This window comes from Hippocampus guttulatus, chromosome 6 (assembly GCF_054856545.1).
Source record: "Hippocampus guttulatus isolate MCC_2025c chromosome 6, RoL_Hgut_1.0, whole genome shotgun sequence".
Classification (NCBI taxonomy): domain Eukaryota; kingdom Metazoa; phylum Chordata; class Actinopteri; order Syngnathiformes; family Syngnathidae; genus Hippocampus; species Hippocampus guttulatus.
The window spans coordinates 18,152,387-18,282,339 of NC_141266.1; the positions used below are offsets into that span (position 1 = coordinate 18,152,387).

The 129,953-nt window shown below is 41.9% G+C and overlaps 2 protein-coding genes and 1 long non-coding RNA gene across 4 annotated transcripts; all 3 read left to right on the forward strand.

The window, feature by feature from the left end:
- Positions 1–231: 231 nt before the first annotated feature.
- Positions 232–51,804, forward strand: dgkb (diacylglycerol kinase, beta). The gene is made up of 25 exons (XM_086114340.1): positions 232–613; positions 2,043–2,185; positions 5,517–5,593; positions 6,406–6,426; positions 6,577–6,724; positions 7,533–7,670; positions 9,612–9,661; positions 11,001–11,075; positions 12,387–12,506; positions 13,590–13,707; positions 15,310–15,398; positions 16,722–16,838; positions 17,695–17,793; positions 18,669–18,770; positions 21,690–21,763; positions 23,968–24,042; positions 25,809–25,894; positions 26,454–26,543; positions 27,357–27,517; positions 31,549–31,613; positions 44,248–44,338; positions 45,413–45,608; positions 49,445–49,565; positions 49,937–49,997; positions 50,956–51,804. Exons 2-25 carry the CDS (start codon positions 2,113–2,115, stop codon positions 51,061–51,063), a joined length of 2,355 nt encoding a protein of 784 aa, XP_085970466.1. The 5' UTR covers positions 232–613; positions 2,043–2,112; the 3' UTR covers positions 51,064–51,804.
- Positions 51,805–58,741: 6,937 nt separating this feature from the next.
- On the forward strand, positions 58,742–80,937 carry etv1 (ETS variant transcription factor 1). 2 transcript variants are annotated; one of them, XM_086114600.1, is made up of 10 exons: positions 58,742–59,142; positions 63,094–63,147; positions 73,142–73,271; positions 73,379–73,549; positions 74,778–75,028; positions 76,548–76,619; positions 76,684–76,752; positions 76,822–76,991; positions 78,168–78,269; positions 79,255–80,937. In XM_086114600.1, the coding sequence occupies exons 1-10, from the start codon at positions 59,082–59,084 to the stop codon at positions 79,474–79,476; spliced, it is 1,302 nt and encodes a 433-aa protein (XP_085970726.1). In that variant the 5' UTR covers positions 58,742–59,081; the 3' UTR covers positions 79,477–80,937. The 2 variants fall into 2 exon arrangements, with proteins under 2 accessions (XP_085970726.1, XP_085970727.1); XM_086114601.1 differs by having other exon boundaries at positions 76,551–76,619.
- An 18,838-nt stretch (positions 80,938–99,775) lies between these two features.
- Positions 99,776–112,754, forward strand: LOC147203905 (uncharacterized). Its single transcript, XR_015101239.1, has 4 exons — positions 99,776–100,223; positions 101,151–101,271; positions 108,724–108,877; positions 112,280–112,754. It is a non-coding gene; the product is annotated as an uncharacterized LOC147203905 (long non-coding RNA).
- Positions 112,755–129,953: the final 17,199 nt, after the last annotated feature.

The following is a 129,953-nucleotide window of genomic DNA, read 5'->3' on the forward strand; positions in this document are numbered from 1 at the left end:
ACAAGATCATCTACTGGATCATTCAATGGATCATCCACTGGATCACAGCTGCCTTCTCCACATTTGAAATTGAATCACAACATAGACCCTCTAGTCCCAGCATTCACTGAATGCTCCACTGGCTCAAACGCTGGATCCTTGACTGGATCACTTCTTTGAATGGAACCCCCCCCCTCTGAGATCCTAGTGGAGCCACTGCTAGATCCCTATCTGGTGTTATCCACACTTAATTCACACTTAACTCCTCGTATTCTCCACCGGATCAACCACTGGATCATCATCTGGATTACTGCCACCTCCCCCAGCACCCACTGGATCACTACTGCCTCTTCTAATTGAAGAAAAAAAAATCCACACTCTTCAGCACCAATTGGATCCTCGACTGAATCGGCACCGCCTCTTCTTCTCCACAGTCAACATCTAATTATAATAGAAAGACTCTTGCCTCAGCACCCACTGGATCACCCAGTGGATCACCGCCACCTCCTCTTCTCCACACTCTGAATGACAAGCGCATTCACACCGCCTCGTCTTTGACCACTATCTGGAGCGACCAGCGCATCTTCTGGACTCATCTCTGGGAACGCGATCTGCTCCCTGGACTCTGTAGCAGGTGAGCGCTGGCATGTTGACCTCATCTCATCATCTTATTGAAGCGTGAGTGTCGCAATGTGTGTGAACGTGTGTATGGTTGTTGTTGTTTTTTTTGCGTGTGTGTGGGAAGGCACTCTCCGTCTCTTGATGGGTACGGCGCACTGAAGCGTGAGCACACACGTGAGGATGCCGCTTATGAAGCATGCCTCGGAATGACAAGATAAGCCAGTTCAGGATATCGGGAAAACGCAGTGCATGTGGGTGTGTATGTGTGTGATATTTCAATAATTGTTATCATGCATGTGTGGCGACTACTTGCAGTCATTTAGGCTGCGCTCAACTGAGACACTAACGTAATGATGTGGACACTAGGTTAGTTGTTTGTCCCTAATGGGTTGTGCATCATTTGGGCTCCCAACAACTGCAACGAGCGATTAAATGCGGGCTGTGTAAATGGTGGTCTCATTAAGAGTCTAGGGAGCTGCTTGCGCCATCATCATAGCAACAGCTCAGTCTGATGATGCCAGCGGACACAGCCCAGAATGCAAAAAAAAACAAAAAAACAGACTCTTGCACTTGTTGCATTCGGCTAGGATAATGCACCAACAGACACCTATCCCTAATATCCAACTATGCTTGCTGGGTCCTTAATTAAATTCAATTGTATTTATATACTGTGGGGATATGAGACATGCCCGAAAACTCACAATTCTTTGTTAGTATGTGTATCCTGCTGAACATTGCCTCAAATTCTACCCCTCAAAACTCGCTCAGTAGCATCTCATGAAAAGTTAGAAAAATACCAGTTTCACCGGTCAACACGAACTTGGGTGGATATGTTGATCATAACAAAACACACAAAAGAGTCTCACGGACTAATGCGTGAAATAGAACACAAAGTCAGCCATTTTGGTTTGAAGCAGCCATTTGGGGCAAATTGCGTGGCTCTCGCTTTGATGAAAAAAAAATTGCCACTTACACTAATTTGATGGTGCAACATGACATTGGGTGGCTCTGTTTGTTGGTTTGAATCTCACTAGAAAAAACAAACAAACAATGATACCCCCCGCCCCCCACCTGCCCCAAAATCCCAATTTGACCCATTGACATGAAATTGCTTTGACATCTCTATCATAACAGGATGCACGAAAAAGTCTGGAAACCATGCCCAAAACGAAACGAGAAGTCTCTTGTTTTGGTTTAAAGCTGCCATCTAAGGTACATTTCAAGGGCTTGTACTGTTACCAACTTCGACCAGGGAAGTTGTCCAAGGAGCCACAACTGCAAGCAGATCTCCTTGATAAATTTGCCATGCTAAATAGCTAAGCATTTTTTGGCTCAGCTCGACAATGTGTGTGGAACATGATGCTTAAATTTGATTTGAATATGACATATTTTCATGTTAATATTCTTCTACTCCTTTTACCTTCTTGCCTTTGTCTATACAGCCCACATTGAAACCGCTCATTTGTTTGGATTAAGTGTGGCAAAAATGCTGCTCGGTGAGGCCTGAGTACCATGATGAGCGGCCAGGACGCTTGGGTCACGCTGACCCCCGCAGAATTTGCCCTCTTGCAAGAATACACCCAGTGTGAGTATCCTCTATTCTTCTGTGCAATTATCTATTGTTCTTTGGAATATATATTCACAAGTACAACTAATTAATTGTCGCATGTACGATTCTTAAAAAAAAGTTTGTACGCGCTTTCTTCAGGCTTCCAATTGGCTCGAATAGTTACAGAGGTGTTGTCTGTTGCTTCCAAATGCATCTTTATTATTGGAACACGATTTGGTTTGTGAAGCCAGTTGATTTTGCAAAATATTATGATTTTTTAAAAATTAATACAAATTTATATTGACACACGAAAAATTAATGATCCAATTTAAAAGCATTTTTCAACAAAAAAAAAACCCTCACTCTCTTGGCAGGTTTTCAAAGCAGATTTCCTCACATTGCTTGCAATTTGAGGGCATTTTAACCAATCTTCAAGACCAATTGAATATTGTGTGTGACAAGACAAGAGCCCCCCCCAAAAAAAAACCACCAAAAGAAAAAGTAGATTTTCTTCTTTCATCAGAGGAAAAAAGTTTTCCATCTTTTTTCAATCTTTAATAATCAGCAGTAGACCATTGGTTAGCTTCATCAAAAACAAATTTCTTACCAAAAAGCAGAGGAAACAAGCTTTTTGTGAAAAGAATCATGGCAAAGCAGAGCACAAGCTAGCTGGCTAGTCCTAGCTAGCTAGCGGACGAGTCCAACATCAGCTGAAAGGTCTTGAGGCAAAACCCAGATTGCCGCTATTCTTACGAGCGAATAATAGCACATTGTTTGCTGATGAAGTGGGATGGAATAAAGCCACAGTTTAGTAAGCAATACGATGACTGTCTGGCTTTCACTGTCGTTAAGTCACGGGAGCGTTATCCTCACAACGACCGAGCCACTTGCGGCAGTCAATTCGACCACACCCGCCAAATTATGTTTCAGTAAGTCACAAAAAGTGCAGGCGACCTACATACGTAATCCGTTTCAGTGTCCAGTGCCTAAACGTGTTTTGATAGCTCAGCGAGTTCCATTTCACGTCACGCATAAGGACATTTTGAAGCTCTATTTCTAAAAATATATTTCCAGGAAACGCTTCTGTTTGCAGTTAAACATCAAGCGATAACAGCTTTGAACCGCAACAAGTGCAGCACAATTCAACTTGAACGGCGCTCCTGCCATGTATTCTCTTTTTCCAATTTCCTCCTGTAATGACATGCGCCGCGTTGCTGATGATTTTTGGCACTGAGATGGATACGTTGAAGCGTTTAACGCGAGCGCCGCCAGTGATCCATCATGCCGCTTTCACCGCGCCGTGCCCGCGGTTTACGATCCCCTCCAAAATGTTGACGTGCGGAAAGACGTAGTGTGGAAAATATGAGGGAGAGCCTGGCAGGGCGCCTCGCGCTGCCCATGTGTCCTTCCAAACAAACTTTACTCAAACTGTCAAAGCTTGTCGGAAAGCAAAGTGTTCCAAACAATAGAACGCCCTACGTAGGAACAATGGGCAGGGCCTGAAGGTTTTACTCACAACACATTTGATACACGAGGCAACTGAATGTGTTTCAGCACCTAAAATAAAAGCACATCAACAAAAAGCCGAAGGCAGTTAAAGGCAAAGCAAAGACAACAGAAGTGGCTTACTAAGAAATTCTTCAATCTGCAATTTTTCACCTCATAGGTTCCTTTTCTGTTTTCGTGTGCCATCTCATGACGAACATGCATGCCGGATTTTGCGTCGCCAGGTGTTCATATAATTTGTTTCACTTTCTAGGCAGGTCGTCAAGTGAATCAAATCATCAATTTTTTTTTCATATATGAACTAGAGCTGTCATTTTGGCTCGTTTTTATTGGCATTAATTTAAATGAATTTTAACGGGATTACATTTTTTCTCGCGAGATTAATGCGGCACACGTCACAGCGGATTTTACGTTGCTCTATAAATAAACCAGAAACAAAACAACAAGCGCGCTGCATAGGTCCACGCACGTTTGTTTTGCCAGCCACGGCAGCGGAGACACTGAAAACTGATACTTGAAGAGTTTATGAATGGAAAGTTTACTTTAAAAAAGTTGCCAGATTGTTCCACTGACAAGACCAAAGTTACCTGTATCATACAGGTATACGATGTATGCCACTGACGCGATTGTTACTTGTTTGGAACTATTTTGTGTGGAAGGTTACAGTGTTCCGTGTCCATATAAATAGAGCGCGTGGAGCTTCTCTGTGTTCGTCTGACAGTGACGGTGAAGTTCAGCGTTGCAGTGGTAGCGACCTAGCGAAAATAAAACGTCTTCAGTGTTGTCATCGAACCAAGTGTAGTCATCCGAAATGATGTCTACACAAAACCGTAGAGAGACTTCCGCGCAAGAAGGACCAAGAGAATCAACATAGCCTGACTGCTGTGTTCAAAGCAAACTTGAGAAAAAACGAAGTATGCAACCATGGCTTAAATCCACTATAGGCTGAGTACTAGTTTACCTTAGATGTGCACTTTATAATGTTATATTGCTCTGTTTTGATTCCATAACAAGAGCTGTTAAAGCAGCTGTTGTGTGACAAAATATTTTTTTCACTGTTGTTAATGGACAGTAATATTGTGTGAGAGATTATGTGTGAATAACTGCTCCAAGTGAAAAATGTTCATGTAAAATTGAAAATCGAAATTGTTATTTCAGTAAATATTTGCATTTTGCACATAGAAAACTGATTCATGATTCCATGTTGATGAGAGAATTAAAATGGGGACAAATAAGACAAAAAAATATAAAAGGAAATTCCGAAACAATAAAAAATGCGTGAGTAATCACAATTAATTTTTAGTGAATTTGAGTTAATTATGACAGTTGCATTTTTAATTAGATTAAATATTTTAATCGTTTGACAGCTCTAATATGAACCCTTTCATGCACCCTGTCACCTGATAAGCTGTCCACTGTAGTAACCGCCATCCCTGAAAAAGGTTAAAATAATCCAAAAAGCAGATTTAGTTGAAGAGAGAACACCAAAGCAAGTCGGCACAGACAACAGATTGGTATCATTGTGTTTCAGCAGCTGCAGTCGGTTGTCGAATATTCTGTGCTTGTCAAGTGTGCACATTCATAACGCACGATAATGCCTCCCAACAACGACTTTATGTGCCCAAAGTGCCGCTGTGCTGCATTACAATCGTTTTAATAAAATCTGCAGAATGTGACACACACACACACAAATTCCCCCATTATGGATCATGTTGCCATGGCATTCAGGAATGATGACAAGTGCCTGAGCGTATTGCAATGAACATCTTACATGGGATGTTGAATTCAAGCTACACACATACACACACGCACGCACACGCACATCCTGAAGTGGTTTTGTGCACCTTTGATCTGTTGCCAGACTCGACCAAGAAGCTGAAAGACGTGCTGCAGGAGTTCCACGGCGATGGCGTGCTGGCCAGATACAATCCAGAGGAGGTTTGTAGCAATTCATCATCCAGCAATCCAACACACATTTTTATGCATGCTGGGTAACATACATAGGACTAATGTACGATATTATTTATAATATACCTTATTTAAGATTGAAAAAGCCTATTAACTCAAATAAAACATGAATTGTCATGAGACTTGCTGACATCACGCATGAAGACCCTTTGAAGCTTTTTGGCACACTTTTCCACAACAGTCTTGCCACTGTATCGCATCACCTGCCACTGCATGTATACGGTCTCCTCCGATTCTTTTTGTTTTTGTTGTTCACTGATCAAAAGATAAATGACAGACAAAATGTCAAAATTCCATCTTTTATTTCATGGTATTTTCATCTGCATGTGTTAAATAACTCAAGATAGAACCACTTTTGTATGGAACTATGCACTTTTCAAGTGAAAAGAACATGTTTATTAACGCTTTCAGGGACAACGATTACTCCAGCCAGACTGTTGCATTCTTCATTTGAAATGCTTTGCCAGGCCTTTACCGCAGCCTCTTTCAGTTCTTGTTTGTTCCTGGGTGTTTCTCCTCTTTTGGAGGTCAAAGGCTCGATTGGGTTATGGTCTGCTAATTGACTTGGGCAGTCCAAGACCTTCTTGATGAAGTCCTTTGTTGTATCGGCAGTGTGTTGTGGGTCATTGTCTTGGTGCATTTTTTTTTTTTTAATAGCCAGGCAAAATGGCTTTGTAGACTTCAGAATTCATTATGTTGCGACAATCACAATTACTTTTGAAGGTACTGTACATGTTACACCATGATATAGCTTTAATCTGTATCCTATCCATCTTTGACAGAAACAGGAAATCCTGAGCCAAGTGAGTTTTACTTTCTTCTTTTTTCATTGACAATTCCTTTACTGACATAAAACCCCGCAAGCTGCAGAAATGTGAATTGATCACATTTCAAAGGCTGTCATTTTTCATCCTGTGTGTGCGTGTATGTGTGTGTGTGTGTGTGTCAACCAGGATATTGACTTTGAGGGCTTCAAGGTGTTCATGCAGACCTTCCTGGAGAGTGAGCTGCCGCAAGAGTTTTGCCAGCATCTCTTTATGTCCTTCAGCAACAAGGACCATGCCAGCTCGTCTTCGTCCTCCGACAAGCCCAAAGTCTCCGGTAAGAGTTTACATGGCTGTGAAATAGTATTTGTAAAATAGTAAAAAATATCACAGTGAAAAACCCTCCACACAGCGATGTGAAAGACTCATCACCGATTAGTGCAAACGCTTGATTTAAGATATTGCTGCCAAGGGCGGCGTAACCCATTATTAGGTTCAAATGTGCCATGGCTCGAAAAAGCACTGCCATAGGCAGTTCACGGTTGTTAGCTGTTTGCATATTTTTGAGCCACTTAACGTTGCAGCAATTGTTTCTCTTTGCTAAGAAGGGAGCTTTTTTTTCTGCGACTTAAGAGTGCGTAAATGAATGTTAAATTATGCACGTTATTTGCTGTAATTATTTTTATGGCCACTAGATGGTGTCATTTTTCTTTGAGTTTTTGGGGCAGAATTTTTTGTTGATTTTATATAAAAGTGTCCCATTTCTTGACAAGGAGAGAGTGGAAACAGATGCTAAGAAATTCTTTTAAAAGTGTCTTTTCACAGCTTTAAATGTTTTTTAAATGATGTGAGAGAAGTAAAACTATAAAAAAATGTGGTCATTCTTTCTCGCAAATGTTCACCTATTGCTTGTCATGCTTGAACGCATTCGCCGGGATAAACAGGGGTGCGCTGTATTTGTCATTGGGCTAGAATGGTGATAGATAAAATGATAACTTTGGTGAGTCATAAATATTCTTTTGTAAATCCATCGCTGTGGTATTGATGGATGCCACTGTTGCTCTTTGATTGATGTCAGGCCTCCCCACCAACATAAGAGACTTCCCGATTTCAGGTTTGACTTTTTGCCCCCGCCTTCACCACAGGACTCAAGCTGATCAAAAGCAACTCAACCCCACTGAGGACAAGCGCTCTACCCGGGCCGCCGAGCACGGTGCAGCTGAAAGATATCGTGTGCTACCTGTCGCTGCTGGAAGGAGGACGGCCCGAGGACAAGCTAGAGTGTGAGTGCTGACATTTTACAGATGTGATGCATCAGTGTTTAACAAGACATTTCATCATGTTTGGAAAGAATATTCAGGGAAATCATTTCAATTGACAGAATAATGAGTGACTACTTCTGCTCTGACCTAAAGTAATGACAAAAAGTTGTTTGGCGTTGTGCGGGTAGAAATTCCCCAAAGTGTCGTTGCATTCCGAATTACCTAGTGGGTTGAATCAAACAGATTTTGATGATAATGAAACTGGGTATGCTTGTTGATAGTGACGGTGGGTCACAAAATCTCAACTCTTAGGTCAGTTGGAGAAGGCATAGTGAGATATGTGGCCTGCCAATTTTTTAAATTCATGTAAAAAGCGGCGGGGCGTCTTTCCTTTGAAGCCTTATAGCTCAGAAATTACTGGTTCAATTTAGAAGATTGGTGAATATTTTACAAACGTGACTTAATTTGACCTTGAAATTGACCTTGTGGATCAGATGATCTTGACAATTTTTTTTCATGAAATATAATCTCTCACACGAAAGCATATAAAAGTTTGATCCTTTTTTTTGTTTAGCAGCAATAAGAAGTCAAAGTATCAGGACCCTTTGATATTTATTGCATATTTTTTGAAAGCTTGAAGTAGGCTTACACACAAACCCTAGGATAATTTGACTTTTTTTTAAAACTTTGTCATAAATATACATGAAAATTTGCAAAAAATATTGGCGTTAAAGTATACGAACATCGACATTTTACAAGGAATGATCAGGAAACGATTCTGGCTTGAAAGCAATGCTTTGTGTAGTTTAGTCATGCACATGGCGCTCTCTCGTGGTCTGTTTTAGAATTGCAGTTGTTATTTAACCCACATCACATGAGATTTGTTAATTATATTACTTGACGAAAATGCTTTTCGATGATTTTTGTTGACCGTTGTCAATTTAAAAATCATTGTAGTTTTCAAATTGTACCGACTTTTATTATGGTGAGATTTAGTTTTTTTCGTCTCAGTGTCTGAAATGAATTAACTATAATAATCACCATCATTGTTAGATGTTGTCTATTTCTGCCATTCACAAGATTTCCGCTGATATCAGTCTGTTGAAAATAGGATTAGGATCAGAATAGTTATGGAAAGTTGAAATTTGGAATCTACAAAAAAGGTCACACCTAATCTTGACCCCCTTGATTTAGCATTAAGATGTTGGCCATGAACCGGTGCGCTTTCACTGTTTTTAAACATTGCTACGTTTCAGAATATTTGTCATAGGAAAATGATACTTATGGGATGTCACTGGAATCGTCTTGAAATGATCTGCAAAAAATTGTGGCATCATGTTCTTTGAAATTTTACGCGCATACCTGGATTATGAGACAAACTGACTACTATATGTTTAGTGATGCCATGTTTCGCTAATTTCAGCTAACTTGTAATGATGATATGAAATGTAACTGATAAAGGCAAAGAGTTAATCTCCAGCACAGTGATGTCGTGAATTCTATTTCGTTCTCATTGAATATACCGGAAAATATTTTGACATTAACCCTACTAAACACGCAATTTAATTGTCTACTATCTCCAAATGGAGGCTTGGATTGAGCCTTTTTTGTCAATAAATATTTTTAATCCTGAATTTAAAAAAGGGGCTGCCATTTTGGTTTTGAAGTCCAATAAGTGTTTTCACGGCTTTTTCCACTTTAAAAAAACATTTAACACTTGTGTTCATTATTATATTTTTACCGTCCATTTTTTCTCTCCCTACAATCACTTCCTTGTAGGATCGTTGACAATCGACGATATCTTATGCAACAATAGGAAAGCAGTCTGTGCTTTGTCGTCATCCTTTGACGAGTCAACCGCAGTGATAGTTATGAATATCGTGTGTAACGTTTAAAAGGTTATGAAAGCACACAATTTTGATGACACCCCCCCCCCCCACACCTCTTCTGCTCTCTACACAGTTATGTTTCGTCTCTATGACACAGACGGAAACGGCTCTTTGGACAACTCGGTAAATATTTCTGTTAATTGTTGATGTCGTGTATTTATTGTTATTATGACACTCTTTAACTGATATTAGAAAAGAGCACATACATACATAGACTGCTATTAAGCTGGCTTGCACTTGTCTAAAATGTCTACTGTATTTATTTGTCTGTGTCTGGAGGGATTAAATCATGGCCGTCTACATTCTTGAGCTCATTTTCTGAATCTGGTTGTCTGAAATATCTGTTTGGGATAACTTGAGCTCATCTACCTTTATACTATTACTCATACTCAGAAATAATTATATTCCAATACTATGACGTGAATGGTGCTGGATCAACCAAAAATTAAATGATTTTCTTTCACCGCGATTAGATTTGAGAGGCGCTATACGCACACAGCTATTTTGGTGGAATGACTTCAAAAATAATCGGACCTTGCCTAAATAAAGAGACACTACAGTATAATTACTAGAGAGGTAAAATGGCATTCGTCTACTATTTGTCCACCGGACTCTAAGTTCGTCTTCATCTCTTATCTACGTACTGTACTGACCGAGACACCTCATAACTCAAATGACTTGTAACAGGCTACATTTAAGTGACATTTTAGCAAGACTGTTAAGAAATCATGCAGTGGATTGTTAAAATGTCAAGAATGACAAGCTGTCGCTCTAAAAAGGCTTCCATATAAGTGCCATCCACTTGAACACCATTTGAGCTTCTCTCAAACTCATCCAAACTGGTAAATTCCCAAATTCATTGCTTCACATTTATGAATTAGTGAAATTTGAAGACTGAGGGTTGCAATTTTATGTGACAACACTCTTGTGGGCGTGGAACTGGAGGCTTGAAGAGACAACTTTGTATATCCCGTCATTAGTATGCCATTATTAGCATCCTATTATTAGCTCTGGAGCCCATTATTATCTTGAGGGGGGGTAGGAAAAGTGCCCCCAAAAAAATAAATGAACGCGCGCGCGGACACACACACGCAGATCTCAATCAAGTCTTTCTTTGTTTATAATGTCTTTATTCTTTGAAACAATGCATCTCTATTCCGAATGACACTCAGCATATTACGAAACATCACAAGTGACCCGGCGTTGAACTTTACAATAACGTCAGCTGCTCTGCTTCTCACTGAAAAAAAAAAAAAAAAAAACAGAAACAAAAACCCAACAACAACGAACACTGTAATTAAGCCACCGAGCTCTTCACACCGCCTCCACTGACATGTCCAACCTGTTATTAGCCATCCGCCCATTTACAACAGCAGCTTACAAGGCCAGCTAAGTACTGTCTTTAAATATACCACCATACATATAGAAATGTGTGTGTGCGTGTGTGCGCGCGTGTGTGCAGGAACTGGAGCACATCATTTCGCAGATGATGCACGTGGCCGAGTACCTGGAATGGGACGTGACGGAGCTCAAACCCGTAAGAGGCCAAACTCGAAATGTTTTCAAGCTAAAATGTAACTTTCTTTATGAACTAAAGTTTTTTTTTTCCTCACTCTTGCAAGCGTTTCTCATCAGCTGCCTTCACTATACAGTTTCTTCCGCAAACATCCAGTCAGAATTGAGCTGTTAAAATGAAAAGCTTCCAATTGAACCCTTTCACGCACCCTGTAAGATGATAAAACATGATAAGCTGTCCACTGTACGTAGTAACCGCTGTCCCTGACAGGGTTAATGCAATTCAATCACCAACTGTTTGGAATACAGTAGAATACACGTTGCTACATATATACTGTATATTGTGAAATTGCTCAGCTGATATCCATCCATCCATTTTCCGAACCGCTTGATCCTCACTAGGGTCGCGGGGGGTGCTGGAGCCTATCCCAGCCGTCCCCGGGCAGTAGGCGGGGGACACCCTGAATCAGTTGCCAGCCAATCGCAGGGCACACAGAGACGAACAACCATCCACGCCCACACTCACACCTAGGGACAATTTAGAGCATCCAATCAGCCTGCCATGCATGTTTTTGGAATGTGGGAGGAAACCGGAGCACCCGGGGAAAACCCACGCAGGCCCGGGGAGAACATGCAAACTCCACACAGGGAGGCCGGAGCTGGAATCGAACCCGGTACCTCTGCACTGTGAAGCCGACGTGCTAACCACTGGACTACCGGGCCGCCTCAGCTGATATAATACTATTAAAAAAAAATAATGTAATTTTTTTCATTTTTAATATATTTAAATATAAAACAGCTGTAATAATTCAGTTTATGTATTCAGCTATATTCAATAAATAAATTGTGCAGTAAAATTATATACCGTAAATTTAAGTTTTTTTTCCCCTCACATATTTATATTATATATGCATCAGAAAAAAATAACGTGGACATACATATATATTCCAGTTATATACATTTCAGTCAGTACGCGCTAAAATGGCGAGAGAGGGTAGTGCAAAACTTGACAATCCCGTAAAACGATGCACATTGACACATGAATGGTCACCTGAGAATGAAATGTTGACGTTAAGAAAATGAAATATAATGATTTTCATATTCAGTCAAAATCAGTTGCGTTCCGTTCTACTTTCGGGGGTCATCATCAAGTCGTTTGAGTGAGTATGACGAAAGGTTTCGAGATGGAAAAAAAAAGTTGGGGAGCCATCATCCGGGGAGAAATAGAAATGCGATTGAAAATATAGCTTCATTTACATAAGACTTGGTGACGTGAAGAGCTGGACTTGCTGCCCCCATTTCTCAATTTTCATATCAATTGTTGTATTCATAGATCCTCCAGGAAATGATGCAGGAGATCGACTATGACCGCGACGGCACCGTGTCTCTGGAAGAGTGGATCCAAGGAGGGATGACCACCATCCCACTTCTGGTCCTGTTGGGTCTGGAGACCGTGAGTACACAAAGGCGTCTGTGTCTGTGAATGCTCACAATGGCACGTTCACAAGAATTTTGCATTTGGAAATTGATACTGAATTGGTGATACCCTTTGAAGAGCGTGATTGCAGTTCAAAGAGTGTACACTAGATAGAAGCATTTGACAAGATTCTGTGCAAGCCCTCCCCCCTCACTGTTTTTAATGCCACCCATTATCCGAACTGCTTACAAAATCCTCATGAGAATCAAAGGCGTGCTGGAGCCTATTCCAGCTGTCTTCGGGCAGTGTCAAACTTATTTTTGGTTTCATGCATTGATACTTTTCCAAGGATGTTCCTATGATGACAATTGCTGAATTTCAAACAGATTATACATTTTGCCTTTTTTTTTTTTAAATGCAAAAATTTACCAGAAACATAACCGGTATCAATTAAGATCTGGTTTCAATTGCACACTGGACAATTTCCATCACATCAATATTAGACCAACACTTATTTTGTTGTTATCATGAATCGAAGGCTGTACAGAGAGTGGATAAAATGGAAGCTATTTTATCCTCATCCTTATCCTTTGAAAACGGTAACGGGAACAAAAAAAGGATTCGGTTGTTAAAAAAGAAATAATAATAATTCACTTTCAACATCTGTCATGGCTTAAAACAAAAAGTTGAATTTTGCACCTTGGACTAAAATGGCAAATTTGACCCCTCCTCCCCAAAAAGAAACTTAAATATTTCTGTATTAAGTTACATTTTAATGTCATTATGGGCTTAAGTTGTCCAGTGAGTCCACTCGATGTGCATTTTAGAATCGCTTCTTGATCCAGTGGAACAGAATGAATTTTTAAAAAAAGCGCCGTGACAATGTTTATTTTCTGTGTCATTTTCTGCAACGCTGAACTTACCGTAATTGCAAGGTGAAAGCAGTAAAACTAAAATAAACTCAATGCTTATCAGATAAGTGACCCTGTAGCTACATTGCTAATGGTGTTTGTGTGCGTGCGTGCGTGCGTGCGTGTGTGTGTGTGTGTGTGTGTGTGTGTGTGTGTGTGTGTGTGTGTGCGTGCGTGTGAGTGTGTATTTGCGTGCGCGTGCATACAGAATGTGAAAGATGACGGTCAGCACGTGTGGCGTTTGAAGCACTTCAACAAGCCGGCCTACTGCAACCTTTGTCTCAACATGCTTATCGGCCTCGGCAAGCAAGGACTCTGCTGCTCATGTGAGTGGAGCTGCTCTACAACAAATACACACACACACACACACACACACACACACACACACACACGCACACACACACACACGAAACCTGCTGAACTCCCATTAATAGAAAATAATGTTTTGCTCCGAGTTAAGAAAACAAGTCACCTTTCATGCGATAAAGTCACATTTTCAATCCACATTTTTCTTTTCTTTTCTTTTTTATTAAATGACCTGCTTCCTTTATTTTACATACTGGTGTTGGCCTACACTTTATTGTAACGACCACCTCATTTCCATACATACACAATGAGCACAGGGTATGTAAAACAGCCCTTTTTATATACACACCTGCAATGGGGCACCCACACCACAGACAAGCAAAGAAATGGAATGACTTATTTTTAGAGCACAAATAGGAATACCTTTCATGCACAAATAATGATAACTTACATCAGGATTTTTTTTTTTCTCGAGTGTTTTTATTAGTCTTTAGGCATGGAAAGAAAATAATGGCAGTGGATGGAAGCACACATAAGAGTCTATTGTAGTGATTGATGCACAACTGTGACATTAGGATGAATTGATATAAGAGAAAACTTGATTAGATGTTCACTCTAGTAAACCGCCGTCCCTGAAAGGGTTAATTTATAGGGTGTCCCCAAATATTTTAACCTAATTTCACAGGCCAATCAGTTTGGCAAATGTTGTTGAAATAACCAAAATGTTTGACGGAATGTGCCATGTTGAACATTTATGAACTCGGTCTCAGAATAAACCTAGGCTATTCGACACCAGTTTTCAAGACAACTACTTTTAAACTGTTGTCAATTTAGGAGGTCAGCCTGTATGTTTGATCAAGAAAATAGAATTCCTGCAGTGTGAATGTAGCAAAATATAATTTGTGCGACGGAGGCCGTTTCTCTTCACAAACATTTGCATAATTGTAATTCCAAAAAAGGTCAGTAAACCACTTTTAAAAGTCACTGACTTGAGTGGCTGACTGACTTTTAAATAAAAATGTAAAAAAACAAACAAACCCAAAACAACTTAGAAAAGTTACTGGCAGGCATTCACTTTAAGACTTCATTGCCTGACATTTAGTTAAATTAAAATTAAATCAATAAAAAAAATGAAGTGGTGGATTTTAATACAATTAAAATAAATTGGGCATTTTATCAAGACAGTGATTTTATTTGGCATATGGTCACTCTTTATTTATTTTTTTGTAATGTAGACCAATTACAGACTTTTGCATATATTCACTTTTAAGTAAAAAAATCGTAATTAAAATTGTTAATAGTAATACCAGTTGTCACAAGGCAACCATAACTAATGTATTGTATCTAATAATGTCAAAAACATTATGTACAGTCAGTTGATGGTGCCCTGATGCTTTCCGCCAACACGTCCCATTTGCGAGAAATGTTCTTGATAAGTCCAACAGAGACGTGCATGGATGTGAGGCAAAAATCAAACAAGTAAATCGTGAAGATGCCTCTCCAGTGGTCACGCAGCTTCTTGTTGACACCAGCTTTGTTTGCGCATTCACCAGCATGCCGCGCACCCTGCGAACAAAAATAATTGTTTTCCCTCAATGGTGTTTGTGCTGTGGTTTCTGCAGTCTGCAAGTACACGGTCCATGAGCGATGCGTGTCGCGCGCGCCGCCCTCCTGCATCAAAACCTACGTCAAGTCCAAGAAAAACACTGAGGTGCGTCCAATTGGAGTGCGGCGCACTCGTCGGCGCGCTCGTGTTCGACGAGGGCCCCCGGTGCTCTTTTATTGCCTGCTTAGCATTGCTAAAAAGCAGCAGCAAGCTACTCGTCCACAGATCTGTTTGCTTTTTATTTTCCAGGTCTCTTTTTCCTGTGGTGGAAAGTAACAAGGCATAAATGTTACTTTTATTAAGCTTCAATTGTATTTATTTATTTTTTTAAATAAAAAAAAATTAGCTACAATGTTTACAGTTCAGGTCTGGTTGTTATTTTTTTGGGGGCGGGGGGTTTCTGGCGGGGGATGAATGATTTTGAAAAATAGTCTCATTTGAATTTTTTTTCCTCTCAATATTGTGATTGTGCTTTAATATGCGATTATATTTCAAGGTACTGCTGCCATGTCATTTTTAACGCAAACAATACATTAATCTGTATTACAATTTTTTTTTTCTGTAAATTTAAAAAATGCTTAAATTTATTATAGCGAATTGATTTGGGTCGTGGTGACTCGGTGATCCAGTGGTTAGCGCGTCAACCTCATAGTGCACAGGTACCATGTTCGATTCCAGCTCTAGCCTCCCTGTGTGGAGTTTGCGTGTTCTCCCCGGGCCTGTGTGGGTTTTCTCCGGGTATTCCGGTTTCCTCCCACATCCCAAAAACATGCACGGCAGGCTGATTGAACACTCTAAATTGTCCTTCGGTGTGAGTGTGAGCACGGACGGTTGTTCGTCTCTGTGTGTCCTGCGATTGGCTGGCAACCGGTTCAGGGTGTGCCCCGCCTACTGCCCAAAGACAGCTGGGATACGCTCGGACACGCCCCGCGACACTTGTGAGGATAAAGCGGATCAGAAAATGGATGGATGGATGGATTTGGGTCATCGTAAAGTTCTACCTAAGTGTAGCGTGTCCAGGGACGTATATGTCGATAGGACAGGGTGGAGGGTGTTAGGTTTCGTCGCATGACGTCCGCCGTATGACAGCTATTTGTTGACGGTGGAGGGGGCGGTGTGGCGGAGATTTGACTGGCCCTCAAATAGACCGAAATCTCCCGAGATTCTCGATGGTCACCAAGCCCATAGCGTAAACGCAACCACAGGAGTAAATGAGTTCAGGCCATCTCGGTGTCTGTAATTTTTCTCTCTTTTTTTAATTTATTGATTAATTTTTTTGACTTCTACTTAACTAAAGGCATCAAATCAGTGCTTCACCTTTTACCGGCCTCTTTCTTAACCACATATTTGTACTTCTGCTTAATTTCCATGTGCAAGTAACTTTTACCACCTGTCTTTTTTTTTTTTTTTTTGTCACTCACTCTGCAGGTTATGCATCACTTCTGGGTGGAAGGGAACTGCCCCACCAAGTGTGACAAGTGTCACAAAACCATTAAGTGTTACCAGGGCTTAACTGGGCTTCATTGCGTGTGGTGTCAAATCACGGTGAGGGCGCACCGTCAAGAGGCCAGCCACCTTCTGGATGGTGTTGTTGTCAAAAGAGTTTGCGATTGTTATTTATTTATTTAATTTTGCACACACACACACACACACCTTGGCCAATTTACACTCACACGACAAGACGACATGTTAAATGGCTGCGTGAGGGTGACAATATGCTAAACAAGGAATAAATAAATAACGGAGAACTATGACTGAGACTTGAATGCATTCATTTCATTTGAGCATGACAAATTCAGTCCAGACTCAAATGGGACAAGCCAAAAGTCACAAGAGCAACAACATAGAAATCTCATTGATTTATTTGATTTTTTTTTTTCATCAATGATGTTTCAATATGATATGTCGATTCCTGCTGTCATAGTCAACTTCAACGTTTTAATGATAATTGTTATCTTTCTTTGATTGGCTAAAAAAAGAAAAAAAACATGGTTCAACTGCCTCTTTTTGAAACGTACAGGGTCCGTTTTGACTTCATATAAGGTCCCTTGCCCTATAAATGGTTCAAAACATTTTTGTTGAAATAGTTTTACCCTCACATTGCAACAACAATCGTTTGACAATCTGAAATGTAGCCCAGGATACGAATGAAGAACCCAAAGTTTACCAGAAAATAAAAATGATCACACTAATTATTATTCACGGATTGTGAAAAAGTCAAGGGAAGACTCCAAATTTAAGCGTTGGCCGAACATCCGCAGGCGAAAGAAATTCCTTCACTCACATTTGTATTGACGTTTTTACCCTTTATAAGTAGTAATGAATTACCAATCCTTGATGTGTTTTTTTTAACATGGAGCACGACAACTAGTAAAAATAATAATGGTTGGACATCTTGCAGCTCCACAACAAGTGTGCCTCCCACGTGAAGCCCGAGTGTGACTGTGGACCTCTCAGGGATCACATCCTGCCACCCAACTCCATCTGCCCCGTCGTCCTGGTGAGACCCCTTTTCTTTCCTTTTTTTTTATTTTTTTAAATCTGACACTTCATTAGTTACATCTGCACACTTAAAAATAAAGCAAGATCATGTTTTGAGTCCTTGTAGTGCTTCGTCATAACAAGCAGTTTGTAATCAGTTTGTTAGTTATCTATATAAGAACTTGAACCACAATAATAAACATTGTCAAATTAATATTAAATCAAAATGGAGTTTTTATTAGGGACTGAACAATTTGAAAGCAAACCAACATAGTAGTGAAGAAGAATGCAATTTTGAAAAAGCGATTTGGAAAAACAAACGGGGGGAAGAAAACTGCCGCAAGCATGCCATGGGATCAAGCTGCTAATGAACTTTAAAATGTCTTTTCTTTGCCTTTTGTTTGCATTTGTCACTTCCTGTTTCTGATTTGGTAGCAAACACCCCATTGGAATGATCGCTTGTCACGACCGTCCGCCAATTGATGGCTCGTTCATTCAAGTCACGTCTAAGAAGCACAATGACTGGGAATAGACCCAATGGTCTCTTCATTCTAGACATGAACGAACACAATTTATATTTCTTTATTTTAACCCTTTCATGCACCCTGTAACCTGAAAACATGATAAACTGTCCACCCTAGTAACCGCTGTCCCTGAAAGGATTAAAATCTTTGGGGCACTGGAACGGAATGGCAGCTCCACTGACCTCGATGAGGAAAGCTAATTTGAAGTGTTTTGAGTCACGGAACACATTTAACTTGGAGGTCAAAACACTACTGCAGAAAGTAGCATTCGAAATAATCCAAACCGCATTGTACAGTATCTGAGTCCTCCTGAATGTACATTTTGGGACAGACAACTAAAATGCGAATGCGTGGCATCGTTCATTTGCAGGAAAGGCAGTCGACGCTGAGGAAGGACTCGCGGTGCAGCCTGTCGAGCCGCGGAAAGGTGCAGCGAGCTAACTCGGTTACGGTGGACGGCCAAGGCCTGCAGGTGATGTACAGAATCACATATAGCCCCTCTGAGGGCAACATGCCACTTCTTTATGTGCACTGATGAGCTAATACCAGAGCTTCGTGGTATTATGGTACGGCATAAATTCTGTGCTTTTTGTTTGTGTAAGCACAAACATTTATCGTATTTTTCGGACTGTAAGGCACACATTTTTCATCGTCTGGCTGTTCAGTCGACTTGCGTATATATTGGTATTAGAGCTCAGGCTGGCACACCAAAATCCCCTACCAGCTAATCGTAAAAAAATCTTTAAAAAAATGAATATTGTCACTCAATTTCAGAAGGTGGCGCTAATGCACTTACATTATTTGCCAACCTCCAAAATAAAGTCAAAGAACAAAATAGAGGAAATAGTTAGAATCATGGCAACTAATATGGGACCGTCTCCCCAGCTAGCTCACTAGTTTAGCATGTGGCGCCCACAACAAGGATTTACTATTTACAGCGGCAAAAGGCACAATAACTGACCAGGGTTCTACCTTTGACCACAGTGAAATGCGGAATTCTAGTTAAGGTAAGCCATTTTAAACTAAAAAGAAAAACCTTTCCGTCATTTGAAGTGGAAGTTTAGAATGCAACCGGAACTTGCTGTCGTCAAAAAAAGGGATTTGGGGTGTGGGTCAGAACGCTATAGTCAAAGGTTGTCTTATTCTTAGAGAAAAAAAAGTGAAAACTATGCACAATAAAATTTAAAGAACAGGAACAGATCCAACATTGTGATTTATGGTATAATTGTTCTTATAGAAGCATGTTTTCTATTTTGTGTTTAAACGTTTGTATCAGTTTATTCAAGTGTATGTATGTTCGACTTTGTACAATTTTTAAAACTCAAAGTGGCAGCCGGATGAAACAAGTCAGAGTCCCGGTTGCCCTCAGAGGTTGGGGCTATAACCCTGAAACCCGATAAATGTTGAATCCCCTCATTGCATAATGACATGATTGCCCCTGCATTTGATTATTATGACTAAATATACCCACAAATTGACGCTGTAACTCGTTTTGAAATCAGGGAATAGTGAAATATAAATCCTCAGAGTTGGTCCTGGTGTTGTTGCCTCATGACACTCTCAAACTATTATTAAACTGATGTGGTGTAAATGGAAGCACATTAAAAACACTTTTCCTGCAAACATATAGCTATGGCCTCAAACGCAAAACAAAATGAACACGATTCGTTGACTTTTGAGGCGCACATTAGGATCTGCGTGCGGCTTCCTATTCCCGGCTTGTCCTGTCCACGATCCTCTCTTGTGATATCTGTCAGCCATTACGGCGTCCGTGGCGACTGCTCGTCTGATGAATCGCATCCCGGTCCACATCCGTCTATGCCCCTCGCCGGCTAACCAGCGTAATAATCAAGATTATTATTTATAATTACAGGAAGTAATGGATCACTCCGGGGCTGGACGGGGAGCTCGTTAATTCCCCCCTCGGCCTGCTGGGATAGCAGACAAGGGAGAGTTAAGCACTTCATCTGTGTCAAGAAATGGGGAGGGGAGTAGGTTGTGTGGGGGTAAGGGGGGTCTGACGGCAGCAAAGGCCCCGTTCAAACAAGGGCCGGCAGATTAGAGCTTGTTTGGGTTGGCGCTTTGTGAGCTTCGGCCCGCGGCGCTCTCCGAGACTGGGAAGTGATTCCCCCACGTCACAGCAGACCAAGCGGCTGCCAATTAACACGTGCTGACTAATGAGTACTGAGAGTGCAGTCAAATCGAGCCAGTCGCTGGCGTTCGGGATCTAGAACCAACACAAAAATTTGCAAATGGTCAATGCACCCTCCAAAACTTTTTTTTTTTTGTGTAATTGTCTATATTAACTCATTCCCTCCCAAAGACGTTTTTAAACGTCTTTTCAGACTTGGTCTAGAATTGGCTGGTACTGAATGAGTTGATTAACTTACCGTATTTTCTGCACCTAAAAGCCTTCCATTATCATAAAAGCTCACAGTGCGTCTTAAAATCCGATACGCTTGGTCATTACGGTAATATTTCCACCCCAAAATGGCTCCTTGCTAGAGACACGCATACAACGCAGAGTTCAAACTGAAGGCGAACGGTTTCGCAGTTGAACACGGAACGAGTCAATGTTATAACTTGCTGTTGGTTAATTGAACTGTGTCGCTGCTTTATTCAATAAGTTTTACTGACATCTGATCGTCGCTATATAAATCAGAGTGTAGTGGAGCGTAGTGTATTGTTGGCATTTCCTTGAGCGTAGCTTCATCTAGTGGATGCATTGCAATTTGCGTCTTATAACACGGTGCGTCCAATATATGAAAAAAATTACAAAATAGGCCATTCGTTGAAAGTCAAGTCAAGTCAACTGTATTTATAAAGCACTGTCAAACAGCCATCGCTGCATACAAATTGCGCCTCAGAATCCAGTGCGCCTTTTCGTGTGGAAATTACGGTACAATATTATGATTACAAATACAGTGAGACCTCAATTTACGGTAACCGAATTTACTTGTGCAATGTTCCCTCTGCGATTCGCGGACCCCATGTTGATGGAACCCTTCCAGGAACTACAAGTACCAGAACTAAAAGGTCCTAGATCGATAATTAGCAAAAAAATCATCCTTCTGCTCAATATTTTTTATTTCACAAATCGTCATCTCAGAGGGATTGAAATTGTCAGGTGACATTTTAACAACCCTGCTCAACGGTTTTGTGTCATGGCAATTCCCACACATGTATATCCAATTTTCCTGAGCGTGATATTAAATGAAGGCTACAATAGCAAGGCCTTGTGAGATCCGCACAGTTTTCAGTGGGTGCGATGTAAGCTGCGCTGCGTGCGTGTGCTCAAACTGTTTGAGGGGATGCATCTTGAAAGCGATTTCCAGCGAAGCATCCTGCACTCTCCAAACACCGACGCTTTGTTTTGACATCTCCCGCTCAGATCACGACCATAGAGGGCACTCATCCGCTGCTGGTGTTTGTCAATCCGAAGAGCGGTGGCAAACAGGGAGAGAGGTGAGTACACCGTTTGTTTCGATCAAAAATAAAACACCAAAAAACGCCTCTGCCTCTGTACAGCCTCGGAAGACCTCAGTTGTTTGTGCTGTGCTGTTGTGGTTTTTAAGTTATCAATGATTTTATATGTCACTCTGAATTAATTTGCTCTAAATAAGGCCACAAGCCGTCTCTTTTGTTTGTGCTTTGTTTAAAACTCATTCACTCCCAAAGACGTTTTTAAACGTCTTTTCAGACTTGGTCCAGAATTGGCTGGTACTGAATGAGTTAAGGTGGATTGGTGTATTCAAAATACTGTAACTTCATTGCTATACACACACACACACACAAAGGTAACTCTTTAATTTCTCACATATTAGTCTGGGTCTGTCTTTTAAGGGCTCCTGGAAATATTCAAAATGAACCTAAAATGGCAGCGACAGTAGAAACCAGGTTGATCGACTTCCAGTGGCTTTTCGGACCAAGGCCTCGAAATAAGTTTTTGTGGGTTTGCTTATAACACTGTAGATATGCCCACCAAATTTCACGGTGATAAGTTAACTCTTTTGGGGACAGCGGTTACTACAGTGGACAGCTTATCAGGTTTCAGTTGACAGGATGCATGACGGTTTTAAACTGTCTCAGACCTTGTTCATCTTAGTCATTACAGGTATGTGTTTACGGTGAGCCATCAAACTCAAATATTTCAAAATGTAGTGTGGGGCAGCTGTGTAAGATAAGATAAGAAAACCTTTATTAGTCTCACAATGGAGAAATTCCCAATTCACAGCAGCAAAGTTATGAAAGGAAGAAGTAGAAGAAAAAAAAATATCGGAGCTGCTGTAAAGGCAGCCACTCACGCGACGCCATCTTGAAGTCAAAATAACAAAATAATACAACACAACACATAAGACACAGGCAGTCATTCAATCTTAACCACCTTCATGCATCCTCTTTGTTGTATGAATGATCGTATGTAGAATGTATCATAGACGAGTTTCATATTTGGTCGTAATGGAACAGAACTGTTCTCTTTAGGACCCCTGGGATTAGCCAAAATGATGCTAAAAATGGCTTCCTCAAGTCAAAATGTTATACTTTACTTTCTGTGTCTCATCAGGTAGTCTATTATTGGAAGACATGCCTTCCAAATGTCAGGATACTCAACGAACCTAGCTTTGTGGGATGACATCACTAGCACAAATATAGTGAGTTTTATGAGTGTGGGAACGCCATCCAAAACGTGGGCAATTTGGCCCAATTTAAAGACCACCTTCACACTGCATCCTGGGCTCTGATAACAACTATCGAAAGCAAAGACTGCCTTTTTTTTTTGCCCCCCCCCCATTGTTAGCGACCCCTTCCTCACCACCCGGGCCCTCTCTGTAACTCCGGGCTAATTGGGTTATTACTGAAACATCATCACTCGCTCCTTATTATGCCGGCCCCCCATTTGTTTAAATTATGAGATCAAAATATGACTTCAGCCAGTTGACATAATGAAATTGGAATTAAAATGAATTAGTCTTTCTAATGGCTTCTCCTCAAAGGGGGTCTCAGGGTATGTCCCGCCCCGCCGCCGGCCAGTCCGTCTCACCGCGTCACACGTAGGGGGAAAGACTCTAGCATCAGTATGCTCAAGTTCACCCTAGTTCATTCTAGTCAGCCTTGAAGATATATACACGCTAGTTTACAAGTGTTTCATTTTTTTTCTTCCTCTTAAAACTTTCATGCACCCTGTAACATGACAACATAAGCTGTCCACTGTAGTAATCGCTGTCCCTGAAAGGGCTACTTCAGTCTAGAAATAAAATAACAATATGCATTGCTAAGAAAGCACTTTAACTTGAAGTATGTCGAAATGCCTTCTTGACTTCTCCTTCCTTACTGACCAGCAAGTGACCCCAAGGCCCAGAGGCGAATATGACATGGTAAATAAATTAAATCAAAGCATTGTGGGCGGGGTTTTCATATTTAAAAAAAAAAGTGATTTATCTGCATTTCATGGTTTTGGGGAGCCAAATGTTCGAATATCTTCCGCTGCCATGGTTTTGCCGTAACGCTTATTTTCAGATTTGAAAGGTGGCACCCTTGTTTGTTGCCTTAATTTGGTTAATGTGAAATTTCTACTGAGAGTTGAGAGTAACATGGCCTTATTTGGTCACACAGCATTTCAACAGGAACTTGTTGTTGTTGCCTTATTTGGTGATGTGGCACTTCTGCAGGATCTACAGGAAGTTCCAGTACCTCCTAAACCCGAGACAGGTGTACAACCTGGCTAAGAATGGACCCATGCCAGGGTAAGTACTTCAGCCAAATAGTCACGGACCTCCGCTAAGGAAGACTTAAACGACTTAAACATGCCCGTCCGTCTTGTTTGATTGGAAACTCATGAAGTGAAAGGCCATGTTGTTTCAGTCTCACCTCCATAATGTAATGTTAATTCTGAAGTGTTTTTGTCAAGGGGGGTAAAAAAAACATCCTGAGGGAAGTCATCGCCACAAAAATAGTTTTGAGAACATTTTCACCATTCGGCAGCACAAAATGTTCATCTTTAAAGAAGAAGGATTCCAGAATCGAATTTTAAGCGTCAAAGAACATTTCTTCTGACACATTGGCTTCTTCTGGGAGCCAAACGCAGCCACATTTTACTTCAAAATTTGGAAAAGGCGGGACAGGAAAAAGCGTTGCGGGGAGAACGCACTTCAAATCTTGTCTGCTTATTATTACCTGTTGACAAATTCAGTACCATTTTGCATTGCTCATGCGTAATAACCAGCATTGCATGCGTGAGAGGCCTTCGGTGCTTACGCGCATCTTTGAGACGACATGTGATCCGGCATACAGATGAGCAGCTAGACGAGCGGCCAGTGTGACGTTTCCAGACGACGGCCGTCTGTGATTAAGCTCGGGAATGTTTGATTTCCATGCGTCGGGTTTCCCCTCTTGGCCTTCGGCATCTAGCGTCGGCGCCGCTGTCGTGCCTGCCGCTACGTTGTTTGGCTTCGATTAGCTGAGCCTCGCTGCCTTTATCAGGAATAAAAGCTGAGCGGCACACGGCGCAAGCAAAAGGGAGGCTGTGTCGTCGCCTTCGTCTTCCGTTACCCGCCCAAAATCTGTTCCCTCTCAAATCCCAGAAATTTCCCAGTGACCTCGCGCCGCTGCGCCCTGGTTCGTATTTTCTCTGCCGCATTAGCGAAGTGGACGCTGCTGGCCGGGCGCACACCCTGCTGCTGTCAATTAGCTCCCTGGCTAACGCAATAAGCGCAAATGAAGTGTTTGCTTCTTGCTCTTTCAATGGACCCAAAGTTGCCTTTCATGTGCGCGGCCGTCTGTTTGCCTCTTTAATGCGGTTTGCCCGTCCCCGTCGGGGTGTAATTGAGCGAGTCATTTAGCCGCCATGCGAGCCTTCATTCAGTTAGCGCTTTGTTATTGTGAAGGAACGGAAGACGTCCAACTGAACATTGGCCGTTGTGATCCGATTAGCCCTGCACCAGGCAGCAGATGAGTGATCGGCAATTTTATTATTATTATTAGAAGGGGCGCAGCGGAGTGGCGAGTACTCGTCAAGGTTCTGATGTTTCGGCCAAATCATCTGTATCACTGACTATGAATCTGCCTTAAAATGCTCATAAAGGTTTCGAAATAATATGCAATTCATTTACTTTAGTCGTCAAAAAATGACGGAACTTAATCAAAAATTGTTCTCCTGAAGCCTGCAACAGACAAGACACTCTGTGCTTCAGATTTTGTTATACAGTATACTGAGGGACTTTCCTTTCTTATCGCGGCAAAATGATCCAAAAGTGCTTCGAGGTCAGGTTGTTGGAATTCTAAAAATGCTTGTGAAAGGTGCCCCGAGGCATTTAAAGCAAAGACTGTTCCTGATCAACATTTATCAAAAGAAAGCCGGTATTACCCATAATCCTTTACGGCGACATTATTTCAAGGAATGATGAACGCCACTAGAGCGGCGCGTCGCTGTACGGCTTCGGCGGAGGTCATTCAAGCTCTTCTATTACTGTGTAAAACAACAACTGTAACAAGCTTTACTCGTCCCTCGCAGGTTGAATTTCTTCCGAGACGTTCCCGATTTCCGGGTGCTGGCCTGCGGAGGGGATGGGACGGTGGGCTGGATCCTCGACTTTATTGGTACAGAACCCTTTCACCATTTCCAGCGATTTACCGGGCTGTCATTTATGCCCCTCTTTGACAACATACACCTGCTTCAACACTCATTTTTTTTTTAAATCAGTTTTCGAAGCTTGCATCATTATTGACTAGAAGTAGATACACAGTTGGCGTGTATGTAAACACTTTCATTACACGCGACCGTGGGTGTTCGAGGGTGGTAAAACGGGATGATGAAACAGCATATTAGTCATTATTTGGACCATTTGAAAGAAAATATAGAAAGAAGACGAAAGAATCGCCCCGCTTGTCTTTATTTGGCCACGACTACGTCTTAACTTGAACAGCCCGCAAAAAAAATAAATAAAATTGCCTCAATTTTTTATCAATCAAAACAAGAGCAAGGTAATAAGAGGGAATGGCTGTTGGACAAAACGTGCCTCTGGAAATAGACCACCATGTTGTTTACGTTAACTAGCACCAGAGCAGTGCTCAAAATTGATTTTTTTTTTTTTTTGTCCTTTCTCTCACTTTGCTCTGATTGATTTCCAGAGTTGTAACTTCGTCTCTCGTTTTCTAGACAAGGCCAACTTGGACCGGAACCCACCAGTATGTGTACTTCCGCTCGGCACAGGAAATGATCTGGCCAGATGTCTGCGCTGGGGAGGAGGTACTGGAAGAGAAACAAAGCCACAGAACAAAAACATCCACGGTTTAGATTTGTTTGTGCAAGAATCACATTTTATGTACCTATTACATAAGAGGTGGCAGAAGCTGGTGAGCTCAATAAGAAAACATTAGCTTTGGTGGAAATTAGTCCTTATCCGCTTTATTGTGACATGTACGGTGAGGTAGCCATTTTGTAATGCGGTTCAAATGTCAAAAAGCTGTGTTGATCTCAAATCCAGAGCGACAGAACATGACCATTGACAAGGATCTGTTTGTTATTACAATGGTTTACAAACTTGAGATTCACGAAAAAACGAGGCGAGACCCTCATAAACGCCTACCAATTGAAAAGCATACTTGATGTGGATGTTCGTCAATGGCAATTAACAATTGGATTCCGATTACCAATATCCACTACGTTGTAATTTCGTCACACCAATTATGCAATTAAAGGTGCACCAGTAGTCGACCAAAACTATTTTTATTTGACTGATAAGTCAACTATCGTATACAATGCACAATATAAAAAATCCCAGTGCAGAGATTAACAAGGAGTGAATGATGAATAACTTTGAATGCAGTTGTTGTGTTCGGAATCATTCACTCATTCCCTAATTTTAGTGTCATTTTTTAGTCAATAATAAAGTTCACTGTATAAAAATTCTTATATAGTGTGAAGGGAATGTGGAATGATGAAATGATTTCCAGCACAGTCAGTGTCTTTCTCTTCTCGGCTATTTATAACGTTCAGGTATCATAATTTTATCAAACTTGGGTTGAAGGATAAACACTGTGACCTTTCCCTTTCACGAAGGCTATGAGGGTGAGAGCCTGCTCAAGATCCTGCATGACATTGAGAACAGTAGCGAGGTAATGCTGGACCGCTGGAAGATCGACGTCACGGCCACCGACAAGGACGAGCGGGGTGACCCGGTGCCGTACAGCATCATCAACAACTACTTCTCTATTGGCGTGGTGAGTCGCAGATTCAGATGTTATATATATATTTTTTCTTGGTGACGGCAAGGCACTCCAAAACTTGAATTCTAATACAAGTGCGAACAATACAATAGACGAGATTGATAGTTCGCCGATTCAAACCAATTACCATCTATAATGCAAATTATTTGCGTCTGTCCACACTTTTGCTTCGATAGTCATTATAAATTGCGCAGCATCAGCCAGTAGGCGTGATGTTAACAAATGAAGTTGTTTGTGGGGATTAAGAAGACTTTGAGCTCTCTATAGATTTAGAGTGTCATATATTTTCTGACACATTTTCCATAATGTTTTTCGAGGGATGCGGTAGGCGAAAGTAAAGATTACACGACAAGTCAAGCTAATAATTACCTCAGAGATTATGTTGATGGAAAGTAGATTGTTTCTATAATGAAACCGCCCAAATCAAAAGATCAGCAATTGGCAGTGCTAACCATGTAGCTTCATCACGCTGTAGTAAAGTTGTGCCACGTGAAGTTGAAGGACATTTTATACACACTTTTGTGTCCACAAAAAGGATATACAAGTTTTTTACAAACCAAAAGGAGCTAGTGACTTTTTATACACACTTTAAACACACTAAAAGAGCCCGGCATAAAAGATGGATAATCTAGATGGATAGATTAAAAGAAGTAACCATCTTTTTTTCCCCCGATTCAACATGACATTCAATGATTACAATCAGGGCTGAAAGACAGAACTAATCAGGGCGTGCACTACGCTAGCATAATGCAGTCAGTTGGCCTAATGACCGCGCCACATTCCTTTCGGCGGACATTACTCTCCCCACATGAAAGGCACATGAAAGCGCCGGGGCCCTGCTTCTAATTGGGCTGAATCTTGAGTTATGTGAGGACATTACACATGTCCCACGTTAATTTGCCCGACACAATTTTACATTAGTAATTATTTTCGGGCAGTGTCGCAGGTGACTGTAATGTGTCAGGATCTTTTAGTTCTTGGTACAGTGGTTCCTTAACTCATGAGTACCTCATCTTACAATTACAACTGCTATCTACCTAGCTAGCTAGCTAAAATACACCATACTTTGTGATAACCACCCATATGCTAACCAATATAGTCATTACTCAACAGAGAAACCGTTTCCAGTTCGAACTTATTTCTTTGATGTGAAACAAAATATTAAAATAAATGCAGTCAATACAACTTGTTTACCATTCAAACCGTGTTCCTTATATAAGGTGCACCACCACGACCCTGTTCAGAATAAGCGGTGTTGAAAATGAATGAAAGGATGGATGGAATGTAGCCGGTACGGCGAAGCTTAAAGTAATCAAGTGAGGACGCTGACGTTTCCTTTAATTCACACTTCTAAGTGTCGGCCACAAAATGCTGGCAAGGTCTTTGAAAAAAGAGGCTGAACTCAGCAAAGCTGTCTGGCTCGATAACAATTGTGAGGAATACGGAAAACGAGTTCCCGCAAACTTTTTTTGGAGGGGGCTTGTTCCGCTCGACTCCCCCTTTCCTCCGTCACCTCCTCCTCCTCCTTTCCAACAATGTGTTTTGATCCACCCCTCCTTTTTGAGTGGCACGATTGAAACACAAGGAGGACCCCCTGCTAGTGCACAAACTTAGCAGAAGCCAAAAGAGGAAGACCAAAAAAAAAATCAATGGCACCTCTTTTTCTTCTTGATGTCTCCTCAAAAAGACCAAAAGAAGTGTTTTGGCTGATTCCCTGCAGACGCAGCAATCGGAGAGGTGAGATGATGGATGTATCTGAGGGAACTTGATTCTCTTACAAACAGGACAAGAGTAGCCAGCCGGGAGGGAGGTAGTCAGCTAGTTAGTTGTCTCCCCTTTGGGTTGAGGCGTTGACAAGCAACACCAAAAGCTTCACCGCGGCGACTTAAGGAGGTCAAGCTGCTGAGCCAAACCCACACGGACGCCACCGCCCGGCCTCTGCGGGGCTAAACCTTTCCATCACAGGGACTTTACACCAGAAGTAGTGATTTTAAGAGCACCATGATGTTTCAACCATCTGAACAAAGTGCTTAGATTTGGTTTATTTGGGCAGCATGGTGGATGTGTGAATAGAACATCGACCAATTCTGAGCTCGTGGTTCGAACTCCTCTTGCCCGACGTCAGCTAGCACAGACTCCAGAGCAGAAGCGCTATTCAAAATGGATGCTCGATGGATGAATGGTTATTTTTCTGGGATGAAAAGAAGACGCTATTCTCAGTGTCAATTACTTCCGCTATGTAGACCCTGTCCCAAACCTCCCTCGACTTCTGGATCAGTGTTTCCTCACCTTTAGTGAGGCAAAGTACATATTTTCCATGAGAAAAATCTCCATTTCATACAAAATATAATCCAATATCCCAAAGATGTTGTACAGCTTCGTCCGTGATTATTAGCACCCCGGGTTTAGATCTGTTAAAAACCTCCAACTAAATTCAAATTTTATTGCAGATCTCATATTGAAAATTGTAGAGATGGCTCACCAAACACAGAATCAAGATCCTATGAGAGAAGCAGAAATATGTGATTACGGGCGGTTCCCAAGAAGTCAAACGCTGACTTACTTCGAGAGACATTATTTTCTTCCCTTTCCAATCAATCGCCGGATTTCACTGCTTCCAATTTTGCAGACATACACAAGAGATCAAATGAACAACTTGATTGAGATTTGTTCTCTTGTTGGTGTGCGAATGTATTTTTAGTGGTGAAAAAAAAAATAGCTCTTCCGGCTACTAGCTGGTCGTGATATGACAACACACAAAAACTGTTGTTCCCAATAAACCGGCAGAATGTTCAAAGCAACACAAGTTTAATCGAGTGCCACGTTGTCCGTAAGTCATGATACGTCCGAATTCATGCTTGGTGCGCAGGTACACAATGGAGAAGCCCGTGACATTCAATATCTCTTGCCAACAAAGGGACGAGAAAAGTATCTGTGTTTATTCAGAGCACATAGCAGGAAGGTTTCATTTAAAGCAGATATCATTTCGCCTCTTTCTGGAAAGGAATAAATTTGTCAAGATAAGTCTAGAAAGTCTTCAATTTGGCTTACTCATACTCACCGAGACCTTACTTATTAAATTGTGTGACATCCCAGCAGAAGATTCACTGCTTTTGATCAAAATCTACCAACAAGTAAACTTGCAAATGAACTCCACGCTCAAAGTTTGGTTTCAAAAATGGTCCAAGCAGACGGCGTGGTGTTAATATGCAACTGAAGTGTCTGTGTCAGTCACGCTTCTCTAACATATGCTATGTTTAAAAAAAAAAAAGAAGAAAAAAAACCCCCTTCACACTTTTTTCCGCCTCTCGTCTACGGCTTCTGGTGGCTGCGAAAGAGGGTGAGAGGGTGGTCAAGAGTGTCAGAGGAGAAGAGGTGGTGGAAGGGAAGGGGGGACGGTTTCCACGGTGTCTGTAGCCACCTGGAGCTGTGATTATCGGCGATGTGTGTTTGGTTAATTAGCTGCCTCCGTCATCAGGCCTCTCCTTGTCAATAGCGCGCCACCTCTCCTCACACCGCGGTCTTAGCACACACCACGTGGTGCTCTGTTAATGAGCAAGAAGTTGCCGTAAATATTAGACTGAGGAGATCCATAATCACACAATTTGCAACAATAAGTTGATGATTCAATGCACTTCTTCTTGGTAGCTTTTACTTGATTTACTTTGTTAAAGCTGCAGGGGTTGTGAAAGTCAGTATAAATAAAGCTGTATTTTATGATATTCACCTTAGCGTAGCTCCATCTAGTGGAGTCATACTGCAACCGCAGCCACTATTGTCACATCCATTCTATGCGCCTTATAATGCGGTGCGCCCTGTATATGAAAACTGTTTTAAAATAGGCCATTCATTGAAGGTGCGCCTTATACTCCGAAACACCTTATAGTATGGAAAATGCAGTGTGTGTGTGTGTGTGTGTGCGCACATATGTATGTGGTAGTTAACTGGTTAGCATGTCGGCCTCACAGTGCAGAGATGCAGGATTCGGTGCCGACTTAATGTAGCATCTAAATTTCACTTTGCAGGACGCCTCCATCGCACATCGTTTTCACGTGATGAGGGAGAAGCACCCGGAGAAATTTAACAGCAGGTAGGCAATATGTCTTTTTTTTTTCTAACCTTCCTTAGACTCCCACATTTTTCATTCTTCCACATTGTCCATGACACCATTCCCAAAACGACGCAAGCATTTTGTACGTTTGCCTCCTCCATATTTATTTTATTCAAAAGTGTTCAGCATCAGCTCTTTAGCGCTGTGGCAGTTTCCGGCATGTGCAATTTGTGCGACTGCCTTGCCCACCTAAAAATCTACGTCAAATGGTTTTCTATTGGCATCATTTAAATCATTGCTGCTTGTATGGAGAATTTTCACCCCGTTGTTATATTACAAGAGGTCTTTGAGAATTTTGCTCAGAAACGTTGACGTGAGAGGTTACTGATGACATCTTCCTTGTTTGAAGATCTCTGTTTGGAGCTAAGATTAGCGAGCTGTTGGTCGAAAGGTGCCTTTTATTTCGTTATTAGATATAAAAATCAGTATGTTTCTCAGACATTAGGCCAATGACATGAATGATCTCTACCACAGGTGATAATAGGAAAAAGAAAAACTGAATTTTTCACTGTGTGTGGTCTGGGGATAATAGGCAAGAGCAGCGTGTCATTTTGAACGTAATTAACCCAGTGGATCGTCACGTGTGTGTCCTCCCTCCCTCTTCGCTGTTTAGCATCTTCACTGAGATGACAAATGGACGCTTCTCATATTTAGCCTTTGTGATGAGCTGCAGGAGACATGTTCACCTTTCGCACACGGATAAATGTGGCATCTCGAGTATGTTTCCATCAATATTTAACGTCTGCACCATACGTCTCCACTAGAGCCAGGGAGTCATCTAGGCCCTAATTGAATTGGCTTGGCTAGTTTGACATGGTGGATCAGTCAGAGCGATGACACGCCGCCTCCTAATAATCTCATTTGTGCTCGTTAGCATATGTTAGCCTGCTCCTGGTGCGCCATTTAGCCATGCGACGTCCTCCTGGCACTCATTCTCCAGAGATGCGAAGTTGGATCAAATGTCGTGCAATGTTGCATTTTATTATGTCTTTGTTGGTGTCATCAGTATGTTTCTTTATTCGGCTCGTTTTTCAAAGATTTTTTCATTTGTTGGTGACAATATGCAGTATAGTAATGTTACTGTTAAAAAAAAAAAACATGCATCTGGATTTTTTTTTAATATGAAACACAAAGAAAAAGGTTTTCGGTTTTGAAGAGAAATTCACCAAATTTGGAGACGCGTGTTTTTATATAAAACAGGAATAATGTATATCGTTGCTAATCTCAAACACAGAAACAGTTTTGTTGTTGTTTTGGAGAAAAATTCGCAAACATTTGGAGTTGCTTGATGACATTAGAAAGTGACGATGCACAGTGTCAACTAATCTTCAAGAAAGCAAAAATACAGTTACCCGTACCTCCCAATCAAAAAAATATATATACACTGTATATATTTACACTAATGTATCTCCAGGCGGTATTTGGAGATACGCTGTACTTGCGTACTTGTGTTGGACACGTGACATTTTTTTTGCCAAATAATGAATTATGAATTATTTTTATTGTCGCAAAAAAAAAAAAAACTCGACATCTCCAAAAGTGCACTTTGTGCTTGTTACTTTGTCACCTTCCTTCTTAGCCAAATGACTTTTGACATTTTTTTTTCTCCTCCGTCTGTGATAAGTTGCGATACTTCCAATGGTCACAAGCCCCGTGGACAAATCTAACAAAAATCTCTGCTACCTTGTGGAACTATCAGCATGCATTATTGAAGTGGCAAGGATAGTGTGTAATAGAGTGATCCTAAAGCCATTCGCCCGTGTGAATTATTAATGGGATTCAAATAACAGACAGAATCATTTTCTTAAAATACCTCAATAATTTTTCACGGAGGTCTCGTAAAATGGTGTGGAAACAACAGGGATGCGGTTGTTTGAATTTCCATACGCGTTGGCTAAAGAAGGAAAATTACCACGCAGGATGAGTTTTTTTTTTTTTAATTAGTCGTATATTTTTTGTTTCTATACTGTATATTTCCAATGTTTCCGTTTGCCGTTAAAAGCCGAAATATAAAGAAAATATATTTTTGTTTTTAACCCTTTCATTTTTTAAATTTTGTTGTTGTTGAAAATAAAATGCATGCTTTCTAATATGCCGTCACGTTATGTGACAATGAATCCAAATGTTTCATCTTGAAAATAAAATCCAAAACGTGAAAACAGTAGGAAGCTTTCTTGGGAGGCTCCAGTACAAAATAAAAGTTCAAAAAATTTGGACTTTGATGCGTTTCCTTGGACCGCTTTGAAAAAAAAAAATACAAACGCTGTCAGATACTGTGTAGAGCACAGGTGTCAAAGTCAAGGCTCGGGGGCCAGATCTGGCCCACCACATCATTTTATGTGGCCCGCGAAAGCAAATCAAGCATGACCACGATGCTTGCTAAAGTCTGAACCAAAATCAGAATCAGAATCAGAATCATCTTTATTGGCCAAGTATGTAGAACACACAAGGAATTTGTCTCCGGTATAACACGCTGCATTAGTATCATCATAAACAAGGACATGACACATAGGTATGGAAGGACATTTCGTAATGTAAGTGAACCGTAGTGCGGTGGTACCACCCAGTGACAACTGTGAGACAATGTGCAAAGTATCAAGCAGAGCTAAAGTGATCAGTGGTGGAATACAATACTATGACAGAAAATCATTGAACCATTTTCGAGTGACCAGTAGCAGTATTTGTTGTACAAGAGTGACTACGTCAGTGACTGTTTAGGGAGTTAAAGGCTAGAGGGAAGAAGCTGTATAAGTGTCTGCTGGATTTGGTGCGCATGGATCTGTAGCACCTGCCTGAGGGGAGTAGCTGGAAAAGGTGGTGGGCAGGGTGCGGGGATCCAAAAATTTCAAATTGTCCTATGTAATCCACAATAACAGTCATTATTCTTGACTTCAGATTTAAAAACGTCCATCAATTTGTTGTGCACTCTATATGCAATATGTGGAAGTGATTAAACATTGATATGGTTTCGCAAAATTCATAACGGCACTCCAAGGCAAACCGTAACTACAATGTGGCACTGTATCATTTGGGAAGGAAAAAAAACGCACATTTACATCCAGAAGTATCAAAAATAATGTAACATTCAAATACGATGACAGTATTTCATGTGCTTCTCCCATAAGTGTCACATGTACACCTTTTTTCAGTGGTTTGACCTTAGAGAAACTGAATATTTACTCATCTTTAACTGCCAAAACAACATCGGGACAATTGCCTTAATTATGAACGGAGGAGATTTTCTTGATGGAATGTCGGGGTCTCACATTGCTTCCCAGCATCCCCTCCCCTTCCCTCAGCTCCTCGCGCCCTATCCATCTTGTGTATTTGCACCTTGGGGTGATTACCAGGGCGAAGGTGTGAAGATTTGACACTCGGCAGATAGATTCATTTACTGCCACTGCCGGACCTGGAGGTGATAATGAGGTCGAGGATTAAAAGCAGACAATCAGCCGGCCCGTGACGAAGGTCGGGCCTCCTCCTCCTCCTCCTCCTGCTGCTGCTTTCGACGCCTGTACTCCTCCACTGCCTTCTTGAAAATCTAACCGCCCTCCCACCGTCATCCGACATTTTTTGCTGATTCTTAATGTAATTACGCGCTAATCTGTAACTCGGAGGGGAAAAGGAAGGATGGCAGGAGAATAAAGACATAGGCAGGTTCGTAAAGATTGAACCTCAGGGCCATTCAGTGTGTCATTATGAATTAATTAACGCTTTGTTTCGGCACCGCTGTTTAACCTTCCGTTCAGTCAAATGCCTTGCATTTTTAGCTACAGCGATTGCCTTGCGATACATTTTTTTTTTTGGATACGGGTTTTCTTATATAGGTGCTGTCTTTCGGCCAATTATTTTACCTTGGCTTGCGAGCAAAAATTGTGTACAGTGGCAGTGAACTCAACTTATTTCACAACAAGCAGTTAGAAAAAAAGTCTGTTTGTATAATGTCACTCACAGTGGAAGTTTTGTGTCAAACTGAACACAACACAAAAGTACAGAAATACATTGTGTATTTAAAGGGGAAGTCAAGTTTAAAATATGGACTATAATGCATTCTATGTGCTCCCACTAATCTAAGCACGGCATTCTTATCAATATTGCTTTTGTTTAACATGAATTAACGAGCAAAATGCACCCATTTTTATCCATCTCAGGGGGCGGCCATGTTGCCACTTGGTGTCGACTGCAAATGACATCACAGGGCTAACATAACGACCAATCACGGCTCACCTGTTTTGGTCATATGACATCTTGACTTGACTTCCCTTTTAAAACGACAACATCGTTTTGTCTTCGACAAATTCCCTGGTAGGAGGTTTTCAAAGTATAAACCCTGGAATTATCTCAAAATGGCTGACTTCCTCTTCGATCGCAGGCATGGGTCAATGAGACTTTTTTTTTTTTGCGTGCTGTTATGGCCACCCAATTTTGTGTTGATCAGTGAAACGTGTGTGGGTCGATTTTATTTGATTCCAAACTTTAAATCTGCTTTGAGGTCATGACCGTTTGATGTTTAATGGCAAATTAAAATGGCCGACTTCCTGTTCAGTTCAGTTCATTGAGACTTTTTCCATGCGTCCTGGAATCATAGAAATGGCCACCCTCTTTTGTGCCGATTGGGAAACCTTTTCATAACTGTCCACAAATCCTCAAAAACTTTCAGGCATTGCCAAAACACCCAAAAGGCCGACTTCTTTGTTGGAAGAATAATCATAAGCATGATATCTCCAAAAGGGCCTTAAACGTGGGAAAGCCATGCAACCATGAGCACGCAGTCCTCATTCGCTTAGCTGGCTGGAGGAGTACCATAACAAGCATAGCATTATTTTATGAATAAGTACATTGTTTACCTTAATTTTTAGAGCCTCAAAAAAAAAACAACAACAATGCAGACAGCTGCTTAGCCTTATCCAGATCCTGCGTTTATCATGCTTCATGTTTGGGTTTTGGATCTGAGCAGTTTCCTTTCAACTTGGCCCAATAAGCACTTTTCTGGAGACAGCCAATTTCCAGTTTTCTCCCCGGCAGCCCCCTCGTTATGAGACTGTGGCTCATATCGTTAATCCTTCTTTGGGTTAGCACCCGTCTGGCTACTATAGCACCATGTCAGGTGTTGACAGAATTTCCAAGGTGTCATCTGGCTGCGGCTCCAGCGGCAGGAGTGATTCGGACCTAAAAATCGACCAACTTTTCTGTTTACATTTCGTTTACATCAAGGAGCGCTTCATGAAATGTATGCCGAATATGCCCATACAAAAAAAAAAACAACAACATTCTTTAACAAATTCTGTCATTCAAAGTGAATAGAAATTAGCAGAAAAGGTTTTCAGAGCAGCGGCATCTTAGTCGCCAAATAATGTCCAATCATGCCTGGGTATTTGATGACAAAAACATTTTCCATATGCCAACATGCACCAACGAACATCATAACACAACACACTACAAATTGCAGCATTATCATTATAGTCGACTCCAAAAAAAAAACGTTTTAATTTAACTTAACATTTTAATCCCGTATTGCATAGCCCGATGAATCCCTAATATAATGTCCGATCAGATGTACTGTAGCTACTTGTAGTAAGATATGTTAGCTCTTTAACCAAAATAACAATGCTGCTAACGTGAGGTCTAGTTACGTTACTATCTATGGCACTATCAAGCTACGCTAAGGTAACAAAGTGCTCCTGGTTGCACAGATTCAAGCACTTAGTCCCCACCCCCCCCCCCCCACCCCACCCCAAAAACTGTGAGACAGACGTGCTAACCGCTTGTTCGCCATTACTGGCAGTTTAAAAATAAATAAATAAATTGACCAACCCAGCTGATTTCTTCCCGTTGTGTTGCTGAAGTGTCGATCTTTACCAGCGCCTTGATGTCCCCTTGATATTTGGACTTTTATTTAAGGTCCTCAGACATCTAACGGCCTCAGTGCGTCCCACCCGGGACGCCCCACCCTCTCGGGGGCCCCCACGGGCCCCCTGGCCCCGGCTGTGCTGTGTAACCATCCCGAGTTAACCTTTCACGAAGGCGCAGGGAAGTCTGGGCATGCGGTGCTCTTTAGCATAATGAGCCGTGTTCATCAAAGCACTGGCGTGTGCTGGATGGGGTAACACCACAATGCCAAAATCTGTGTGTGTGTCTGTGTGCGTGTGTGTGTGTGTGTGTGCGTGCGTGCGTGCGTGTGCGCGTGTCCGTGTGCACGCGCACTCACATGGTAAGAATCAACCAGTGTTGTATATATATACACACACACACACACACACATTTGCACACACATTTGTGCCGCCCTCGGACCTCATTTGAGGTTGAAATCGTTTATGCGACCAAAGTGTCATCTATAATTAATGACCACTCGTGTGTAATTTAGAGGTATCTCACCTGTGGCCCCTGTCCCACACCTCAGTGGGAGCACACACACACACACACACACACACACACACACACGAGCGTGCACTCATTTAACCTCTCCTTCTGAAGCCACTTAACTTATCCTCAACCAGGCATGGATCAGCGTTCAAGACACACCAGTCAAAATGGGTAGCCCATTGATCCTTAAATCACTTTTAAATAAACATGTACAAAGAGACATCAGGATTTTTTTTTCTTTTAATACAGCGGTGACTTTTTCAAGCTATGACCTGTTGAAATATGTTTTTTCCTTTGACTCCCAAACAGAAATTTGGCAAATTGTGCTGAATTCCGCCAAAAAAGAGGCTGAAGGGTGTTTATTGCCACTCTAAACTGAAGTTTACCGTCAAACTAAAAACCTAAAACAGAGAGCAACTTTACCTTAGACTTATCCGCTAGCTTAATGGTAACAATATAAAAGCCTATGATTGGCTAACAAGTAGCATCGTTGTCGCTGTGCTCTTAAGCTTGAATCAGTTTTAACAAAAACGGTGAAGTAACACAAACAGACAATGTGACAATCATCACAGGTAAAAAAAAAAAAGGTTCAACATTGACTATTTTATATTTCATTTGATTCTAGGACTGTATGATTTTATAAAGTACACAATTGATAAATGACAAAAAAAAAATTTTTGGGGGGGGGGGGGTGGTTACGGGCTGGACGGCCGAATGTCATTTCCATTCATTTCATAGGGGAGAGGATGACTCCATGTGCAAATGTTTTGAGTTTCAAGCATGGTGACGGTCACAATTAAACTTGTATCTCAAGGCTCCTCTGTATACATTTTGATCCCTCGTATATTTTGATGAAAAATATCACAGACAGGTAATGAAGACACTGGGAACTTTTTTAAATGGTGAACAAAAGCAAAACATCATGATGTTGAGCCCATACGGTGAATTCCCGAGTGACCGCATATTGTGAATGGTCTTTAAAAAGTCTCAAATATAGCCCCCTGCTTTGAAAACAAAAGTAGGTTTCTTGTTCCCCAATGCAGCTGTGGTCGTTTCTCAAACTGCCAAGCAGACCTGGGAGTGCTACAGGCTGCACGGCACTCCAACACCACGGCGGCGCATTGATGCGGCACGCAAAGAGTTGGTTATGTCAATGCGATATTTATCACCTCTGATCAAGAAGAAATTAGTGCTGGAATAAGGTCGTAGATCACTGTGGGTTAGATTAAGTGTCAGTGGTGGAGAAAATCAATGGAGTCTGTATTGTGTTAAGTGCGTCCAGTGTAAAGTGCTCGGAAAGCTGCTTTGGCCTTCGGGCAGCTATGCCGAGCTCAAGTTGATCGCTTCTGAAACCCATTTGGACGACCGAGCAGCGATGGGATGATCGGGGATTTGAGATTTAGGCATGGATTCCGGAATAATGATCAGTTCAGTCCATATCTGCGGTTTTTGTCAATCAGTGAGTAAGTTGTTCTTCTCTTCTCTATTAAAAAACATTTTTAAAAAAACTCAACGCAACTGTATTTATATAGCACTTTCAAACAGAAAAAAACCCCAAAACACTTTACGTTAGCTTAATGCTAACATACGATGCAAAACACCATCGTTAGTCATGGTGTTAGTCACGCTAGAGGACGCTTTCCAACACCATTTCATAGTGAATGAGGCCCAAATGGCCTAGTAACTAGACTACTACTTCCACACACTTTATTTACCGTACTTTCCGCACTATAAGGCGCTTCGGCATATAAGGCACACCTTCAGTGAATGGCCCATTTTAAAACTGTTTTCAAATGTCGGGCGCAGCAAATTATAAGGCACATAGAATTGAAGCGACAGTAGTGGCTGCAACTGCATTAAGCATCCACTAGATGGTGCTAGGCGAAAGGGAATACAATACAATACAATACAGCTTTATTTATATTGCGCTTTCACAATCACTGCTGCTTTACGGAACATTTAAAATACTACGTCCAAGAAATCTGAATTATTGACCCATAAAAAAGATGCATCGGATTATAAGGCGCACTGTCGGCTTTTGCGAAAATTGAATGCGTTTAGGTGCGCCTTATAGTGCGGAAAATCAGGTGTTTGATCAATAAAAACCCAAAAGAAAAGCAACAGGACAACTAGTTTTTTATAACTAATTATTTTTCATTCTCATCAGATTCTAGTATTTTACAGGTCGGTAAATTTGAAACGGCAGACTTTTGTTTGGATAGGCAGCTGCGGTCATTGTTTCATTCTCTGTTTTCACTTGACACGGGGATTTGACTTGAACAGCTGATATCGTGTGACCAACCCAAGCAGCTGTCAACATCCGCTTTGCATCGATACACTGCAGGTCCATTCACACCCGTTGTTGGTTTTGAGGTTTGCTCCTGCATTATGATTTGAGCGGCATTGTTTTTGCCTCCTCATCGCTCCCACGGGAAGCATCATTAAGTTTGCATGACGTCCTGTGGAGATGCAGCAGCTTTGAGGGAACGGGGTTTTATCTTGTCTTCGTCTATCTCAAAGTAGTGATGGATGAATAAATGATCATTTGTAGTTTATTTGTCAGGATTATTTTGTTATTTTTGTCATCTTTAGAGACTTCCAGAGTTCAAAGTGCTGTTTGCTCACATGAATAACAAGGCTTGCTAACAGCAACCCACCGTACGGGTGGTTTGGCACCTGCGGATTTGCATATTGTTGTTTGTTTTGTGTTCTCTATTTTTGCCCATTTTTCACTGAATGTTTATCTGCGTTTTTTTTCAAGATTTTATTTTTTTTTCCAATTTAATTTAATTTATTTTATTTCTATTATCAACGGTACTCACTGTCATATATTCCCTATCCTCTACGAAGAACGACCTATATTACTGTGCTGACTGAGAAGTTCCATGTATCACCATGCAAATTGTATTTTTTATATCATATAGCCCCAAGGTGACCAAAGCACACACAGCAGAAGGAGCAGCGCAGTGTTCATTGCAATGAAGCGAAAATGTTGATATAAAATACAATAATTGGAGTGATACTTTTCTTATTAAAAAAATTTGGGGGGGGATTTTTTTAAAGGGAAACTGGAACACATGAATGTCTTTTTAATTCATTTCAGTGGTGAATGAACATCTGCGATGCACGTGTTTTGAGATACAAGCATGGTCAGTGAAAAAAATTACTCTCGTATTTCAAGGAATCACTGTAATTTTGTGAATGTTGACGTTTAGAAAAAAACTGCAAGGGGGGAAGTCTGTTTGATAGATTGTTCTTTTTTTTAAGTCGCCTAGCGCAATCTCAAAGTATCATAATATTGGCTGACATGCTAACCCGAAATGCACTACTCTTGCACCCTGAATGTGCATTCATATCTTTGTGACCCCGAAAAAGATGCACATCATTACCTTGAACTCGGATAATTAAGACATCTTGTCATTAGTGCAGGAACAAGCCCACTGCCAGTCTTTGTGACGGATCCTGTGTTTGACGTCAGTCGTCGAGGAACAAATGACAATCCGATCCCGCTGCTAATTATCTAATGAACATGGACGCCGGGTGATTTGTTGCTATGGTGTTAGCTTGTTAGGTTAAGTGGTGCGAATTGTCAGGAGTGGTCCTCCTGTCATACTCTGTCTTTTGCCGCTTGCTTGTGGATCCCCATGACTAAATTGGGGTCAATAGGTACGGATTTGCCAAGTAACAAAACATGCAGGTGCTGAAGGGCCACATTTGATGGAAAATATCTAAAAGTGTTTATGTGAATAATAAACGAATAATCCATGCTCTGTTTTAACTATATTTGTAGGTCAGTTTTATTTATTTTTTACCAATATTTGGATTTGCTTGTTTACAATCAAATCGGATTATTTAAGGAGATGAATGATGACAATGAAAATGATTCATGAACCAATTGAAACAGGCAGGCTAAAACAATGCTTAATTAAACATAAAAAAATTACTTTTATAGAGTAATTGTTTATAATAAATTCAGTTATAGGGTAAGTTTGAAATGATTTATCTTGGGCTCTGTTTTTTTTGTATCTTACAATAACCTGGCATTTGAACAAGGGTGTGCAGACTTTTTATACCCACTTTATCCACAGGTTGTAGTAGACAGCAGCTCATTTTTCACTCGCACCTGCCGGCCACGTGGCTCATTTGCCCCACAAATCACCGACCATCGCTTTTGAATACGCTGTCCTGATTTGTGTACGTCCCAACACGCTCTGTCCAGTGGTGCCCGTTCACCTCAGTCCGCCGCCTTCCCTCTCTTCCCATCCCGACTGACCGTACAATAAATCAGCTGAGTCCCTCTACCTTGCAAGTAGACTTTATGAAAGCCCATCTATAAAGTGGCTAAATGGTCCTGACAAAGGTCCTAATGATGGAATCAATAATTCAGCGATTGTTCCTCTGCTTATACTAATACATCCCCCTCATCTGAGCCATTCTTTACTGCATTCACTTCTGCGTGTCAGCATTGCTGTTTATTTATTTATTTTGGTCCTTCACAGTGGAAGATAAATAGCATTCCGCTGTTTGTCGTCTCTCGTAAAGATGAAAACTCTTCTGTGAAATTAGAATTCCTGCCTCAGATTAGTGTAAAACCGACCTTCTGAACGTAGACTATTCCGTATCGATCAATAGCTCAGAATGTCCCAAAGTGGAGTACCGCAAGGGCCACTGTTCGGACTTCTGTTATTCAAAACCCAATTTTGGGGTGTCAAATTTGTTTTTGTCATGGGCCAAACGTAGTTATGGTTTGCCTCGAAGAGCTGTTATAGCTGTGAAAATCATATAATTATGTATATTACAGACTGTATACCTTCATCTGATTACATATCGTCACTTTCCGCCAGAGACCTCGTATGTATGAATATGGTCAAATTATCCCCCCCCCCCCCCAAATAACTACTAATGGTCCATCTCCACTTCGTCTGGTATTTTTATGCAAGGTTACCCAATTTAAAGCGCCGTAAATAGCTTGAAAAAAAAACATTGCCACTCTTGATGTCTTATGTCTGACAATTGTTGAAAAACGACTGCCATTTCCTCCTCCTGCAGGTGGTGTACTTGTCACCTGTATTTAATATCTGCATGCTGAGGTTTTATTTATTTATTTATTTTAGCCCAAAACGAGTGAAAAGAGTAAAGTTAGCTACATTGAAGTTGTTTAAAATCGATCGTCATGATGCTTCGTTGCAGAAGGACCCTCGTGGGTCACAGAGATAAGTCTCGGTTTTATATTCATATCCGCTGAATCGAAGGGGTTCCTTGGCTTATTGTTTTATTTATTGCGTCACTCGTGGCTAAAGAAGATTAAGAAGGTGTTTCTGAAGATGTAGCACAAACGTTTGCTTTTGTGACATATTTAAGGGCTTTTTGCATGGTGGGGGATCAACACGAACAACACGAAACAAGCTGTTTTGGATTTTGGGGGATTTCCTGAAAAGTTTTGACCGTACAAGGATTCCGTTCGATGGCAACAATAAACAGAATTCGATTTGATTATGCTCTCTCGCAATGGTGCCCAACCACTGGCCCTTCTCCCGTTACTGGTCCGCAGGCCATTTGGTACTTGGGCCTCATCGATACGGAGCATATGTGCCCCAAATGTACGTTATCACCTGGGCAGGAATATTCCTTTCATCCTCATTTGTCAACTGAGTTAATAAATTACAAATAATAAAATGAGCTTCATTTTGAGATTTCATATTCGAATGAACTGTTTGGCATATGGTACAAAAATTGTATGTCAAATGTGGCCCTTGTGTGCAACCGTTTTCCCCACCCTGATATGATACGAGTGTAAGAGTGTATAGACAGATGGTGAGGTCATTGATCGTCAGTTTTAGCAAAGGAAGCCAGCGGGGGGCAGCCCCTCCCCCCAGATCCACCTCCAACGCCCCACCCCCACCAGTCCTCTGTTAATTGCAAGGTGCACACAGATGACCCTCCTTCGCCTTCTTATCTCGTCCTCAATGGCGTGCACCGATGGTCCACGTACTGCCTCTCAACGCCTTCTTAACCACATTCATCATCATCATCATCATCATCATCCCTCAATATGTGACGAATGGAGCGCAATCTTGTATTCCGTGGTGATTCATAATGCGCTGATCACGGGAGTGCGTTTCCTTTCTGCTGTTTAGGAAATCCCTTTTCACAACAGATACGCCTGTTCAGATGCTTTGGCTTGTCACGAGATTGATGTCTTGTCTGCTGTTCAGCCTCTGTGCCTTTTGCTTTCCCTTTGCTCTCCCAGAACAAAGAACAAGCTGTGGTACTTTGAGTTCGGCACTTCGGAGACGTTCTCGGCCACGTGCAAGAAGTTACACGACTTCCTGGAGGTTGAGGTGAGTACGGCCCATTGCCAGTCGCTTGGCCGAGAAAATGGTCAATTTGAGTCTGTCATGGGAGGATTCAAGATCCACCTGTAATATGATCAAATGTCCAATATAACGATCCTGATAAAATAACATTTTGAAAATAGGTGGACTCTTCCCACACGCTTCAACCACATTGAAGCTCATTAAAACACACATTTAAAATCTTTTTAACACCTGGTTTCACTGTCTTGCTGTTAATTATGCTGCATGTCTTCCAGTAGACCTCAGTGCTGCCCAGCATAATGTGGAACGACACTGACTGTGCAAGTCAGAATTTATAGATGCCTGTATAATATAAAAACACACTTGCTTGTAAATAGCAATAATTTGAGGGGGGCCACGACGAACCGCGATATAGCTGACCAGCTCGTTTTCCAGGAATAGATCAGACTTGTGCTAATTCCACTGCTCCGAAAATGTGCAAGTGAAGGGCCTCGGCACATGCTTCCCATTAGACTTAGTTGCTGCACAAAGGTAATTAGCCCTCCGCAACCCCGCAGAGTGTGATACACAAATGAGAATCAAGATACAGTTCTTTTTTAAAGCGTCTTATTCATTTGGACTAGAAATGTGGACTACTACGACTATATATATACAGTATATATATGTATATATATATGAAATTCATCCATCCATCCATTTTCTGATCCGCTTTATCCTCACAAGGGTCATGAGCATGCTGGAGCCTGTCCCAGCTGTCTTCGGGCAATATGCAAAGGACACGTTGAACCGGTTGACAGCCAATCGCAGGGCACACAGAGATGAACATCCATCCGCGCTCACACTCACACTTAGGGACAATTTTGAGTGTTCAATCAGCCTGCCATGCATGTTTTTGGAATGCGGGAGCAAACCGAAGTACCCGGAGAAAACCCACGCAGGCCCGGGGAGGACATGCAAACTCCACACAGGAGCTGGAATCGAACCCGGTACCTCTGGGCTGTGAGGTGGACGCACTAACCACTGGTCCAGCGGCACACACGCACGCACACCCATAAATTGTCTAATTGTCACCCTTCTCCTGTGTTCTTGTGCTGAAAGTGTGACGGCGTGACCGTGGACCTGAGCGCCGTCTCCCTGGAGGGCATCGCCATCCTCAACATTCCCAGCATGCACGGCGGCTCCAACTTGTGGGGCGAAAGCAAGAAGAGGAGGGGTCACCGCAAGGCGGCCAAGAAGGGCCTGGACAGGAGGACGCCTTTGACCGATCCCAAGGAGCTCGTGTTTGCAGTTCAAGGTGAGAGCAAAAGAATGGAAACATTCAACACCAAACTTGGGACCCCAAAACTTTTCACGAGTGTATGAATATTTCAAGGGTGACAAGGTGAATCACAGCGAGCGGCTTTTGTTTGCGACACGGAGGTAAAACAGTGTCACTATTTGGAACTGTCACTTGCGTATTAATGGCCCTGCGAGGACAGCGGAGGACAGGCGCAGTTAATCGGAGCAGACTCCCACGGCTCCATTTACGTCAAAAGGACGGCCGTCACTTGGAATCTGTGATTGGCCCAAAACCAAAGGGGAACTGTGGCTAACTGCTAAAAGTGGTGAGAGACTTAAAATGGCTCTAATTTTCTATCACAATAACACCAGTTGAAATGGAAAACATTGAGAGAGGAAGCTGACAAAACGTTGCAGAAACAAGCAGGTTCATTTAGTCCACATCATGTTGATTGCCTCAAAATATTCTGCCATAAAAACACAAAATAAAACATAGAACTCAGAATCCGAAGTTTGCTGGAGGTCCATTAGCGGAAATCCAAAAATTAAATCAGAGTAGAATTAGTTCGCTGTCTAACTAGAAAGGCGAAAAAAATGTACAAATATATCACTGATGCTGAAATGTGGTGCAGGACCGTTGTGAACTGTGAAAAACCGGCAGTTTATTCTGACATGTACTGCCAGAGAAACTGAGAACAATACATGACTGAAAAAAAGTGACAGTAATGCGCATCTTAATCGACACCCAGCTTGTTTTCTACAAAGCTTGGCTGCCATAGAATGACACAACAAAACAATAAGAATCTGAGGTTTTTAACGCCGGACCAGGAGCAGAAGCTTGGAAGTTCGTTTGCACCACAATTAGCTTTGCTGCTATCAAAAAACAAAAACAAAAACAAAAAAATCATGAAATTAAACATTACGAACAAAAGCTTACGTTTGGTGAAGGATCCACATGGACAAAAAAACGTTGCCAAAACCTGCAACCAGTTTTCTTGCCTGAGTGGGCACAAAGACAACAAACGAAACCTTAAAAATAAGAAGCTGAAGTCGGGGACCATTTGGAGAAATTACAAGACCACGATTATTTTTCTCGCCCTAAACGGGCTTCCACAGATTTAATTCAAACAATCGCAGAAAAAGCGAAAGTTTGCGACCAGTGTGGACCTCCAAATTGATTCAGACCCAACAAGCGTCCATGCCCTCCCCCCGAAAAAGGTGCATTTAGTGGTAAACACACACAAGTGCATTAGCCAGAGGGGGCGTAGTCGAGCACGACACATGGATCAAACAGTTGGCAGGTTTTAGTGTGTGTGTGTGTGTGTGTGTGGATGCGGGCATACTCGTGTTTTTGTGTGTGCGTGTGTGTGCAGCTGACCTTTCTGGAGCTGTTAAATCACCCTGCTGGCGACGCCAGGAGACAAGCCCCTCAGGTGGAAGGGAATGGCTACGGAGTGAATTATTTACAATGGGAGCCAGGTTTTTTTTTTTTTTTTTGCACACTGTGGGTGGAGTGTGTTGTTTTGGGACTGATGCCCCATGACAAGACCCTTGTGAAGAGCTCATTGGAGAACAGGTCGCCGCAGAAATCTTCCTCCCGCTTGAGTCGGACTTGACGGGCTTGCCGATGCCTCGACAGCAGATAAAGAGCTTCTTTTGTCTGACATCAAGTGGAGGACAGAGAGAAGTTTTAGTTGAGATGATTGAGTTGAGATTAATTCTCCTGCTCTAAAATTCTCTCCTTTCTGTGGCAGCCTTTTAGGCAGCCACGACTTGCTGCACAATTTTAGTTCACGGGCATCCCACTCTAAACGTCGGTTTCTTCTCGCAATGTTCTATTTCGTATTTTTGCGGCAGCCTTTTTAGACAGCAAACCCAAATTGAGCTGCCTCAGTCATCGTATTTCTATGGCAGCCCCTTTAGTCAGAAAATAGTTCGGTATGAATCTGAATAAAATCCCTTCTTGGTACTAAGTGTTAGTTCACAGTGGCCCCACCCTTTTTTTTTTGAGTATACCATGACTCCCCACTTAACTCATTCAATCCCAGCCATTTTCACTGGAGCAACCCCCTCAATCCCAGCATTTTACTGGATTTTGACTGATCTTGCAAGACCCACCGAATATTTGGTTTGAATGCGATATAAACATGGAGCCTACCAAAATAAAAGTTTGGACTCTTTCAGCAGAAAAAAAAATTTTTTTCATTCTTCAGCAATCGACATCACAAAATGACTACGTTTCATGAAAATGGCGATTCCTGGACAAAAAAAAAAAAAAAAGAGAAAAGGAGCTTTTTGTAAAAGCATGCATTTCAAGCACGTGAGGCACCACTGCCACCTACTGGTCGCTTTTTTTATACATGATTTACGATGCAAACGGCTTATTCTCATTCACAGATTGCATCAGACCCTCCTCTCTGACGCAAAAAAAAAAACTTAGACGTACAAGTACGTCCTTGGTAGGCGGGGCCTAATTTTAAAAAGACATACAGGTACGTCTTGTGGAATGAAAGAGTTAAGCAGCAAGTAGGTCTGACTTGACTTGCTTGTTGCTGTCGTTCACACCAACTCAGTCGAAATAATTCTTTGCCAGTTATTTTAGGGAGCAAAGTAATTCTGGTCGATGTCAACCTGCTTCCAGTCCAGTTGGTGTTCATTATGGTCCCGCACCAAAATGCCAGCTTTTTCTCAAAAATATTTTTTTGCATTTCTATGGCAGCCTGTTTAGTCAGCTAGCTATGACTTCATCTGTTCCCCTGGCAGAATGTCTCTATTCCCACACTGCTATTTTGAATCTTTGTTGCCTGGGGCTAGAAAAAGAATCACTGCCCGTGGGGACACAGTGCACGTCACCTGCGTGAAAGCGTTTGCACTCGGGTGAGAAAGCGGGGGAAGGGGGGCAGGGGGGGGGGGGGGCCCGATGTCATCCGTGTATGTACACACAGTGTGACCCTGAAAAGCAGCTCACTCACAGCCCCAGATAGAGAGCGACGCCTGTCCATCACCATGGTGACGGTTGCGACAACAACAAACAGCCACAGGAAAGCAGACGCGACAGGTTTGGAGCAGCCGGTCCACAACCTCGCACGCATCCAGAGAGCCTGAAGAAAAAAAAAAGCAACAGAAAGAGTGGGTTTCAATTAATGTGAACGCACTCCCAACCGGGAAGGCAGCGGCTCTTTAATTCGAGGAGGGAAGCGTCGGAGGCTGAAGCAGATGGGACCCGGCGTGACACCCAGCCTCCAACAGGGCCAAAATCAATACACATCAGTGCAAATTAATAATGATATGATCACAAGATTGCCTGACATTGCCGGTGCAATCTAATTAATTGACGCACTGCTGTTCGTAACTCGCCGTTTACGTGTCTCAGATGCAGATGTCGACAAGTGATGAGCGGCGGTATCTTTTGTTGTCTTACACCTGACTTTTCTCAAGACTGTGTGTTTGTGTGGAACACTTTTTTTTCTTTTTCTTTTTTTTGTGGGGGGGGGAAGCGGGGGCCATAGAGGGGGGTTAGGATGTTCCTCTCCAATAAAATACAATTTGACATGCATCTCAATAGGGGTAGGATATGTTTCAAGGGCGGTTTGATTTTCAAGTCATTTTCCAATCTGCTTTATCCTCAAAAACGATTTTCTGATTCAAATCTTTTTTTTTTTTTTTGTTACACCACTAGTCACTATTTTTGTCCTAAATAAAGAAAAAAGTTGCTTTTGGACAGCAACTAGATGGGTTGGAATTCACCAACTGTTTTTTAGTTCACAATTGTCCTCCATCAAGCTTCATCTCTCAAGTTTCCATATATTTCTATGGTGGCTTTTCTCCACTGACCACATTTCTGTGTTTCAGACCTGTCCGATCAGTTGTTGGAGGTGGTCGGGCTGGAGGGAGCCATGGAGATGGGACAGATCTACACCGGTCTGAAGAGCGCCGGAAGACGCCTGGCACAGTGCTCCTCCGTCACCATCAGGTTTGTGCGAATCCTCAAGAGAAAACGGGATTTCTTTTTGTGGCAGCCTGTTTAGGTATTTCCAATTTGGCCTAAATTAACAATCTGACTGCTGCTGAATTCTTTGAAAAAGGTTCCACACAAAACTTCAAAGAATTTCTTTGGCAACCCGTTGAGGCAGAAAGCTATTTTGGTCAAAATTAACCTGCTGGGTAATTCTCCGATGGTTCTGCACCAAACCAAAAATTCTGTTTCCTCTTGACATATTTTATGAAGCATTTCTATGGCAACCCGTTTAGGCAGCCACTGGCTAAATTACCAGCATCAAAGCCAACAAACTCCATTTTCACCATTTCAGCCTTGAATTGATAACTTTGAATTCTCTCTTGCAGGACCAGTAAATCACTTCCCATGCAGATTGATGGTGAACCTTGGATGCAGACTCCATGCACTGTAAGTTGTTATTTTTTCCATGCATTTTTTGTCTGTGCATTTGGCCGATCGGAAGACAAAGAAATGACCCAAGCGACAAACTTGTATCTCGACAAAGTCGTGACAAGAATATTTCCTATCAGAAAAAAAAGGCCAGTCTGCAAAATGATCTCGCTGCGTATTGCTGTGGAGAAGACGTCACATTCTGAAACTTTTGATTTCATGTCAACTTTATACGTCGTTGAATTTGCGCCAAACAGATTCGACAAAATCATATTTGGATGGTGGCTAATTTGTGCTACGCAAGTCGTAAAAGTGAAAGAATAATTAACATCCATTAGTGCAATCACACGTGAAAAGAGCGTAACATCTCGCAACCTGTTCATCAAAGCCAACGAGAAACATGTCAGACGTCGCTCAGAAATGCAAATGCCCTGACAGACACTCGTCAATATGTTTATTCATGCGGCGGCATTTGCATACTTGTTGTTAATAATTAGTGGGTTAACATCCCATTTGGACTGTGATGTTTTCTGCGAGCGTTGAAACAACGCACGCCGCGTGAAGAAGGAGCCGGCGTGGAAATCGCTGGAAGAACCCTCGCGGCCGCTCGTTTGGTCACGCTACGCCTCGCCGGGCTGCGGATGGAAATGCGTGCCGCGCTTTCAGCCTTGAGAGGCCCGTCGTGATTAAAAGACAAAACGAGCTCAAACAAGGTGTTTCACTGTGGAAAAGTGAGGAAGAAAAACACTCATGTCGCGTGGAGACAGATGTGAGCGTGAAATTGTGTAACGGTAACAAAAGGACATGAAAAGAAGACTCTTGCTCGTACGGTTCTCCAAACAAAATGCAACTCTCAATTTGGAATTGCGTCTACTGATTGCGAAAACAAAATCCGATACACACCTACAGCGGGATCGCGGCCAATGAACGGCTATTAAAACCAGACACCCGGAATGTCTGCACTTATTTTTGCCAGATCGAGATCATCCACAAGAACCAAGCGCCCATGCTGATGGGTCCTCAGCAGAGCCGAAGCTTCTTCTCCACACTGGTGAAGAGAAGGCGGGCCGAGAGCAAAGACTGATCCTTGGAACCGTTTCACAGGTCCTCGAAGTCCTCGTCAGAAGTGAAAAAATAAAAAATTAACCCGCGGGCCGATCCCCGACTCTCTCGGACCGTTCGGTGATGCGTGGGGCTCGTGTGGTTGCCTGCTTGATAGCCCAGTGTGCCGTAGCAAAGTGTCGGTTCTACCACGTGGGTCTCGGAGCGCTGTTTCGAGCCACACTTTTTTTTTTTTTTAATTATCATTGTTGGGCTACGGCGGAAGAATGTGTTTTGTCATGAGGCCGCCGCACATGTATTTTTACAGTCGTACCTTGGCTTGTCAGCCCTTGCAACTTCCCCGTTTTTCAAGTTACGAGGCGTCGATTGGTCGATATTTTTATGCTTTGTGCTGTGCACCACAAATTGACTTGCTCGCTATGTTGCCGCCTGAATGAAGACCGTTCTTTCCAAATCTGTGTTCTGTGATGATGTAAGTACCAAAACCTATTGAAAAAAAAAAAGAAGAATGGATGAAACTTCCAAGTCAAGGTAACACTGTATTAATTTATGCATTGTCATTATTTTGTATATTATTTATTTTTGTGTGCTTCTGATGTGATTATTCTTGGCATTTGGCTCACTCCTGCCAGTCGTCATTGATTGTTCAGAAGAAGAAAAAAAAATACATGCATGCCACTTCTTTTGCAGGAACGGACGACTGAGTTTTAACCAGGTACCGCTACTCGGGTTTTATTTGAGTGGATAAAGCAGCCCAAATGACTTTCCTGTGCAGACGTTCCATTAAGAAGGTAACATGCCTTCATTGATTTATGTTCAGTGATTTTTGTTCAGTTCATTCATGCAAACACACACACACACACGCACACACACATACAATGATGATCAAATAGGGTTTGTACGTACCAGCCAACGCCAAATAAGACATTTGGGTGAGTGCCTTGGCTTTAGGGTGATAATTCATTTTACGTTGTGTCCAGTCAGGGAACCAATTGCACAAGTATTTTCTTTTCTATAACTGCGATATTTAAAATGAAACAAAAAAAACCTGCTTGTGCTAAATATGCCAATAAATGAAAGATTGTCAAACTAAATATTGTATACAATAAAATAAGAAACAGAAACCAAAATACAGTACAGCAAAATCTCTTTTCTTTTTGAATAAATATTACATAACATCTTAAATGCCACCTCAATATGTTCTCTTTTTGGGGAAATGAGTAAAATAATGTTTCTCATAAAAGTATTGATTAATTTGTAGCAGCTATATATTTTTAGGAAAGTGCCCCTTAAATAATTTGTCTTCCTCGGATATAAACGAATGTATACAATTAAATAAAACATATTTATTCACATAAAGCGGTTTTAAGTCATTTTATGGCAATGCAACACAAATTTGTTGTCTTAACAGTAAAATTGGAAAGTGAAATTGAAAGTTTACAGTTTGCCAGTCGAGTGTAATACCATAAAAACAATGCAGGAAAAAAAATCATACATACGTTCAACTTAATATTTATTCATTTTATTAAGTAGTTGAATTTTTTTTTTCCCAAGAAAGTGCCACACCAATGTGTTTTGTTTGATGGAAACAAACGATGCAGACAAGTTTCATCGTGTCAGTATTTCATGAAAAATGATGTAACCTACCCACCGACGATTTCAGAATCTAGCGCATTTCCACAATCACTGCTTACCCTTTTAATAGACACCACACCGGGTGTGTCATCCACTTTGTAAAAAATTCAGTGCCTCTCTCAAACAGATAAGCCCCTTTTCACCAAAGGGCAGTCAGCGTCATTATGTCGCTCGCGTAGACTCTGTCGTTCATACGCGGACATAAAACAACAGCTAACTTGCCTGAGCCCATTTCAACTCTGTGCTAACCGGAGCAACAAACCCTATTGAGGCATGTAAACAGGCATCTCGAATGAATTCAAGTCTGGAAGTTGACCCTAAGTTATGCGGTACACTATTCAAGATGATCGTATGTTATACGGTGACAAATTTGGTCGTGTGTGTTGATGATCCGGGAGAGCTTGCGATTAGCATAAATTGTAATACACAGCTAACATTGTTTTATATTGATCAAAAGAATGTGTTCTAGTCAAGGCCTCCTAGCAAATAGAGGCCCGCACTTGAGAAAATAAATACACCCCCTGTGGCTTAATTGCGGAAATGAGTTGTTATTATGTTGTCTGATGTCTTCATTTGGGGACGATGGCCACAGTGTGAGCAGCATGGCGTGCGCCTGATAAATGTCGTCCTTGCACTCCTGCATGTTTTTTTTCGGCACTTTTAAGTGTGAGAAACTAGTCTTTGGTTTGTATTTTTGAACACGTTGGGTTTTTTTCTTCTTCTTCTTCACTCTGGAAAATACTGCCACGTGTTATTTTGCCTGAGAGGGGATCAAAATGCCTGTTGATGTCAACTAAGATGAAGACGATAATGCTGTAATTAAATTGTCAAAATTAAAACAAAAACTTGTTTGACATGATTTTTAGTATTTGTTCATTATCTAGTAATGTCTGTCCAGTCGTCATTAGAGTCATGGATGAACAAGAGCTTATCCCGTACTGCCTTTGGGCGAGAAGCGGTATATACCGCTTCCACAGTACACGATTGTTGTCTTTGCATTATTGGACATGACGTTTTAAAGACCAAACTGAAGTATCTGTTTGCGCCGTTGACCTTGTTCCACTGGTATGAATCTTTTAAAACTAGCGTCAATCAGAATAGCAGAAGCTAGCAAGGCTCACCGCTACGGCCTTTCGCTACCATCTTAATTCTCGGACCGGCGCAGATGTTAACACTGTGTTGCCTTGTTGACTGAACATTTTACTTTACGCGATTAGTCGACGAATCAGTCAGCTGATACAAAAACAAATACCACACTGGCGCTAAGATCTGAACTCGGAACTAATGGACTCTATCAGCAGACATGCTAACCATTGTTCTCACATGCTAGCCATTATAATGGTATCTCAAGTTAAATGCAATTCCAAAAGAAAGTGTGAAAACACATGACAAATTATCGAATATATCACATCGACGTGTAAATGCACAGTTACAGTACGATACTGTGTCACTGGGAATCTAAGAAAAGTTCAGGCTATTAAATGGTGGTTGCCTCAGTCAAAATATCTAGAAACATCTCTCGGTAGCGTGCAATACTTAAATATTTTTTCCTCCATGTTGTCTGGCGCAACACTCTGGCTGTTGGCCGTGTCAGGTGGCGTTTCAGCGAGTGCAGTTCGCCTTCATGTTGCATCTGCATCACCCGCCTCGGCTAACGCAGACTCACCTGGATCCAAGATGGCAGCATCGGACCACTTCCGATGCGTCCGCCTTTCAGATGGAGTGTTGGATGTAAAGATAGGATCCGGTCTTCAGACGTGAACGCTGCAAACTTCAATTCAGTGAGGTCAGTAGCCCTTTTTAGAATGCCACCTGATTCACTCTTTTGCAATAAGATCCGCGTGAATCCAGTCATTGCCGCCTTCGGATACGACGGGGACATCGGGTAAGAGGAAACGTCTATTTCTCTTCTCAACAAAACTGGTTGATCAGAGTATTCTATCCAAAAAGAAAGTTGAAGGGAAAAAAAAGTGCCTGATGATCACGATAAGCTAATATTTAAGCTAATAATATTAGCTCACTGCCACTATTGATTGTTTTTTATTTTTCTGTCCTTCATAATCATGATATAATTATATACTGTAGCTATACGCTGATTCACATGTCCAGACATCTCGTGTTTAAGTGACAACGTCCAGGTTATGATTTCTGATTACAAAATGCAAACATTTGCTGAGATTTATTGGGTGGCTGAAACGAATTACTAGCATTTCCATTGATTTCAATGGGGAAAGATGATTTGACGTTTGAGGGTCCAAGTGGAAATGTATGAAACGCATACAAGATATTCCTTGATTTATCCAAATAAAGCAAATGAGGGCAGGTTGGTTGGAAGTCAGAATGTGTTTTGTGCAATAAAACAAACGCTTGTTTCTCAATCAGCCATCTTTTAAGTACACATTCGCCTGGAACTCTTTGAGGTTGCAACCGGTACAATCCAAGCGAGATGAATCCGATTTCCCACTTGTCTGGAATGCATTATAAATACTGGACAACACACGTGTGGTTGGAGGGAGCTCCAAAAAAACCTAATGAGCAAGACAACAAGAAAATAGCATGAAACAACACTTAATATAATGTTGACAACAAAAACACAGACCCTGACAAATGCAGTGTAAATGTGTTTATTTCCTGAAGGAAAAGAACTACTAACTATTACAATGTCATTCAAACGTCGTGACCACAAAGACATGACCAAGAACCACACTGCCGGTTTGGAGAGGGGGTGTGAGTGTCAGGAGTGGCCCTTGGTGTTGCAGGTGATAACTTTCTTCAAATGTCTCCATCACGGTTGCCGTCATTGTTCAGGTCAGCCGCCTGTGGAGGACGTTGACAGTCAGGCAGAGAGGAGGAGTTGTGGCTGGTGGTTGGTGTTGTTGGGGGGGGGGGGGGGGGTACTCCACGAGGCCACGCGGAGGCGACGCCAGGCGGCCAAGTGTAGAGCAGCAGTGCACTTTGAGCAAGCCCGGCGTGCGCGCATCTTCAAGCCGCTTTTGCAACGCGTTGCACCCGCCTGGAAAACCGTAAGTACTTTTCACACCTTTTCACTCCTATTTTCAAATGTAATATGATGATGTTGATTAGGGTGTATCAAGAGCATGGAGAATGTTGAGCTAATGTGTCACTTCCAGAGGACAACACTGTACTCCTGTTGTGTACTAAAGTACAGATACATATTCAGCCTCCTAAAAGTCCTGTCCATCAAAAGGAGTTTGCAATTTCTAACCCCAAATATCTATTTTTGTCATATTTGTTAATTTGATGAGTAAAATGAGCCGTGGAGAAAAAAACAAAAAAAATCTCAACCTTCTTTGGCCTCCACCTTGTACCTCTAATTCGAATTACAAAGTAGCAAAACAACCCATCGGAGACAGAATGACTGTCAGTCGTTTGCGGTGTACTTGTGGGCACCCCCCAGCCCCCAATGCCTTGTTGCTCCCTCGAGCTTTGGGAGGTTTGCTGAAACTATCACTGAATATCCAACTTCAGTTATCAACATTAAATAGGCTACATTCAAAGCCAAGTGTAGATTCCTGAAAAATCGGAGTAGGCACACAGTAGCCAAGTATTTGTACTCCATGACTTCTTACCACTGTCACTTGGTTGATTATTTGTATCTTAGAGCGGACAAAATCCTGGCAGATGCGTAATGGAAGGATCCCATGACCAGCAGGTGCCTCGCAGTCTCCGTGTGCAAGCAAAAAGTCCCCAAACTTCATTTTCCTCATCTCAGTTCACACAGGTGAATAATTACGACTACTACTACTACGAACAAAAAGTCCTATATAAATGACTGACTGTTTACATTCGAGCGTGTTAAGGCTCGCTCAGTCATTTATTCGCTAACACAATTGATTTGTGCATGTGTGTGTGTTTGTGTGTGCGCGTGCAGAAGACAGTGGAAAAGAGGAGACTTTGTGAGAGGTCATCAAACGACAGAAGGAGAAAGTTGATTAAGTCCAACCTGGCTGTTGACACTGAAGGTAATTTCACGGCCGCTAAACATTTTAGCCGCAATCCAATTATTGTTGTTGTTTTGTTGTTGGCTTTTTCTTGTTGTTGTGAATCTTCATCACAATGGCCTTTGTGATGAACGTATACACACACATGCACACAAAAAGCTCTGTTGTCTTGGATCGCAGTCCAAGTCCAAAAGGATCGCAGTGCAAGTTTGTGTTGGTGGGATCCAACTGGACTTGTAAAGAATATCTTAGATCCAAGCTTTGTGTTGTGAGCCAAAGTTTGAGGTCCGGGAAAGCTTCAGCTTAGTCGTCACTCAGGAGAAGCGGAAATTTTTCTTTTTAGCGGAATAGAGACACTGTGATGCCCTGGCATGTGGGCAAGGAGAGCCACAGTCACCGATGGACTTTCAGCCGTTTAGTGAACAGCACAAAGAGTCAAAACACACAAATGCACAATGAAAACACTTGCAAGGAGCATGCAGCAGACACTCCCACTGGAAAAACTGCCCGGCTCCCGCTTCCGATGTCTCTCACTCGGCCACGCCCTTTAGAGGCATATAGCCAACACACACATTTTCCAGTGTGTGTGACTTTTGGCTTCATTCCACTTTATAAACAGTTGTTTTAAAAATATAGTTTTCTTATATTGTTATGATGAAAGACAGTGCTAATGTTCTTAACATGTAGCGCGTCAACAATACCTGAGATGAAAATTGCAATGGTTGTTGCCTGGGTGTGGATTAAAAGCTTGGTCGTGGAACGGATTGAAGCTGTAACTCAAGGTACAACTGTACCTCTATGATTGTTGACATCAGGGTTAGAATCGTTTTGAGTTTTTAATTTCATTCTGGCTTCGTATGTCTAATTAATTTTGTTTTAATGAGTTTATCGAGCAAGTTTGTGAGTTTTTATCTTTTTGAAAACACGATGGTTTGGTTAATTTTTTTTTTTTTTTTTTAGTTTTAGTCTTAGTTTTTTTTTTTTTTTAATCCATGGAGTATTTGTTGAGTGCAAGATAAAACCAAAAAAAGGTCAATAATTATTGTGAAATTGAGTAAAACTGACTTGCAGTTATTTCATGAACTATAAACACCTTGTTGGGTGCGTCTTAAAATTGGACCTATTTTTGGTACTCCGTCGCAGAACTTTTCCAGGACCTGAGTCGACTGCAGGAGACCTGGCTGGCAGAAGGTGAGCGTCACGATGTGGAGTAGGGGTGAGGTTGTCATTTGGCAAATAAGAATTTCTCAGAAATGTACTTTAATATACAGTCGGGCCTTGAGATAAGTGATCTGACTTGCTCGTTTTTGGAGATTTTTTTTGGAGCTGTCATTGAGTTGATCTATTTTATTCTTTCAATGTGCACAAAATGGCTTTTTTTTTCTTTTTTTTTTTTTAATTGACAAAAATCAGTATTCAAAACAGGTGGCCCGGTTGTCCAATGGTTAGCACGTCGCCCTCACAGTGCTGAGGTACCGGGTTCGATTCCAGTTCCGGCCTTCCTGTGTGGAGTTTGCATGTTTTTCCCGGGCCTGTGTGGGTTTTCTCTGGGTACTCCGGTTTCCTTCCACATGCATGGCAGACTGATTGAACACTCCATATTATCCCGAGGTGTGAGTGTGAGCGTGGATGGTTGTTCGTCTGTGTGTGCCCTGCGATTGGCTGGCGAGCCGTTCAGGGTGTACCCCGCCTACTGCCCAAAGGCAGCTGGGTTAGGCTCAAGCATTCCCCGTGAACCCCGTGAGGATAAAGCGGATCGGATGGATGGATGGACAGGATTCAAAACAGTTTTGGTTAAAAAACAATCAAACAAACAAATAAAAGGGGGAAAGTAATAATATCCACAATATCTTTTGACTTTTCAAAGTTGATTGTCTGCCGCATCCTTTCGAAACGTACATCGAAGAACATTCAACTTGTACCGCGGTGTGCAGGGAGGGGGCAGATTTTGCATTTCCACAGTCGTCACGGCGGTCCAATTACGAAGAGGCACCTGCATACATTGTGGGGGTCTTGGGTTGGGAGTGGGGGGGGCCTCTCACGGTAGAGCGAGGAGGTTCGAGCTGTGGGAGTGTCATCACAAATTAGCTGTGCGACGCTCATTGTCTGCTGGGCTTTTTTTGGCGGGAGCTGCTGCGCCGCCTCCCTCTCTCTCTCTCTCTCGCTCTCTCTTCCGCTCCTCCATCATCTCCAGCTGCATCATCACCTTGTCTGCTTCAATTCCTCCAGCTGCTCCTCCTCGCATGCACAAAAAGACAAGAATGGATCTATCCGCTTTTTCCTGACACGCTCAACAGAAAAAGAGACTTTATTTTTTTTGGGCGGGGAGAGCTTCTTGTGTCTTAAAGTTTTCTTTCGCAGACTTTTCGTTTCTTTTCTTTTTTTTTTGAGATGTTTTTCCTCCCATGGCAAGACTGGCTCACTGCGCTCTAAGTGAGACGGGATGCTTCAGGATTTAAGCGCCAGCGTCCTCTTTCCGCCGTGTTTGCAGCACACAACTTTTGGTTAGTGCAACTCTCGTCGAGATGTGTTCAAAGTTTGCTTTGAATGATCAAGTTGAAGCGTTTCTCTGGTTTAATCTGGTTGAGTGTGGATCGCAGCGTGTGTTGAGATGGCTTTTCGTTGGGTTTGAGCTTGACGCTGAAACATAGTCAAGCTTGATTTTGTTGTTTAGAAGTTCAGAAATTACAGAGGGGATTTGTGGGGATGTGGGGAAAAAAAGATTGGGGAGAAGATATCACCTGAAATATTCTTGTCTGTGCTGAATTTTAAAAGTTTGCGTTTATGATAGAATTTGAAGACAAACGCAATGAAACATATTTGCGAAATGGCAGTGTGAATTTTTGCACCAACATATTGTGGATGTAAAAATAAAAACGCAAATTCATGTACGTTTCAAGGTACATTTTTGAATGCACGTAAATCCTTTAAAAAAAAATCAGTTTCCGCTTATTTGTCTCAATTAGTTACCGCACCTCTTGTGTGAATATTGATTTTTTTTTTAAATCCACATTGATGGTTTTTCAAATGCAAACACAAATTAGCCAATTTGTTGAAATTTAAAGTGATTTTTTGAATGCATCTGGTAGATGTTTAAAAAATAAAATATGCAGTTTATTTCTAGTGTTACAACAATTTTCTGAATTGTACTAATAAATTTGGTTTCCTTAAATGAAAAATAAATTTGCATTTGAATGCATGTGAAGCCTTAAAAAAATTATAAATCGAAAATAAAAAAGAACTGCTTGAATATTTGTCACAAAATGGCTGCACCATCACACATCTATATATTAAGTCCACATTTCTGACAAAATATTCATTGTTGAGATGAAAATAAGCAAGAAATGTCTTTTTGTTTCTTTTATATTTCATTCTTCCAATAGGTTAGCGTGTGCCTTTCAAAACAAAAAATCACTTCTGGAGCCATCACTCTACTTTTAACCATCTTCAAAATACTTCCTTTTACTTTTTGTTAAAAAGAAATGAGATTTGACAGCGCATGAAAACGTTGAATATCGAATGAATATTTCATCGCAGCTCAGGATGACACTTCCGACGACAACGGCGGCTCTTAACTTCCTGTCCGTTAGAACCGGAGATTTATTCGGCCAGGTAATTGGAAGAAAGGAGTCGAGGAACGGGAGTGAATTTCTCATTTGAGGGAACTTTGTCAGCTGTCATGCAAACGTTTGGGCAGAACCATATTTTTTATCCCTTGTGAGTGAAACAATGAATGTCATTTTTATGAATGGCGGAAGCATTCTACCTTTTTTTTTGGGGGGGGGGGCGGGCAGCTGTCTCATTGACAGACGGATGCCGGTGACTCATTTCTGCTCGACTTCCTTTCCTTCCTGTGTCTGTTTCTCACCCCTCAAAGTGTGCGTGCTGCGTGCGGAGCGTCCAGGTGCTCAGAATTGTCCAAAATGTGCTTCAAAATGCTTCAATTTGTCACCATGGGCGTCTGCGTATCAATAGCAACCGCACTTTACCTAAATCTCTTATGACCACTCCCTTTGCTTTGACAAACCACTTTTTTTTTAAATTAGTTTTGAGCACAAACTGTTTTATTTGAAATATAAAGTGTGAATAGTCTTAACAAATGTTTTATACCTGCCGTTTTAATTGGTTTTTAGATGAAATGTATTTTGGCTTTACGTTGCTTGAAATTGTGACTGTATGCTTCCAACACAGCAAGACGTTTTTTTTATTCCCTTTGGTTTGTTCATAGCAGAATAGAATCTCTATTTTTTTCTTTCTTTTTTTCACAACTGAAAATTCAAGTGTGTAGAAAAATGGTTGTCAAGATGGTCGGTAGCTGACTTGAAATGTCGAGCTTTGAAGCTTTCGGATGCTTGCGATGCGTCCACCTCAAAACGGCAAATAAAAGGGGATGCAAGGTGGTTTCTTTTCCCTTTTCTTTCCGCTCCTTTGACTTTTCAGAATCAAATCTTTCTTCATCACGTCTTGTAAAAACACACTGTGAATTTGCCATTTGGGGTGGACTAATATCCAATAAAATATACAAAGTACAGAACGTATTTTGGAAATAAAGATGGAGGATCGACAGGAGAGATGTGCAAAAATTATGGAATCATTTGCTAAGTGTAGTGTGAGTTAAATAAATACAAAGGTTGGGGTCGTATTTCCTGTTGTATAGCAATGCTTGTTTTGTTTTTTTTAAACAAGGATTATTTCATGGGTTTGTATGAAATATAAATTTTTATTATGATGGCGTTATCGTAGTCCCTTTTAAAAGTGTAAATCAGATGTGGGAAATCTTTTCCCCGATTTGCAGTTCCATAAAGAAGAAGATGGTTCTTGGCAATTGTCAGAAATATACAAATCAAGTGTTTTGGGCCTTTTAGAATCTTTTTTTTTTTGTTGTTGTTTCTTCTGTTGTTATATACAATAAGCAATATTACCAGATGAAATCCTCTCGCCGGGGGCGGGGGCGGGTGGGGGGGGGGGGGGGTGAATGGCCGACATGCCGCAGGTTGCCCACCCTCCTGCTTGGAGGAAATAAATAAATGGATGTCCAACAATTAAATTGTGTCATCATCATCTCATCCAGAGTGAGAATAAGGACGGGGAAGGACAAAAAATAAAAAGAATGGCAAGCAGGCATGTGGAGACGTGTTACGCTAACTTGAGCGAATATGTATATAAATAGACGTGATAATGGCAGTGTTGAATCTCGCGTGCGGGTTGGGAATTGGAATTTTTGAGTTGGTCATTTTTAAAAAGAGCCAAGCGGACAGGTGTACAGGTAGCAGGTGATGGGAGTGGGGGGTGAGGCAATTAAAAGATGCTAACAATGGGAGACGGCATGATGGCATGCCAAGCGTCGGAGGGTCACCTCCGCATTGAAAAGCATTTCAACACTCCGTTGAGATTGTTTGCCTTTTTGATCCTCCTTTGACCCACATGACACTGGACAAGTCATTAGGCAAAGTCTTTAAAAAAAAAAAAAAATTTACAAAGAGAATATTGGTTTAAAAAAAATCAATAAATAGAAATCATGTATTTTCTATTGAGGCCTCCAGTGGTACTGTTTCTAATATCTTGACACTAGTTGGTTGAAATATTCGAAACAGATATAGGCGTCATTATAGGGAATGTTCGATTAGATTTGAAAAGAGAGAATTCTTGTTTTTAAAGGCAGAAAGATTTTCAATGGTAATGCACTTTTCAAATATTTGTAAATTCTGGAAAAAAAAATCATTTCAAATGTATGTTTTTACAAACTCAATTCATGATCATTTTTGCACAATGTATCATTTTGGTCTTATTCTTTCTGAGCTGTAATTTGTAATTATTTTGGTAACCTTTCATACATATCATGTCTCATATAAATAATAATAAATTAACTGCTCATAGACAACTTTCATATTTCTAGATATTTAAAATATTTTATTATTTGGATTAAATAAACATTAAAATATTTTTTAAAATCACATTTTGGCTATATTTATTCTGAATATCCAGGTCCATATTTTATTTTTATTTTTTAAAAATTATTATTAATATGATGATGATAATGATGGCTATTATTTGTATTAGAATGATTATTAATTGGGCCAAAGAACGGAGCCGCAAGGACCCAATTGAAATTGCCTACTTTCTTCAAATCTTCTCGTATTGAACTCTGGCAACCAACCAAAGTCGCCTTTTTTGTTGGTTTTATTTCTTATCGTTTGAATGATCATTTTCTTGATGATTCTTCTTTGTGAAGAAGCCATTTTAGGCGCCCACCAGCTTCCGCATTGAAGCGTGTGGAGCGGCTTGGTGGCTTACAAGAAGAAAGACAAAGAAGAAGAAGAAGAGGAAGAAGCGGCCCCATCTTGATGTTGACTCGGGGGGTCCTGGAGCAGGGGGGGCTGGGGGGGTGGGTTGGACTTGGGATCAACATCACAAACATCTCAAGGTGTCTTGTCTTGTCTTCTTTGTGCTTGCAGCTCAAGTTCCCGACAATGACGAGCAGTTTGTCCCAGACTTCCAGACTGAAAACTGTGAGTGCGACCACCACTCTGTGTGTGTGTGTGTGTGTGTGTGTGTGTGTGTCTGTGTGTGTGTGTGCGCGCTTATTTGCATAGGGATGAATATTGTTTTTAGAGGATATTTTTAACATTGGGAGGGCCAAACTGAGTGTCACCTGATTTTCGGGGGAGGCAGTAAAAAGGGAGGAGGGTGTTTGGTTGTTGTTTTTTTTTTTTTTTTTAAATCCAGAATAGAAATGTTCTCATCTCATGAGACACCCCTTGGCCTTTTTTTTTTCTCCCCGCTCTTCTCAAAGTGCTTTTTGTGCACATCTTCCTCTAAATCAGGATTTTTCTTTTATTTCTTTTTGGCCCCTCGCTAATGTCGTCGTTTTACACTCCGAAAGCGCATTTGCTCGCAATGTGTCTAAGAATACTCGGGATGGAAATTGAAGGCGCTGTGTTAGTCTCACCCGGTTGGTTTGCCATGCGACTTGGCGGTGAGGGTGGGGAGCTCAGTGGGGGACCGCCAGAGTGAGCACATGTCTTTGGGACAGGACACCAACGTGAAACGACACCAAACACCCCCACTTCTTCCTGATGTCCTTTTAACACAAAAGAGAGTCGGACAGCTTTAGTTCATGTGGATAAAAAAACAAAATATTACAGTTTTCGTCTTGTCATTTTTGCTCCATGAGCTTTTTTTGTTATTGCTGCACGTCCATAACAGTTGTTGAAGAAATGTTTATTTTACTTTAGTACACAATACTGTGAGACCGTTTTTTTCTTGCTTTCAAAAAACACAGTATATTTAAAAAAAAAAATCGAATGATGAAACTAAACTAAAACAAAGCATTTCCCACCCCCAAAAACAAAAACTAATAAAAAACAAACTCGCTTTGAAAACTAATTAAATCAAACTGATTTGTTTTTTCAAAGTCGAAATGAAATGAAATCAAAAATCCCCAAAACATGATTGCCCTATAAACCCTCACCCCCCCCCCCCCCCCCACCCCAACACCAGTTTCACCAGGCATTTGAAAACTTTGGTCGAGATGTCAATCAAAAAAAAATGTCTGAACGAACCTTTTTGAAATTGAATGAGAAGTCAGCCATTTTGGTTGAAAGCAGTCAAAAAAAAAAAGTATCCCTTGCACACATTGGACACATTGATTTCAAACTCGATCGGCAAATTGGTGCCGTTGTTAAATCCAGCTTCTTTCACCTTAGACAGCCGGCCAAAATAAAACCTCTCCTCTCACATGAACACTTTGAGACAGTAATTCATGCCTTTGTCACATCCCGGCTCGATTACTGCAATGCCCTTTACTTTGGAGTCAGCCAGTCCTCCATTAAAAGCCTTCAGCTGGTCCAGAATGCCGCTGCTCGCCTCTTGACTGGTACTCGTAAGAGGGAGCACATAACTCCTACTCTGGCATCCCTTCACTGGCTCCCCATTCATTTTAGAGTTGTTTTCAAGATCCTCTCATTTGTTTTCAAATCTCTGAATAATCTCGCGCCACCTTACCTCTCTGAGCTCATCCGCCCCTACACACCTGCCCGGCGCCTCAGGTCTGTGGACCAGACATTATTAGAAGTACCAAGAACTAAACTGAGGCTCAGAGGGGATCGAGCCTTTTCTGTTGCTGGTCCCTCTGTCTGGAATGACCTCCCACTGAACATTCGGCAAGCCTCCTCGCTGCCCATCTTCAAAACCCTCCTCAAAACTCACTTGTATTCTTTGGCATTCGACTCAGCATGACTTAGATTTGTTCTTGGTTTTACTGTTTGGTGCTTTCTACCGCCTTTATTACCGATTTGTCGTGCATGTTAAATTGCTCCATGTACAGCACTTTGTATGCAGCGATGGCTGTTTGAAAGTGCTCTATAAATATTGTTGACTTGTTGTTGACATGAAAAAAGATGTACCCCAAAATTGAGCAATTTCCAATCCCGAATCGGAAACAAGTATCCGAAACGGATGTGTTTTGTTTTTTTCTCACACAACTTTGTTCCTCAATGCCTTTCGTACTGCATTAGTGTAGCTTAGCGAGAGACTACCACTGACAAGATAACAACGTGGCCGCGTTTGAGGAATTAAGCTCATTTGCATAACTGTGATCCGAATAAGCAAAACCTTGAATAATCATTTCGTTTTATAGTCTGAAATTAGATCAATATGGCCTTAAAAAGCTCCTACAAAGTCTTAAATTGGACTTTAAGCCTCTAAGTTTGAGCGCTTAACTTGGATGGAATTGAAGCAGGTTCATGTTGGCATTCCAGGCCTCCAAAAAACAATGGGTGGTCTTTTTTTTTTTTCCCTTTAATATTTTTCCCTCTCAGTTGAACTGACACATCAAGAAGTTCAAGATGATTAGACTTTAAAAAAAAAAACACACACACTTCAGACAAGCTGTTTTGAAACCACTTTTAGCATTTCTGACCCCTACTTTGAAAGGCCTCACTCTGATCTTGACTTCTTTACTTTGCTGTGATTGATTGACTGACAAAGAAAGATTAAATAAAAGCGTATTAAAGCCATCATGCTTCATTTAGATCGAGCTTGCCCGACACGTTTTCAGCTCGAGAGCCCAGTCGTGAAAATGTAGCAGTCAGAACGTGCACATTTACCGTAAATAAACAACAATCGATGAATAATCCATCATTTTCATGTAAATAAATTTAGATTTCAACCATTTTTTGGTAGATCCACCATAATTACTTAAGAATATTTGTATGCATTTCTGCTCCGTGTATGTTAGCGGAGCAGTTGTTTGAAGGTTAATTACAGTTACGTCAATGCTAGCTTTTGTTCGCCTGTGTGTGGCGTTTCACCTTATATGTTAGCATTATGCTGGCGGACCTTTGGCAGACCAAATTCTTTGGTTAGATTGAACAGTTTGAGATTATAAATATACAATGTTCTACAGTGGTACCTCTACTTAGGAAATTAATTGGTTATGGAGGAAATTTCTTACCTACAAAATTTTGTAAGTAGAGACCGGTTTTCCATGTAAATGCCCTAATCCGTTCCAAGCCCCCCAAAATTCAGACATAAATGTTTCCTAAAGCATAAAAATGCATCAAAATATGAAAAAAAAATACACGTTCCAATTAGATTATTGCACAATGCCTGGCATTGTGTCGAGAACTGATCCAAGTTGGTGAACACTTTTTTCGAGGCGATTCCCATTGACGTAAAACTATCGGAATGCCCCATGGCCCGAGGGGCGAATGACGAGGATGCTGCATAGACACATATCTATTTATCTATCCATACACATAGACACATCCGGTAGAGGTCCCTCTTAGCCAATGGGATGACAGGAAGATGCCAGGTAATAGCCAATGGCAGAGCAGCTACAAGTATGTTGCGTTCAGGAAACGCAGAGCTGCGACTAGCAGCCCATGTTGTAGTTTTACCTTTCGTATCTTGAAATTTATTCCGTAACAAGAGGCAATATTTTCCTGTTGAGGCATTTCATAACTTGAACATTTCGTAATAGGAGACGTTCGTAAGTAGAGGTACTACTGTATGCTCTTTTAATGCGTGCCGTTTTTGTATGTTTTGTTGTGCCGCGTTTGTTCCGGTAGCTGTTGTCTGTCTGAGGTTGTATAATTCCGTCAATGCTAAATTCTGGCCGCCTGTCTCTGGGGGATTTTGAATCGTCTGTGAGCATTAAACTAGCTGACTCTGGTGATGATATGTTTTGATTTAAACATTGTGGTTTTCAAAAGTACATTGTTTAATTCTTCATTTTCTTTATTTTTGGTTCCGCAAAGTGATGCTATACGACAGTCTCGAGAATCAGAACGGTTGTTAAGTAATACTTTTTTGGAATGTATTTTAATTATTTGAAATGTTTTTGTGGGGTAAAACTATATCGAAAAACGCTATAATCGGTGGTTCCGTGTTAGGCTCACTGTATTTGACAAACTGAAAGCATGGATCAATGTTGACGATGGATCTATGGATGGATCTGCCCACCGCTATTACAAGGACTTATTGGGAAATACTTTGTAGTTGAATGTAAATCCCACCTAAGAGGTCAGGGCGACGGTCTGGTTGTCCTTCAGGAGTGCTGCTGACCATTTGAGCAGCGGAGTTGGCACACTGGAAGGCTACTGACAGATGGCGCCATGGTTGGCCATCCCAGACGCCACCTCTCCCATATGGGTTCCTTATAGCACCGTCATGGAGGCCCGTGTAGACAAAGATGATGGATGGCACTTGAAAGGATGTCAACATACACAAAAATACTCCCAAAAGAAACCAGGCCATTGGATTAAAAACGGCCACCAGCTTCTATTATTTTAGTGAGGTTGCATTTTTTTTTTTTTTAGTCTGTACCACAAAAACCCACCCTGCTCCTCTAAATACTTCCCAAAACCACAGCTAGAAAATAAACAAGTGCACAATGTGTACACTGTCTGTGTAAAATAAACCACATTGAATGTCATATTTATGAAAGGAAGGCTTGTTTGGAGTCTGATCTTAGAATTGAAAGTACAGTGAAACTCCGTTAAAATAGTGAGGTACAAACGACTGAAAATCTGCAATCTACAGTAGAGAAACCATGTAGGCACATTTTTGTTTTACCTCTCCCACACACTGAACACATTTCATCCTATTAAAAGACATTTAGACTTATTAATTAAAAAAGGCCTTTTAGGGCTTCTTCCTACTTTCCCCCTGACTATCCTCTAACATCCATTGTGAAGAAATGAAAAGACTCTTGCTTGCACAGTTCTCCAAATAAGAGGGCAAACTGACAAAAGTTTGAGACTCCCAGTTGTAGTTCACTGTAAAGCCATCATATAAAACAAAAGAGAATTATATATTCAATATTCAAACACCAAAATGTTCAACCAAATCACGGCGTTTCATCAAATAAAAGTATGCTAGCCCAATGCTAACATGTAATGGGAAACACCAGACACGAGCTAACAAAGGTTTGTTTATTAACAGGGGTGCACGTAACAGTTTTGCTCTGTTTTTTTTTTTTTAACCAATCCACCGACCTCACAGAGTGAATTTTCAGCCCCTATTTTCCTCGACAGGTGCATCTGCACTTGGCATAAAAACTGGTCCATCTTGATTTTCATGCTTGGAGCAAGTCCAGTTTAGCATGTTAGTGAATTTGGCGCTACGCCTTGCTGGGTATTGCGGTTGACCGAGGGCTTTTTCTATTTATTACATGCCCTGGGCGCACCTGTCGAAAGTAGACGAGACTGTGGACCACTTGAAACCAGATCAAAGTTGTGGTGCAGATAGTGTGATCCGATTCTGATAGATGTGATCCATGCACAGGCAGACAGATTGTACGCTCCACTGATATGTGTGGTGGATGTCATGAGCATAAGTATTAAGTGTAGCATAAGTATGCTTTAAAACCTCTGAATTGTTTTTGTAATCAATTCCTTGAATGCATGAATATTACACGCACGATCACGGGTTGAAGGCGGTGTCCATGTGCCCACTTTGCAGCGGCCAATTTTAAATCACCGGCAAGTAGAGCTCTTTTTGCAGTTCCTTATAAACATACTGTACATTGCACAATGCAGACTGTGCTGAATTTAAAGGGAATGAGGGGCGATGTTTCGATGGGCCAGGAGTCAAGTCGGCTGTGATCAGCCCCACAACGGCGCAAACGCCCATTTTTAATTAACTGTGCCCGTCTACAAAAATGCCAAAACAAAGAGAGCTCCACCCATGTACAAAGTTAGACTGCACTTAGCACTGGGCACGAAAATAGACTTAGTCCTAAATCTGATTTGGTGCAGGTCGCCTGGACAGCAGTCCCTAATTTTTTGTGCATCAAGGACTGGTTTCAAGTTAAGGTATATTTTGATGTATCTTCAGGGCTCAGCCATCGTTGCCACCCACTAAGTGGTGCTGTTTGCGGACGGGTTTCTCAAGCGGCACGCTCTAGCGGCTGAGCTCAACATGAACTTCAGTTCATGAAGTGATTCCATTCACTACATTCATTTTTTTTTTAAATCTTCATCATTTGAGATCAACATGCTACTCGAGCCCCCATTTTCCATTCTACTCTCCCCCACCCCACCAAAAAAATGGCTGGTATGCAAATGCAGACATATTTGAATCTGGTGCACTATTGTCAGTGCACATGCGCACCTGCTCACCACTTATGTGCACCAGTGATAAGATAATAAAGTTTCAGCCAACTGCTACTGTAACACAGATGGAACAACTCAAAATTCTGACTTACCTGGATAAGATTATCTTAATAAAAAATAAATAAATCTTCAAAATATACAATATAACAAGTGTGTGAACGATGAACCGCGATATAGCGGGCGTTCACGGTATAGTCAATAAATGTAACTTTTGGGTTGGGTTTACTGATGTAACATCGTACACTTTGACTTGGCGGTCGTCTTCAATGTCACGTTGGCGTGGGAGCAGCATGGTGGAAGTGTGGAGAAGGAAGAAGCTCCTTCTTTGTCTCATCTTCACAGATGCTTACCATTAGCATAACTTAGCGGGGAATGGTGGAGGTGTAAAATGGGGCCACACGTTCCGTCTCCGCCACCTCACCGCCATTTAACAACGAAGGCCAGCACCTACAGTAGGTGAAAATGGAATAGAAGCTGTATTCACTCTTTGCCAAAAAAACCCTTTTCCCTCTACTTTTATTGAGAACTGGGAAAGGATCTGCCAAATATGGGCGGCCAAAACACACCACTTCTACCTGAGAATGTCCAACATGTCGCAGCCAAGGAGTCATTAATTAGCTCAGATGTTTTTTTGTTTTTTTTTGTTGTTGTTGTTTTGTTTATATTTATGAATGGAAGTCTAACATTGTCCTTTAGGGTACTATGGCAGCAAATATAGGGCCCTTTTAAACATTTTCAGGAGCCCTTCAAAGAAAAACACACCCGAAGCTGTGTTCATTTTGGAATGCTGTTTGAATGTGTAAGGAGCATAGGTTGTTTCCTTCATTATGTGCCCACCATTTTTTGTGGTCCATGAAAGCAAATGAAAAGGTCTATTTCATTTCTCGACTCAAATGTTTTTGTTGATTTCATTTTGGCAGAAAATTTGTATTAAAATTGTATGATTTCAAGTTCAGTTTGTTTTCGTGATCACCCTGTTCCAAAAGGTCTGACTAAATCTGACCATCATACAAAATGCAAAGCAGTATTTCCCATCGGAAATTGTGTTAATCAAATTGATCCGTTCCATACGCACACAAGAATATTCACAAAAAATACATTTTATAGATAACAGCAATAGCTTTAAAAACGATATGAACGGTGACTGACGAAGTGGTTAAAGCATTGCTTTTACCTGTATTGGCGACCCTTGTTCGCATATATAGCTATGCTACGTGAAATTGGGTTGACATGACGATCACAAGCAGACCCACAAAAATTTTCCCCCAAATCCTTGCCACAAAAGACGTACAATGTCTGCCATTTTGTTTTGAAACACCCATTCAGGGGTAATTTCTGAATTTTTCCAAATCCTTTTGAAAAATTCAGCACTCCAAGTCAGTTCCACTTCTATCATGAATACAGCCACAAAAAACACTCAAGAAGCCATGCCTGAAACACACAGGAAGTCTACCATCTTAGTTTGAGGTGGCCATTTTTGGGTCATTTTGTTTTTTTTTCCATGGGTCCTCAAAGCCAATTGCCATTGTGGTTTTTGCCAGTTTTTGTCATTGTGGTTGTAACACGGCAGCGAAGCTTGATGACTCGCCATAAAACACCCTAAAAGTTGGAATAGATTTGATCTCTGCGCACCACGGAAAACATTAGTTTTGGACCTAAAGTCGCTAATTGTCTTGTGCTTTAAAAAAAAAAATGCTGGCATCTTCCATCTTAATCAATGTCTAATGAGAGTAATCACGCCATGATGGTCGTGACATTCTATGCGAGAAAAGGAAGTGCTTTGCAATCGATTAGGGTACCTTGGCACCCCGCCGTAAAAAATCCATCGTGACATTTCCATGTGTGACTTTTTGACGTCGTTGTGACGGCGTCCCTGTTTGATTAAATATCTATATTGACACTATTTAAATGTAGTCACCTTCAACACACCAGAATCAGCCTGTTATTGATGAAGTCATTAATAACGAGGAGGTTGTTGTGTGATGTCTCAAGCAAAACAGGCCTCTTCATTAGCTACACACGTTCACATCATCCACAGTGAACCGAATATGCCTGAGATTGATGAAAAGCGTTGATTTCGTAAGTCCATGCCAATGACGTTTTTTTAATATGTCGCTTTAGTCCTCAAGACTCACTTTAACCACATTTTTAATAAACACAGTCTTTCAAGTGTTCTTTAGTTCCTGTTGTCACATTCCCTCGCACAATTTCTCCAAATAAGGGATAAAATATTGAAAATGGATGGATGGACTAGCTTCAATCAGTTACTTTCTCACTTTCAGTTGAACTCGTGTAAACCTGACCCAAAACAAAAGAGAATTTAATAGTGTGTATCAAAACACAAAATTGTTCAACCAAATAATTTTGTCTCACAAACGTCCGATAGCGTTATGCTGGGTTTATAATGGGAAACACTTACGAGAGGCTAATGAAAATTAGCATAAATGTTATAGCAACTGTCAACCTAACAACTGCTAATTTAACACTCACAAAGCAGCAACACAGACAGTACAAAATGAGCACTCAACAATATTCACATGTGTTTATACTCGATGCTCTTTTGGGAATAATGAATATTAAAACAGCAAAATGGATTATTAGCTAAATGAATTCTGTCATGAGTGCGCCAAACAAGATTTTTTTTTCCACAAGCGCATCGTAAAAGGTCTCCCCACAGGAAGTTTCTTTTTGACCTCAGATCGATGACCTAGAAAGGGCATTCCCCCAGCGTGCTTTGTCACGCACCAGCTTACCAACCCCCGCGATCCCTCCATCCCAACCCCCACACCCAACTGCCCAATCAACAGGGGCCCGGCTGTGCGTCACATGATGTGTTGGCAGATCCACTCATACTTCTACAGCAACTGTCAGTCAAGACGTGAGAAAATCCTCCTCCTAAAAATCCCATCTTCACGCTGCCCAACCACCACCAATCCCGCCTCACCACTTTTCGGACTCTTTCAGAACCTTCCATGCTGCCTTGTAGAATTAATGCAGGTCCATTTGTTAGTGGTTCTGGATGTTGTTTAAGATGCATGAAGCGTTTATGAGCAAAGTTGGAATGAGATTAGCCATCAAGTCTGCACACTTGGACTGCTTTTTATTTGTGAGGCTAAACCCAATGAAGATCAAGGTTCACTTCTCAACATGACATTTGGTAGGCATGTCTTTCATGAGTAGACCCACAAAAAAAGAAGAAATCAAGCCCCAAAAGTCAAAGGAAGTCGGCCAGTTTGTTTTTTTCAGTTTTAGATTTTTTTTCCAGCTCCTAAAACCCTAGTTACATTTAGCAATAGGAAATATCGGAGGCATGCCTATCATGAGTAGACCCACAAAAAAATCCTCAAATAAGTGTTGCCTGAAAACACACAGCAAGTCTGGCGTTCTGATTTGAGGTAGCCATTTTAGAGTTATTTACAGGGACAGACAAAGTTGAGCTAGTGATTTCGTCCAACTGCTACCAAATTTGAACCGAATGTACTCAACATTCGGGCAAAGTTTGACTTATCGCCACAAAAAAAGTGAAATGCTGTATACGCTACAACGAGATTTTTTTGAAAATTCAGCTGCTGAAGCCAGGTTTATGTACCAACAGGAAATTTGTGAGCCATGTCTACCATGAATAGACCCACCAAAAAGTCTCAAGACACAGGGAATCTGCCATTTTAGCTTGAAGCGGATGGTTTAGATTTTGGCCATTACATTTTACATTTTACATATACATTTTGGCCATTTCCAGGACTGCTTCAAAGGCTTACTTCCTGCGGGGTCGAATAGGTCCCAATACTGTTGTTTTATCGTGTAGTGCGGTGCCTCTGATGGTTCTGTGTAACACAAACTTATGTCTCTCTCTCTCTCTCCCCCATGACCCCATGTCCTGGTGTAGTGGCGTTTCACGGACTGCAGCTGAAGATCAAGAGGGAGCTGCACAGTCCGTGTTCCGAGCTGATCTCCACCTGCAGCCAAGAGCGGCCCTTCAAGCTCCAGTATGGAGAGAAGTGCCTGTACAACGTCAGGTCCGTACTTCCTCACCCTTCGCATCAAACCTATTGCCGCCTTGCACTACAGAAATAACAGCGAGAAATTCTCTTAAAATAACACTTACGTGATGTGTGTGCCACAGTGCCTACGAGCAGAAACAGCACGCAGGCATGAAGCCCTCCAGTCCGGTGACGCCCCCCTGTAGCACCCCCGTGTCACCCCTTCATCATGCCGCCCCGACGCCTAAACCCGAGCGGACCTACGCCCACGCTCCGCCTTCCTTACCCGATGCCGCCTACGCCATGGACCACAGGTACACTTTGAACATTAAAGCTAGCTAGCCCGTCATTGAAAATAGCAACTACAACTTGCTAGCCTGTTGTGGCTAATAGTAACAACAAATACATCAAATACAAATATGTATTTAAACCCCACGTTGAATGGTTTGGCCTGGTGTTGGAATCCAAAAGTCGTCCGCCATATTGAATGTGTCAGCGCTGCCAAATCGACTAATGCAAGTCAATGGACTCAACTTCCTCACCTACAAAATGTACAATGTTAATGCCTCTATTCAACAATTCACTCACATTAATATAATTGGGAAACAAAGAGGAACCAAAAACAGTGCATCTAATGTTTAATCTGATGATTCTAAATGTTTACTCCCACGTGTAAAATTCCGGGATTGTCGGGATTGGGCTGGATCCACCACACACATAGACAAGAATAAGATCTTGGCACCGAAAAGGTTTATTTACAAACAAAAATGCAAGACCGACAAAGTACAACTAATGACGTTGGTTACAAAATGACACAAACCAAAAACGCTTTCAAAAGGCAACGGAAATAGCTTGAGGACCAAAATGTGTATGGTACAAACCGTGAGTAAATATGAACACCAAAAGCCACTACTTACGTGAAACAAAGTACAAAAAATGAAGCAAGAGAAAAACACACCAAATTAGAGAACATTTAGGAAAATTGCCCTTAAAACAAATATGCTTGAGCAAGGCGAATTATCCGACGCTGAATGGTCGGAATGACAGTCCTTAAATTATCCGTTGCTCATGAAGAGTGACGTCTGTAGCTGGATAGAAAGGTCCTCCTCCGCCACCTGCTGGAGACTAACAGACACAATCATGATATTTCAATATTGATCATCACAGTAAGTACCACATACAGTACATAGGTTGCTAAACATAGAGCATATATGTTTTCATGAGTGTTTTCGATGTTGCCATAATAATAAACGCTAACCATAGATGTATAAGTTCGCAGTTCTAATCAAAAGTCATTTTTTATTCTTGATCCCAAGAGATTTGGAGTGTAAATGGCCGATACATCTCCAAGCAGCAAAAAAATTAGGTATCTCCCCAGTGGGTTACTTTCCACATTCAATATGGAGGCAATCTTTATGTCCGATTTGGCACCAAGGCGGGGTGTATTTATATGTATTGTCTAAGTTAAGCACAATATGTTAGCATTGATGGCTAACACGAGTGAAGATGGTATTTTTTTTTCAAAAGTATTTTGTCAATCAGATTCCGCCGTCAGCTTTCTGAGCCGTGCCACTCGTTCCCGTCCCCGCCGACCATGTCCCGGGATGCCCGGCCCCTGTACCAGCGTCAGATGTCTGAGCCCAGCATCCCCTTCCCTCCTCAAGGCTTTAAGCAGGAGTACGCCGACCCGCTGTTCGAACCCCATCCCGCCATGATGGGCGCCCCGTTGTCCCACATGTACCCCGCCGCCATGATGATCAAACAGGAGCCCCGGGACTTCAACTACGACTCAGGTGAGCAAGGGTCGACTGCACGGATGGCAAAAGCGCTCGCACTCTGTACAAGTACAGATACTTGTGTCCAAAAAAAGAATACAATAAACACACAATTACTGATTCAGCTCCTCTACTTTGTAAGTAAAAATAAAAAAAGTAAAATTAGTCTCGAATTACTTCCCACTATTGCTAGCATGAATTAGGAGGGAAAGAAATGGAGTGGAGTTGATTACGTTTGCCCATTATTAGGCAAAGGGGGTCTGGCGGGCTGGGTGTCTCTGGCGGCAGCCATTTCCTGTGGCGTGCTAATAAGGGAGTGGGCGGAGGTTACGACTGGTCAACATTCTCAGTCCTCCGCTCTATTTCTGGAGAGCTTCCATGAGATGCTACATCCATTCATGATTTCCATTTCCACACACAACTTTATACCTCCAAAATCTCTACAGGCATTTTTTTTTTTACCATATCGCCGCATGTACTTAGGGCCTCCAGTTGTACTTGGGCACAACTACTAACAAAGCTTTACATGTCATTTGACCAAGGCAGAGATGTTGACAAAAGAAGGCACTTGGCTTCAATGATCATTTTCGGCTTTTGCCTCTACCATCGTAGTTTGATTGTGTGGCGTATGAGTCGAGAAGATGTTGAGTGAGGTAAATTGCAACATCTCATCAGGTAAATTGATTTTAAACTACACCGGGTGGTAATTGAGAGTGTGAACATAATTAGCAAAAGAGCTGGCATATCTCATTGGCTTTTCTGTTACGTGGATTACGGGCACACATGAAATAGCGTGTGATAGACCTGACATTAGCCATTTGCTAGCAGAGGAGTCATTACACTTTGCTAAATTACTTAAATATAACACATGCAAACATTTATAGTACAAACTATGGTAAAAATTCCTTCCGCAAACCTGTTGACCCAAGTCTTGTTCCAAAACTATCACAAGACTGATGAGTCAACAATCATGATTAGGAAGTAGGTAAAGCTAAAATTGTTCTGAATCAATCACTCATTCCCCACTCGTGAATCATTGTCCTGTCGAAAGGAGTTTGAATGGACTTTTTGGTGACATGTTGACAGGAGGACAGGATGGTATGGCGGGGTGCGGCTAACAGCTAATGTGATTAGCGACATTTCCGCCATGCGCCCATTAGCCTGATGAAGTTTGATGAAGACTGAACAGTCATTTTGTTTTGCACTGTCATGCTATTGCACAATTAAGCTATTAGCTCCTAATACCATAGAATGCTAACATGTTTTGCTATATTACATCATTTTATCATCGATACTGTTATGCTAATGTTACAATAGCAAAATATTCCAGTAAATGGGCCTACTGTGGTTGTTTTTGTTGCCTCTCCCAGACCTGTCAGCTTGTTTTATCGTCTTCTATTAGCCGGGAGCATGGATCAGCGGTGTGATATTACCAACTAGGCTACGAGGTTCTTGTCTGTTTTGGTATTTTTTACTTTTGATGCAGCCTCAATGGTCTTTTTTTTTTTTTTTTTGACACTTTTTGCCTGGCTTTTAGCAGAGGTGCCCAGTTGCCATTCGGTCTACCTGCGCCAAGATGGCTACCTGGCCCACGCCAACAGGACTGAAGGTACCAGTTATGATGTTTGTAGCCAACAAGAACAACATTTCCAATGCTCCTTCTCATTGTCCAGGCTGCATGTTTGACAAAGTGGCCAGGCACTTTTACGATGACACCTGCGTGGTGCCTGAGAAAGTGGAAGGTAGGCACTGTGGACAGAAGACCATGCATGATGCAGTTCTTCACACGTGAGCATACTCCCTGTCTTCAGGCGAAATTAAACAGGAGGCGGGACTGTACCGTGAGGGTCCATCCTACCAGCGGCGAGGGTCTCTTCAGCTGTGGCAGTTCCTGGTGGCGCTTCTGGATGACCCGGCCAATTCGCACTTCATTGCCTGGACAGGCCGCGGCATGGAATTCAAGCTCATTGAACCTGAGGAGGTGAGAAGAGCTTCTGAGACTCATAAGAAGCCTTGTTAAACTGTTATTTCATTGAGCGTGTCGAACGTTGAAGGAATCCTACAAAACATTATTCAGGTGGCATTACAGCATGATTATGTTGTTATTTCAATAAATGGGGTTGAAAGTCTAAAAGATATGAGAAATGACACAATATAAATATTGTGTTATTATGGTGCTATTAGGGCCCTATTCCATTGCTAATTTTGTGTTGTTCTTGGGACTGTGTTATTACTGTGATCTTGCAGTGATCGAGTTGAGAGGCAACAGGAATCCGAGGAGATACTGTTTCACTATAAGTAGTGTTATATGTATTTAACAGCATTTTCATTATGGTGTTACCACAGTTATAATATTGGGAGAGCTGATGGAATTGTCTTAAATATTGTTAGTGCACTGTTATTACAGTGTTAGCATACTAATACATACATGCATGCATGCATGCATACATACATACTGTACATACATACATACATAAATAGAGGCACAGAATTTGCACGTTACATAAGTAAGTTATGGTATTATTGCACTGTAATAATGTTGTTATCACAGTTATCGTTAATTAACTGGTATTGTGGTATTTTATCTTATGATGCTATTTTTACAGTGTTGCTAGTATTATAATTTTTCCACCCCACGAATTGAAGCATAATCTGTCTATAAATCATAAGTCTAGAAAAACTGTGGCAAAAATATACAACCGTCATAATGTTTAAGATAAAAATGGGATTAGTAGCCATGATGCAAACGTGCCAGAACAGGCTGCGTGATCATATGATCAGACATCTGATGAAGCAGCATGTGGCTCATTGTCCAAGGCGATTTCTTGAACTGGAAAGACAACTTGGGTGTTTCCCATTGTTTATTTATGACAGTAATCTAGAATATAAACACTCAAAATGGCCGGTCGTACATCAGCTGTCTGTTTGGGAGGCCGGGTGATTGGCGGGCGGTGAGGTGGGCGCTATGCCAGACAGGTGCCGCAACATCTGCTTCCTCCTCGGAGTGTGGTAATGAACGCCAACCACCCCAGTCACTGCACTACAGTACACCCTAATCAGCGTCATTAGTGCCGCGTGGACTCTCTGCTTTGTCACAGCTGCTGAGTGTCAGCCATTGTTGTTGCTAAGTACGCATGTGGGTGTATGCCTGACATAGGTGGCACGCCGATGGGGTATCCAAAAGAACCGACCGGCCATGAACTACGACAAGCTGAGTCGGTCGCTGCGCTACTACTATGAGAAGGGAATCATGCAGAAGGTAAGTAAACATAAACAGAGAAACAAACATACAAAAACAAAGAATTATTTGGTGGTGCCGTGAAATACGAATGGACCGACCCCAGATACGTGCAGTGCAGCAGCACATGTAAACAGACAGTAAAAAACTACTGTCTTATATTCTTTATATATGAAAAATGACTATTATTGCAGCCTACTGAGGAGTTGAGACCGTCTCCATGTACTGTAAATCCCTATGTATACTGCCCCCGAGTGGCCAAGCCCTGCACAGCAGAAGGAGCTGCACAATGTGCACTGAGTTGAAGTAAAAAATGCGGCAAAAACCCTTTCGTTTTTTTTTATAGTTTTCTGTTTTGTTACCAGTAGTATTTAATTTTTTTTTCATGTGTATTTGTTTCAAATGTTCTTCGAATTGGTGTGTATTTTTTACTCTCATATTTGTATAATTCCCCTCCCCCCAATTCTCCTCTGTGTGCTTTTGTATTCTTAATTTCCTGTTTGTGTATTGTTCCTAATATTTTTTTCTCACAATATTCTAAGTTTATTTCTGTTTTTTAATTTGTGATTTTTTTCCCTCTAAATATGTATGTTGTTCTTCTCATATTTGTTTACTCCCAACCCCAAATAGTTGTGTATTTTTTTCGCTGATATTTGCATATTTTTTTATTTCTTAGTTCTCTCTTTCCAAACATTTGTGTATTTTCTTACACGGCGTGTATATTTTTGCCTCTTTTTTTCATCCAACCTTCAGGCAATATTTTCTCATGTCATCAATCTATGCTAATGCACTACTATTAATAACACAACTGTTTTCAGGTTTGTTTCAGTTCTGCCAGAGTAAGTAAGCATGTGAACTAAAACTAGTCGGATGTCGTGACGTTTTAGAACGTGACCAGTATTTCAAAACAACTTTTATCACCCCCACCATCCACCTTCCATCCCAACCTTCCTCCTCTCACGTCCTCATCCATCCATCCATCCATCCATCCATTCGTCCATGGCAGGTGGCGGGCGAGAGATACGTCTACAAGTTTGTGTGCGACCCGGAGGCCTTGTTCTCGATGGCGTTTCCCGACAACCAGCGTCCGGTCCTCAAGAGCGATGTGGAGCGTCACGTCAACGAGGAGGACACGGTGCCCCTGTCGCACTTTGATGAGAGCGCCCCCTATGCTCAGGAGACGTCTTACTGCCAGCCGCACCCCTACAGCGAGGCCTACGTCTACTAGACCGAAGGACAAAGATCCAACACAAAGAGAAACACTTGCTCCCTTCTTTTTGTTTGACGCGGGTATTTCAGGGCCGTCCTTGAGATTTGTCCAATTGCGACAACATTTGAACTACCTACAGTGAAATGGAAAGATGGGTGATACTGAATTGTGAAACATTTATCTTGGCCGGAGTGTACTTTAAGTATTTGAATTCAGCCCCAAAGCCAGTTTGACTTAGCAGATGGAAATTTGGAACCACAAAAAAGTCTCAACAAGACGTCCAAAAAGGACACAGAAAGTCAGCCGTTTTGTTTTCAAGCGGCCATTTTAGGCTCATTTCAGGGGTCCTTCAAAGACTAACCTGTCCGAAAGATTTGGACATACTGCTGCTAAAATTCAGGCCACAAAAAAATATATATCTCAAAAATACATGCCTGAAAATGCACAAAAAGTCAGCCATTTTGGTTTGATAGGAAGTCAGTCATTTCCAGAGGTCCTTTGAAGACTTAACTTGTCCTAGAGAAATGACCAATTCAGTAGACTATTAACAGGACGTACAAAAAGGTCTCAAAGACCCCAAAATTAACTATTTGAATTCAAAGCAGCCAATTTTAGGGAGAATTCCATCAAAAAGAGGAGTTGAAAGTGGCACCGGTTCCCCTTACTGACACATAACTGCGTAGAAATGTCCCAAGAGCCCATAGTTGAAATTGAACGGCAAGTCAGCCATTTTGGTTTGAAGCAGTCATTTATGGGGGAATTCCAGGACTCGTACTGTCTTAACTCCAACTATGGAATTTGCCCAAATGAGCTCCAATCCAAAACTGGTAGGCAACCCTGGACAGTTAAGTGATACTAAATTTCTGAGAATTTTTTTTTGCCAATGCCGTCTTATGTGAACAAAGCATGACGTTAAAGTTTGAGAAAATATTTTGAGGATTCTTCATGAAAAAGAGGGTACAAGGGTCCATTAATTCTTATCTTTCTTATAATTATCATCATCATCAACATTATTTTGTTGACGTGCACTTTATGGACCCTGACGGCTGTTCGGCGTTGTTTATGTTTGTACGTTGCGTTTTGTTTAAAAAAAAAAAACTGAAATTTTTAGATAACTACTTTACAGCATGCGTCACTTCAGTGAGACTGGACTCTCCATGGCCAGGTTCGAACTTCTCGATTTTGGGGAGTTTTAGCAAGACTACTTCCTGTACGTGTGCTCATTTGAAGACATTATGGGCGCTGATTTGACTTTTTGGAGACATCGACGTTCGGACAAAAACAAACAAACAAACAAAAAAACACTCGCAAGTGGACCGATGAACTCATGAACTTCAACGAATTGACTGGAAACTTCATTTGGAACCCCCTTTGTCCCCCTCCAGAACATGCATCCTACTGTTTCCAATGCTTTGACCCTCTTGTTTAGCTTATTATAAATATCTGTCAACCACAATAATAAACAAACTGTTCAATGACTACTTCTTCGAGTGTTATTTTCCTAATGAGACTATTGGACGCCCTTAGGTGGTGTGAGTGGACCTAATGAAGCGTCTCCCACCTGGATTTTCGATTTTCACCCTTTCAGGGACAACGGTTACTACCGTGGACGGCTTATCACGTTATCAGGCAACAGGGTGCATGAAAGGGTTAAACGAGTGCATGTGAAAGAAATTGTTGATCATCCCACACTTTAAATCCAAATTACGGATGCAGAGGGAGATGGATCACCATATTGTTTTTGAATTGTTTTCCTTGTCAGACCAACTCAGCTATTTATTATCTTGTCAATTGTAAAAATAAATTCAAAGTTTAATTTCAAGTACCCCACTGTACTCTGAGGACTCCCTCATGTATATGTTAAAAGAAATGAATGAATTATATCATAACCGATCCGAATGTGTCACAGCTAGGATTGTTTTCTGCTTTTATGATTATTATTTTTTTTGTTTGTTTTTACTTCATGATTGGAAGCTTAAAAAAAGATCATCAGGTGGTTTCACTGCACGGTACAGTGACTTTGTTTTGGTTTTGTTTCTCCCATTTACCCCCATTTAATGCCCCGGATACGTTTTTGACTCACCCAGATGAAAATCTGATGTTGGGAGACCAAATGAAATTGTTTTTTAAATATCATTCTTACTTCTGCGACAGACTTTAAACACATTTAGTCATTAAAAATATGCTTCTCACTCTCCAGCTGTCAAGAAACAGGCAAACTATCACACAACATGACTCTGACCTAAGGACAATAACAAGACTCTTGCTCACACAGTGCTTCATCTACCAGGCAAAGTGCCCAATAGCTTCACGAGAGCGTGAAATTAGCATCGATGGTACAATAATTATAGATATTCAAACAACTGTTACTTTAAGACATCCATCCATCCATTTTCCGAACCGCTTGATCCTCACTAGGGTCGCGGGGGGTGCTGGAGCCTATCCCAGCCGTCTCCGGGCAGTAGGCGGGGGACACCCTGAATCAGTTGCCAGCCAATCGCAGGGCACACAGAGACGAACAACCATCCACGCCCACACTCACACCTAGGGACAATTTAGTGTGTTCAATCAGCCTGCCATGCATGTTTTTGGAATGTGGGAGGAAACCGGAGCACCCGGAGAAAACCCACGCAGGCCCGGGGAGAACATGCAAACTCCACACAGGGAGGCCGGAGCTGGAATCGAACCCGGTACCTCTGCACTGTGAAGCCGACGTGCTAACCACTGGACTACCGGGCCGCCCACTTTAAGACATTTGCTCTTAATTACACTGCAACTCGAAATTAGGGCTTTACTGTGTCCTTACAAAGCTATTTAAAAAAAAAAATCACTAATAAATATGCCGGGCCCCCCATCAAGGAACCATGATATGGCAGGGCACATTTTTTGTGTGGCTTGGTTTGGTGGTGTCCCATGAGATTTTTGATGTAAAATATGCGCCTTGACTTCATAAATGAGGGCAAACCTTGGACTAGATAGGATGACTACAACCATTTCTGTTCACCATTATAAAGTGATAGACATTTAAATCCTGGTGCATGCTACTTGAGCAAGCGCGTTTGTATGTGTGTCGAGAAATAGATTCTAGTCTCTTGTCAATTTCCAGCTGTGGCACACAAAGTGTTTGACTAAAGTGACACCTGAGGAAAAATCAATGGCTAATTTAAGACTGCACTTTTTTCCCCCCAGCTCCAAGTCACGTGTTCGAGGATTGTCTGTGTGTGAGTGTTTTTTTTTTTACAACACTAGCAGTAATAGAAAACACACACAAGCCCTTTTTAAGTTATTATTGCCTTGTGTTAAAGTGTCACCATGGCTAAAAATCAATGACTAATTGAAGGAAGCACCGTTTAATTGCTTTACGCCGATGGAAAAATGAAAGCGGATGTGTAAGTAATGAAAAAGCAACTCTTGCCTTAATTTGTCAGAGTCGGTTGTTGTTTTATTTATTGATTATGTGCAGTGCACTGGAAGTGGCCTTAACTTGAAACAGTTGATTGGTTCCCTGACCAACATCATGTCACATGAATACACGCAACTGCTTATTCGGGCCCCAGCGGCTCGCCTCAATTGTTGTCTTTCTTCCCCGTTGTTACTCACATAAATTCCTACTGGCTGGCGTGGCTCCCGAAATTTGAATTTCAGCCCCTGAAACTTTTTCATTTAGCAAAATAAAATTGGGTCGGGATGTTTTTATGTTTTTCATGACTTTTGGTAGCACTTTCCTGAAATGATTAAAAATTCATCCCGCAAATCCTGTATCATTTTTCAGCATCCAGTTTTGCAAAGGTGTCTATAACAGATCGACCCACTAAAAAGTCTCAAGAAGCCATGCCAGATAACGCATTAAAAAGTCTGCCTGGCATTTTGCTTTGAAGTGGCCATTTTAGGGCCTTGTCCACATGTGCTTGTCTAAAATAGTCTGTGAGCACGTTCCAGAATTTTTTTCATTTTTAAATTTGGCCCCAAAGTCGGTTTCATTTAACAACCTGAAATTTGTTAGGCATGTCTATCATCAGTAAACCCACAAAGAAACTGTAGAACTGTAGAAACTTTGCCCGGAAAGACATAGGAAGTTGACCATTTTTCTTTAAAACGGTCATCTCCAGGTTTCCCTCTGGAGGTTTTTGTCAAATTTCAATCACACATACAGTAGTCGATCAAGGTTTCTGAACCTTAATTGAGCCAAGACAAATCGTTTGCTTTCGGAAAAATCTTATTGCACGCCATCTAACAAAAAATGTCATAAAATATGTGACTTTCCCTAGGAAAAAAAATCAATAAATGGGGTCGTTGTGGTAAACATAAAGCATCGCGTATGATGTAAGTATCTTGCATTACAGATGCATACATGAAATATGTACGTTTATTGTGGTGTTTCTGAGCATGTGACAAATCCGGCTATCTGGCGAGCGACGTGTTTGCCATTTATGCCGACATATGGCGGACATCCTGCGCCGCTAATATTTGGTGGCCGTCGCCCCACCCCACCCCCTTCTGCACCCGGCACTGAGGGGGCAAACAGATGGCTGCTGGGCCTTGAGTCATCACAAAGCCATTAGCCTAGACGCTGGCCCTCGGCCCCCGTTGACGGCCATCGGCCCTCGCTCCGCCGTGTTTGCTCACGCTCTTGACGCGGGTCGGGGCCGCGTACTCTGTTTGCTCGTTTTAAATGGCTCCACTGAGGCCTCCAATTGGTCGCCGATTGGCCACAGAAGCACATGTGGAGGCGACAAGTTGGCTCGTGATAGTGATAGTGAGTGTTTGTTGACACAGCATAAAGCTCCAGTGTGTGTGTGTGTGTGTGTGCGTTGCTATATGTGTTGCCAGGGCCCATCACACAGCATCAATCATTCAACACTAATTTAGTGCAACAACACAGGAAGGAATGAGCAAAGTCCTCCAAATCGCAGGTAGGGGGAGCGGCTGGGACCTCCATGACAGCCACTATAAAGGCGTTTATTCTTCTATTTTGTGAAGCAGAACACTCACTTTAAGTTGGAATTCAAAACTAGAAGAACACAGTCCCCCCCCCAAAAAAAAATATTTACTGTCCATATTGTCATATCTGTTGGATGAAGTGTTACGTTGTCATTGTTGTCTTTTGCTTTTGTTATTTGTTTACTTGTGGACTGAAGCAGAATACAAATAATAAAATAACGCACATGCATAGTTGCAAGTGAAACAATAAAATAAGTAGATAAAATATCTACATATTTCCTGCTTATCCCCATCAGGGTCATGGGCGAGGTGGAGCCTATGCCAGCCGTCTTCGGGCAGTCGGCAAGGTACATCCTGAACTGGTTGCCACCCTGATTCGTAGACTACACTGGTCAAAGAGGTCTGAAATTTCCAAATTTCTAGTTTCCATGACTGCCTCGCATTGTGCGTTACAGCCACCTGTTTCGTGTTGGTTTATTTGTGTAAAGAGAGACAAAGGGTTCTCAGACGACTCTTGCATTGAGGTTTCATCAGGCACTTTATCAAAGCTAATATGCAAATAAAGTATCTCTGGAATGAGAACACTGTATGGGATGACTCCCAACCGCTACACAGGTAATGATGGCATATTTACATGATATATATTTTATTTAAAAAAAAAAATCAGTTTGATTCAATTTGTTGAGTATAAAAGTGCCATTTACGTACATTTGTCCCACATGGAGGAAGATATTGCTTCCCAAGGCTGGTATTGCTTCCCACTTAGATTTATTGACACAAAAAAATGAGTGCGTGTTGTTTTGACTACATTGTTCATCAATATTAAAAAAAAACATTCATCATATTTCTTTTACCTCGTGTTTTATGTAATGAACAAAAAAAGTTATTTTCATGCTGAACTGGCTCGTAAAAAGAATGTTAGTTTCTCTATGTTCTTATACTTCTTAAATTTAACAAAAAAAGCTAAAAATCGTTTTGAATAGAGCTGTCAAACGATTAAAATAGTTAATCTAATTAAAAATGCAACTGTCATAATTAACTCAAATGAACTAAAAAATTAATCGTGATTACTCACATTTTTTATCGTTTCTGAATTTCCTTTTACATTTTTGTCCTATTTTTCCCACATTTTAATGCTCTCGTCAACATGGAATCATGAAGCAGTTTTCTATGTGCCAAATGCAAATATTTACTGAAATAACAATTTCGATTTTCAATTTTACATGAACATTTTTCACTTGGAGCAGTTATTCACACATAATCTCTCACACAATATTACTGTCCATCAACAACAGTGAAAAAAATATTTTGTCACACAACAACTGCTTTAACAGCTTTTTTTATGAAATCAAAACAGAGCAATATAACATTATAAAGTGCACATCTAAGGTAAACTAGTACTCAGCTTATAGTGGATTTAAACCATGGTTGTATACTTCGTTTTTCTCAAGTTTGCTTTGAACACAGCAGTCTGTTTCTGTATGTTTGTTGAAGAATAACGAGACACCGGACACCAGTGTTCGTTATGTGCCGCTGTATTCAAAACTGCCGGCCGTACAAACAAGCGCACGCACTTCCCCCGTGCTGCTGGGGCAAACCATTTTGAAAGAGGGGGGTTTCACTCCCCCTAACACAGTCAGGCTATGTTGATTGTGTTGGTCCTTCTTGCGCGGACGTCTCTCTACGGAATTGTGTAGACCTCATTTCGGATGACTACACTTGGTTTGATGACGACACTGGAGACGTTTTATTTTCCCTAGGTCGCTACCACTGCAGCGCACTGTCACAGTCAGACGAACACAGAGAAGCTCCACCCGCTCTATTTATATGGACACAGAACACTGTAACCTTCCACACAAAATAGTTCCAAACAAGTAACAATCGCGTCAGTGGCATACATCGTACACCTGTATGATACAGAGAGAGAGAAGAACAGGTAACTTTGGTCTTGTCAGTGGAGCAATCTGGCAACTTTTTAAAAGTAAACTTTCCATTCATAAACTCTTTATGTATCCGTTTTCGGTGTCTCGCGCTGCCGTGGCTGGCAAAACAGACATGGGCGTGGACTTCTGCAGCGCTTGTTGTTTTGTTTCTGACGTATTTATAGAGCAACGTAACATCCGCTTGTGACGTGTGCCGCGTTAATCTGCGAGAAAAAATTTAATCCCGTTAAAATTCATTTAAATTAATGCCAATAAAAACGCGCTAAACTGACAGCTCTCGTTTTGAATTTTAAGGCTTAACTCTAGTCACCGGCTAGTCACCTTCCATTGTGTCTTTTCGTTGGGATGTTTTGTGAGGGCATTTTGGAAATGCCTGGAAGTGATTGGAAATTGTGACTGGATGGGTGACTGGATGCGTCTTGTGGTCCATATCTGAAATTGAAAAATAGACAAACTGCTTCAAAAATATCAGTAGCTTGACCCTGACATGTATTGGCTTGTTACCTTTAGTCACTTTGACCCAAATGAACAATGGCATACCACAGGGCTATATTTTAATACCACATATACAGAACCAAACCTTGTGTCTGTTTTTGAGTACCCCCAAAATAGTTTCTATTTTTTGACTTCGTATTGGTGTGTGTGTGTGTGTGTGTGTGTGTGTGTGTGTGTGTGTGTGTGTGTGTGTGTGTGTGTGTGTGTGTGTGTGTGTGTGTATGAACACACCACTACAAAAATAAGTAGTTTGAACCCACAACTGGTCCCTTTGTGTCCAGACACTCTACCCGTTTATTCATTTTCCACAGTGTCTTTTGATTTGATTTTACAGCAGGTTTTAATGCCATTTGTATCTCATCTGTGTTTAAATTCTTGTTTTATCCCTACACATAGTAGTTACAACCCACAGTCCACCCCTTTGTGCCCTGGTACACTACCAGTTTATTGAACTTCCCCCAAAGCAATGACAAACCACAGGGCTCTGTTTTAAACCCACTTGTATCTCAAATGATGGCCCTTAGAAACCTGTGTGCATGAAGAACTTAATGCCAGACTATAGTTTTTTTTTGTGTGTAAATGAAACCACAACACAGCTCCATATTTCAAAGCCACAGCCAGACCCTCTGTGTCCTGGCATGCTACCCGTCTATTCACCTTCCACAATGTCGTTCGATCGGCGTGCTGCTGACCAGCCTGGCGACAGACCTCGATGTGGCAGACCATCTGTCACTGAGTCCGGAGACCTCGGTCCAGGGACTCCGCCCATTTGCCCTCACCACTAACGCAGCCCCGATTGATCTGCTTTCAAACCAAAATGGTTTCTCTTTAACAAACACTTAAGTCAGGTGTTTGCAGTGTTATAAAGGTTTAGTGCTGAATTAGGCAGAGATTTGAGGGCTGGCCAAAAAAAGAAATTAAGCCTCCAGAGGAAGAAAAAAAAGTAATTTAATAGCGAGCAGACTGGGTGCAGATGAAGATAGATATTAGCGGGGTAAAATTAGAGCGTCTCACATTCATAACACCTAAGGCCCTTTAAATAGCCTTAAAAGGAGCTCTGGAAATAAGCGCCCACATTTTCATTTTTTTTTTCTTTTCACTTGTTACATCGGGATTCATTTTCACTCTGTCTCAAATGTGCTAAATAATGCCATAATGTTACCATACCCCTCCACTTGTTACAATAAACAATTCAGAGGTGCTCACAAAATCAGGGGCCACTTTGTTTTTGTTTCATACAGCAAGAAATATCACTACATCAGAGAATGTGTTGGGTTACCACCACAACATCTTTTACATTCCAGTAATGTGTTGCAGATATGGTGCCAAAAGCATAAAAATGGAAGGGTGAAAGGGCCACTTTAAAATTCTTCAAATTTTTTAAACACGCTCAAGTCAGTCAAGAAACCAATTATATATTGTTTGTATTGTCTTCTTAACTTCATCAGCTTACAGTTAAAGGTGTTAAAGCAAATAGTTGAGATTTTTTCCAAATTTTTGGGGTGGCCAACAGCCATCTATCTCACAGAGTAGATCCAGCTCTGCATTGAAGAGCAGCTGAATCCCATCCCCACAATAAGAACCAAAAAAAAGAGAACAAACTGAAGATAGGTGACCATTTTTCAAGCAGTTACAAAATCAGCCATAGAGCACAAAGTGGAAACTATTTTTCCCTCGAAAATTGAATTCTTTATTCAGTACAGTGTTTTGAAGATAAATTGTGTTTTTCTTTTAATCATAATGGCTTATTTGTATCTTTGAATATAGTGAAAAGTTTGACAGTCTATAAACAAATTTATAGTAGTAATTGCACCTATTTTTCTGACACCCTCCCTTTTAACTCTGCCTACCTTCCCATTTTTTAACTAATGCGGCCCATGTCAAATGTCGCGTTTAGATTATAATTGAAAATGGATGACTGGCCGCAAATGACCCCCGGGCTGTAGCTTGGACAACCCCGGGCGACAGTGTGAAGCAGTTTCAACTGTCAAATATATTTCTTAGCTATAAAGTAAAAGAAAAAAAATGATTTGAATACAAGTACATGTAGCATTACACCTCTGCTATATAGAGATAATATTTGGAGTCCAAGGTAAACTACTATTTTTGGTGTTTTGGAGTCACGCTAACCAGTGCAGTTGAAACCTCAAAATCATCTGTAAATTTCCACAACGAGAGCGAATGTAGTGCATCAACAAACCCCTAACATGGTGTTGGTAGTGGCTAAACCCAAAATACGCCAGAGAAGATGATATTTTTAACTGTCACAACAAACCAGACAAGAGTGTCTTTCTTTCACTGAAATACACCTGGAATAACATTTTAAAGTTGTAGAAGCTCGAGTCCAAGTCCAGCGCCCTCTGCAGGCTACCTCAGGGAGCGATGAATGAATGTGGCCATCAAAGTTGGCTTTGCTTTGCATTTCAAGAATAGAAATTCTGAAAATGTGCAGTCAGTTACATGTGAGCAAGTCATCTCCTCTCACGGGTTGTGTCCACACAAACATGGATGTAAATTCAAACAGATGGTTGGTGGGGTGCGGAGCGGAAGTGTCTTTTAACCAGCTTGGCTTGCCGTCCATGGCGAACGGCCAAAGTGAACCCTGAGATCAGGCAGCGTGAACATCAGGGCGCTTTGGCTTCTTCAGCAAGCACAAGGACGACTGCTAGTGATACTGTGACATGGTCACAAAAAGCCCTGGCGGCGGGTGGCAGACCTCACGTAAATATCATTTGGATGACAGTGTTCCCCAACTATATCGCTGAAGTTAAGTTGAAATGAATAAATGTTAACATTCTTCTTTTGTTTTAATCCTTAGGAAGTCACAGTGTCCAATCGCTGGTGAGCTAGTTGTAGAACAGATATGTGGGCTATTCATGTCCTTGGGGCTTACTCGTATCCGCTGGCACCAATTTTTTTTTCTTTTTATTCAGACAATGCACATTAATCAAAATAGTAAAAAGTATTAGCTGTGTCACTTGTGTGTTGCACCCTAATTCCTTCTCTGTGAGTAACTGCTCACCCCTCCCCTCTCTGCTTGCTGAGAAAAAGTTAATTGGACAAGATTAACTTGAAAGAGGTGGCTGATGTATTCAACTCTGCGAGCATGCCAACTCCACACAGGCAGGCCAGAGCCAGAATCGAACCCTGCATTGTCTGCACTGTGAGGCCGATGTGCTAACCAGTCACCCGCCGTGCCGCCGGCTTTTGAAACCTTGACCATTTAAAACTATGGTCAAACTCCAAACAGGTATTCGGCTCATGCCTAAAAATTACTTGAAGCAAAGACACTTCAGATCTTATTTGGAGACCTGTCCGAGTGTGCAGTGATTTTCAATTTACGGCTCGCGAACTATTTATTTTTACATCTTGTACTCAATGGCACCAGACAAAAGTAAAAGTGAGTCTGCTTGCTGTGTTTTTTCCTCACCTGCTGTATATTAAATATAAATCATTTGTATATATATATATATATATATATATTTTTTTTTTATTATTTTTTTTCAGCACATCATCTCGAGAGTGCCGGTCTGACAGCGGCAATAATGAAGTCACTCTATATGGCTTCTTCTCGCCATGAGGTCCAAGAGGCGTAATCAGCCTATAGGAAATGTGTCTAATTAGGCAGTTGATTAATCAGCATGCTAATAATACGCTTGCGTGGATGTTAGCGAGCGAGGACTGTTGCTGCGCTAAAAGATGCGTCGCAGTGACAGGCAATATATTATCCAACTTCGACGTGTCTGCACCAAGCCAAATGCACTGTGTCCATATGTTTGATGACAGACCGGAGTTATAAAAATCAACTTACTGTGAAAAAGAAAAAAAACGTTAAAAAATTATGTTGTTCTGTTAAAAATACAACTTCACAAAATTTGACTATTCTCATCATATGCTTTTTTTTCCACTTTAAAGATTCTGACTTTTTTCGCGTGTGTGTATATTTATTTATACTGTGTGTTTGTGTGTGTGTGTGTATATATATATATATATATATATATATATATATATATATATATATATATACACACAGTATATATACTGTATATGTAAATATATCACACACACACAAATCTTTGACAAATTATGCCTTCTTGTATCATTTAGACATTTTCCTCCAATTATACAACTTTTCCCCCCTGCGATTATTACTTATTATTATTATTATTGTATTCTCCTGAAATTTGTTTTATGAAAAAAAAAACCCATCCTGTTGTGGAGCTCACACCTCGCAAGTGAAAACGAAAAGACAGAAGGCACTTTAATTGGACGGGAGCCCGATGAAGTCACACTCGGTCATGGCCGACGCACCGCCACCCTCAATTAACGGCGGTCAAGCCGGCAATTAAGAGGCGCGTCCTAGCCGGGCAGGTAGCGGGAATCCTGAAAACCTGAGGGGGTGGAGCAGCATGCCCCATGATGACTATTGAACCACGGGCCACTGGAGCGTCAGCCGCCACTCACCTCACTTTCGCGACTCGCTTTTCCGACACGCCGCCGTTGCTTTATGCCTTTAGGCCTCAATGAAGGACTCAATCAGTGACTGGCAGACACGTTTCGGACTGACTCGTGGTCAAAAATACAGGTCAACAGGCCAAAGAATGGACAGCACCAAAAGAGGTCTTTAGAGTCTGTTAACTCTAACCTTATCCCAGCTATAACCACTTAACCGCATATGTATCTCATCCGCTGACAGACGTTATTTTTTTCCCCTCCTGTATTTCCAGAATTTTTTGAGCATATTTACGGAGCTTTAAAAATCTACCAAAAGAAAAAGCCTAATCTGGTCTTTTGTCACCCCCCCCCCCAAAAAAAAATTTAAAAGATGGTTTCCAGCTTTTTCCATTGAGTAATCAGCAGCAGCCTCACAGTGCAGCGGCTCCAGCCTTGTGTGGGTTTTCTCCGGGTGCTCCGGTTTCCTCCCACGTTCCAAAAACATGCATGGCAGGCTGATTGAACACTCTAAAAAATTGTCCCTAGGTGTGAGTGTGCGCGTGCATGGTTGTTCGTCTCTGTGTGCCCTGCGATTGGCTGGCAACTGGCGACTGACTGTCCCCCGCCTACTGCCCGAAGACGGCTGGGATAGGCTCCAGCACCCCCCGCGACCCTAGTGAGGATTAAGTGGTTCGGAAAATGGATGGATGGATATATCCATCCATCCATCTTCTACCGCTTATCCGGGGCCGGGTCGCGGGGGCAACAGCTTTAGCAGGGAAGCCCAGACTTCCCTCTCCCTAGCTACTTCTTCCAGCTCTCCCCGGGGGATCCCGAGGCGTTCCCAGGCCAGCTGGGTGACATAGTCACTCCAGCGTGTCCTGGGTCTTCCTCGGGGTCTCCTCCCGGTGGGACATGCCCGGAACACCTCACCAGGGAGGCGTTCAGGAGGCATCCGAATCAGATGCCCAAGCCACCTCATCTGGCTCCTCTCGATGTGGAGGAGAAGCGGCTCGACTCTGAGCCCCTCCCGGATGACCGAGCTTCTCACCTTATCTCTAAGGGAGAGCCCGGACACCCTGCGGAGAAAACTCATTTCGGCCGCTTGTATCCGGGATCTCGTTCTTTCGGTCACGACCCATAGCTCGTGACCATAGATGAGGGTTGGAACGTAGATCGACCGGTAAATTGAGAGCTTCGCCCTTTGGCTCAGCTCCTTCTTCACCACGACAGACCGATACAACGTCCGCATCACAGCAGACGCTGCACCGATCCGCCTGTCGATCTCTCGCTCCCTCCTGCCCTCACTCGTGAACAAGACCCCAAGATACTTAAACTCCTCCACTTGGGGCAAGATCTCTCCCCCGACCCGGAGGGGGCACTCCACCCTTTTCCGACTGAGGACCATGGTTTCAGATTTGGAGGTGCTGATTTTCATCCCAACCGCTTCACACTCAGCTGCGAAACGCTCCAGTGAGAGTTGGAGAGCCCCGTTTGAAGGAGCCAACAGCACCACATCATCTGCAAAAAGCAGGGATGCAATACTGAGGCCACCAAAACGGACGCCCTCAACGCTTCGGCTGCGCCTAGAAATTCTGTCCATAAAGATTATGAACAGAATCGGCGACAAAGGGCAGCCTTGGCGGAGTCCTACCCTCACTGGAAACGATTCCGACTTACTGCCGGCAATGCGAACCAAACTCTGACATCGGTGGTATAGTGACCGAATAGCCCGTATCAGGGGGTTCGGTACCCCATACCCACGAAGCACCCCCCACAGAACTCCCCGAGGGACACGGTCAAACGCCTTCTCCAAGTCCACAAAACACATGTAGACTGGTTGGGCGAATTCCCACATACCCTCGAGGACCCTGCTAAGGGTGTAGAGCTGGTCCACTGTTCCACGGCCGGGACGAAAACCACACTGCTCCTCCTCAATCTGAGGCTCGACTTCCTGACGGACCCTCCTCTCCAGCACCCCTGAATAGACCTTACCAGGGAGGCTGAGGAGTGTGATCCCTCTGTAGTTGGAACACACCCTCCGGTCCCCCTTTTTAAAAAGAGGGACTACCACCCCGGTCTGCCAATCCAGAGGCACTCTCCCCGTTGACCACGCGATGTTGCAGAGGCGTGTCAACCAGGACAGCCCCACAACATCCAGAGCCTTGAGGAACTCCGGGCGGATCTCATCCACCCCTGGGGCCCTGCCACCGAGGAGCTTTTTAACCACATCGGTGACTTCAACCACAGAGATAGGAGAGCCCACCTCAGGGTCCTCAGACTCTGCTTCCTCCAAGGAAGACGTGTTGGTGGAGTTGAGGAGGTCTTCGAAGTACTCTGCCCACCGGTTCACAACGTCCCGAGTCGAAGTCAGCAGTGCCCCATCCCCACTGTACACAGTGTTAGTGGTGCACTGCTTCCCCCTCCTGAGACGTCGGATGGTGGACCAGAATTTCCTCGAAGCCGTCCGGAAGTCGGCTTCCATGGCCTCACCGAACTCTTCCCACGCTCGGGTTTTTGCCTCGGCGACCACCGAAGCTGCGTTCCGCTTGGCCAGTCGATACCCGTCAGCTGCCTCTGGGGTCCCACAGGCCATAAAGGCTCGATAGGACTCCTTCTTCAGCTTGACGGCATCCCTTTACTGCTGGTGTCCACCAGCGAGTACGAGGGTTGCCGCCACGACAGGCACCAACCACCTTACGGCCACAACTCAGATTGGCCGCCTCAACAATAGAGGCACGGAACATGGTCCACTCGGACTCAATGTCCCCCGTCTCCCCCGGAACATGGGAAAAGCTCTGTCGGAGGTGGGAGTTGAAACTCCTTCTGACAGGGGATTCTGCCAGACGCTCCCAACAAACCCTCACAATACGTTTGGGTCTGCCAGGACGGACCGGCATCTTCCCCCACCATCGGAGCCTACTCACCACCAGGTGGTGATCAGTTGACAGCTCCGCCCCTCTCTTCACCCGAGTGTCCAAAACATGCGGCCGCAAATCCGATGATACAACCACAAGGTCGATCATCGAACTACGGCCTAGGGTGTCCTGGTGCCAAGTGCACATATGGACACCCTTATGTTTGAACAAGGTGTTCGTTATGGACAATCCGTGGCGAGCACAGAAGTCCAATAACAAAACACCACTCGAGTTCTGATCGGGGGGGCCGTTCCTCCCAATCACGCCCCTCCAGGTCTCACTGTCATTGCCCACGTGAGCATTGAAGTCCCCCAGCAGAACAAGGGAGTCCCCAGCAGGAGTACTCTCCAGCACACCCTCCAAGGACTCCAAAAAGGGTGGGTATGCTGAGCTGCCGTTTGGTGCATATGCACAAACAACAGTCAGGACCCGTCCCCCCACCCGAAGGCGGAGGGAAGCAACCCTCTCGTCTACCGGTGTGAACCCCAATGTACAGGCACTGAGCCGGGGGGCAATGAGTATGCCCACACCTGCTCTGCGCCTCTCACCATGAGCAACTCCAGAGTGGAAGAGAGTCCAACCCCTCTCGAGAGAACTAGTACCAGAACCCAGGCTGTGTGTGGAGGCAAGTCCGACTATATCCAGTCGGAGCTTCTCTACCTCACACACCAGCTCGGGCTCCTTCCCTGCCAGAGAGGTGACATTCCATGTCCCAAGAGCTAGCTTCTGCAGCCGAGGATCGGACCGCCAGGGTCCCCGCCTTTGGCTGCCGCCCAGCTCGCATTGCACCCGACCCCTTTGACCCCTCCCACGGGTGGTGAGACCATGAGAAGGGGGACCCACGTTGCCTCTTCGGGCTGAGCCCGGCCGGGCCCCATGGGTGTAGGCCCGGCCACCAGGCGCTCGCCAACGAGCCCCACCTCCAGGCCTGGCTCCAGAGGGGGGCCCCGGTGACCCGCGTCCGGGCAAGGGAAACTGAGATCCTTTAATTTTTTTTATCATAAGGGGTCTTGGAGCCGTGCTTTGTCTGGTCCCTCACCTAGAACCTGTTTGCCATGGGTGACCCTGCCAGGGGCATAAAGCCCCAGACAACTTAGCTCCTAGGATCATTGGGACACACAAACCCCTCCACCACGGTAAGGTGACGGCTCACGGAGAGGTGGATGGATATATATATATATATATATATATATATAGTCATTTTAAAAGTTAATCAAGCAGTAGGGGGTCGCATGTGGCCAGTTGCCCATCAATGTGGTATTGACGTCAATACTTTGAGAACACAGAAAGACAGACAGAGAGACACCAGGGTGTAACTGTAAGGGGCTGAACCAATAATGTATTTATCATGTAAATAATCAGCAGCAGCAGGATCAGCCAATGGCAGCATGTCTGATTAGCGGACCGAACCTGAACCATTTTTGCTCCAACTGATCCATCTTCAAGTTAATTGATAAACTCACTTAGCAATCATCTTGATGGACAACCTATACGTCTTTTACACACACACACACACACACACACACACACACACACACACGCAACTACCTTCTCGTGTTGTCATTGACTTCCTGTTTGTGTATTTTTGTGGTGTTCCTCACTGTTATGAGTGCTGCTGTTCTTAGCTGACACTTGATACTAAAACTTTCTCCAAAATTTCAAAACAGTAGCAAGAAGCAATGATTAGAAAAACAATACAGTTCTCAAAACGTATAAGATGAATCACAACTTTTTTGTGTCTTTAGAACATAATGGATGAATGTGTGTATGTGTGTGTGTGTGTGTGTGTGTGTGCGCGCGCGCTAATGACATCTGTGTTCTGCGCTGTCCTGGCTGGTCCAAATGGCCGCGTGATGAAGATTAAAGAGCGGAACAAGTATGATGGTGATGTGATGAGCAATTCATTGAGCTTCTCTTCTTCCTGTCGATAACCGCATAAGAAAACAGACTCATCATGCCCTTGTTAGCCACTGCTAATGTGCGCACGACAGCAGGAAATTACAATGAGCAACTACGCTCGGGACATACGGTGAACCGTTGCTTATTGCCCACTTACAAGAGTACGTGATACAGAGAGACCATATCATTGTTTTTTTCCCTTTCTATAGTTTTACCCCTGTGACACAATTTAAGTACATTAAAATGTAGTAAAAAGTCACATTTTTTTCAAGTATTCCTTAGCGCTTGTTTTCACTCTTGCTGTCAAGTAAATGGAGACGATTGTGTAACATCACTTTGGGACAATCTCTTTCTTGTTCTCTGTTACTGCTTTGCGTAGTAGTGTTTTGTTTTGCAATATTTCCATGCATTGATTGATCACAAAAAAAAAAAAAAAAAAACCCCGAAATGGTGATCAATGACTGGCAAATTATGACATTAGCATCAATCACCGATTTTACATGAAAATGCAAAATATCGGCCGATCTTGCCGCAGTCAATCAGATTGGTGGAAAGTCTCATATTTTATATATATATACAGCATATATATATATATATATATATATATATGCATGTGTGTGTGTATGTGTATATGCGTATATATATGGAAGCATACCTTTGTTGAATCAAAATTAAACAATTGCTTGTACTTTGGATAACAAGGATCGACATACAGTAACTGAATTATAATTTATGTACTTATGTTTATGGGCCGTCAATTTGAAATAATGTAAGGTTTTGGAATAAAGGCATAGAAATTCAATCATGGGTTTTTTTTGTACAATTAATTGACTAAATCAAATCCTCAACATAATGATTATTCAAATAATTCTTAGTGTCAGACCTACCTTAAAGACTAGAATTTCTTTGACAACTGCTTACAGGAAACATAAAATACACATTTTTGTTTTTTTATTTGTTGTTAAATAGCAATGCTAACCTATAATTGGAAACACCTTAGGCTGGCTAAAGGAATTTAGCATGGAATTATCAATAACCCTAAACCATCAAACAACTGGTTCAAAAACAAAATTGTAGCAAGCACATTGGTCGTTTGTCTTTGGCAGAGAAATCAAAATGACTGAAGCAGTTATCCGATTAGGCTAACGATATTTCCGCTGGGTGGGAACCAAAGTGTGTTCGTGTGTTGCAGTCAGCGTGTCATTGTGTCACGAGTGTGTGTTTAGCATGCGCCTGGTGTGTCATTTGTGCGTCGCCCGCCTGTCGGCATGTTCGTGTCTCGTTAGCATGTCGGCGTGTCGTTAACGTATGGCGCAGTGTTGTTCGCGTGTGCTTCTTCACCACGCGACCGTCATGTCGCACATGGTCGACACTCTGACTTTGTGCGCGTGTTTGTGCACGAGCGTGGCAAGTGTGCCAGTTTAGTGGTGCTAAAAGTGCAAAAGTGCATCCTCAGCTGTTTTCCCTGGGAAAGTGTTCCAAGCGCCCCTCCGCCTTCGCCTCCCTCCGTCCCCGCGGCATTTCTCCAGGTAGCGTTCTCCAAAGTCTCGCTATTAATAAGCAACATATTTGATTAGCTGTGTGCAGCAGTTGTCTGCGGACCCCCCGCCCCAACCCCCAAACAAGCGTGCCATATGAGCAGCGTGCCGTCCGGACTTGGCAGAATTTTTTCAGGTATGACGCTACCCTGAGGGTCCCCAACATGCTTTTTGGGGGTGGGTGCGCGCGGAGGTGTCGGGGGTGCGAACGTGCTGCTCACCGGCGCCAACGCCTCAGGTGAGCTGAGAAGTTCTTTGGTGTTGGTGAATTGTTGTTCAAAGCTGTTTTTTTTTTTTTCTTTTTGAAAGTGTTGAGGTGTCAATTAGGCGAGCAAGCAGCTTGCGGCACCTCCAAAGCCCACTCATTAACGCTACATACACACGCACACACAAAGTTACACACTTGTTTGTTTGTGCAACCAGCACACAGCACGCTGCAACAAGTTATGTTGTGTGCGTGTGTAAAGTCGTGTACGTCGTGTAATGGCGTATGTCAGCTGTCCGTTGATTTCCATCAGAAATGTATTTTGATATTATTGCGGGGTTTCTGATTGATAAAGATTATTTTACATCACCCTGACCTACGTTTACAAACTAAACAAATTGATTTCAAATTCATCATCCGTGACGTTCACATTTTCTGCCCTCCGATTGGTTGCTCAGGGTAAAAACTCTTCAAGCGTGAGACACGTCAGTAGCGATTTGCAAACCATGAATGTCCATGGTTTTGGCATGTTAATAGATAAATATTGATTGTGAACAGCTCCATATGTTGTGCAGTACATACAGTATTTCATTTTGTTATAGTCATTTTAGTTTCTATAATTGTATAATGTATGCTTTTAGAGGTGGGTTCATTTGGGTTTATTCAATGAATTATACACTACCTGCCATTGCTACAAAACTAAATGATGATCTTTTTTAATCTCATAATCATTACATACGTACAATTGTTTGTTTAAAGCCCTGTTTTAATACAAAGTAATTTTATATGTGTTAAAGTATGTGGGGGGAGTATTTTAAATCTAAAACTGAAACAATACCAAAAAACAAAACAACAACAACAATTGGATCATTGAAAAGCGGAAACATGTTACGGCTATCTCACAGATTTTGAAGCGATCAATTTTTAATGGTTTTTATAGTATGTACAGGCTACGCTTACCATTGAGTATTGTTGTATGATCTGTTTGTATGTGTTGCTGCTCAGCGTGTTAAAAAAAGCACTTGTGTGAAGGTTTAAAATTACCGCAACAACACTGCTAATTTCTGTTACCCCGTCAATGGCATTTCACATTCAACGTTAACCTTAAGCTAGCAGATTTGTACATGATTTGGTTGAGTACGTTGGTGTTTTTAAATATATAATTCTGAATACTAATCTGTTTTATGTGTCGGTTTTACAGTAAATTTCAACAGGGTTAAAAAATAACTTGAAGCAAGCCCACTTGGCATCTTATTTGGAGAACTGTGCGTGAGAGAGTCTCCTTTTGGGTTTCCTTAAAGTGATGTTATATAATGGTAGTCTACTTTTTCTCAACAGTGAGCGAGTGAGAAGAGGTAATATGGAGTACTCTAAATTGGGTGTCACTGTTTTGGTCACAGGCCACATTGTGTGTATAGTTTCCTTCGGAGGGACATTATGACCGAAAGGGAAACCAGCCCTGGACATGTTGCCGCCGGCACAGTCGAAGGAGCAAAGACTTCTCAAGTTTCCACAAACACCTTTTTATTCCTAACAAACTAACAGTTCCTCAACTTCGGCAACCGCCACTCAGGAGCGCAGCGGTCGACTCCATGCCCCCCCAAAAATAAATAAATAAAGTGCTCTCCGGAAGTGGAAAAAGGTGACCAACTGACATAAGAAATTAAAGAGGCGCCACCGTGTGGCGTGATACCATATTACAATAATGGACTGTTACCGTATGAAAAAAAATATGGTTTTCAGAGGTTCAAATGGGTTTGGAGGGATGAAACAACATTTTTTTTTTTTTGTTTCTTTTCGTGTTGGGTCTGGAACAGCATAGCGTTGTTCAAGTCTTTGGCGCATCTTCATGTAGCTTTCCCTTCCACTATCTTACCTGTTCTGTTGCCAGCTGCCCCAGGAAGTGATTTGAACAGGAAGTCTTTTTTTTTTTTTTTTTTTTTTTGCTGTGATTTTTTTGAAGTCTTTTTTTTTTGTGATTTTTTTTTTTTGTCTTCATACCACCAGCATAGAAAGTTGCCGACCAAGTTTCGAATCTTTGCTGTCAAAACAACAATAACGACGATGGGGGATCCCGCCATCCGAGCGGCGAGCTTGTCCTAGCGCTGATTACGCTCCCGACAGGCCACCGTTTGTCAAGCTCCGGCGCGGCTCGACGGGGCTCCCTGATGATTTAATTGCTCGCAAAAGGCTTCCTATCCATCATAAGTCGTTCGGCGAGCAGCAACTTCTGAGCAGGAACTTTTGAGCTGCGCTTGATGAGCAATTAGTGACGTGAAACCATCTTTCGATTGTTTGACTTTGGCTTCTTTGCTGAGGAATTCATCACATGGACGGATGCCGCTGTGCCGCAGAAAATGTGATGAACATCGGGAAATATAACGTACATGAGGTGTCACGTCCTTCTAAGACAGCTTTTTTAAAATCCAGTATTCTGATTTGTGAGTCATCCTGGCCACCCTACTATGCAGATGTGCCCAGCACCGCTCAAATTAAGTGAAAACAAAATTGGAACAATTGTGGTAGAGTCCCATAGCGCCCTTTCATGTGGGCAGAGCATCAAAGTCAGCAACAGGCTTTGAGTGAATTACCGAATGAGACAAACAATTCATACAACGACAAAATGAGAACAATTGCTGGGACTCTAGCTGATTATCTGCAGGATAAGCAAAACGTGCTTACAAAAATTAGATGCGAGAGGAGGAAAGAAATTACACCCGTCAGTCTTCGACAAAGTCAAATATGACCATAATGTTGTCTTGGAACGAATGTTTACAACCAGCTATGAGCGTTAGCTTCTATACAGTTAGTGAAAAAAAATACCACAGACTCACTATCGAGGCAATTAGCTAGCTTACTAGCATAGACAACATCAGCTCGTTTCTGCTTCAGAATCAGAATCATCTTTTGGCCAAGTATGTAAAACACACAAGGAATTTGTCTTGGGTAGTTTGAGCCACTCTGGTATTACAGTAACTAGCAATTATAGCATAAGGAACATTTTGGACATAACATTTAGATAAGCAGAAAGTGAAAAATAAGTACTTGTAATGTTGTATTTTTTTGTTGTTGTTTTTATTTTGTCTAGAAAAAAATAATAATTTTCATTTTAATTTTACCTTTACTAATGTACCAAATGTGTGTGTGTGTGTGTGTGTGTGCGCGTGTGTGTGTTTCAAAATAAATTAGATTGCAATCAATGGAAATATGAAATCTGCAGTAGTTTTGTTCAAGGTTAGAATCTGATACCAGCCGATGCCTACTTGCAAGCGTCCATGGGTCATTTCATTGAACTAATTCAATCATCTTTTCGGCTCAGTGGCCATTTTTCAGATCATTTTTCTGACGATCCGGACTGACTGGAAACAAGACGAAGGCGAAGGAGCAGTCATCCGGCTGCTCGGAGGATCTTCACAAGACACCCTCAGCAGTTCTAGCAGGTGCAAAGTCAGAATTGGATGCTGTTTCGTATTAATTGGCGATCATTTGCAGAGCTCTTTTGCCAAGAGCGAGTCTTACAAGCCCCCAGCTGGGGTTGTCGGGGGGGCAGGCCTGTTGGCATTGTGGCAGCATATGTTTGGTGCCAAGGACGCCATCCATTTGCATTTCTTTTCGGGGGGGAATTTTACAAAGATGCTTTTGTGCGGCGGAGAGCGTTGCAATTAATCATGAGTGAAATGTATCGGCTGATGAAAAGCCATAATTCTACTTGGGGTTGCGGGGGAAAGTGGCAGCATCTGCACTGCACCCGTGCCCCTCAACACACACCCCACACAGCACCCCCTTTTTTTTTGGATGATGAATGTGCCTTGAACGGCAAGCAGTTCAATGTGCTGACAGGAAGAAAAGCAGCGGCGACGTCTTTTTGTGTTGTGCCATAAGTCATGAAAATAGTTCTGCGAAACAGGCGGCGCGTCATGTCTCACGCGTGTGATTGACGCGACATGAAATATGACTTTGACGGACTCACTTTTCAACCTAGCGCACGGCACTGTCGCTATCTTTCGGGACTTCTATAGAGCCAGTTTAACAATTTGGTGGTCAGAGTTGGAGTTAGACTTGTGTTTGGAAGAACGGGGTAGAAATAGGGACTAGGGTTCAGATTTGGGTTTTAGGATTAATGGGTTATGGTAGGGGTCTGGGATGGGAGTTAATTGTTAGGATTTGGATTAAGAGTGAGGGTGTGAGTGAGGTCAGGAGTGTACAATTAGGAGAACGCAGTCGACAGGTAGTCTGCTGACTGCTGCCAAGCCGACGGCGAGAGGTTTTGGCGGGTGGTGGCATGCTATTATTATTTTTTGTTATTAATATATATTTTGTGTTGGCATATACTGCAGCCTACGGACCCCATCGGTCTCATGTCCACAAAAAAGTATTTGAGAAAAAAAAAACAACAACAAAAAAGTAGGTCACCTTTAGTCGACGTTGATACATTTGGCGGCCGTGAGGCACATGACCGGCCTGTAAATACCCCGCCCATTCGGGAAAATTTACATATTTTTCCCAAATTCCCATAGGGCACCTGTATATATTAATAAGGTGGGGAAGGTTTGTGGTTTGCGTCAGGGTTAGTGGGTTAAAGTAGATTTAAAGTACGTTTAGGACTAGAGGTTAGACCGGGGGTTGGCAACACGCGGCTCCAGAGCCACATGCGGCTCTTTAGCGACATCTAGTGCCTCCCTGGAGCTTTATAAAAACATGTTTGAAAATGGAAAAAGATTTTGATCGTAGGCTAATATGGCTCAAATAGATATAGATACATGTTGCAGCTCCGAAAAAGGAGAGCTGTGGTGTTGTTTTTTTTAAAACGTACGCTTTATGCTTTTAACAGTCTCGACAAACACAGACACGTCTGCGTCCGACCCCGTGCCTTCTCTCTTCTCGTTCAACTCGAGAGGCGTTCAAAAGACAGACTCTGAAAAACGGAAATTCATGATGACTTCATTGACACTAAGAAGAGCGAAAATAATGCACCAAAACAAAAAAATCAAGCGAGGAAATCACAAAATAAATTTTAGAGGGGCGCTTGTGAATACACAACAAAGGAGTGAATAACAAACAATTCTGAGAGTTTTCTGAGAGTCTCCTACATACAAACAGCATGTGTTTCCTTCATTCTAAGTTTTATAGAAGGCTTTTATTTTTTTGCGGCTCCAGACATATTTGTTTTTTGTGTGGATGGTTGTTCGTCTCTGTGTGCCCTGCGATTGGCTGGCAACTGATTCAGGGTGTCCCCCGCCTACTGCCCGGAGACGGCTGGGATAGGCTCCAGCACCCCCTGCGACCCTAGTGAGGATCAAGCGGTTCGGAAAATGGATGGATGGATGGATGTTTTTTTTTTTTATGGCTCTTTAAACATTTTGGGTTGCCGACCCCTGGGCTAGACTGAGGAGTTAGAGCTGTGGTTAAAATTGGGGTTAGTTTTGTGTTGGGGTAAATGCGTTGGTAGTAGGAGTTAGGGCTAAAATAGGAGCATAGGTTTAGAGTTGTGTTACGGATCAGGATTAGAAGTAAGAGATTCAGGTTGTCTTCAAAAGTGACACTTTTGACTGTCTTTGTTTTTGACCTACCGCGTGTCGTCGCAGCCATTTTTCAGGATGTCTAATTGAGCCAATTAAGCAATTAATTTAGTGTTGGGATTAGAGGCGCCGCAGCTCTTATGTGTAGCGAGACCAAAGCGGTGGTCCTGCCAAGCCATGGACACGCTCCAGGTTTTTTTTTTTTTTTTGTCCTTTGGCGAGGTGGCTCCAGATGGATGAGCGGGTTTAGGGACTCTGGAGTGCGGTGGCCAACTGGTCCAAAACTGCCACGCTGAGCCCAGAGCTAGCAGACTTGTAACATTTCCTTTCTGTTTACTTTGGTTTTGCTGCTTGTCTGCAATCACCGCAAGGGATTAACCCCCAGGCATCACTAGTGAAGTTGATTTATGTAGCATTTAATCACAACAGAGTCTCAAATGGCTTCACAAGTCGAGAACATACAAAAGTCAAAAACATGGTCTCGACCCACATAAGGTCAAGTAAAAGCAGAGCTCAGAGCAAACTCATTTATGTGGGGAGGGAAGAAAAATTTCAAGGGATCACAGATGAAGGGATCCATTTTCCAGAATAATCAGGCTGCAATGGATGCCGAGTGGGCGATATTTATCAAACGATATGATGTTGTATATTGTTGTGGTCCAGCATGAGTCCCCCGTTCTCCCACGATATAAAGTATGCGCGTGAGTGGCGTCGTTCACATCAGCGGTTATTCAGTGCAACAGCAACATGCTGTTAGCTAGCTAGCTATGCCTGCACTACATCCTGAAAATGTTTCTTCCCTCCGGATATATCTGCTGGTGTGGCCGCTTTCGAGCGCCTGATTGTTGAACGTGAAAGTGCGCACGTCATGGAGGCAAAGGCGCAAGTGCGAGGAGTTTATTCGATGTAATCTGACATGACATCGGTGTGCAAACCAGGTGTTCAGGTTCACCCAGCCACTTTAGAGCGCCACGTTGTTGGTCGTGAGTGCACGCACATCACACAGACAGAGGTGGAATAATCAGATCTTTTTTTGGTTTGTTTCGTTTTGTTTTGTTTTGTTTTGTTTTTTCATATTTGACAGTACAGTATTGTTAAAACACTTTTCTCTGAGGTGTGTCAAATTTACAAGACCTTTTCACTTTACACGGCTTGGAAAGGTTGGAGAATAGGGGTTAGGGTTAAAATCGTGTTTTGGTTCGAGTTGGATTCGAGGTGAGTTACGGGTCAAAATCCTCAGTGTTCCAAACATATGAAATGAAATCCTTTGATCAAAGCCAGTGATAAGATTTGTTGCACTCTTGCATCATATATTATATTTGTAGAAATGCGTGTTCCTCCCTCTGAGGACTGCAAAGATAAGTAAAAGGTGTGAGGGCCTTCCCTTCAATTTATCAGCAAACACACAATTGAGCCCCTGTGGACACTAGATGCAATCCTCGCCCCCCCCCCCCCCCCCCCCTGCAAAAAAAAAAAAAAACTTTTGGCAACTTTTTCCTCTGACACCTCACATTCTCTCCCTGGCTCCATGCATCTGGGGCGATAGGAGCACTGCATCCCCCGCCTTTTTTTTTTTTTTTTTTACCCTCCCGATTCCCCTCTTCTAAATGTACAAAACGCCTCTCATCAAAGCCTTCATTAACAAGGAAGGTTAATTAAAAAATAAATGCGTAAACATCAATATCAGCGAGTCGGGGCGATGCATAATGTGGCGTAATGATGTTTGAGGGGCGCTTTCGCACCTCGCTGGGACCCCTTGGTACCTCTCAGGCGCTTGCTTATGTTGTAAGCCTTTGTTGTGTGACAACAAAGAGAATGATGTTAAATTCATCAGCGGATGAATATTTCAATTGCGTTTGCTTTATAGTTGAGCCGCTGTTGGCATTTCCATTTTGCCTCCATATGTGCAGCCATGTTAAGTGCAATCATTACCATTTTCTACCTGGGGGTCTGCCAGGGAGGGGACGGGGGGGGGGGGGGGGATAACGGTCCCCACTGATAGCTCTATTCTGCACACGAGGGGAGGCGCTCATGCATCTTTTAAAAGGTGTGTTTGCAGCACCTACACAGCTATTATTCTCCTGTGTGTACGTGAGCATGTGTAGACGCGCGTGTACGTGTGCAAATAGCTGAGTCACGGCCTTTGCGGACACCTCAAGTTGCATTAAAAGTCTAAATGAGACTTAGTGTCTTCATAACACATCGGAAACTATAAAGGGATTGATTCGTTGTAGTTCGACAAGTGACAGGTAAAAATCTGTGATCTCGAGAGACTGTATTAAAAAAGTAGATTTACTCCTCTCGCATACTTTAAACTCATGTAAACTTATTCAAGGTGCATTTGAAAATATTCCTTAGCACCTGCTCTAACTCTCGAGCTGTCAAGAAGTCATGTTGAGGAAATGTTAAGACTGGAGAAAATTCTCCAAATCGGAGGCAAAGCATCAACCAAACCAAGTGATTTTGTGCCATCAACGTCTGCTAGCTTAATGCTAACATGTCTTTCAGCAAATCGTGGAAGCTAATTCGCTATCGTCCGCTATCATCATCGCTATCATCGACTCATGGTACATAACTACTCATTTGAGCTGCCCACCACTGTATGGAACTTAAAAATATCCCTCACATCATATTTACTCATTTTTCTGGACGATAAAGCGCTCTTACTATTTAGATTAATTTTCCCACTGTTGTGAATGAAATAGGAAGTTAACTGGAAACAAATTTGCCAAACATTGGCGAGACTGGAAGTACATCATGGACAACTTGTCCATTATGCCTTACATGTTAATTAACACAGAAGTGTTTGGAAATCTCAAATATTCGTATTGCAATGAGTGTACGAAAGATGAACCGCGATATAGCCAGGTTTACTGAATGGAATGTGGTGTCATTTTTTTGTCTTTTGTTCTTTTTCTTGTAACACATGTTGAAGCCTTTCAAAAAAAAAAGGCAAAGAAAAAGCAACACACAGGGTTAATTCTTTTATGTTTTGGCATCAAGCTGGGTGTAGGGTCGAAATATTTCAAATTCCAGGTTGTGCGAGCTAATGCTAAAGAAGTCGCTTACAAAAAAAAAGTTGGCAAATCATCATTGCCTTCTATGCAATGAGGCCACACACACACACACACACACACACACTCTGTTTTGATGAGCCTCACACACACAATCATTAGCATGCTAATGCTACTTAATAGCTCAACACACACTTTGAGTGACAAGTCAATTGGCTGATTGTTGATTATGCCTAGCCAAGGCCTTCATGGCTACCAATTCTATCGTCCTTTTATTAGGTACACTTGTCTAATGACACCTGATGATAATAACAACGCTAACAACGCTAACATTTTGATTGACAGTCACAGAGGTGTCAATTAATAATACTATGATTGACGTTTTTCTGTTTTGTTAGCTTCCTGAAGGTCAAAATATTAGGAACAGATCTGTTTTGCAAGGCCTATAATTGGCAGGTGTCAATTTTTTTGTTAAAATGCACATTGACATTCATAACAAGGTGAGAAGAAAAAAATAAAGAATTTTTCAACATGTAGAGTTAATCAAAAATACTTAATCTTCAACCTGCATGAATGAATATTTAAAGTATGAAGTTGTTTTTTTCACAAAATTATTTTTATTACACACTTAAAACTTGCTGCGTTAAAATAAATAACCCAATATGGGTTATTACATTTTTCTTTTTGTTTTTTTTTTAAGGTGACCATTTTCATCGTAATCGCCGCTCACGACGGTTTTGTCATCGAAACGCATCATGATGCTGTCCAAATAATTCTGGACACCAGAAGAGTCGTCACTTAAATGGCTCTCGTTCTTTTCCTTGCCCATTTATAGGATCATAAATGTCTCATTGACGGCTCTCGAACGCCACGCTGACCTGGTGCTAGCACGTGCGCAATCAAAACTGCCGCTATTGTCGCTCAATCTGAATTGCTCGCAGCTGCATTGACCCGGCTAATTTGCTAAAGCTAATTCGCTAAAGCTAATTTGCAAAAGCTCGTGTTGGGTTTAAGTGCACTCCAGGAGGCGCAGCTGCCCTGGAGGGAGGCCTTCGTTTCCCCCAATGGTGCAGGGAGTTATTTAGCATAAGTGCCTGCTATGGGGCACAGGTGGCCAAACCAAGAGGGCGAGTGTCGCCCCCCTTGTCAGGGCCCCTGAGTGTCTCAAACGTGAGTGGGGGGGGGGTGGTTTAAGGAGGGTAATCAGGGTCGTGATCTGATCAGAACGGGCAGGCCTGCAATTAATGTGAAAAGGAGCCGAAAGGTTCGGCAGCTGGCAATTAAAACGACGTCGTTCGCGCTCTCTGGCCTGGAACCGCGTCCCGTTGATGCTCGCCTCCGTGGGAATGAATGAGAATGCAATTCCAGCGCAATTCACCGGCGCGCGAACGCAGATGTCGACTCTTGAGCGGCTCAATTGACTTCTGAATGGGGAGCATAGGTTGTCAATGGTGTCAATCATCCGCTGATTAGGCTTTGGGCACCAGCCACAATGGACGCCAAATGACACGAACGGGAAGAACGCGTATTTCCGCTTGCCTTTTGGAATTCAAATTAATTTGATGACTTTTTTTCATTTATTGAATTAGAGAGCAGAGGTCGAATGAATGAATGCCCAAACGAATGAATCAACAATATTTCTTATTGATTCATATACTTTTTGATTCAATTACTTTTTAAAAAAAATACATTTTGGATAAATGTATTTTAATGATGTTTATTTATGCTATTATTTTCATCTAATTGTACTATGATTATTAATTAATTTGTTATGTATTGTTTGATTTAAATGTTAAGTGTTTATAATTTATCTTAATGATTTTTTAATTTGGATAAAATGAGTCAAATTAAAATATATTTTACAAAACATTTTACACTATAAGATTTCAATATAATGAATTTTGCATTTAAAAAAATGAGAAAAATTATGTATTATCATATTTATTGAGAGGGATTAAATTACATGACCGTGGCTGACGTCTTTTGGTTATTTTGGGGATTTCATAAATAATTGACTTCTATGTACTTAACATTGAATTAGAATAATAATTCAAATCAAATTAGATTCCTTTTATTTCAAATTAGGCCTACATTTATTTTTGTCTTGCTATAATTACATTTCTAGTTTATTAGATAAAATTTGAATCAATAATACAGTGTGTTAAAATTGCTTATTTAAATGACTGTGTATATATATATATATAAACTGGGTGATGGCAGTCGTCATCTGTCTGGCGAAATCCAGGATTTCAGATTTCCCTCCAGTAATAAAAACAAGAGAAAGTTCAATCTGTTGCTTCCTGTAGGTGTCCCGATACATTTATCTTTTGTTGCATTTTGTGTGTCAATGTGTTCCCAGGTGGACACTCCCTATTCCACTGACCTGATGCGTTATCTTTTTAATTGGCGCCACGACAGCCCGCAGCAGCCACCAGCACCACCATCCTCATCATCCTCATCATCATCATCATCATCATCACCACCACGTCTGCTTCCTGTCGAGCAGTAATGACGTATGTTGAATAATTGAGCGTCATTATCAAAGCCGAAGCCTGGCTTGTTGTGTTGTGCTGTGAAAAGTTGCTGTGATGTCGGGCACTCATGACTTATTCACCGCATGGCGCCTCCATCCTGTTTGTCTTCGTTTTTCACGCCACGCAAACAGCAAAAATGACACGAGATGAAAAAAAGTAGCATTCCACTGTGGGGGAAAAGTGAGTGTTTACAGCAGCGGTCCCCAAACAGCGGGCCGCGGGCCATTCTGCAGCGGGCCGCACAGCGGAAAAAAACTTCCAGTGCTTTATTTATCATCATCCGAGGCTGAAAAAGTATTTTATTTTGAAAAGTGACCAGATTCTCTCGGTTACATCCACCTATGACTGACTTTTAACGCATCTCAAGATATTAATCGTATTGATCGCCTGGATTAAACCCATCAACTAGCAAAATGACTAAAAACCTATTGATTGGTGTGACCTATTGAAATCTAGATTTGTCACCACAGGTAATTCCCACTTTGCCCGATATTTAAATGTGGAGATATTTTGACTTTTTTGGAGTATGGAGATTTCTTTCATTCATCTTCCGAACCGCTTGATCCTCACTAGGGTCGCGGGGGGTGCTGGAGCCTATCCCAGCTGTCTCCGGGCAGTAGGCGGGGGACACCCTGAATCGGTTGCCAGCCAATTACAGGGCACACAGAGACGAACAACCATCCACGCTCACACTCACACCTAGGGACAATTTAGAGTGTTCAATCAGCCTGCCACGCATGTTTTTGGAATGTGGGAGGAAACCGGAGCACCTGGGGAAAACCCACGCAGGCCCGGGGAGAACATGCAAACTCCACACAGGGAGGCCGGAGCTGGAATCGAACCCGGTACTTCTGCACTGTGAAGCCGACGTGCTAACCACTGGACTACCGGGCCGCATTATGGAGATTTATAAATGTAAATTGTTTCAAAAAATAAAAAGTACTCGTTAATTTAGTTTTATTAACTATCCTGTGTAGCAGCCTATAATTCTTGCACACCAATCAAAGGGAGTCACGAAACAACTTTTAGACCTTTTATTCGAAGAAGAAGAAGAATTATTCACTGTATTTTACCAAACTTCTTTTTGTTATGAACATACTAATGTACAACCAGTTCAGGGTGTCCCACACCTACTGCCCGAAGACGGCTGGGATGGGCTCCAGCACCCCCCGCGACCCTCGTGAGGAGAAGCGGATTAAAAAATGGATAGATAGATGGATACACTACACTAAAAAGTCTACACACCCCCTGTTTAAAGGCCAGGATTTTGTGAGATATAAAAATGAGACCAGGATCAATTAAAAATTTTTAAAAAACATCACTAATGTAACCTGTAAACTGTTCAACTCAAATGAAAAAAACAGGAATATTTTCTAGAGATATAAACAAACAACTCCGATCACGAGTCTGCACATGGAACGATGGAGGATACACAAAGTATCACCTTGGTCAAGGCAGGCTGTGCCTTGACCAAAGCACTTAAACAAATCGACAACACGCATCCACATGAATCTACACACATACACACGCCACGGTTTTTGCATCACACCACAGGGAGGCCCAAAAGTCATCTGACACAACAACATAATGGAGTTGTGGTTTACTTTGCATGCGTGTGTGTGTGTGTGTGTGTGTGTGTGTGTGTGTGTGTGTGTGTGTGTGTGTGTGTGTGTGTGTGTGTGTGTGTGTGTGTGTGTGTGTGTGTGTGTGTGTTAGGGAATTTGCATCTCTGTGCCTGCGTGCATATTAAATCAGGTTGAGGTCATTTCATAATTGTATTATTCTGTTTATGATCAAATTGATCAAAAGATGTCGACCTAAAGTAACCCTTTGCAGTACAGAGCCGAACTAATGTTATTGATTCATAATAATGTCGTTTATATTCGCATATATTTGAAAAGTAAGTGAAGTGTTTGATTGGCTTGCAGATGAGTTGAACTATCGCTTTGCAAAATGTTGTCAAGGTAGAGAAATGACATTTTTATTTTTTTAATTTAATTAAATTTATTTTATTCTGTTTTGAAACATGATTTTGAATACATTATTCTTTTTCTGATATCCTGTCTTGATAGTCCTCCTATTCTTTTTTTCTCGTTTGTCTCTTTTCTATCCATTTCCTTTTCTTCTTCCCTCTCATGACTTTCCTTCTTTCATCTCTTTTCTCTCATTTTCTCAGCCCTTATCCTCATTTCCTTTTTGCTTTTCCTTCCCCACCCCTCTTTTTTTCCTCGCAGCTCTTCTTTCCCCCCCCCCCCGTTTCCTCTCCTTCTCTTTCCTTTACCTCTTTTTTTTATCTTTTAATTTTCACATTTCCTGTTGATTCCTTTCCATTTTTGTACTTATTTATTTCCTCTTTCCTGTCCTCTCCTTTCTTTTCCTTTGCTCTTTTTCCATTTCTATTTCCATTTTCCACTTCTTTGCTTTCCTTGTTTCCCCCCTCTCCAATTATACTTTCCTTTCCTTTTATTTTACTCGCTACTTGTCACCTTGTGTCGAACAGTCACATTGTTCCCGCGCATTTCCCGCTTTAACCTCCAAAGGAGTGTAGAGTGTTAGCGTTTAGCGTTACCGTGATAAAATAATCATGTCCCGCCCCTAACTTCGGGGACATATTGTCCCGTGTGGGCGTCCCCTCTGGGACAGACGGACCCGCCGTGGGGAGGCCCAGCGGGTGAGCGAGGAGCTGATGAAACGGAGATCGGGTAATGAAGGCATGGCCCGTGGCTTCCGCGGCCTCGCCATATGTTGAGCCAAATGCAAATTGCAGCCCCCCCCCCCCATAGACCCGCACCGCCACCCCATCTCCAATCCAAACAACTTTTTCATCTTGATGCATGCTAATGTGTTTATAAGTGTGCACTTATTAATATCAAAACATGCATTTAGGCCAGGGAATGGTGATGAGGCTTCATGTTGTGCTGTGCTGGGAATCCCTCAGTAGCCTTAATATATTGTAGTTCCATGTACGTATCATGAGTTGGCCGTTTTGTGGTGCTGGCTGGCTGGCTGGTTAGTTGAAAGTTTAACTTGTTGGATGTGACTGGTGTATTTGCCAGGTGTGAAATGCCTTGTTGGTTCGTTAATTTATTCAATGGGCTTCAATATAAGAAAACAGAACAGTCAATACAAGTTTTTCAAGAAAACAAGCCAATAAAAATAAAAAAATAGTCATTTAGTTGATGGGTCAATTGATTTATTGGTGAAGTAAAGGTGATCGGTTGGCTGGGTGTGATGTTGGTTATTTGTGTGGTTGATTTATCTATTGATTGGTTCGGTGGTCTGTAAATTGCTTCATGGTCATTTGTTCAGTCAGGTTGGTTATTTGGTGTGTCAATCAGTAAGGATGTTTGGAATCATTAATTCAATAATTTCCAATGTTAGCAGAGTCATCATGCCCAGGGAAGGCGGTTGCTTTGGAGGCGTGGGCACATGTCAGCCTTGGTACATGTGCGCCAACAACTTCATCAGCGGCTGGACCAGACTGCTGGGTGACTCAACCCCCACGACCCAGGTGTGGTGCATAATGGAGCGACTCTGCCAAATGTTATTTCTGGAAACAAATGTCCTCATTTTTTTCATTTTTGAAGCTATCTTATTAACCATCACATTACCACCTTCCATCTCTCTTCGCGCCATTTTGGTGCCAATCACACATTGAGGTTAGGTAAAACGCCTTTTGATTCACAGCTTTCATTTAGCGCATTGCTTTTTGGCACTGCATTGTTGAGTATTGCTATTGCAACGCATGCTGGACCGCCTGAAAATAAGTGTTTTTGAAGTGCAAATATCTTACGCCAATGATCTCTATGACGACCGCATCCGCGTTGATTGGACATTTCATTTATGATGCAATAAAAGCTCCCAAAACCAATAGTCAGCTTGTTTGAGCACATTGGCCTTCAGTGTGTGTGTGTGTGTGTGTGTGTGTGTGTGTGTGTGTGTGTGTGTGTGTGTGTGTGTGTGTGTGTGTGTGTGTGTGTGTGTGTGTGTAAGAGCAGAATGGCAAAGAAAAAAGAAAGACAGCCAATAGCATCGCAGCACCGGCCTTTACTCCTGTGATTGACAAGTAGGAGGTGCTAATACGAGAGGGGCAAAACGGTACGATAAATGAAATACTGGTGGGGAAAAGACAAATTGGAGCATTTCGTAGCAGTACAAGCATATGATTTAAATTTTATTATCACATATCAGATAATTATAAAGCAGTGCATATATATCTGGATCTTTTAATTTTTATTGTACCGTACTACAAATGAACTCTATACAGACTTGAATGTGAGCTACAATAGCGCCCCCTTGTGAAGGTTAGCTAAATGTTTTCATTCAGGTCCTGTAATAAATATTTTAATTCATGTCAACATTAAACACGTGAAACAAAAATATTTACCTGAGCTGGAAATATTTTTATTTGCATTTACCTTTGAATAGAGGCATATAGAATTTTAACATTTATATTCTTTTGTATTTGTTATATTTCTACGATTGAAATTTCTGGATGATCAATATTTTTCCTTTTTTAATATAGTTTTCGTCGAATTTTATTTCTTGTTTTAAGAACCATACAGTAGTTGAAAGCGTTTAATTAATTTAATTCTTTCATTAAAATTAATTGCAACGGTTCATTATGAATTTACAGTCATTGTCAACCGACTTTTCGTGCAGTTTGACGAGGACAGTAACCACTTTTGTCCAGCAGAGAGCAGCAAATAACAGCGTGTCAATTTGAGGTCTGACTTCAATGCAGTGACTCCAATGGATTGATGCTTTGCTATTTATTTAACAAACTGCCATATTCACTGATATTATCATAATATTAGGTTATGAAATGATAATTTTATACCCTGTGTATTAAAAACACACCCTTCGCTTTCCTTCCCACTTCTCCCACGAGTACCATTCCCTTGGGGAAGTCGTTGCGCCATAATTGGCACATTGAAAATTCCGCCTTTTGTCCCCCAGCGCATTTTTTTCAAAGCTTTGCCACTAAAGTGCACTTTAAAATGAAATAATATTCATAATCATCATGATCGGGTGCTGGTTGGTGCAGGTTCATTAATTATGCATATGCATAAAGCGGAACACCCCGCCCTCCCCTCCCCTTTGCCCTCCGCCATGTATGGAAATTGAAGCATTTTGATTCGAAACTTGCTTTGAGCTGAGTCGACTCAATCTAATCACCCTAGTGGCGACTACGAATCAATACAAGTGACAGCTCTGCAAACTCTTATTTCTTTGTTGCGAAATGTGGGGAAATATGTCATTGAATTAGTTTGTCACCTTGAAATTTTGAGTTCACCCAACTTTCATTTTTACAGTGTAAAAAAAGACAAAACTAGTCACACTTTCATTTCATAATGACACAATGACATTAAGTATAAAAATGAATAGAAGCTCCAAAAATGCTATGTGACATTACATTTTGTCTGTGTGTGTGTCTGCCTCCTGGTCTAGAGTCTAGACTAGTCTATAGTCCTTCCTTTAAAGACTATAGACTTTAGTTTAAACCCCAGCTCACATCGTCACCTAGCAGGCGAACATTCCAATGCTTCTCGAATTCTACTAAATTGTACAGAGCAAATACCCAGGCAACACAATATCGCAGTTTAGGAATTCCTATCTTTAGCTGTACCAGCCACAAAGCGCTACCATGTAACACACCCTCACACAGACATTTATCCCCTCCGATCCTCTTGTTGGATCCCAGGAATGTCGTCATGTGGGATGAGCTTTTCTTCACCAGTCAGGATTTACAGTTAAACCAATTATTTCAACAGCGCTTTAGACACACACAGGCACCATAAAATCGCCAGAACCATTTTTTAATCATTTAAAACAATGATATGGTGCGCGCGCGCGCATGTGTGTGTGTGTGTGTGTGTGTGTGTGTGCGTGCGCATGACTGTTTTCATATCACTGGCTGCAGGTTGTTTTGTCATAATTATAAGGGAAAACGCTGTGAAGTGTGATGTTCACATGACTTGGATTGACCTTTAGTATTCCTGCACACACACACACACACACACACAGCTACAATCTGTTCTTTGTTGAATTCTGAGGCTTTCAACAATGTTTTCCCCATGCATAGGAAATAATGTAAAACCCTTAACTATTTGGCCTTACGTTTGAAGTAAGAAGTGTTGTCCTTGTGAAAATACCACATAAAGGGGTATTTTGCAGTGTTAAAAAGAATCCTGGTGAGATTTGAATATTGCCTCATTTTACGAGTCCCTTCCCACCTCGAGTCTCTGATTAAAGCCACGCCCCTCATAAATATACACAAATACGATTCTCAAACATGGTAACTCATCTTGGCATGTCGTTATGAAAGTGATAAATCACAGAGAGCGCACGCTTCAGCAGCAATATAGGTGCGCTAGTATCAGCATGAGCAGTGCAAACATGCAGTGCACTCGCTACGGCTGCTACGTTGATAGCATGACTTATTAGTAATGGAACGTTACTATGACACTAAATGTTAGCAGTTCTGAGTTTTCTTTTTTTAAATGTACAATCAAATAATCACAAAGGCGACAAATGTGACCACTCCCGCTTCACTTCGGTTCTGTTTCTTCGGTTCTCCCTTGGTGTGAGTGCGAGCGCGGAAGGTTGTTCGTCTTTGTGTGCCCTGCGATTGGCTGGCAACCGGTTCAGAGTGAACCCCGAAGAGGGCTGGGATAGGCAGCACGCCCCGCGACCCTCATGAGCATAAGCAGATCGGAAAATGGATGGAAAATTAATGTTATTTATTGTTTTTCATGTGCTGGTGTGTTTAACTATTTACTGTTTAACTTAGTTAGGCCCATTTGTTTCTGTGTGTTCTCATTTGCCGTTGTTTTTAGCTTTTTGCTGTTTTGTCTAGCTACTGCTTTTGTGTTTTTTAAATTTTTGGTATTTGCTGTTATGTTTAGCTATTTGCTGCTTTGTTTTAAATTAGCTCTTCTTTTCAGTTTTGGCTGCCTGCGGTGAATGTTTTAAGTGGTGTTGGTGAGACTGTGGTCTGAGTGCATGTTTGAGTTACAGTATGTTCACCGCGTGTTCAGGGAAGCAGCGTCTGGGCCCAAAAACATCCCGAGGCCGGCCAGACACTGCTAAGCGGTTCCCAGCCCGGACCAAGTGAAGGACATGTGGGGGCTGGTCACTGTGGATTTTACTGAACAGGAGTATTTACTTTATTGTTTGTATGGTTTTGGTATGGGATAATTTGTCAATTTGTTAGGTTATGGTTTTGTGATGGGGGGTTTTAACTTACAAGTAGTTTTAACATGCTAATGTTTAACATCTTTGCAATTTTAAATGGTTTCATCTAATTGACTTCCCAGTCAGCAAAGGCATCTGGCCCGGATTCGGCATGAAGCTGGCACAGCTGGCCTTGAGTCGGCACTGGCATAATGCATGTGGGCCGAACTCGGCCCAGGAGTGGCAAAGGAGGCACTGGCTTGACTCTGGCAAACCAGATGAGGGCCAGTTGTGGAGTGAAGTATTTGGGCCAGAAATCAATTTACAACTCCGGCCCGTATATGGCCAGCCAGTATTGAGCCACCCTTAAATGCAGTTTCAGATTTATTTTTTCAACACACAGCCTTGTTTTACAATTGCACACCGATGCGGAATTCCATTCATCTCACACACACACGCACGCACGCACACACACACACACACACACTCGCGCGCGCGCGCGCGTGAGGTTCAATCAGGCCCGCAGGATAATTAAAAAATGAAAAAATGCATAAAAGACAGAATTTTTAATAAGGTGCAATTCATTGAGTATCCGCCAGGGGACACTGTTTTGACCAGAGAAGAAGACAACAGCAGCCTCAGTCCGTCACTGAGACAGACCCATGACAGCAGACGCTATCAATAGCATTCTCACATTTACACATTTAATAGCATTCTCCTTAGTTTGTAAGGTGTAGGCAGGGATTACATTTAGATTTTAGATGCATGTGTAAATGGTTTAAAACTTCCTTTCTTTATAAATCTTGTTTAATCATAAAGTGCATTACTACATTTTTCAACACCAATTACTTGTTAAAGTTTGTACAATCAATGGGATCAGCTGCAATGCATATATGTGAATGATAAAAGTAAATTGGACATTTGTTGAAGGAAATGTAAGATGCTTCATGAAATGTTTTGTAAAAGATACGATCATTAAATTTCAACATTTTCCAAATGTTCTTGTGCTTCTCTATACCAAAAAAAGGAAAGACATATTGTTTTGGTTGTTTATAACAAAGCATGTTATCATTTTAATGGTCCGGCCCACTTGACATCTACCGAGGCCGTATGTGGCCCACCATGTGAAATGAGTTTGACACCAGTGATGTATAGTAAGGCGTTTTTAGCCGAAAACCCCCCGACCATGTATAGTAAGGCGTTTTTAGCCCAAAAAAAACCCCCGACCATGTATAGGAAGGCGTTTTTAGCCCAAAAAACCCCACCATGTATAGTAAGGCGTTTTTAGCCGAAAAAAAACGACCATGAATAGTAAGGCGTTTTTGGACTAAATTTTTAGCCCAAAAAAAATGACCATATATAGTAAGGCGTTTTTAGCCGAAAAAAACGACCATGTATAGTAAGGCGTTTTTGGACGAAATTTTTAGCCGAAAAAAACGACCATGTATAGAAAGGCGTTTTTAGCCGAAAAAAACGACCATGTATAGTAAGGCGTTTTTGGACGAAATTTTTAGCCGAAAAAAACGACCATGTATAGTAAGGCGTTTTTAGCCGAAAAAAACGACCATGTATAGTAAGGCGTTTTTGGACGAAATTTTTAGCCGAAAAAAACGACCATGTATAGTAAGGCGCTTTTAGCCGAAAAAAACGACCATGTATAGTAAGGCGTTTTTGACCGAAAAAAACGACCATGTATAAAAAGGCATTTTTGGACGAAAGTAAGGCATTTTTGGACAAAATTTTTAGCCGAAAAAAAACGACCATGTATAGTATGGCGTTTTTAGCCGAAAAAAAACGACCATGAATAGTAAGGCGTTTTTGGACTAAATTTTTAGCCCAAAAAAAACGACCATATATAGTAAGGCGTTTTTAGCCGAAAAAAACGACCATGTATAGTAAGGCGTTTTTGTATGAAATTTTTAGCGGAAAAAAATTACCACGAATAGTAAGGCGTTTTTGACCAAAAAAAACGACCATGGATATAGTAAGGCATTTTTGGACGAAATTTTTAGCCGAAAAAAACGACCATGTATAGAAAGGCGTTTTTAGCCGAAAAAAACGACCATGTATAGTAAGGCGTTTTTAGCCGAAAAAAACGACCATGTATAGTAAGGCGTTTTTGACCGAAAAAAACGATCATATAGGAAGGCGTTTTTAGCCGAAAAAAAACGACCATGTATAGTAAGGCGTTTTTGACCGAAAAAAACGACCATGTATAGTAAGGCGTTTTTAGCCGAAAAAAGCCGACCATGTATAATAGTAAGGCATTTTTGGACGAAATTTTAGCCGAAAAAAACGACCATGTATAGTAAGGCGTTTTTGACCGAAAAAAACGACCATGTATAGTAAGGCGTTTTTAGCACGAAAAAAACGACAGTATAGTAAGGCGTTTTTAGCCGAAAAAAAACGACCATGTATAGTAAGGCGTTTTTGACTGAAAAAAACGACCATGTATAGTAAGGCGTTTTTAGCCGAAAAAACGGCATATTATAGTAAGGCGTTTTTAGCCGAAAAAAACGGTCAGTTGAACCGGGGTTGCCTGGACCGAACACCTGCATGTGTACCTCTACACTGCCAGTGACTGTGACTTGACCTGAACGATAGGTGTATTTGGCATGCACTATGGAGGCTTGCCAGTAAAAAAGAAAAAGTGTTTGGTGTTGTATTTTCACACATCACCAAGCGGGGTTCGAACCGGGGTTGTCTGGACCAAACACCTGCATGTGTACCCCTACACCACCAGTGACTGTGACTTGCCCTTCACTATTGCCGTATTTGGCATTCACGAGGGAGAGTTTACAGTTAGAAAAAAAAAAAAAGCAAAGTGTTTGGTGTATTTTATTTTCACATGTGACTGAGCGGGGTTTGAACCCAGGGAGCCTGGACCGAAAGCCGGCGCGTGTGCCTCTACACTACGACATATTGTCGTTTTTTTTTTAGCTAAAATTGCCTTACTATACATGATCGTTTTTTTCGGGCTAAACGCCTTACTATACTATGTCGTTTTTTCCGGCTAAAAACGCCTTACTATACTATGTCGTTTTTTTCGGGCTAAAAACAGCTAACTATACTGAGAGGAACTGAAAGTTTTTTCAGAGCATTCCTGCCACCTAGTGCTGTCTTCGAGCTTTAAGACCCAAATACTGTGTTTGTTGTGTTTGTTGTGACATTCAATCAGTTGTATTGCTCATGTATAGCGTAACATGCTAACGTCAACAAATTCCTTTGGATGAGTGTACAGTATTTACTGTTACGTCATCAAAAGAATGTTCTTCCCTCTGAAAGGCCTCCATAGTATTTCATAATAATAAATCATGTGTGATTATAGCATTAAGCAAACCTGAATGGCTTGCTTTGTTTGTGTTTGCGTGTGTTCATGTTTGTGTGCGTGCGCACAATGACATCACGGCTGTTCTGTTTATCTAGCAAGGTGTGTGTTAGTGGTCAGGGTGTAGCAATCACATTCCTGCCAGAGAACAGCACGTTATAACTTATCTTCTTCCCATGTTGCTCCATTAAATATTGCACACCCCGGAAGAATTTGTGAAAGATTGGCAATTTTGAAGGAGATATAACAGGTACCATCGTTTTAACATTTTTATTTAATTGCTTTGATTTCTGAAATATGATAGTTTAATTATAATCTTATTGAAAAGAAAAGAAATGTTTGGCCAAAACATGCTTTAACTAAATTCACCACGTTTAGAATGAAACGGATCAAAATCGGTTAAGAACCTGTGCCGGGAAATCCATTTAGTTAGCCATTTTGGTTTGAAGGTGACATTTAGCAAGATTAGCTAGTACAGTGGTACCTCTACTTACGAATGTCTCTTCAAATGAAATTTTCAATTTACGAAACCCCTCAACAGGAAAATATTGCCTCATGTTACCAAAGAAATTTGAAGATACGAAAGGTAAAAATACAGTATGAGCCGCTAACTCGCAGTTCCAAGTTTTCTGAATGCAACATGTTTGAGGTTGCTCTGCCATTGGCTATTACGAAGCATCTTCCTGGCATCCCATTGCCTAAGAGGGACCTCTACCATGTGTCTAGAGAGATAAATAGATGGGTGTCTATGCAGCGTCATTTGCCCCTCGGCTATGAGGTGTTCCCGTAGTTTTACGTAACTGTGAATCACCCAGAAAGTGTTCACCAGTTCGGCGATCGCTCACTATGCTGATGTTTGCCTTGGATATTTTCGAAGAATTGTTAAAAGCTGACAAAAGCAAACGTCCTTGGATTAGTTCTTTACAAATTGCCAGGCAAAAAAAACCCAATTCTGAGTGAGAACACGCACTAAAGAGGGCAAAAAACGATGAGGACGCTTCATTTTTATTCTTGACTCTATTCTTTGTTTGTTTGGTTTTTTTTACATTATGCACAACTCTCATTTATTGTGCAATAATCTAATTGTAACATGTTACATATTTAGATGCATTTTTATGCTGTAGAAAACATTTATGTCTGAATTTTGGGGGGGCTCAGAACAGATTTACATGGAAAACGCATCTCTACTGACACAATTTTCTAGTCAAGAAATTTCTTTGAGAACCAATTAATTTCGTAAACAGAGGTACCACTGTAATACCGAAAGGTTTGAAAACAATAACGACAGGCACCAAAGTGTACAATATACACGAAATCTGGCACACTCGTTCATCATAATAGGATGCACAACAACTACCAAGTGTCAGCTATTTTCATTTTTAGTCGGGTCGATGGAGTCCGACAGATCAGCTAACCGGAACCGATGTGTCTGAGTGACATGAAATCTGGCACACGTTTTCAACATGACAGGACACATTGGAACCTGTCGTTTCTTTCATGACATGTTTGAGGGTTCTGAAATAGAAGAAGCAAGAAGAGCTGCCGTGATTGAACAGGAAATTGAACACAGTGCAGATCACCTGAATTATTCAGCCTTTCATTTCGAGAGGCTGCGTCCAATCCATCAGTGAGGGGACATCCCGATTATCACATGGTCATTTTTAGCCGTTTGTCTAAGGCAGGAGTGTTTCAAACTCCGTCCCGGAGGGCTGCTGTCCTGCCTCTTTTCCTTCTCTCCCTGCTGTAACACACCCAGTTCCAATGATGAGGATCATTCTCACGCTTCTTAAGAGCTTGCTGATGAGCCGATCATTTGAATCATGTGCGTTGCAGCAGAAAGCGATGGAAAACAGGCACATATTTTTAATCACTTTTTTTTAAAATCAGTTTACAGGCAAATCCGAATTTCAAGTGCTGTACCTTGAGTGTAGTACCATGTTGTGACACAGGTCAGGCAGCATTGAGCTTTGTTAGAAGAGATGCAGCATATTGAACAGCGAATGTTGTTGCTGGAAGAGGTAGAATTACCCTGATATCCATACATCTTAATCATGAAAAATGATTGGTATTGGCATTACTGGCTCTGTATTGAACTGGCATGGGATCGATACAAAATGTCATATTGCACAGAACCTACAATGCGCTAATTTTGTCCTGTTTCGATGAATGCTGTTTTGCCTTCTATTTTAGTATTCAGATAAAAATGTTGTATGTGTGAATAGAAATAAAACGCCTGAATCGAAGATGCATTCCCCTCAATAAATGGGGGTTCAAGTTATCACAGTAAACTTGATGTATCATACTGCCACATTGTGTGGTAAATGTCAGACAGATCAGGATTTTTTTTTTCAATTTTAACAGTGTGCCTTCATTTGAGATGGATGTGGTCCCGAGCCCCCCTGGTTGACGAGGCAGGCTTTGGTTGAAATAACTGGAACTGACCCACTTGTCTCACACAAAGTTAAAGAGAACCCATTTTTGTGTGTGCGTGTGTATGTGGGCTGTGACCCCTCCTCTACTGAATGATGAGACAGCTGAGAAGGGGCTATGGGGGGTGCAAGGCAAAAGCTTCCATTTGAATTCTCTCACCTCCATGCACTGCTGCCAAAATAGAAGGACCGCACCCATGTCGGCATGTGAGTGGACTGAGGCTAATAGACAGGCTACATGTTGATCAGATGCAAACTCCACACAGGAAGGCCGGAGCTGGAATCGAACCCGGTACCTCTGCACAATGAGGTCAACGTGCTGACCGCTGGATCTCTGGGCTGCCCACTGAAAGAATAAAGATGAATTTTAGTTTTGGTTATCATACATTTGTGTATTAATGATGATGAATTGATTATGCTTGCAATGAAGAATGCTTGTGCTCTTAATAAATATATGCTCATTCTTGTAATAAAGAATGCGTAGTGCACTAGATGACATTCAGTGGACACAACCACCTTTCCGAGAATGTGGTTGGAAAGAGATAAGGGAATAAGACAAAACAAGAGCAAGGCCGGACGTGGATGAAGCTGTCAACACCATCTGCAGCTTACTTGGTGTTTTTGTAATGATTGCACAAAGGTACATAATTTTCACTCACATACACACACACAGTCAAACAAGTTCAGTGTGTGTCTTCAACAGCGCACCCTGTATTATATTCCCTATGAGAAAATAGATGAGAGGGCAAGATGCATGGGTGACGTGCAGAGAATTGAAACCGAACGCTTCTCTCCATTCCCCCCTGGTACCAGAATCGATTGTCTCCTCCCCTCAATGGGTCTTTATTATGAATGTCGAATTGATTATTCTGAAACTAACCCTAACCCCTAACCCCAAACCCTAACACTCTAACGGTTAGAGTGTTAGGGTTTGGGGTTAACCCAAATCCTAACCCCCAACCCTACCCCCTAACGCGAACTGTAACACTAACCCTAATGCCTAACCCCTAACACCCTAACCCCTAAACTCCAACCCTAACCCCCTTAACTCTAAATGTAACACTAACCCTAACCCACTAACCCAACCATAACCCTAATCCAAACCCTAACCCTAACCTTAATCCCTAAACTCTAACTCTAACCCCCTATCCCAAACCCTAACCCCTAAACTCCAACCCTAACCTGCTAACCCTAACCCCTAACGCCTAACCCCTAGCCCTAAACCGTACACCCTGACCCTAACCCCTAACACTAACCCTAATCCTAACCCTAACCCACGAACCCAACCATAACCCTAACCCCTAACCCTAACACTAATCCAAGACCTAACCCCCTAACCCTAATCCAAACCCTAACCCTAACCCTTAACCATAACCCTAACCCAAACCCAAACCTAACCCCTCAGACCTAACCCTAACCTTAACCATTAAACTCTAACCCTAACCCCCTATCCCAAACCCTAACCCTAACCCCTAACCCGAACCCAATGTCAGAGATGTTCGTTCAGACAGTTGAACAAAGGCTCGAACACAGGAACAAATTGTCTTTCACTGCCGGCAGGAGGCGCAGTTTTCAGTGAAGCCACGCAGTGTGCGCTTCTCAACTGACACCCGACCTCTGCAGCCTCTGCCGGCTTTTTTATTGTGTATGCAAATGACAAGCAATACATCAGAAAACACTCCCATCTTCATTTACATACCATGCTAATTGTGCATTTAAAAACAGATCCCTAATATAACTTGTGTCTTGACGCTGTTGACAATACCTGACGAGCAACAGTTCCGTCCCACATGCCAGCCATGCATCTTTCTCACAGCCTGCAGCAAAAACACTTCCTGCAGAACCAGCCAGGATGCACCTGTTCCCCCTGAGCTGCGCTTTATGTAACATGAAAAGGAAGAGGGCAACTCGAACTGCACAACTTGTACAACACCACGTCACGACATATTTTATGTACATGAGTAAGCAAACAGCTGCCGAGATTTATCCAGAGCCTGTGTTTTGAAAATGCAATTAATCCCCCCCAAAAAAATAAAATGAATTTTCCTTTTACCTCATCAAGCTTAAAGGACTAAGCTTGTTAGCATCTCGGCTCAAGTTAGTAACATCATTTGCATTTTGAGCTTGCAGCAGCATAGCATTATTTTATAGATAAGTAGATTGCTTGCTTTGGAGTGCAAAAAGATTTAGGTGTTCCTTTTGAAGGATTCAAATGACTATGCAGACCACCACATAGCTTCATAGGAACCCGTTTTGTTCAGTTAGCATTTTGAATATTTTATGTGCAGCAGAATTCTATTTGTTCCATGGTGTGGCTGTTAATTTTTGAAAGACTCAAATGACGATAGAAATGACTGCATAGATTTCCAGGCCTACATTAGGATCATTATATTATTTTGAGCTAAGAGCAGCATAATTTACCACTAGTAGATGTAAATTGCTAAACTCAGAGCAGAAAAAGTTGGTGGCTTTTGAGGGAGTCAAAGATCCTGCATTTATCTCGTTTTGGAAGGTTTCCCTACTTGTGATCTTCACAAAGCCCCTTTGTTGTGCCAAGGACCCTGAGCCTGGTTGGTCATCCATCTTTGCAGTATTGAAAAGAATCCCAAAGGAATAAAAAAAGAAGTCTTTTGTGTGTGCCACTGTTGGATATGCACCAGCGGGGCCCCAGGGCTCCATTGAGACTGAAAGTGAGACTCCGCAAAAGTCATCTTACACCTCCACCTGCTTCACAAACACATACCAGGCCTTGTTCATACACCAAAGCCCTGGCGTAGCATAATAGTGCTGATGTGCTAAATTGAATTATTTTTATTCAGGCAAAGTCCATCAGATGGGATTTAAGAAGGGAGGGAATGACACCATTCAAATAACCCAAATATTCAAAACAGCAGGATGGAATGCGAATGCAGTTGTACCACGTCAATACCTCAAAAGTCTTTGGTGTACCTAATTTTGTGGCCTGTAGTACAACCACATAATTTGCTCTAGCTCCGATTATGCAGCTTTAATGCTGCTGATAAGTTATCAGTGGGAGTGTGTCACGCTGTAGCAGTAAAGTGAGTGAGTTGTTTACTTAGGAAGCGCAATCAGTATCACTTGCGGGACAAGGAAGTCTTTTTCCGTGGTATCAGTGTCATCTGACCCTCCCCCTCCTCCTCCGCAGTCCAATGCTGTGAATCAGGCCACGTGAACACAAGAAGGCTACGGACGAGGTATGCATGCGGAGTGCATGGTAGCATCCAAGATGGCTATATGACCACCTGCCAAACATGTCCAGTGTGAGATGTCCGACTGGACAAACGAATTATAAACGTTTTTACCAAAGGCCTAAAATTTGCGGAAATAAAACTGAAAATGATACAGAATATTTCACAAGAGATGCACCCTGAACTGGTTGCCAGACAATCGCAGGGCACCCATAGACAAACAACCATTAATTTCCATTAAATTACCCTGCGGGCCTGATCAAACCTGACCAAGCCATGTTTTGTTGAGAGAAAGGCAACCAAAGCAGCAGATAACCAAAACGCTGTCAGTGTTGTCAGTGAGCTTCAGTTTGCAACCAAACACTTGCTTCTACCCTTGTCGTCGTTTGCAGTTCGCATGGTTGAGGCCCCAAGATGATTGGTATTCTCGGGGACACTAATAAATACACTCCACTTCCTGGAATTCAAATTAACTTAAAGACAAATCTTTCACTACAAAATAAATGCTGTCATGAAATCTCAGTTGATCATTTCCAAATAAACGCATCCTGGTTTAGATGTTTAGCACTGTTTGTGGAGAGCACCATGGTGTTGAACTTTAATTATTGGGATTTATGACTCTGAGAGGTGCCGTCGGCACACCCCCACAATCTGATACTGTGTGGTTCTCCTAGAAACCTGCACACAATTTTCTGCTTGGTGGTTGGAAAATCAAGAGCTGACATTTTCTTACAATGTTGGAAAATGGTTTGGAGGCATGACGAGATGCATTGATAGCTTGTTGCGCTAGCCACTAGCTAGCAAGCGTGCTGTTATTGTCATTGCTTTGTTTTTCCAAATAGTTGCGAGAGTTATCGCTTATTTCTAACCGTGGCATTCTATATCATTAGCCTTTCATCATGTTCTCAGCTTCTTGTAAACAAGGAACTTTGGTTTGGATCTTCTGTTAATAGTGACCAGACCTGCATTTCACTCAGTTTGTGATAAAAAGGAACATATCATTAACTACTCTGTTAGCTTCTGGGATGTGCTCATCACTTGACCACCAGCATGCACCAAATGCTAAAATATTCACCAAAAATACAAAATATTTGATTTTGAAACATGAAGATATTCAAAGTCTTGACAAAAATATTCAGAACATATGAACAAAAATATCAATCGTACAAAAATATTCAACAGAATGCAAATTATGTGCTAGAAAAACATACAAATATTTGATAAAATACAAATATATATGAAAAAAATATTAGAAAACGAAATACTACCCAAAAATATAACAAAGAAAAAGACAACAAAATACAAAAAAATATCAAAAACAAAAACACAAATATATTATCTGTGGAAAAACTAGTAATGCTTCCTGTTTTTGTGTCAAACAATGATTTAATCCTTTTCCGATCCAAAGGCCTGTCTAAACAGATTCCCAGAGTTGATTCTATGATATTGTCCTCCCGCGACATGTGGAGGAGTGGCACTGATTAGCGTGGAAATGGAGTCAGACTGAACACTTTTTGGGTGTTAATCATTCTTTAAGCATCCATATAGGTCCGTGCCCTCTTTCTCCTCCTCCTTCTGTTAAGGTTGAAAAGAGGCCCGCTCACTTCTTATTTCATCCTCCACATTCCCAGAGTTAATGAACTCCTGTGCCGTGTTTAAACAGATTTGTCCGTGTTTTTGCCAACGTTGGCCCAGTCATGCTGAGGTCAGGAGGAGAAAAAAAAAAAAAACACAATCACACCTCAGCACAGAGAAGTGTGAGGATCAGATTAGCATTCAATGCGAGTCGAGTAAAAAAAAAATCTTAATGTGCCACAATGGAGATTTAAATATGCTACCGTGAAAAATGAAATCAACATGATGATTTAAAGCCCCTGTAAAGTGAAAATAAATGTCTTCTAAACTTGACACACCACAGGGAAGAGTTGTTGAAGCGGCATTGAAAGCCACAAGAAGTGCTATCCACCATCTAGCTTGAAAGCTAACCGGTGCTGTTGAAGGGGGCAGTGGGCTTGTCTGCAGTACCACCTGCTCACTTGGGAATTTAAATAATGACAGTGAGCTGTTCTATAAATGATGGCATTCAGGGAAGATGTATTTTCGTGGTGTACACATAGCGAGCTAGTGTACACGAATAGGCCACATATTTATGACAAAATAACTCAGAACTGTGGTGGATAGTTCCTGATGTGAACAAAGGAACTCAAGTTTTGACATAGAGGGACCAAGTGTGTTTTTCTGTTTGTGTGATTTTGTGTGTGTGTGTGTGTTTTGGGGTGTGTGTGTTTTGGGGGGTGGGGCTGTATAGTGAGTACAACAGGAACTAGACTGACAAATGTTGCAACCAGTGTTTGCCTTTTCAGTCTCTTATTCCTCTGTCATGCCGGGACCCACCAGCTGCAGCGGCAAACGACTTTTTCATTGCCTTTAACCTTGAACCGGCAGCCACCCCATCTCAACATCCAGACACAAGCCGGTGGGCCGGCTTTGAGGGGCCACAAAGAGCCATGTCCCCTCCAGAGGGGTCTTTGTGAGGCACAGGCCTGTGAAATGCGTCTCTGGTCTTGTTTGGCCGTGAGGGATTATGGTGGCGGGCCGCTGCAGAGTGGCGGAATTCCTTTCATGTGACAGCCCCTCCAAAATAAAATAAATAGCGGAGATTTAGGATGGGCAGCCTATATACACTAGTGGGGGTGGGGGGTGATACAAAGGAATTCATACAATGCAAGGGTATTGTGTGTGAAGATGACATGATGAAATGCAAATTAGAGTGCTGGGAAGATGGCAGATCCCACAGTTACACGCAACATTTTAAGGTGATAAATTTGGCTTCTGCATTGAGCATAAAAACACAAAGCAATTACTCCCGGTTCAGATCACTGGTGGAGCCCGATGTAGCCTACGTATGCGTGCCGTCTTTTTAAATCATAAATCACGTAGCTAGTAGATCTGATTTATAAGTGACAAAAAGCACGCCAGCAGTAACCTGAACCGGAAACATATCACATTTTAACGTAACAACTTATCACGGTAAAACATGAAATGTATTATTTTATAAACGTACGGAAGTGTGGAGCTGCCAATGTGGAGTAAAAATATATTCAAAATTAACAAAGTAATTCACAAATAAGACAAGCATTTACACAAATATAGGCCTCACCTCAAATTAATGCCTTACTTGGAATTAACTATATGCCGGTGAATAAATACAGTAAACAAACCTGAGGAAATACAGTAATAATAAAAACAGAACTTGCATTCTTGTGTTTATTGTTCCGAATAAAACGAAGTACTTTATTTGATAAAAGGCAGTCCTACTTCAAATAAGCACCCGCTATTCTATGCAGTTGAGGAGTTATTTGCTTGTAACTTGTGATTTTAACTGGACTCTAAAGCTAAATATCGCTGCTGGGCAGAGTGTGGCCTTGTGTAAAAAGCAATAATGGAAATTCCTGCCCGGATGAGCGGCTTTTTGGGGGGGGGGTGCTTTTTTTTTTTTTCTTTTAATGGGCAGCTTGTGGACAGGAACACAAATTCATGTGGATGGAGCTCATCCCGTGCACGAAGAGGAAACATGAGCGACGACTTGAAGCAGGAAACAGGAAAAACAGTGAGCTGGCCCTTTTTGCTCCATGCCATTCTTTTTCCAGTAAGCAAGCGGGAACGAGCCACCTGCGCTTCACAAAGACAGCATTCATCGGCAAACGCGGCGACATTCCGGTACACGAGCCGGGAAATCTCCTGATTTGATTCTGCTCGCTGTGATTGGTCAGGTGAAACATCATAGTCGATATGGAGGCGGCGTTGGCGGCTAAAGATTCAAAGGTGACTTCTACCACAACAATTGCTACTGATAGTTGAACTATCTTGCTCAATTAAACATAAACAAAAGGAAATATACACGTACTTAAAATAACCACATAGCTTTGGCTTAGGAAAGTCCAGTTAGCTTAATGCTAACAAATAAAGCAAAATGATTTCACATTTCGACCTACATCAGAGCATATCAAAATGTAATCTCCCACTGATGAACTTTAGCGAGACTCGAGACTAACTATTTTAAAATTCCAATCACATTGCGGGTCATCTTCCATTTGCAAGGGACAGTGTCATGGTCACAGCATTAAAGTGGAGCAGATTTTATTTTTCAGACCAGCTGCTACTGGGACTGCAATGTGTTAACGGTGTTTGTAAAGCCAGCTCAAGGAGCACTTCCCAAACACTCTGAACGTCCTCCTGGCTCACCATTCCTGCCCTAGCCTGTCCCACTAGCTTCGGGCTGCCTCGACCGCATTACCGAACCTTGGAGGTAGTAGATAATTGTTAATCCTCTGCAAGGCTGGAAGCGCAGAACAACACTCCGGTGCTTTTTGCTCATGTCGCAACACTGAAAACCGTGGCTGCAGCTGTCATGTATTCCAATGTGGGAAAAAGTATTTTAGGAGACGTACAGATACTTGTGTATAAAAAGTTATTTAAAAAATACTCTGGTATGTGTAGAAGTACATTCTGAAAAACAAATCAGTTAATCAGTTGTAGGACTTTTTTTTGGTTCACAAAGGCCTACTCAGCTAAAACAGATCATTAAACACGTACAACTGTCACTCATATGTGATAAGACTGAGTTTTTCTGAATTGCATTGAATTCAATTCCCCTTCCTGTAATTCTAATTCAATTCAACATCCTAGAGTCAATTCAGTTTCATCCATTGAATTGAAGGAATGGAAATGTTTTCAAATCTCGGAAATAAGTCCAAGATCAACAGGAAAAATGAAAAAATTCAAATATATATACACACACACACAAACACAGACACACACACACTTTGCTACTTCCCACCACTTTATGTAATCATGAGACATGCAACTGCGAGCACTGGGAAGAACAACTGAACTCCCCTCCTGTCATTGTT

Coding starts and splice junctions, on each gene's coding strand:
- etv1 (XM_086114600.1), top strand. CDS start 59,082: ATGCTTCAGGATTTAAGCGCCAGCGTCCTCTTTCCGCCGTGTTTGCAG. Junction 76,620..76,683: donor CCACGCCAACAGGACTGAAG/GTACCAGTTATG, acceptor CTCATTGTCCAG/GCTGCATGTTTGACAAAGTG. Junction 78,270..79,254: donor AGAAGGGAATCATGCAGAAG/GTAAGTAAACAT, acceptor CGTCCATGGCAG/GTGGCGGGCGAGAGATACGT.
- dgkb (XM_086114340.1), top strand. CDS start 2,113: ATGATGAGCGGCCAGGACGCTTGGGTCACGCTGACCCCCGCAGAATTT. Junction 44,339..45,412: donor ACGACTTCCTGGAGGTTGAG/GTGAGTACGGCC, acceptor TTGTGCTGAAAG/TGTGACGGCGTGACCGTGGA. Junction 45,609..49,444: donor GCTCGTGTTTGCAGTTCAAG/GTGAGAGCAAAA, acceptor TCTGTGTTTCAG/ACCTGTCCGATCAGTTGTTG.